The 105,947-nt window shown below is 47.9% G+C and overlaps 3 protein-coding genes, 2 long non-coding RNA genes and 1 pseudogene across 6 annotated transcripts; 5 read left to right on the top strand and 1 right to left on the bottom strand.

Moving 5' to 3' along the window:
• The first annotated feature begins 15,789 nt into the window (after positions 1-15,789).
• Positions 15,790-53,611, top strand: LOC123346591 (zinc finger protein 585A-like). The gene is made up of 5 exons (XM_044984066.1): positions 15,790-15,813; positions 31,634-31,721; positions 32,173-32,352; positions 32,817-32,930; positions 50,036-53,611. Exons 1-5 carry the CDS (start codon positions 15,790-15,792, stop codon positions 52,102-52,104), a joined length of 2,475 nt encoding a protein of 824 aa, XP_044840001.1. The 3' UTR covers positions 52,105-53,611.
• On the top strand, positions 43,558-45,118 carry LOC123346075. The gene is made up of 3 exons (XR_006572918.1): positions 43,558-44,095; positions 44,470-44,557; positions 45,081-45,118. It is a non-coding gene; the product is annotated as an uncharacterized LOC123346075 (long non-coding RNA).
• Positions 45,148-46,420, top strand: LOC123346078. Its single transcript, XR_006572921.1, has 3 exons — positions 45,148-45,207; positions 45,834-45,947; positions 46,381-46,420. It is a non-coding gene; the product is annotated as an uncharacterized LOC123346078 (long non-coding RNA).
• Positions 53,612-58,719: 5,108 nt separating the features above from the next.
• Positions 58,720-68,411, bottom strand: LOC123346058. 2 transcript variants are annotated; one of them, XM_044983268.1, is made up of 3 exons: positions 68,313-68,411; positions 63,989-64,087; positions 58,720-60,506 (listed from the first exon to the last, which is right to left on the bottom strand). In XM_044983268.1, exon 3 carries the CDS (start codon positions 60,480-60,482, stop codon positions 59,421-59,423), a length of 1,062 nt encoding a protein of 353 aa, XP_044839203.1. In that variant the 5' UTR covers positions 60,483-60,506; positions 63,989-64,087; positions 68,313-68,411; the 3' UTR covers positions 58,720-59,420. The 2 variants fall into 2 exon arrangements, with proteins under 2 accessions (XP_044839203.1, XP_044839202.1); XM_044983267.1 differs by lacking the exon at positions 68,313-68,411 and having other exon boundaries at positions 58,720-61,788; positions 63,989-64,014.
• LOC123346052 lies at positions 67,439-91,313 on the top strand (annotated as a pseudogene).
• LOC123345715 (zinc finger protein 154-like) lies at positions 68,753-81,874 on the top strand. The gene is made up of 3 exons (XM_044982745.1): positions 68,753-68,795; positions 76,585-77,274; positions 81,831-81,874. The coding sequence occupies exons 1-3, from the start codon at positions 68,753-68,755 to the stop codon at positions 81,872-81,874; spliced, it is 777 nt and encodes a 258-aa protein (XP_044838680.1).
• Positions 91,314-105,947: the final 14,634 nt, after the last annotated feature.

Here is a 105,947-nt window from a genome sequence, read left to right on the forward strand (position 1 = left end):
CTGGGTCTGTGTTGGAGCAGACTGGTGTGTCTGGCGGTGCTGGAGTTCCAGGCTGGCAGGGAAAGCAGGGGCAGAAGTAGTCTTGGCACATCAGTTTCTGTGATCCAACCTGTCACACCTGCCTCCTGCCAAAGGAGAGTCAAGTGGCTTTTTTTTTTTAGCTTCTCCCACAGACATAGCTGCTCTCACCCGTTGGGGTGGATTCATTAACTCTCCCGCAGGCGCAGTACAGAAAACTGCTCCCTGTAGGAATGCGCCACTTATGGTGAACTGAGCGTGCTCAGTAACATCTGCTGAAGCTACTGCCCTTCACCCTGCCCTAAGTATCCGATTGCGCTGAGTGCTTTTTACAGGGGTTAAAAAGAGGCAAAGGGGGCAAATCGGAGGAGGGATCCGGCCAGGGTCTAGACAGGGGAGGAAAAGTGGCTGGTCGGGGGGGCGGTGTGGTGGGGGCCCGCCCGCAAGGGGAAGGGGAACGCTGGCAGCACAGGGCTGGGCTGGATTGTAAACAGCGCCCTCTGCTGGGCTGCGCAGAGCGGGGCGGCTCCCAGCGCACTGTGCCTCACTGCCCCCAGCCCGCCCTTCCCTCTGGAGACGGACCATCCCGCCCCCTGCACCTTGCCCCATGGGGGCCCATAAATACATTTGGCACCAGGCCCATGAAAAGTTAATCTGGCCCTGCAGAGTGGGGCTAAGAGTTTTCCTTTTTCCTTTCTGACTGTGTCCTGATTTTTTTAATTAATTGCTGCTTATGTAAATTGTATTTGTTCTGAGCTATAGACACTGGCTAGGGCAGAGATCAGGGAGGCATCCAGAGCGGAGGAATTCCATCACTGTGTCCGTGTCCTGAGCGGTCACAACCAGGTTGGGGGACGAGCCCCTCAGAAAGCCTGGGACACTTGTGCTCTGGGAGGGGGGAGTTGGGACACAGACGGGATAAGGGGCTCAAAACTGGACATGGAAGCTGATGAAGTCATCCCTGTCGTACTGGAATTCCCCCCTACCACCACCCAGGGGTGCCCCAGTCCATGGCCTGTGTAGCAATAAATGAAGCCAAGTCCGTCAGTCTGTTCCGGTGGAGCGCCCCAAACGGGGGTTTTCCACGTCTATTTATTATAATTGGTTACATAATTCATCCTATCATGCGCATGTACTAACTCAATCCAACTCCTCGCCCCCTCTCCTGATTGGTGCTTTATGCACTGCGTACTCCAGTGGTAAACACCTGGTCGGCGCTTAATCAGTGTGTCTCCTGACCGGAATGTGTGGGGGAGGAACCACTTCGGCCGCTCCATAGTCGGGGGCGGTCTTCCTACCCCCATGGTGCTTAGGAAGTGTAAAGTTCCTACATCCCCTCCTTTTCTGTTTTGTCGACCCGTGCCTGGTCCGCATGTTTCATGATTTTATATGCATACATGACGGCCTGGGGTGTAGGCAGGGGTTTGCGCCGACAGGGTGTAAAACACATCCTAAGTATATTAGGAATACACTGAGCAAGGCAACAAAAACCAATCAAGCAGGCGATAACAATCAAAGCATATTGCAGAACAGTTCGGACCCATCCCATGGATGGCAGCCACGCCCAAAGGTCATCCCACCATGATGGGTTCCTGTCCTGCTGGATGTATTGTGCCATTTCTTGGAGGTTATCTAGGTGTGCTTGAATCCGTTTAGAATTGTCTGTCAGATTAAAACAACACATGCCATATACCTCCTCACAACCCATTTGGCTGAGCAATAGCAGGTAATCAATTACTGCTCAATAATCTAATATGGCATTACAAAGCTCCTCCTATTCTTAATTCAGCAAGGCTAAGGCGGCAAACGTATAATTGATATTTTTCACTAGGGCACATGCCAATCGACTAAGCTGTTGGTGATTGGCTACTCCCAACGCAGGGAGACCCACCAAGGAAACGGCCAGAGAGATGTACTCAGCCCGACTGAAAAGGCTGACGTTGGCATTACATTCTGACCTCATGGGGGTTGAGCTTCGCCGGCGTCGGGTACGGGTCTCATTAATTTGGGAGCCAGTCAACACTGACCTTGTGGGGAGTATCAATGTGAGCCTGCTTAGGCAACATTGAGCTTCTGAAATATTGGCTGGAATATAATTAAAGGTCCTCTGACCACAAGTAAAAAACCAACCCTCCGGTAACAAGATGTGCCCGTAATTGCTGGACACATTTTGAAAGTGTGTACAGTTCCATCCCGGGGTACCCACCCGCAAACATCCTTTTGGGGGCTTGTGACGTGTGCAATTAACCATCCGTACACAGGTCAAATTGGCGTGATTGGCTACCCGTGGGGTAAAGAGGGACAAGGCACTCGCGGGTTTCACATAAGTGGCCTGACCCCATAGGCTCATAGAAGAATATTGGATCTCGGTGGCATTCATAAAATTTAACATCCCCATTGCATTTGCAGCATTGCCCGGCGCCGTACATACTGGGACCAGGCAGGTGCCCAACAGGCCCATTTCAGGGGCCTGCTGTAAACAAAAGGAAAATTGATTGGCAAGAATCGCAAGTCGAGCCCATATATTATAACGCATACGGCTATGCAATTCGGGTTCGGCCCCAGCCGGTAACACACAAAAACAACACAACAATATGGTAAAAGAATTAGCAGTCAAACAGGCAAAGATAGCAGCAATAAAATATTCGGGGGTAGGCTCGGCCTTGTTATTCTCCAGCGTTTGCTGAGCCTGCTGCGCCAGTCGCTTCACCTGCCCCCATGTAACCTTTGGTGCCGTCTTTGTGGCTCGGCACACTGGAAAGGTCTCGGTTAGGTTCAGATTGAAGTTGGGTATCGGGTTCTTGAGGCTTTGATGCCACGTCATCGTGCCACGGTCGCACATTTTTGGCAGGGACCCACAACGGACCTGTGGGAGTAAGCACAGCGGCATGCCCCCGTCCCCAGGTTATCAATGGAACGGGGCCATACCAAGTAGGGTCCGGGCTCTCGCTAATTAATTTTGCTTGGCACCCAGGGATGGCCCATCATCCCCCACTGTTTTGTTTTGCTTTTTTAGGTACTCTTTAAGTGTACGATTGGTCCGTGCCACAATGGCTTAACCGGTGGAATTATACGGAATGCCAAAGACGTGGTTAATTTGCCACTGCGTGCAAAAATCTGCAAACCTGTGAAAAATGTAGGCGGGGCCATTATCGATTTTGATCTGTCGGGGGCGGCCCATAACGGCCACCGCAGCAAAAACGTGATTGATTACATGTTTGGCCTGTTCGCCCCGTTGTGGGGTGGCCCAAATATAATGAAAGTAGGTATCAATGGTAACATGTAAATATTTCCAAGGAAAAAAAGGGGGATAAGGCGTGACATCCATTTGCCACATTTGGTTGAATTGAAGGCCGCGGGGATTAACACCCAATTCGGGATAATGATGAAAACTGGCACAATGATTACAGGTTTAAACAATACATTGGGCTTAATTTAAAGGGATCATAAAATGCTTCGCTAAAAATTTAGCATTTCGATGAAAAAATACATGACTATCAATGGGATCCAAAAAGAACAGAATGAGTTAACTTGAGTTAACTGAAAAAAACTAAAAATAAAACACTGGCCTCAGTCAAGGACACCGCTGCAGCTAAGACTTGGCGGACAGCCAAGAAAAGGGGGGCTTGGCGAACAGCCAAGAAAAAGGGGGGCTTGGCGGACAGCCAAAAAAAGCAGCTATGAAAGCGGCAGAACTCGGCCAGGCACTAACAAAATGTGTTAGCCAAAAAGGGAAGGGCAGTAAACTCAGTCATGAATGGGAAGATGTGATCCAAATTTGCTTAACAAGTCTCTTCCCCATAGGGATACAGCAATATCCATGATATAGGGTTTAAGGAGAATCTCCTTTCCCCCCTCTCGTGGAGTTATAGCAATCCATCGGGTGCTTTGTTGAGCAGTCTGCAATCCGCCCACTCCCCAAATGGCTGGCACTTCGGATTTGTCCCAGGTGGACGGCCACTGCCGAGCGGAGATGACTGTAACGTCAGCTCCAGTATCCACCAGCCCCTCAAGGGGGATACCGTTGCAGTAATAGGTACGCTTAAATTTTGCTCGTCCTATTGCTTGAGTGATCGCCGCCACCTGAGGATGGGCCTTCGCTAAGGTGGACCCGAAACCCCCAGCGTCCCGGGTCACATTTGTTCCCCCTGCGGGCAAACAGAAGGGAAGGATCACCATCTGGGCCCATGAGTCCCCTCGGTGCAGCTGTTTTGGCATATGAGCCCAGATTTGGACATAAATACTTCCCTTATAATCACTATCTATTACCCCGGGGACTATCTGAATGCCATATTTTCCGGCATGGGAACGAGGGAGGATTAGCCCCATAGTGCCCGGGGGCAGGGGTCCAAAAAGTTGGGTAAGAATCGCCACCACCTCCCCGGGGAAAGTGAGCTCCCTATCTTCCTGCAACAACAAATCAATTCCCGCACTTCCTAGGGTGGCCGCCGGGGTATCATAGGCGGTGCCTCCTCCCACCTTTGGGCCGGGGCTGGGGGATCGCCCGTTGCCCAGTTTCCCGGGGGTTGGGCATGGAGCGGGGGATTACTACGGCATTGATTTGCCCAGTGGTAACCCTTCTTACATCGGGGACAAATAGATCTTGGCTTATTGGACTGCTGTCGCGTCCCGGTATTGCCCCCCCCCCCCCCAGAAGCCCAACACTCCCTCTTAAAATGGCCTGATTTCCCACAATTAAAACACTTTCCCTGGGGTTTGGACCCCGTCTGCATGGCTGCTGCCAGCAAATTCATCTGATGCACTTGGGTGCCAACATCCGTGCACGCTTTTAGCATTTCTGCCAGAGAGTACTCCGGTTTGGTCACAATGGACTGTAACACCTTGCGGCAGTCCGCATTAGCATTCTCATAAGCAAGTTTCCTCATCAATTCCCACTGGGCATCAGGATTATCTACCTGCCTCTGAATAGCCTCCTGTAGTCTGTTAATAAATTCCACATATGACTCTTGAGGGCCCTGGCGGGTGACAGTAAAGGACCGGGAGGGTTTTCCCGTCACCGATACCTTAAACAGGGCTCTTAAAACACAACGCCCCACTACCTGGAGCGTTACGAGAGGGATGTTCGCAGCCTGCTCCCGTATAGTGGCAAACTGTCCTGCTCCATACAACTGCTCGGGAGTATAGCCCCCCCCGATGCCCGCCCCTGTTGTAATGCTTCCTGTTGAAATTCACTATCCCAAATAACATACTGCGCGGGGCTTAAAAGCATCCTACAAAGATCCTTCCAATCTTGGGGGAGCATGCTATACCCATTTGCAATCCCTTCTAACATGCCTCGGGTGAAGGTGGATTTCAATCCCGACTCAGTAACCGCCCGTCTCGCCTCTCGGAGAACGGAATAGGGGAGGGCTGTGATCTCCACTTCAGCCTCTCCCTCTGCGTTGCCAGGACGATGTGTCACTGGGAACGCAGCCAATAACTCCCCCATCTCCTCCCCGCTCAATTCTCCCTTCTCCTTTTCCCTCTGTATCATTGCCTGAAAAGGGGACAGCCGAAAAATCGGCCGTCAAGAGCCATCCGTACCCGGACATGCATCATGGCATTCGGGTACCGCCTCAGGCGGCTTGGGGGGCAAGATCCGAGGGTAAGGGGGAGGGGCCGAAGGCGCGGGAGCGAGAAGGATAGCCCTGGAGGACGCTCCAATCCCGATTGTCTCCAGAGCCTCCTTACATCGCTGCCAAAGCAGAAGCCACTGCACCGCGGCTCGAGGCTCCGCGTGCAGCGTCGCCCCTATCTTTATCCAATCATCTACCGACAGTGACCCATGATCCGGGTACCAAGGACATTGGCGATTGATTTCAGCAAGTAGCTGTTCTAACTGACCCAGGGAGACTGGCCCGCCAGCCTGTCGTATGATAGCCTGCAGCTCTTTCGCATGAACTTTCTGCTGAGCTGACAGTTCCCCCCACATACTCACGGATCGAAGCTTCCCAGCGAGGTTCGGTGCACCGAAGGCTATTCCAGCCGGTGAGCAGGGGGAATCACGTCGGGGTCACCAGATGTAGCAATAAATGAAGCCAAGTCCGTCAGTCTGTTCCGGTGGAGCGCCCCAAACGGGGGTTTTCCACGTCTATTTATTATAATTGGTTACATAATTCATCCTATCATGCGCATGTACTAACTCAATCCAACTCCTCGCCCCCTCTCCTGATTGGTGCTTTATGCACTGCGTACTCCAGTGGTAAACACCTGGTCGGCGCTTAATCAGTGTGTCTCCTGACTGGAATGTGGGGGGGGGGGAACCACTTCGGCCGCTCCATAGTCAGGGGCGGTCTTCCTACCCCCATGGTGCTTAGGAAGTGTAAAGTTCCTACAGCCTGCACCCCGTGGAACCCTGGGGGAGGGGGCAGGGACAGAACTAGGTCAGCAGCCAGAAGTGCTCAAAGATCATGAGTCTGCCTCCCCCATCAGTTACAGACATTACCAAGTATGGGGGCTTTCTATTTGACCTCTGGATTTGCACCTTCCCAGGGACACTGGGAAGAAGGGTCCTGTCACCTAGAGCATGAGGGCGTGTGGCCACCACCAGAGCAGGTGTCTGACCCGCAGCATCCCTGCAGCACAGCCAGGGCCTGGGCAGGAGGCCTGGGATGGGGGAGGGACAGACTGTGAAGTGCCCGAGCATCCCACAGACGCTGTTTGTGCTTCCCCCAGGCCCGCAGAGTGCGGCAAAGTGTTTTCCTTTCGCCTTCCCCATTGTTTCCTGATTTCTTTTATTAGCTGCTGTTTAGTAAATTGCATTTGTTCTGGGGTATAGACAATGGTCAGGGAAGCGCCCAGAGCGGAGGAAGTACCCGGAGTGGGGACGCTCTAGCCCGTGTCCTGAGTGGTCACAACCAGGGTGGCGGACGGGCCCCTCAGGAAGCCTGGGCCCAGCCTTGTCGGGGATACAAGGACTTTGCCACACAGCAGAGTGGAAGTGGAGCCCTCGGGGTCAGGCAGGCTCTGGGTGAAGGGCGCGAGGACTCAGATCCTTCTGCTATTCGATTCCACCCGGGGGGTGTTTAAGTCAGGAAAATTCCCCCCAGTAGCAGGACCATTTCCCCACTTACCTCTGCGCATTTTTACTGATTTCTCCTTAAATTCATTAAGTATTTTATGAAAAATGTGTCACCCATTCCCCCCGCTAGATGGAAGAGGGTCCCTCCCAGTGGTTTCCCCAGGAATTGAAATTAGGGGGGGTGTTCGAATTTACAGGGGGGGTGTCAGGGCCAATGAGATATGTAAAAGAGATATGAATAAAGTAAATGTTTTGTTAGGATTATGCAAATTTAACATAAGAATAATGCAAGTTACACCAAAACACATAACAGGTCTAGATTTCTAAAAAAATATATACATTTTAAAAAAAAGTATTTAATTTAAATTGACTTTTGAAAAGTAAGCCATCATGGGGCAAGAGGGAAGATCCGCTCATGGATCAGTAACTGGTTAAAAGATGGGAAACAAAGGGTAGGAATAAATTATCAGTTTTCAGAATGGAGAGAGATAAATAGTGGTATCCCTGAGGGGTCGGTACTGGGACCAGTGCTGTTCAACATATTCATAAATGATCTGGAAAAATGGGTAAACAGTGAGGTGGCAAAATTTGCAGATGATACAAAACTATTCAAGATAGGTAAGTCCCAGGCAGACTGCAAAGAATTACAAAGGGATCTCATAAAACTGGGTGACTGGGCAACAAAAATGGCAGATGAAATTTAATGTTGATAAATGCAAAGTAATGTATATTGGAAAACAATCTCAACTATACATACAAAATGAAGGAGTCTGAATTAGCTGTTAACGCTCAAGAAAGATCTTGCAGTCATTGTGGATAGTTCTCTGAAAACATCCACTCAGTGTGCAGCGGCAGTCAGTGATTCCCAACATTCTGTTTGCTTTTTTAAAAAGAACAGGAGCTCTTGTGGCACCTTAGAGATTAACAAATTTATTTGAGCATAAGCTTTCGTGGGCTACAGTCCACTTCAACGGATGTAGCCCATGAAAGCTTATGTTCTTTTTGCAATACAGACTAACATGGCTGCTCCTCTGAAACCTTTGCTTTTTTAAGAAAGGGATAGATAATAAGACAGAAAATATCATACTGCCTCTATATAAATCCATGGCACATGTACACCTTGAATACTGTGTGCAGATCTGGTTACTCTATCCCAAAAAAGACATACTGGAAATGCAAAAAGTACAGAGATGGGCAACTAAAATGATTAGGGGTATGAAACAGGAGAAAAAATTAAAATGACTTGGAATTTTCAGCTTAGAAAAGAGACAACTAAGGGGGGATATGCTAAAGGTCTATAAAATCTTGACTGATGTGAAGAAAGTGAATAAAGTAAATGTTTTGTTAGGATAATCCAAATTTAACATAAGGAAAATGCAAGTTACACCAAAACACATAACAGATCTAGATTTCTAAAAAAAAAAAAAATTAAAAAAAAATGTATTTAATTTAAATTGACTTTTGAAAAGTAAGCCATCATGGGGTAAGAGGGAAGATCCTCTCATGGATCAGTAACTGGTTAAAAGATGGGAAACAAAGGGTAGGAATAAATTATCAGTTTTCAGACTGGAGAGAGATAAATAGTGGTATCCTTGAGGGATCAGTACTGGGACCAGTCCTATTCAACATATTCCTCTGGAAAAATGGGTAAACAGTGAGGTGGCAAAATTTGCAGATGATACAAAACTATTCAAGATAGTTAAGTCCCAGGCAGACTGCGAAGATCTACAAAGGGATCTCACAAAACTGGGTGACTGGGCAACAAAATGGCAAATTAAATTCAATGCTGATAAATGCAAAGTAATGCAAATTGGAAAGCAATCTAAACTATACATACAAAATGATGGCATCTGAATTAGCTTTTAACACTCAAGGAAGAGATCTTGGAGTCATTGTGGATAGATCTCTGAAAACATCCACTCCATGTGCAGCAACAGTCACAAAAGCAAACAATGTTGGGAATCATTAAGAAAGGGATAGATAATAAGACAGAAAATATCATATTGCCTCTATATAAATCCATGGTACATGCACACCTTGAATAGTGTGTGTAGATCTGGTCACCCATCCTAAAAAATATATATTGGAATTGGAAAAGGTACAGAGATGGGCAACTAAAATGATGAGGGGTATGAAACAGGAGGAGAGATTAAAGTGACTGGGAATTTTCAGCTTAGAAAAGAGATGACTAATGGGGATATGATAGAGATCTACAAAATCTTGACTGGTGCGAAGAAAGTGAATAAGGAAATTTTATTTAATCCTTCACATAACACAAGAACTAGCAGTCACCGAATGAAATTAATAGGCAGCAGATTTTAAAAAAACAAAAGGAAGTATTTCTTCACACAATATAAAGTCAACCCAGGGAACTCTTTGCCAGGGGATGCTGTGAAGACCAAAACTATAACAGGATTTTAAAAAGAACTAGATAAATTCCTGGAGAACAGGTCCATCTGTGGCTATTAGCCAGGATGAGAGGGATGCAACGCCATGCTCTGAGTGTCCCTAGCCTGTTTGCCAGAAGCTGGGAATGGGCAACAGGGGATGGATCACTTGATGATTCCCTGTTCTATTCATTCCCTTTGAAGCACCTGGCCTTGACCACTGTTGTAAGACAGGGTACTGGGCTATATGGACCATGGGTCTGACCCAGTATGACCATTCATATGTAAAAATTAATTATAATAAAAATGTTTAGTACAGAAACTCCCCAACATAATGACCTCTCAAGATAGCAACAATGTGAGATAACAACCTTGGCAAATAATGCATTTTAAAAATCTTGGCCTACTGGGAAACATATTTATATAAGTTTCCATTCCCAGTCACAAATCTAGCATTCTGGAGCAAAGTGACTAAAATATAGTCCAACAAACAAATGTTTATTTAACGTGCCCCTCACTTTTCCCTCCACCGCACTCCACTCACCGGTGTTGTCCTTGGTCAGTGGAGACTCAGAGTTCAGAGGTGCTTTCATGTGAGTACACCTTCCAGGTGGGGGACAAAAAGGCACAGTTTGCTCTGGCCATGGCTGTTCGTTGTCCCATGGTTCACTCCACCACTCTGTTGCCAATGGCCCTGCACAGTCACCTTCTGCTGTCACCTACCACTGTGACCTCTGCAAGTTGGTCTCTTGAGGTTCCACCAGCTCTCAGTGATTTCAGCTGAGCTCTCAGTGCGGGAACCTCGCTGCTAGTGCAGTCTGGGCTGTCTCTTACACAAAAACACTGTACCCACAGGAACATTGTCCCCACAACAGGACTAAGCACTTAGACCTGATTGTCAGTGATTTCAACTGCAGTGGTCACTTAACAGAACAAAAGACTCTCTATGGAGCCTAATCAGCTCTGTCTTTAAACAGTGGAGAGGGACAGGTCCCCACCCTCTCCCTTGATGCCTTCAAATCATCACAGGCTAAGCACAGTTCTATTGCCTTTTACTCATAGAATAAGAACAACATTTCATCCCCCCTTCCCCCACATTCAAGTGGTTTGTAACCCAACCCCAGCAAAATCTATCACTTGGACAACACAGCTTTGTTTGCTGGATACCTAGGTAGATTAGGTGTGAATGTAAATATAATCTTAGCCCCCAGCTCATCACTAGCTGTCAGGGAGAAGCAGCAAAGAATCCGGTGGCACCTTGTAGACTAACAGACGTTTTGCAGCATGAGCTTTCGTGGGTGAATACCCACTTCTTCGGATGCAAGTAGTGGAAATTTCCAGGGGCAGGTATATATAAGCAAGCAAGAAGCAAGCTAGAGATAACGAGGTTAGTTCAATCAGGGAGGATGAGGCCCTGTTCTAGCAGTAGAGGTGTGAAAACCAAGGGAGGAAAAACTGGTTCTGTAGTTGGCAAGCCATTCACAGCCTCATCCTCCCTGATTGAACTAACCTCGTTATCTCTAGCGTGCTTCTTGGTTGCATATATATACCTGCCCCTGGAAATTTCCACTACTTGCATCCGAAGAAGTGGGTATTCACCCACAAAAGCTCATGCTGCAAAACGTCTGTTAGTCTATAAGGTGCCACAGGATTCTTTGCTGCTTTTACAGATCCAGACTAACACGGCTACCCCTCTGATACTTGACACCATGCAAGGCACTGCATTTAGCCGTATGGAGTGGAAATCCATCAACCTCATGAAGAAACTTGCACAAATACAGACAGATATCATCTTCCTTTCCAAATGCAAACGGATGGACATCATACCAAATGGACTAAAGGTAAAAAATCCACTGCTGTCTACATACTACACAGACCACAGTGAGAGATTATGCCATACTCTATCAAAGAAACTGAGGAACCACCTGATCAGCATCCTATACAGCAAACAGGAAAACATCAAAAAAGAGCTCTCCAACCTGGAGACTCTCATTAATAACCAAACTTCCATACAAACGGACTTCACTAAAATAAGACAGGAGATCTACATTACTCACTTCACCTCTCTACAAAGGAAAAAAGACTGTAAGCTGTCTAAACTCATACCTGCTATGTGGGGCCACAACCGTTGTACCCTAACCCACCCAGCAATATCGTCAATCTATCCAACCACACACTCAGCCCAGAAGAAACGTCTGTCCTATCTCGGGGACTCTCTTTCTGCCCTGGCACCCCCACCAACATGATACAGTTCTGCGGTGATCTGGAAGCCTACTTTCGCCGTCTCCGACTCAAAGAATACTTCCAGGACAACACTGAACAGCGCACTGATACACAGTTACCCTCCCACCAACAGCACAAGAAGAAGAACTCCACATGGACTCCTACTGAGGGTCGAAATGACAGTCTGGACCTATACATTGAATGCTTCCACCGACGTGCACAGGCAGAAATTGTGGAAAAACAACATCGCTTGCCTCATAACCTAAGTCGTGCAGAACGCAATGCCATCCACAGCCTCAGAAACCATCCTGACATTATAATCAAAGAGGCTGATAAAGGAGGTGCTGTAGTCATCATGAACAGGTCTGACTACCAAAAGGAGGCCGCCAGACAACTCTCCAATACCAAATTCTACAGGCCACTTCCCTCAGATCCCACTGAGGAATACACTAAGAAACTGCATCATCTACTCAGGACACTCCCTACACTAACACTGGAACAAATCAACATACCCTTAGAGCCCCGACCAGGGTTATTCTATCTACTACCCAAAATCCACAAACCCGGAAATCCTGGACGCCCCATCATCTCGGGCATTGGCACTCTCACTGAAGGACTGTCTGGATATGTGGACTCTCTACTCAGACCCTATGCCACCAGCACTCCCAGCTATCTCCGTGACACCACTGATTTCCTGAGGAAACTACAATGCATTGGTGACCTTCCAGAAAACACCATCCTAGCCGCCATGGATGTAGAGGCTCTCTACACAAACATCCCACACACAGATGGAATACAGGCTGTCAGGAACAGTATCCCTGATGATGCCACAGCACAACTGGTTGCTGAGCTCTGTGCCTTTATCCTCACACACAACTATTTCAAATTTGATGACAATATATATCTCCAGATCAGTGGCACCGCTATGGGCACCTGCATGGCCCCACAATATGCCAATATTTTTATGGCCGACCTGGAACAACGCTTCCTCAGCTCCCATCCACTCATGCCCCTTCTCTACCTACGCTACATTGATGACATCTTCATCATCTGGACCCATGGGAAGGAGACTCTGGAAAAATTCCACCAAGATTTCAATAGCTTCCACCCCACCATCAGCCTCAGCCTGGACCAATCTAATGGGAGGTCCACTTTCTAGACACCACAGTGCAAATAAGTGATGGTCACATTAACACCACCCTATACCAAAAACCTACCGACCGCTATGCCTACCTTCATGCCTCCAGCTTCCATCCCAGGCACACCACAAGATCCGGGTACAACCACATCTGCTCTAACCCCTCAGACAGAGACCAACACCTACAAAATCTCCACCAAGCATTCTCAAAACTACAGTACCCGCACGAGGAAATAAGGAAACAGATCAACAGAGCCTGACTTGTACCCAGAAGCCTCCTACTGCAAGACAAACCCAAGAAAGAAACCAACAGGACTCCACTGGCCATCACATACAGTCCCCAGCTAAAACCCATCCAACACATCATCAGGGATCTACAACCCATCCTGGACAATGATCCCACACTTTCACAGGCCTTGGGTGGCAGGCCAGTCCTCGCCCACAGACAACCTGCCAACCTGAAGCATATTCTCACCAGTAACTGCACACCGCACCATAGTAACTCTAGCTCAGGAACCAATCCATGCAACAAACCTCGATGCCAACTCTGCCCACATATCTACACCAGCGACACCATCACAGGACCTAACCAGATCAGCCACACCATCACCGGTTCATTCACCTGCACATCCACCAATGTAATATACGCCATTATATGCCAGCAATGCCCCTCTGCTATGTACATTGGCCAAACTGGACAGTCTCTAAGGAAAAGGATAAATGGACACAAATCAGATATTAGGAATGGCAATATACAAAAACCTGTAGGAGACACTTCAACCTCCCTGGCCACACAATAGCAGATCTTAAGGTGGCCATCCTGCAGCAAAAAAACTTCAGGACCAGACTTCAAAGAGAAACTGCTGAGCTCCAGTTCATCTGCAAATTTGACACCATCAGCTCAGGATTAAACAAAGACTGTGAATGGCTTGCCAACGACAAAACCAGTTTCTCCTCCATTGGTTTTCACACCTCTACTGCTAGAACAGGGCCTCATCCTCCCTGATTGAACTAACCTCGTTATCTCTAGCTTGCTTCTTGCTTGCATATATATACCTGCCCCTGGAAATTTCCACTACTTGCATCCAAAGAAGTGGGTATTCACCCACAAAAGCTCATGCTGCAAAACGTCTGTTAGTCTATAAGGTGCCACAGGATTCTTTGCTGCTTTTACAGATCCAGACTAACACGGCTACCCCTCTGATACTTGACATATTTTATCATACACTGTATAAGCTTTTAAAGTGTGTATTAATGTTTCAGTTTAAATTCAGATTTCCAAACAGTCACTAAATTGGTATGTAACTAGCTCACAAAACTTGGGGGGGTGTTGGGAAAATTCAGGGGGGGTGTAGGGAAATCACTGGTCCCTCCCTTCTGTGCTGAGAGCCTGGGAGCGGAACAGGAGCCGGACCCAGAGGGAGAAGCGCAGATCGGTGGGTTTCCCGCTAGGACCCAGGAGCGGCCTGGAGGCGGCTCTGGGGGGAGCGATCGCTGGGGTCCGTCCCAGCAGCGGGAAGTGACTCGCAGCCGCTTGGAGGAAGGTAGGAGAGACCCCGCCTCGATTCGCTGCCCGGGGCCCGGGAAAGCTGCCGCTAGACCCGGTGGGGGCGGGGCGGGATCACGTTACCCTCCATCCCTCCCCGCCCAATCCCCCTCCCCCATCCGCTGCTTTGTTTCCCTGCCCCTGGCCGCGCTGGTGCGGACGGAGGCTGCAGGGAGATCTGGAGCGGCGGGGGGGGTGGGGTGGCGAAGGTGGGCAGCCAAACTGAATGCGGGGGCCGGGGAAGGAGCGGGGCCCAGGGGCACAATCAGGGCATGGGGGGGGCAGCACAGGTGCTGGCTCTGGGCTGGTGGGGCCCTGCCACACCCCCCCCCCCCCCGGCTTGAAGGGGTTTCCAGCCTATCCAGGTTTACAGTCTGGTTCAGTGGCTCTCAGCGCCCCCCACTGTACAGATTGTTTCACCCCCCTGCCTGGGACTAGGAGCCCGGGATAAGAACGGGGAACAGCTGGTGGGGGGTGAACCTAGGGCTGGGGGAGGCAAGCCCCTCCCCCGCACTGTAGGGGCAGGACCCCAGCCCCTGAGTACCCCCAATATCCCCTCCCCCACCTGCTCAGCATGTAGCCCCAGCCTCCCCGGCTCCGGAGCCCAGGAGGGGCACACGGCCCCAGGCAGAACCTCGGGGGGCAGCCTAAGGAGAAGCCTGACCCGCTCCCCACAGGGGCCCTGCACCCCACCTCCGCACTCAGCTGTGACTCTCAGCCAGCCTGGAAAACAGAAGGTTTATTGGTCGCTGGGAACACAGCGTAGAACAGAGCTTGTTAGCACAGAAATCAGGAGCTCTCAGCAAAGTCCGTCTGGGGAAAATCCCCTCTAACCACACCTGCCCCTGAGCCTGCAGGTGATGGAGAGACCTGGGGAAAGGGCTGGAGCCGGGCAGGGAAATGACTCTGCACAAAGGGCCCCTTGGAGGGACCTATTGGTGTCGCAGGGGGTTCACTGCTGGCAGGAGCGGCATTAGAAATTTCGCCGCCCCAAGCACGGCGGCACTCCGCGGGGGGCGCTCTGGCGGTCGCTGGTCCTGCAGCTCCGGTGGACCTCCTGCAGACGTGCCTGCGGAGGGTCCGCTGGTCCCGCGGCTCCATTGGAGCATCAGCAGGCACGCCTGCGGGAGGTCCACCGGAGCAGCCTGCCGCCCTCCCGGCGACAGGCAGAGCGCCCCCCGTGGCATGCCACTCCAAGCACGCGCTTGGCACGCTGGGGTCTGGAGCCAGCCCTGAGTGCTGGGGGGAGGGGCCGGGTCTGTGCTGTAATAAACTGACTGAGGGTTTTCCCAGCGTGGCAGATCCCAGAGCGTCTGTCTGTAGGAAGAGGGGCTGTGACATGGACTGAAACCCCTTCTGTAACCTCCCCCATCACCCCTCTCAACCCGACAGGCTGAGGAATCGCGTCCACGTTTCGCTCCAGATCGACCCGTCTTCCAGGGGACAGAGAAGGGAAATGGCTGTGATGGAGACAACTCAGGTAGGGGATTTGCAGGGAGCTGTAGGGGGATGGGGAGGATTTGTTTTAGAGGGGGAGGGGCGAGAAACACACAAGGTGAGGCAAGGAGGGGACGGGGTCTGATAAACCTGCTGGAACATGATCAACCTGGGCCTGATTTTATGAACAGGCTCATTGAAGGTGAGGGGAGGGGGCACTTTCTGACGCAGGAAACGCCCCACTGGGCAGAGGCTTCTGTGAAATACGATGGGGGGGGGGGAGTTGTCGGGATTCCTGTCCCCGGCTCAGAGCTCTGCTTCCCGTATCAGCCTGTGGCTGGCAGGCGTGTGGGAAATGAGAAGACCCTGCCCTGCTCCGTGTGCTGGGGGGACAAGGAGCTCTCACCATTTCCTACCCCCTGAAGCCTCCTGGCTGCTCTGAGCAGGGTGGGGGTGGGATTCTGCTTTTCAGGCCCTCGTCCCCCATGACTAGTGAGATTGCGGCTGGGGCAGCAGGTGCAGAGCTGGGGACTCTTGTTGTTCCAGATGCCGGTGACCTTCGAGGAGGTGGCTGTGTATTTCACCGAGGGGCAGGGGGCTCTGCTGGACCCCGCTCAGAGAGCCCTCTACAGGGACGTCATGCAGGAGAACTACGAGACGGTGACCTCGCTGGATAAGGGATTCCCGTCCCCTCGGTTATTAGAAGCCGTGGGGTCTGCGTGTCTGTCACTAGTCAGGTTCTTCCCTGCTCAGTTAGATTGGAGGGGACTGGGCTCCGTAATGCACAGCTGCCGTGTGAGAGAGACTTGCATCTCCGTACACACTCGAAATGAGACCAGGGTGTCAAAACCAAAGGGATATACAAAACCATCCCCACCTCACCCCCCTAGCTTTCCAATCAGGGAAGTGGTGTATTGTCCTGTCTGTGTTGGTTCTCATTCACACACAGAATCCCTGTTCACCTCCCTCCTTGGGAACAGCTCCAGCCATGCGGTGGGCTCTGGGCTCCGCTGGTTTAGAAATAGGCAGGAGTTTAACTCCAGAGTTAGGGTGTCACAATTCCCCTCACCTCCCCCAGACATCTGCCTCCCCCAAAGGGGCTCAGTGACCATATTCCCGTCCTCTTGGATTCCATGTTCCCCCAGCACAGCACAGGGACAGGTTCCACCCACGGAATGTCCTTTGTGACAGACGCTCTCTCAATCCTCCACACACCCTGATCTGCTCTGATTTCACCATCTGCACAGGATTCCCCTTTCCCAAACCTGACCTAATCACCCAGCTGGAACGAGGGGAAGAGCCGTGGGTGCCCGATCTCCAGGCCTGCGAGGAAAGAGAGATCTCAAGAGGTGCCCACACAGGTGAGGACTGACTCTCAAACCATCTGGGGAATGGAGGAAAAAGTTGAGAATCCCAAAAATATGGTATCAGTAAGTGCCCTCCGTTCTTCCTCATCTCACCCAGGGCAGGGTTGCAGTCAGCAGATATTACTGACGTCGTTTACCACGTGTCCTGTTACCTGCTGCTGTTTCCTTCCCAACGTTCCTTCTCTGTGAATTTTTGGGTGGGATGTGGAGGTAGAATCCAGTTGCTCCATCTGTGCAGCTTTAGAAGGTTGGGTTTTCCCTCGGTGCTCTTCCTCTTCCTTTCTCCTGGGCACAATGACTCCTGTCTGGATTGTCTCTCTCCCAGCAGGTAACGAGCCAGTGAGTCAGAAAAAGGAGAGGAATCAACAACAGAAAGTTCCTGGGCACGGAGAACCACAGGACACCTTTGTGGGAAGAGCTGCAGGGAATTTTTCCCAGTGGTTGGAACAGGGAGAAGCCTGGGGAAATTGGCAGAGGTCAGAGAGGCTGCTGAGAAACTACTCAAGGGAGCAAATGGATGAATTTATTATCTGTGGGGAAGGATACAGGGATCCCACAGCCCGGCAGACAACCCCTAGGGAAGACAAACACCATGAATGCCTTGGTTATGGAAAAGGATTCGTTCTGGGACCACAGTTTGTTTCACCTCAGACAATTCATACTGGAGAGAAATCATTTCAATGCTTGGACCATGAAAGAAGCCACACGGGACAGAAACCTTATCAATGCCTTAAGGGCAGGAACTCTTTGAATTGGAAGTCAGCACTGACTACACATCAGAAGATCCACACAGGTGAGAGATCCCATAAGTGCTTAGACTGTGGAAAAATTTTTATATGGAAGTCAGCCCTTGTTAAACATCAAGAAGTTCACACAGGAGAGAGATCCCATAAGTGCTTAGACTGTGGGAAAAGTTTCATACAGAGGATAGACTTTGTAAGACATCAGGCAATCCACACAGGAGAGAGATCCCATAAGTGCTTAGACTGTGGAAAAAGATTCATACAGAGGTCAGACCTTGTAAGACATCAGGCAATCCACACAGGAGAGAGATCCCATAAGTGCTTGGACTGTGGAAAAAAATTTGGATGGAACTCAGCGCTTGTTAAACACCAAGCAGTCCACACAGGAGAGAGATCCCATAAGTGCTTAGACTGTGGGAAAAGTTTTATACACAGGTCAAATCTTATAACACATCAGAAGATCCACACAGGTGAGAGCTCCCATAAGTGCTTAGACTGTGGAAAACATTTTGTATGCAAGTCAGCCCTTGTTAAACATCAAGCAGTCCACACAGGAGAGAGATCCCATAAGTGCTTAGACTGCGGAAAAAGTTTCATACAGAGGTCAGACCTTGTAAGACATCAGGCAATCCACACAGGAGAGAGATCCCATAAGTGCTTAGACTGCGGAAAAAGATTCATACAGAGGTCAGACCTTGTAAGACATCAGGCAATCCACACAGGAGAGAGATCCCATAAGTGCTTGGACTGTGGGAAAAGTTTCAAACACAGGTCAAATCTTATAACACATCAGAAGATCCACACAGGTAAGAGATCCCATAAGTGCTTAGACTGTGGAAAAAATTTTATATGGAAGTCTGCCCTTGTTAAACATCAAGAAGGTCACACAGGAGAGCGATCCCATAAGTGCTTAGGCTGTGGAAAAAAATTTATATGGAAGTCAGCCCTTGTTAAACATCAAGAAGTTCACACAGGAGAGAGATCCCATAAGTGCTTAGACTATGGGAAAAGTTTCATACACAGGTCAAATCTTTTAACACATCAGAAGATCCACACAGGAGAGAGATCCCATAAGTGCTTCGACTGTGGAAAAATTTTTATATGGAAGTCAGCCCTTGTTAAACATCAAGAAGTCCACACAGGAGAGAGATCCCATAAGTGCTTAGACTGTGGGAAAAGTTTCATACAGAGGTCAGACCTTGTAAGACATCAGGCAATCCACACAGGAGAGAGATCCCATAAGTGCTTAGACTGCAGAAAAAGTTTCATACAGAGGTCAAACCTTTTAAAACATCAGGCAATACACACAGGAGAGAGACCCCATAAGTGCTTAGACTGTGGAAAAAATTTTGGATGGAAGTCAGCGCTTGTTAAACACCAAGCAGTCCACACAGGAGAGAGATCCCATAAGTGCTTAGACTGCGGAAAAAGTTTCATACAGAGGTCAGACCTTGTAAAACATCAGGCAATCCACACAGGAGAGAGATCCCATAAGTGCTTAGACTGCGGAAAAAGTTTCATACAGAGGTCAAACCTTTTAAAACATCAGGCAATCCACACAGGAGAGAGATCCCATAAGTGCTTAGACTGCGGAAAAAGTTTCATACAGAGGTCAAACCTTTTAACACATCAGAAGATCCACACAGGAGAGAGACCCCATAAGTGCTTAGACTGTGGAAAAAGTTTCATACAGAGGATAGACTTTGTAAGACATCAGGCAATCCACACAGGAGAGAGATCCCATAAGTGCTTAGACTGTGGAAAAAGTTTCATACAGAGGTCAAACCTTTTAGCACATCAGAAGATCCACACAGGAGAGAGACCCCATAAGTTTTTAGACTGTGGAAAAAAATTTGTATGGAAGTCAGCCCTTGTTAGACATAAAATAGTCCACACAGGAGAGAGACCCCATCAGTGCTCAGACTGTGGGAAATGATTCATGCAGAGTTCAACCCTTGTTAAACATCAGGCAATCCATACAAGGGGAAGACCATAAGTGCTTGGACTCTGGGAAAGTTTCAGAATCAGATCGGCCGTTCTAAACATCAGACAAAACCCACATAGTGTTTAGACTATGGAAAAACATTTCAAATAGATGTCAGACCTTGTTTTACATCAGAGAATCCACCCAGGGAGACACCCTGTAACTGCTTAGCCTTTGGAAAGAGTTTTATACACAATCAAACATTGTTAAACATCCAGCAATCCACATTGGAGAGAGACCCGATAAGTGCTTAGACTGTGGGAAACATTTCAGAAACTGATCAGTCCTTGTTTTACATCAAAGAATCCACACAAGAGCAAGACTCCATAAGTACTGGACTGTGACAAAAGTTTCAGACAGTGATCAGACGTCATTAAACGTTGGAGAATTCACACACAATCTAAACTTCTGTGACACCTGGCCAGAAAGAGTTAAGAACCTTGCAGGCTATTTGGCCTAGATTCAACATTTAAAGACATGTTAGAAAAGTTTGTAAATGATGTTCGGGGCCATTCCAAGTTATATAGACTAGAACTTTGAATGTGAACTTGTATTGTTAAAAACTTGGAAGAAGATAATAGTGTGGTTGATTAATTGCAATTAAGTCAAAAAATAATGGTGTGTATTAAAATCCAGAAATAAAGCAATTAAAAACTTTAGAGCCTAGAAGTCCACTCAGTGCTACTTCTTTTTCTGCTAATCGCTAAGACAAGTAAGTTTGTTTACATTTACGGGAGATAATGCTGCCTGTTTCGAATTTATGATGTCACCTGAAAGTCTGAGAAGGTGTTCTCATGGCACGTTTAGCTGGCAGTGCAGATATTTATGTGCAAGATATGCAAAACATGCCTATGTCTCTTCATGCTTTTGCCACCATTCCAGTGAACAGGCTTCCATGCTGACAGTGCTCTTTTAAAAAAAAAAAATTCATTAGATAAATTTGTGATTGAACTTCTTGGAGGACAATTGTATGTCCCCTGTTCTGTTTTACACACATTCTGCCAAATATTTCCTATTATAAAAGTCAGGGATAATGACCTAGCACATGTTAATTTTAAGGACACTTTCACTGCTGATCTGAGAAAACGCAAAGGAAGTAACAATCTGAGATTTCTAAAGATAGCTACAGCTTTTGGCCAAAGGTTTAAGAATCTGAAGTACCTTCCAAAATCTGAGAGGGACGAGGTGTGGAGCATGTTTTCGAAGTCTTAAAAGAGCAACACTGCGATGCGGATGCTACAGAACTCGAAGCACAAAGAAAGAAAATCAACCTTCTGCTGGTGGCATCTGACTCAGTCGGTCCACTCTGCTTTGGATCGTTATCTCTTAGAACCCATCATTAGCATGGAGGAATGTCCTCTGGAATGGTAGTTCCAGCAGGAAGGGAAACATGACTCTTTAGCGCATCTGGCACATAAATATCTTGTGACGCCAGTTGCAATAGTGCCACGAGAATGCCTGCTCTCACTTTCCGGTTGACACTATAAACAAGAAGCGGGCAGCATTATCTCCTGCAAATTGTAACCAAACTTGTTTTTCTGAGTGATTGGCTGTACAAGAAGTAGGACTGAGTGGAGTAGGATCTAAAGTTTTACGTTGTTTTATTTTTGAATGCAGGCATTTTTGTACATAATTCTACATTTGTAAGTTGAACTTTCATGATAAAAAGATTGCAGTACAGTACTTACAATAGGTGAATTGAAAAATACTATTTCTTTCATTTTTTACGGTGCAAGTATTTGTAATAAAAAAATAGAAAGTGCTCACTGTATCCTTTGTATTCTGTGTTGCAGCTGAAATCAGTATATTTGAAAATGTATAAAACATCCAAAATATTGAAATAAATGGTATTCTATTATTCTTTAACAGCACAGTTAATCACTAAGGGCTTGGCTACACTTACAAATTTGCAGCGCTGCAGCAGGGTGTGAAAACACACCCTTTGCAGCGCTGCAAATTGCGGCGCTACAAAGCGCCAGTGTAGTCAAAGCCCCAGCGCTGGGAGCCGCGCTCCCAGCGCTGTCCGTTATTCCCCACAGGGAAGTGGAGTACGGACAGCGCTGGGAGAGTTTTCTCCCAGCGCTGGCGCTTTGATTACACTTAGCGCTTCAAAGCGCTGCCGCGGCAGCGCTGCCGCGGCAGCGCTTTGAAATGCAAGTGTAGCCAAAGCCAAATACTTTTTCTGATCATTCGACAGCCCTAGAAGGTAGTAATTGTAGTAGTCTTGAATGGGAATTTACAAGTATAAATATGGGGTGTTTTTCATGGAATTCTGGGTTCAGTCCTGCAAGGACTCAGTGCATCGGATCGCAACTGACAGAGCCCAGCTCCTCACTCGTGCTCAATCTAACTGCTAATTAGATTGACTCGAGCTACGACAGAGTGGGGACTATAAGACCATCTGTGGGACCCGTGTGTGTATGTGTGAATGAATGTGCCAGTTTTCATGCTGTATTTTCAATAAATGTGGCCTGTTGTCTTTTCCCCTGAAAAAGAGCCCGTGTGCGTTTTATAAGCATAACATTGTCACCTGGTCCTGTTATCCACCTTGAAGCTGGGACTTTTCCAGAGTGGGGTGGGATTGCAAACAAAGGTTTCCTGCCGATCCAGATCGATGCTCCCATGTTGACAAGACGAGACCCAGGATCCTCTGCAAGACACCTCACATTTATAGCAGCTTCCCTCTCATGCTAATCTGTACCAGATTCAAAATCTGTATCTCTGTCCGTTGGTCCTTTGTGCTGCTTCCTTCTGGGTGTTGTCCCAATGCTGTTCAAAGAGGGTGTTCCCAAAAGAAGGAGGTGGCTTCTAACCCTCAAGGCCGTCATTATGTCTGACCTTCTTTAGTGAGCCCACTTGACAAGTTTTATTGTTCTTGGGTCTGGCTTCCATCCCCTCTCCAAGGGTTGCAGCTGTCTGGAGGTGCTACCTTCCACCCTTTACTCATTCACACCTCATTCATTCAACGGGGCAATAGATTACAAAGTGTGTGTGTGGGGGGGAGGAGATCTTATTCTACTCCTAGCAAAAAGACTTTTTTTTGCCATTATGCCAAGGCTCAATACAAAGTTTTCTAGATAAGGATCAGATACAAGGCTGTATGAAAATAGAGGCATAATACAAAGCCATATGAAAGTTATGCGAAGATGCTTAATGCAGAGATTTATCTACAAACGTTTATAAATTGCTGTGCTTCTTATTAATGAATGTGGTGAACATGAATGTGGTACAGCTTGAGATGTCTGAATTTGCTACAGGATTCTGGGAGCAGGACCTTCCTGGCATCAAAGGGGTGTCCTAAATATAGGGGGAAAGGTAGCAACCTTTATGTATGCCAGCCCAGTCAGTTAACTATAAAGACCTTCTTAGCTGTTGTTCTGAATTGTTTTACCTGTAAAGGGTTACCTGTTTCCCTGAAGATGCTTAGGAAAAAACCAAAACCAAGAAAAGATTTGGCAGAGAACCCAGACCCAGTGAAAATGAAAGATACATTCAAATGGGGGGGAAACAATTTCCTTTTCTCAGCAGTCTTTGTTTTGGTCTGGAAAAATACAAAAAGTGTCACAGCTACTGTTACCGAAAAACTGCTGCCTTTCTCTTTCTTACCATATAATTTCAGCAGAGAAATCAATTGGAACTAGGGATTTCAAGTGATTAAAAAAAATTCATCCTGATTAATCATGTGATTATTTGCACTGTTAAACAATGATATAATAGCATTTCTCTGAATATTTTTGGATGTTTGCATTTTCAAATATATTGATTTCAATTACAACGCAGAATACAAAGTGTACATTGCTCACTTTTTAATTACAAATATTTGCACTGTAAAAACCCCGCAAAAGAAATAGTATATTTCAATTCACCTATTACAAGTACTGTAGTTCAAGCCCCTTATCACAAAAGTTGAACTTTCAAATGTAGAATTATGTAAAAAATACCTGCATTCAAAAATAAAACAATGTAATATTTCAGACCCCGCAAGTCCACTCAGTCCTACTTCTTGTTCAGCCAATCGCTTAGACAAACGAGTGTGTTTATGTTTGTGTGAGATAATGCTGAAAGTGAGAAGAGGCATTCTTACAGCACTGTTCTAGCCCAAGTTGCAAGATATTTACGTGCCAGATGTGCTATAGATTCCTATGTCCCTTCAGGATTCAACCACCATTGCTTAACCTGCCTTCCTCTGGCCTGCTATACCTGCTACCCATGCTCAGACCAGAGCTGATCATTCTTCAGCTTTTCAGCCACTTCTAGGGTCTGTGAGGGAATTTTTTTCATCTGCTCGAAGGGTTGCCAACCGTCCTGGACTGGACGTCATTTGCAGCAATGGTGTCTGGTCTGGGAGAGTTGGAAATCTTATCTGCCAGGGAAATCCCCTATGGCTGGCATGTTCCATTTCCCTGCTGTGACATTGCACTCTATATGATTTTATGAAAGTATGGTGATGAGTGCGAATATGATGTAACTAAAATATGCTTCACGCAAAAGGTCTCTTGTATCATTACAAAGCTTATAATCTACTGAGTGTGGTCGTCCTATTTGTATAAATGTATCACTCTTGTATCTGAAATGAGAAATACGAAATATAACTCTGAGGGCCTATTGTAATTATCCAAAGTGTGGGCCATTAATGGTGCTTTGGAATCTTGATGGCTCCTATCAACCAGGACAATCGACTGTGGATGGCTCTGTTTGCAGGCAGGCCTTCCTGTGAGTCAGGCTGGGAGGAATGAAAGCTTGGGGTCTTACAGTGACATGTGATCATGTCACCTGAACTGGACTCCATCTTTAACCTGGTGTTTTTCCATTGGGAACAGGGCCGGCTCTACAGTTTTCGCTGCCCCAAGCAGCGCGCCGAATTGCCACCCTGGGGGGGCAGTCCGTGTGCCCTTAGGGCGGCAGAGGCGTTTCCGCGGCGGCGGCAATTCGGCGGCAGCTTCTATGTCTAGCTGTCCGGGGGGCTTCAGCTAAACATAGAAGCTGCCGCCGAATTGCCGCCGCCGCGGAAACGCGCCTGCCCGCCCTAAGGGCACACAGACTGCCCCCCCCCCGCCGGCAATTCGGTGCGCTGCTTGGGGGCAAAACAAGGGGGACTGCTGCCCCTTGCAGAATGCCGCCCCAAGCACCAGCTTGGAATGCTGGTGCCTGGAGCCGGCCCTGATTGGGAAGGAGGGGTGGGAACCCAGAGGGACGAAGGATTCCCACCTTATGCAAAAGATCTATACCGGTGAGTGGGTGGAACAGAACAAAGGGGGCTGTAGTCATAAGAAATCCCTAGTTACCACCTGATCTGGAACAAGGGCTGTACCAGGGGAAAGGATTGTGCCCAGACTAGGAAGGCTCCAGTCTGTGACTGAAGCTTATTGAAACATCTGAGGATGAGATTTTATCTGTAATCACTTTCTTACTGTATTAGGTTAGACGTGTGTGTTTTGTTTTGTTTTGCTTGGTAAGTCACTTTGTTCTGTCTGTTACTACTTGGAACCACTTAAATCCTACTTTCTGTATTGAATAAAATCACTTTTTACTTATTAATTAGCCCAGAGTATGTATTGATATCTGGGGTGTGGGGCGGGGGAGAACAGCTGGGCATATCTCTCTATCAGTGTTATAGAGGGCGAACAATTACGCTTCATAAGCTTTATATAGGTTAAAATGGATTGATTTGGGGTTTGGACTCCATTGGGAATTGGGCATCTGAGTGTTGAAGACAGCAACACTTCTTAAGTTGCTTTCAGTTAAGTCTGCAGCTTTGGGGCACGTGGTTCAGACCCTGGGTCTGTGTTGGAGCAGACTGGTGTGTCTGGCGGTGCTGGAGTTCCAGGCGGGCAGGGAAAGCAGGGGCAGAAGTAGTCTTGGCACATCAGTTTCTGTGATCCAACCTGTCACCCCTGCGTCCTGCCAAAGGAGAGTCAATTGGAATTTTTTTTTTTAGCTTCTCCCACAGACAGAGCTGCTCTCGCCTGTTGGGGTGGATTCATTAACTCTCCCGCAGGTGCAGTACAGAAAACTGCTCCCTGTAGGAATGTGCGACTTATGGTGAACTGAGCGTGCTCAGTAACATCTGCTGAAGCTACTGCCCTTCACCCTGCCCTAAGTATATGATTGCGCTGAGTGCTTTTTCCAGGGGTTAAAAAGAGGCAAAGGGGGCAAATCGGAGGAGGGAGCCAGCCAGGGTCTGGGCAGGGGAGGAAAACTGACTGGTCAGGGGCAGGGCCGGCTCTACAGTTTTTGCCGCCCCAAGCAGACTGCTGAATTGCCACCCTGGGCTGGGGGGGGGGGTACAGTCCGTGTGCCCTTAGGGCGGCAGGTGCGTTTAAAGGGCTCTGGGCTCCCCGCTGCGGCGGGAATCAGAAGCCTCTGAGCTGCCCATCGCGGCAGGCAGCACTGAGCCTTTTAAATCCCAGCCGCCGCTGGGAATCAGAGGGCTCCGGGCTGCCTGCCGCGGCGGGCAGCGCAGAGCCTTTTAAATCCCTGCCGCGGCCGGGAATAAGAGGGCGGGCAGCCCGGAGCCCTCTGATTCCCGGCCGCGGCTGGCGGCAGGGCGGCTCTAGGATTTGCTGGGGGGGGGGGCGGCGCTTTGGCGGTTGCGGGTCGGCGGCTCTGGTGGACCACCCGCAGGCATGCCTGCGGGAGGTCCACTGGGGCCATCTGCCGCCCTCCCCCAGGATGCCGCCCCAAGCGCACGCTTGGCACGCTGGTGCCTGGAGCCGGCCCTGGTCAGGGGGGCAGAGTGGTGGGGGTCTGCCCGCAAGGGGAAGGGGAACGCTGGCAGAACAGGGCTGGGCTGGATTGTAAACAGCGCCCTCTGCTGGGCTGCGCGGAGCGGGGCTGTGCCCAGCGCACTGTGCCTCACTGCCCCCAGGCCGCCCTTCCCACTGGAGACGGACCATCCCGCCCCCTGCACCTTGCCCCATGGGGGCCCATAAATACGTTTGGCACCAGGCCCATGAAAAATTAATCCGGCCCTGCAGAGTGGGGCTAAGAGTTTTCCTTTTTCCTTTCTGACTGTGTCCTGATTTTTTTAATTAATTGCTGTTTATGTAAATTGTATTTGTTCTGAGCTATAGACACTGGCTAGAGCAGAGACCAGGGAGGCATCCAGAGCGGAGAAATTCCATCACTGTGTCCATGTCCTGAGCGATCACAACCAGGGTGGGGGACGAGCCCCTCAGAAAGCCTGGGTCACTTGTGCTCTAGGAGGGGGGAGTCGGGACACAGACGGGGATAAGAGGCCCAAAGCTGGACATGGAAGCTGATGAAGTCATCCCTGTCGTACTGGAATTCCCCCCTACCACCACCTAGGGGTGCCCCAGTCCATGGCCTGCACCCTGTGCAACCCTGGCAGAGGGCAGGGACAGAACTAGGTCAGCAGCCAGAAGTGCTCAAAGATCATGAGTCTGCCCCCCACCATCAGTTACAGAGATTACCAAGTATAGGGGCTTTTTATTTGACCTCTGGATTTGCACCTTTCCAGAGACACTGGGAAGAAGGGTCCTGTCACCTAGAGCCTGAGGGCGTGTGGCCACCGCCAGAGCAGGTGTCTGACCCACAGCATCCCTGCAGCACAGCCAGGGCCTGGGCAGGAGGCCTGGGCCGGGGGAGGGACAGACTGTGAACTGCCCGGGCATCCCACAGACGCTGTTTGTGCTTCCCCCAGGCCCGCAGAGTGGGGCGAAGTGTTTTCCTTTCGCCTTCCCCATTGTTTCCTGATTTCTTTTATTAGCTGCTGTTTAGTAAATTGCATTTGTTCTGGGGTATGGACAATGGTCAGGGAAGCGACCAGAGCGGAGGAAGTGCCGGGAGTGGGGACGCTCTAGCCCGTGTCCTGAGTGGTCACAACCAGGGTGGGGGACGAGCCCCTCAGGAAGCCTGGGCCCAGCCGTGTCGGGGATACAAGGACTTTGTCACACAGCAGAGTGGAAGGGGAGCCCTCGGGGCCAGGCAGGCTCTGGGTGAAGGGAGCGAGGACTCAGATCCTTCTGCTATTCGATTCCACCTGGGGGTGTTTAAGTCAGGAAAGTTCCCCCCAATAGCGGGGCCATTTCCTCGCTTGCCTCTGCGCATCTTTACTGGTTTCCCCTAAAGTTCATTAAGTATTTTAGAAAAATGTGTCACCCATTTTCCCCCCGCTGGATGGAAGAGGGTCCCTCCCTTCTGTGCTGAGAGCCTGGGAGCAGAACAGGAGCCGGACCCAGAGGGAGAAGCGCAGATCGGTGGGTTTCCCGCTAGGACCCAGGAGCGGCCGGGAGGCGGCTCTGGGGGGAGCGATCGCTGGGGTCCGTCCGGGCAGCAGGAAGTGACTCGCAGCCGCTTGGAGGAAGGTAGGAGAGACCCCTCCCCCCCCCCCATTCGCTGCCCTGGGCCCTGGAAAGCTGCCGCCAGCCCCGGTGGGTGCGGGGCGGGGGCGGGATCACGTTACCCCCCCCCCCCCGCTGCTTTGTTTCCCTGCCCCTGGCCGCGCTGGTGCGGACGGAGGCTGCAGCTCAGGGAGACGCGGGAGGGGGCGGGGCGGAAGGTGGGCAGGGGCCAAACTCAATGCAGGGTGGGAGGGGGCCCAGCTGGGGGCCGGGGAAGGAGCGGGGCCCACGGTTACAACCAGGGCGGGGGTGGGGGCAGCACAGGCCCTGGCCCTGGCCCTAAGCCGGTGGGGCCCTGCAACCCCCACCCCGCCCCGCTTGAAGCGGTTTTCAGCCTATCCAGGTTTACAGTCTGGTTCAGTGGCTCTATCGCCCCCCACTGTACAGATTGTTTCACCCCCCTGCCTGGGACTAGGACCTAGGGATAAGAACGGGGAACAGCTGGTGGGGGGTGAACCTAGGGCTGAAGGAGGCAAGCCCCCCCCACTGTAGGGGCAGGACCCCAGCCCCTGAGTACCCCCAATAACCCCCCCCACGCACACATCTGCTGAGCATGTGGCCGCAGCCTCCCCATCCCCGGAGCCCAGGAGGGGTGCACGGCCCCAACCAGAACCACGGGGGCAGCCTAAGGAGAAGCATTTGGCATTTAATTTCAAAACGGGGAACTATACAAAAATGAGGGGGTTAGTTAGACAAAAGTTAAAAGGTACAGTGACTAAAGTGAAATCTCTGCAAGTTGCATGGGCCCTTTTAAAAGACACCATAATAGAGGCCCAACTTCAATGTATACCCCAAATTAAGAAAAACGGTAAAAGAACTAAAAAAGAGCCACCGTGGCTTAACAACCATGTAAAAGAAGCAGTGAGAGATAAAAAGACTTCCTTTAAAAAGTGGAAGTCAAATCCTAGTGAGGCAAATAGAAAGGAGCACAAACACTGCCAACTTAAGTGCAAGAGTGTAATAAGAAAAGCCAAAGAGGAATTTGAAGAATGGCTAGCCAAAAACTCCAAAGGTAATAACAAAATGTTTTTTAAGTACATCAGAAGCAGGAAGGCTGCTAAACAACCAGTGGGGCCCCTTGATGATCAAAATACAAAAGGAGCGCTTAAAGATGATAAAGTCATTGCGGAGAAACTAAATTGATTCTTTGCTTCAGTCTTCACGGCTGAGGATGTTAGGGAGATTCCCAAACCTGAGCTGGCTTTTGTAGGTGACAAATCTGAGGAACTGTCACAGATTGAAGTGTCACTAGAGGAGATTTTGGAATTAATTGATAAACTCAACATTAACAAGTCACCAGGACCAGATGGCATTCACCCAAGAGTTCTGAAAGAACTCAAATGTGAAGTTGCGGAATTATTAACTAAGGTTTGTAACCTGTCCTTTAAATCGGCTTCGGTACCCAATGACTGGAAGTTAGCTAATGTAACGCCAATATTTAAAAAGGGCTCTAGGGGTGATCCCGGCAATTACATACCGGTAAGTCTAACGTTGGTACCGGGCAAATTAGTTGAAACAATAGTAAAGAATAAAATTGTCAGACACATAGAAAAACATAAACACTTGAGCAATAGTCAACATGGTTTCTGTAAAGGGAAATCGTGTCTTACTAATCTATTAGAGTTCTTTGAAGGGGTCAACAAACATGTGGACAAGGGGGATCCGGTGGACATAGTGTACTTAGATTTCCAGAAAGCCTTTGACAAGGTCCCTCTCCAAAGGCTCTTACGTAAATTAAGCTGTCATGGGATAAAAGGGAAGGTCCTTTCATGGATTGAGAACTGGTTAAAGGACAGGGAACAAAGGGTAGGAATTAATGGTAAATTCTCAGAATGGAGAGGGGTAACTAGTGGTGTTCCCCAAGGGTCAGTCCTAGGACCAATCCTATTCAATTTATTCATAAATGATCTGGAGAAAGGGGTAAACAGTGAGGTGGCAAAGTTTGCAGATGATACTAAACTACTCAAGATAGTTAAGACCAAAGCAGATTGTGAAGAACTTCAAAAAGATCTCACAAAACTAAGTGATTGGGCAACAAAATGGCAAATGAAATTTAATGTGGATAAATGTAAAGTAATGCACATTGGAAAAAATAACCCCAACTATACATACAACATGATGGGGGCTAATTTAGCTACAACGAGTCAGGAAAAAGATCTTGGCGTCATTGTGGATAGTTCTCTGACGATGTCCACGCAGTGTGCAGAGGCGGTCAAAAAAGCAAACAGGATTTTAGGAATCATTAAAAAGGGGATAGAGAATAAGACTGAGAATATATTATTGCCCTTATATAAATCCATGGTATGCCCACATCTCGAATACTGTGTACAGATATGGTCTCCTCACCTCAAAAAAGATATTCTAGCACTAGAAAAGGTTCAGAAAAGGGCAACTAAAATGATTAGGGGTTTAGAGAGGGTGCCATACGAGGAAAGATTAAAGAGGCTAGGACTCTTCAGCTTGGAAAGGAGAAGACTAAGGGGGGACATGATAGAGGTATATAAAATCATGAGTGATGTTGAGAAAGTGGATAAGGAAAAGTTATTTACTTATTCCCATAATACAAGAACTAGGGGTCACCAAATGAAATTAATAGGCAGCAGGTTTAAAACAAATAAAAGGAAGTTCTTCACGCAGCGCACAGTCAACTTGTGGAACTCCTTACCTGAGGAGGTTGTGAAGGCTAGGACTATAACAATGTTTAAAAGAGGACTGGATAAATTCATGGAGGCTAAGTCCATAAATGGCTATTAGCCAGGATGGGTAAGAATGGTGTCCCTAGCCTCTGTTCGTCAGAGGATGGAGATGGATGGCAGGAGAGAGATTACTTGATCATTGCCTGTTAGGTTCACTCCCTCTGGGGCACCTGGCATTGGCCATTGTCGGTAGACAGATACTGGGCTAGATGGACCTTTGGTCTGACCCGGTACGGCCTTTCTTATGTTCTTATGTAAGCCTGACCCGCTCCCCACAGGGGCCCTGCACCCACCTCCGCACTCAGCTGTGACTCTCAGCCGGCCTGGAAAACAGAAGGTTTATTTGTCGCTGGGAACACAGCCTAGAACAGAGCTTGTTAGCACAGAAATCAGGAGCTCTCAGCAAAGTCCGTCTGGGGAAAATCCCCTCTAACCACACCTGCCCCTGAGCCTGCAGGTGATGGGGAGACCTGGGGAAAGGGCTGGAGCTGGGCAGGGAAATGACTCTGCACAAAGGGCCCTTTGGAGGGACCTACTGGTGTCGCAGGGGGTTCAGTGCTGGGGGAGGGGCCGGGTCTGTGTTGTGATAAAGTGATTGAGGGTTTTCCCAGCGCGGCAGAGCCCAGAGTGTCTGTCTGTACGGAGAGGGGGTGTGACATGGACTGAAGCCCCTTCTGTAACCTCCCCCATTGCCCCTCTCGCCCCCACAGGCTGAGGAATCACGTCCATGTTTCGCTCCAGATCGTCCCGTCTTCCAGAGGACAGAGAAGGGAAATGGCTGTGATGGAGACAGTTCAGGTAGGGGATTTGCAGGGAGCTGTGGGGAGATGGGGAAGATTTGTTGTAGAGGGGGAGGGGCGAGAAACACACAAGGTGAGGCAAGGAGGGGACGGGGTCTGATAAACCTGCTGGATCATGATCTACCTGGGCCTTATTTTATGAACAGGCTCATTGAAGGTGGGGGGGCACTTTCTGACCCAGGAAACACCCCCACTGGCCAGAGGCTTCTGTGAAATACGACGGGGGGGGGGGAAGGGAGTTGTCGGGATTCCTGTCCCCGGCTCAGAGCTCTGCTTCCCGTATCAGCCTGTGGCTGGCAGGCGTCTGGGAAATGAGAAGACCCTGCCCTGCTCTGTGTGCTGGGGGGACAAGGAGCTCTCACCTTCTCCCACCCCCTGAAGCCTCTTGGCTGCTCTGAGCAGGGTGGGGGTGGGATTCTGCTTTTCTGTCCCTCCTCCCCCATGACTAGTGGGATTGCGGCTGGGGCAGCAGATGCTGAGTGGGGGAATCTTGTTGTTTCAGATGCCGGTGACCTTCGAGGAGGTGGCTGTGTATTTCACCCAGGGGCAGGGGGCTCTGCTGGACCCCGCTCAGAGAGCCCTCTACAGGGACGTCATGCAGGAGAACTACGAGACGGTGACCTCACTGGGTAAGGGATTCCCGGCCCCTTGGTTATTAGAAACCGTGGAGTCTGCGTGTCTGTCACTAGTCAGGTTCTTCCCTGGTCAGTTAGATTGGAGGGGACTGGGTTCTGTAATGCACAGCTGCCGTGTGAGAGAGACTTGCAACTCCGTATACTCTCGAAATGAGACCAGGGTGTCAAAACCTAAGGGATATACAAAATTACCCCACTCCAGAGCTGTGGGTGCGTCAGCAGGGCCCCCAGAGAGCACAGATGCCAGGAACTTCTAGTGAGGGTGTCACAATTCCCCCACCTCCCCCGGACATCTGCCTCCCCCAAAGGGGCTCAGTGACCATGTTCCCGTCCTCTTGGATTCCATGTTCCCCCAGCACAGCACAGGGACAGGTTCCGCCCACGGAATGTCCTTTGTGACAGACGCTCTCTCAATCCTCCACACACCCTGATCTGCTCTGATTTCACCACCTGCACAGGATTCCCCTTTCCCAAACCTGACCTAATCACCCAGCTGGAACGAGGGGAAGAGCCGTGGGTGCCCGATCTCCAGGCCTGCGAGGAAAGAGAGATCTCAAGAGGTGCCCACACAGGTGAGGACTGACACTCAAACCATCTGGGGAATGGAGGAAAAAGTTGAGAATCCCAAAAATATGGTATCAGTAAGTGCCCTCCGTTCTTCCTCATCTCACCCAGGGCAGGGTTGCAGTCAGCAGATATCACTGACGTCGTTTACCACGTGTCCTGTTACCTGCTGCTGTTTCCTTCCCAACGTTCCTTCTCTGTGAATTTTTGGGTGGGAAATGGAGGTAGAATCCAGTTGCTCCATCTGTGCAGCTTTAGAATGTTGGGTTTTCCCTCGGTGCTCTTCCTCTTCCTTTCTCCTGGGCACAATGACTCCTGTCGGGATTGTCTCTCTCCCAGCAGGTAACGAGCCAGTGAGTGAGAAAAAGGAGAGGAATCAACAACAGGAAGTTCCTGGGCACGGAGAACCACAGGAGACCTTTGTGGGAAGAGCTGCAGGGAATTTTTCCCAGTGGTTGGAACAGGGAGAAGCCTGGGGAAATTGGCAGAGGTCAGAGAGGCTGCTGAGAAACTACTCAAGGGAGCAAATGGATGAATTTATTATCTGTGGGGAAGGATACAGAGATCCCACAGCCCGGCAGACAACCCCTAGGGAAGACAAACACCATGAATGCCTTGGTTATGGAAACGAATTCGTTCTGGGACCACAGTTTGTTTCACCTCAGACAATTCATACTGGAGAGAAATCACTTCAGTGCTTGGACCATGGAAGAAGCCACACGGGACAGAAACCTTATCAATGCCTTAAGGGCAGGAACTCTTTGAATTGGAAGTCAGCACTGACTACACATCAGATAAGCCACACAGGAGAGAAACCCCATAAGTGCTTGGACTGTAGGAAAAGTTTCAAACACAGGTCAAATCTTATAACACATCAGAAGATCCACACAGGAGAGAGATCCCATAAGTGCTTAGACTGTGGAAAAAAATTTATATGGAAGTCAGCCCTTGTTAAACATCAAGAAGTCCACACAGAAGAGAGATCCCATAAGTGCTTAGACTGCGGAAAAAGTTTCATACAGAGGTCAAACCTTTTAAAACATCAGGCAATCCACACAGGAGAGAGACCCCATAAGTGCTTAGACTGTGGAAAAAATTTTGGATGGAAGTCAGAGCTTGTTAAACACCAAGCAGTCCACACAGGAGAGAGATCCCATAAGTGCTTAGACTGTGGGAAAAGTTTTATACACAGGTCAAATCTTATAACACATCAGAAGATCCACACAGGAGAGAGATCCCATAAGTGCTTAGACTGCGGAAAAAGTTTCATACAGAGGTCAGACCTTGTAAGACATCAGGCAATCCACACAGGAGAGAGATCCCATAAGTGCTTAGACTGCGGAAAAAGTTTCATACAGAGGTCAGACCTTGTAAGACATCAGTCAATCCACACAGGAGAGAGACCCCATAAGTGCTTAGACTGTGGAAAAAATTTTGGATGGAAGTCAGAGCTTGTTAAACACCAAGCAGTCCACACAGGAGAGAGATCCCATAAGTGCTTAGGCTGTGGGAAAAGTTTCATACAGAGGTCAAACCTTTTAGCACATCAGAAGATCCACACAGGAGAGAGATCCCATAAGTGCTTAGGCTGTGGGAAAAGTTTCATACAGAGGTCAAACCTTTTAGCACATCAGAAGATCCACACAGGAGAGAGACCCCATAAGTGCTTAGACTGTGGAAAAAAATTTATATGGAAGTCAGCCCTTGTTAAACATCAAGAAGTTCACACAGGAGAGAGATCCCATAAGTGCTTAGACTGTGGGAAAAGTTTCATACAGAGGTCAGACCTTGTAAGACATCAGGCAATCCACACAGGAGAGAGATCCCATAAGTGCTTAGACTGTGAGAAAAGTTTCATACAGAGGTCAGACCTTGTAAGACATCAGGCAATCCACACAGGAGAGAGATCCCATAAGTGCTTAGACTGTGGAAAAAGTTTCATACAGAGGTCAAACCTTTTAAAACATCAGGCAATCCACACAGGAGAGAGATCCCATAAGTGCTTAGACTGTGGGAAAAGTTTCATACACAGGTCAAATCTTTTAACACATCAGAAGATCCACACAGGAGAGAGATCCCATAAGTGCTTAGACTGTGGAAAAAAATTTATGTGGAAGTCAGCCCTTGTTAAACATCAAGAAGTTCACACAGGAGAGAGATCCCATAAGTGCTTAGACTGTGGGAAAAGTTTCATACACAGGTCAAATCTTATAACACATCAGAAGATCCACACAGGAGAGAGATCCCATAAGTGCTTAGACTGTGGAAAAAATTTTATATGGAGGTCAGCCCTTGTTAAACATCAAGAAGTCCACACAGGAGAGAGATCCCATAAGTGCTTAGACTGTGGGAAAAGTTTCATACAGAGGTCAGACCTTGTAAGACATCAGGCAATCCACACAGGAGAGAGATCCCATAAGTGCTCAGACTGTGGGAAAAGTTTCATACAGAGGTCAAACCTTTTAACACATCAGAAGATCCACACAGGAGAGAGACCCCATAAGTGCTTAGACTGTGGAAAAAATTTTGTATGGAAGTCAGCCCTTGTTAGACATAAAATAGTCCACACAGGAGAGAGACCCCACAAGTGCTTGGACTGTGGAAAAAGTTTCATACAGAGGTCAGACCTTGTTAAACATCAGGTAATCCACACAGGAGAGATACCCCACAAGTGTTTAGACTGTGGGAAGAGTTTCATAAGGAGATCAACCCTTCTTAATCATCAGGCAATCCACACAGGAGAGAGACCCCATAAGTGCTTAGACTGTGGGAAAAGTTTCATACGGCAGTCAGCCCTTGTTAGACATAAAGTAGTCCACACAGGAGAGAGACCCCATCAGTGCTCAGACTGTGGGAAAAGATTCATGCAGAGTTCAACCCTTGTTAAACATCAGGCAATCCATACAAGGGGAAGACCATAAGTGCTTGGACTCTGGGAAAGTTTCAGAATCAGATCGGCCATTCTAAACATCAGACAAAACCCACATAGTGTTTAGACTATGGAAAAACATTTCAAATAGATGTCAGCCCTTGTTTTACATCAGAGAATCCACCCAGGGAAACACCCTGTAACTGCTTAGCCTTTGGAAAGAGTTTTATACACAATGAAACATTGTTAAACATCCAGCAATCCACATTGGAGAGAGACCCGATAAGTGCTTAGAGTGTGGGAAACATTTCAGAAACTGATCAGTCCTTGTTTTACATCAAAGAATCCACACAAGAGCAAGACTCCATAAGTACTGGACTGTGACAAAAGTTTCAGACAGTGATCAGACGTCATTAAACGTTGGAGAATTCACACACAATCTAAACTTCTGTGACACCTGGCCGGAAAGAGTTAAGAACATTTAAAGACATGTTAGAAAAGTTTGTAAATGATGTTCGGGGCCATTCCAAGTTATATAGACTAGAACTTTGAATGTGAACTTGTATTGTTAAAAACTTGGAAGAAGATAATAGTGTGGTTGATTAATTGCAATTAACTCAAAAAATAATGGTGTGTATTAAAATCCAGAAATAAAGCAATTAAAAACTTTAGAGCCTAGAAGTCCACTCAGTGCTACTTCTTTTTCTGCTAATCGCTAAGACAAGTAAGTTTGTTTACATTTACGGGAGATAATGCTGCCTGTTTCTAATTTATGATGTCACCTGAAAGTCTGAGAAGGTGTTCTCATGGCACGTTTAGCTGGCAGTGCAGATATTTATGTGCAAGATATGCAAAACATGCCTATGTCTCTTCATGCTTTTGCCACCATTCCAGTGAACAGGCTTCCATGCTGACAGTGCTCTTTTAAAAAAAAAAATTCATTAGATAAATTTGTGATTGAACTTCTTGGAGGACAATTGTATGTCCCCTGTTCTGTTTTACACACATTCTGCCAAATATTTCCTATTATAAAAGTCAGGGATAATGACCTAGCACATGTTAATTTTAAGGACACTTTCACTGCTGATCTGAGAAAACGCAAAGAAAGTAACAATCTGAGATTTCTAAAGATAGCTACAGCTTTTGGCCAAAGGTTTAAGAATCTGAAGTACCTTCCAAAATCTGAGAGGGACGAGGTGTGGAGCATGTTTTCGAAGTCTTAAAAGAGCAACACTGCGATGCGGATGCTGGTGGCATCTGACTCAGTCGGTCCACTCTGCTTTGGATCGTTATCTTTTAGAACCCATCATTAGCATGGAGGAATGTCCTCTGGAATGGTGGTTCCAGCAGGAAGGGACACATGACTCTTTAGCGCATCTGGCACATAAATATCTTGCGACGCCAGCTGCAGTAGTGCCACGAGAATGCCTGCTCTCACTTTCCGGTTGACACTATAAACAAGAAGCGGGCAGCATTATCTCCTGCAAATTGTAACCAAACTTGTTTTTCTGAGTGATTGGCTGTACAAGAAGTAGGACTGAGTGGAGTAGGATCTAAAGTTTTATGTTGTTTTATTTTTGAATGCAGGCATTTTTGTACATAATTCTACATTTGTAAGTTGAACTTTCATGATAAAAAGATTGCAGTACAGTACTTACAATAGGTGAATTGAAAAATACTATTTCTTTCATTTTTTACGGTGCAAGTATTTGTAATAAAAAAATAGAAAGTGCTCACTGTATCCTTTGTATTCTGTGTTGCAGCTGAAATCAGTATATTTGAAAATGTATAAAACATCCAAAATATTGAAATAAATGGTATTCTATTATTCTTTAACAGCACAGTTAATCACAAATACTTTTTCTGATCATTCGACAGCCCTAGAAGGTAGTAATTGTAGTAGTCTCGAATGGGAATATACAAGTATAAATATGGGGTGTTTTTCATGGAATTCTGGGTTCAGTCCTGCAAGGACTCAGTGCATCGGATCGCAACTGACAGAGCCCAGCTCCTCACTCGTGCTCAATCTAACTGCTAATTAGATTGACTCGAGCTACGACAGAGTGGGGACTATAAGACCATCTGTGGGACCCGTGTGTGTGTATGTGTGAATGAATGTGCCAGTTTTCATGCTGTATTTTCAATAAATGTGGCCTGTTGTCTTTTCCCCTGAAAAAGAGCCCGTGTGCGTTTTATAAGCATAACATTGTCACCTGGTCCTGTTATCCACCTTGAAGCTGGGACTTTTCCAGAGTGGGGTGGGATTGCAAACAAAGGTTTCCTGCCGATCCAGATTGATGCTCCCATGTTGACAAGACGAGACCCAGGGTCCTCTGCAAGACACCTCACATTTATAGCAGCTTCCCTCTCATGCTAATCTGTACCAGATTCAAAATCTGTATCTCTGTCCGTTGGTCCTTTGTGCTGCTTCCTTCTGGGTGTTGTCCCAATGCTGTTCAAAGAGGGTGTTCCCAAAAGAAGGAGGTGGCTTCTAACCCTCAAGGCCGTCAATACGTCTGATCTTCTTTAGTGAGCCCACTTGACAAGTTTTATTGTTCTTGGGTCTGGCTTCCATCCCCTTTCCAAGGGTTGCAGCTGTCTGGAGGTGCTGCCTTCCACCCTTTACTCATTGACACCTCGTTCATTCAACAGGGCAATTGATTAAAAGGGGTGTGGGGGGGGGAGATCTTATTGCAAAAAGACATTTTTTTAATATTATACCAAGGCTCAGTACAAAGTTTTCTAGATAAGGATCTGATACAAGGCTGTATGAAAATAGAGGCATAATACAAAGTCATATGAAAGTTATGCGAAGATGCTTAATGCAGAGATTTATCTATAAACGTTTATAAATTGCTGTGCTTCTTATTAATGAATGTGGTGAACGTGAATATGGTACAGCTTGAGATGTCTGAATTTGCTACAGGATTCTGGGAGCAGGGCCTTTCTGGCATCAAAGGGGTGTCCTGAATATAGGGCGAAAGGTAGCAACCTTTATGTATGCCAGCCCAGTCAGTTAACTATAAAGACCTTCTTAGCTGTTGTTCTGAATTGTTTTACCTGTAAAGGGTTACCTGTTTCCCTGAAGATGCTTAGAAAAAAAACAAAATCAAGAAAGGAGTTAGCAGAGACCCCAGACCCAATGAAAATGAAAGATACATTCAAATAGGGAGAAACAGTTTCCTTTTCTCAGCAGTCTTTTTTCGGTCTGGAAAAATACAAGTGTCACAGCTACTATTACTGAAAAATAGTTGCCTTTCTCTTTCTTACCATATAATTTTAACAAAGAAATCAATTGGAACTAGGGATTTCAAGTGATTAAAAAAATTAATCCTGATTAATCATGTGATTATTTGCACTGTTAAACAATGATATAACAGCATTTCTCTGAATGTTTTGGGATGTTGTCTGCATTTTCAAATATATTGATTTCAATTACAACGCAGAATACAAAGTGTACAGTGCTCACTTTATAATTACAAATATTAATTTGTAGTTCAAGCCCCTTATCATGAAAGTTGAACTTTCAAATGTAGAATTATGTAAAAAATACCTGCATTCAAAAATAAAACAATGTAATATTTCAGAGCCCGCAAGTCCACTCAGTCCTACTTCTTGTTCAGCCAATCGCTTAGACAAACAAGTTTGTTTACATTTGTGTGAGATAATGCTGAAAATGAGAAGGGGCATTCTCACAGCACTGTTCTAGCCCAAGTTGCAAGATATGTACATGCCAGACGCTCTAAAGATTCCTATGTCCCTTCACGATTCAACCACCATTGCTTAACCTGCCTTCCTCTGGCCTGCTATACCTGCTGCCCATGCTCAGACCAGAGCTGATAATTCTTCAGTTTTTCAGCCACTTCTAGGGTCTGAAGGGGGATTTTTTCATCTGCTCGAAGGGTTGCCAACCATCCTGGACTGGACGTCATTTGCAGCAATGGTGTCTGGTCTGGGGGAGTTAGGAATCTTATCTGCCAGGGAAATCCCCTATGGCTGGCATTTTCCATTTGCCTGCTGTGACGTTGCACTCTGTATGATTTTATGAAAGTATGGTGATGAGTGTGAATATGATGTAACTAAAATATGCTTCACGCAAAAGGTCTCTTGTATCATTACAAAGCTTATAATCTACTGAGTGTGGTCGTCCTATTTGTATAAATGTATCACTCGTGTATCTGAAATGAGAAATACGAAATATAACTCTGAGGGCCTATTGTAATTATCCAAAGTGTGGGCCATTAATGGTGCTTTGGAATCTTGATGGCTCCTATCAACCAGGACAATTGACTGTGAATGGCTCTGTTTGCAGGCAGGCCTTCCTGTGAGTCAGGCTGGGAGGAATGAAGGCTTGGGGTCTTACAGTGACATATGATCATGTCACCTGAACTGGACTCCATCTTTAACCTGGTGTTTTTTCATTGGGAAGAAGGGGTGGGAACCCAGAGGGACAAAGGTTTCCCACCTTATGCAAACGATATCTACTGGTGAGTGGGTGGAACAGAACAAAGGGGGCTGCAGTCATAAGAAATCCCTAGTTACCACCTGATCTGGAACAAGAGCTGTACCAGGGGAAAGGATTGTGCCCAGACTAGGAAGGCTCCAGGCTGTGACAGAAGCTTATTAAAACATCTGAGGGTGAGATTTTATCTGTAATCACTTTCTTACTGTATTAGGTTAGACGTGTGTGTTTTGTTTTGTTTTGCTTGGTAAGTCACTTTGTTCTGTCTGTTACTACTTGGAACCACTTAAATCCTACTTTCTGTATTGAATAAAATCACTTTTTACTTATTAATTAACCAGAGTATGTATTGGTATCTGGGGGTGGGGGAAACAGCTGGGCATATCTCTCTATCAGTGTTATAGAGGGTGAACAATTTATGAGTTTACCCTTCATAAGCTTTATATAGGTTAAAATGGATTGATTTGGGGTTTGGACCCCACTGGGAGTTGGGCATCTGAGTGTTGAAGACAGGAACACTTCTTAAGTTGCTTTCAGTTAAGTCTGCAGCTTTGGGGCACGTGGTTCAGACCCTGGGTCTGTGTTGGAGCAGACTGGTGTGTCTGGCGGTGCTGGAGTTCCAGGCTGGCAGGGAAAGCAGGGGCAGAAGTAGTCTTGGCACATCAGTTTCTGTGATCCAACCTGTCACACCTGCCTCCTGCCAAAGGAGAGTCAAGTGGCTTTTTTTTTTTTAGCTTCTCCCACAGACAGAGCTGCTCTCACCCGTTGGGGTGGATTCATTAACTCTCCCACAGGCGCAGTACAGAAAACTGCTCCCTGTAGGAATGTGCGACCTATGGTGAACTGAGCGTGCTCAGGAACATCTGCTGAAGCTACTGCCCTTCCCCCTGCCCTAAGTATCCGATTGCGCTGAGTGCTTTTTCCAGGGGTTAAAAAGAGGCAAAGGGGGCAAATCGGAGGAGGGGGCCGGCCAGGGTCTGGGCAGGGAAGGAAAACTGACCGGTCGGGGGGGCGGTGTGGTGGGGGCCCGCCCGCAAGGGGAAGGGGAACGCTGGCAGCACAGGGCTGGGCTGGATTGTAAACAGCGCCCTCTGCTGGGCTGCGCAGAGCGGGGCTGATCCCAGCGCACTGTGCCTCACTGCCCCCAGCCCACCCTTCCCTCTGCAGACAGACCATCCCGCCCCCTGCACCTTGCCCCATGGGGGCCCATAAATACGTTTGGCACCAGGCCCAGGAAAAGTTAATCCGGCCCTGCAGAGTGGGGCTAAGAGTTTTCCTTTTTCCTTTCCGACTGTGTCCTGATTTTTTTAATTAATTGCTGTTTTGTAAATTGTATTTGTTCTGAGCTATAGACACTGGCTAGGGAAGAGATCAGGGAGGCATCCAGAGCGGAGAAATTCCATCACTGTGTGCGTGTCCTGAGCGGTCACAACCAGGTTGGGGGACGAGCCCCTCAGAAAGCCTGCGTCACTTGTGCTCTGGGAGGGGGGGAGTCGGGACACAGACGGGGTAAGGGGCCCAAAGCTGGACATGGAAGCTGATGAAGTCATCCCTGTCGTACTGGAATTCCCCCCTACCACCACCCAGGGGTGCCCCAGTCCATGGCCTGCACCCTGTGGAACTCTGTGTTAGGCCTAAATAAAATGTATCCCAAAGCCACTTGTGTCAACCTGAACAAAGTCAGGCTAACAGCCTAACAGAGGTTTATGGGTAATTCATAAGTGGAAAGTCCCAGGGAGTTGCAGGTCTGTCTCTCACAAAGTTAAGCAACCATGAGATAAGAAAGGGACTGTATTCCTAGCATGGTACCAAACGTACTGATGTAGAAACAATTCGTTTAAAGAACTCATAAGAAGCCAAGATTCCAAACTTCCAGACTCCCTGTGCAGTGCTCCCTGTTTCTGTTCTATGTCTATTCCTAACAATTACATTTTAGATTGATTAGTGATTGTTAAGGTATCATAAATCATGTAAAACATTTAATCTTGTAGAACATAAAAAAGAATGTATGGTAACAGTTTCTAGTTTCAAAAGAAGGGGAGTGACTACTTAACTAGGTAATTGCAATTATGATGATGCGACGGAGTTGTCTATATAAACCTAGGTAAATTTGTAAAGAGGTTAGCTGGTTCTCTTTGGAGACGAGCTCGCTCTCTATTGTCGTGTGCACTCCTCAATAAAGAGCATTATGTTTGAACTTTGCTGGTGTTGCCTGTCTCTCGTGGTCAGACAACGAACTTTGCCGTTTGGGGTACCAGAGTCCCCAACACCTGGGGGGGGGCAGGGACAGAACTAGGTCAGCAGCCAGAAGTGCTCAAAGATCACGAGTCTGCCCCCCTCCCCCCCATCAGTTACAGAGATTACCAATTTCGGGGGCTTTTTATTTGCCCTCTGGATTTGCACCATCCCAGGGACACTGGGAAGAAGGGTCCTGTAACCTAGAGCCTGAGGGCGTGTGGCCACCGCCAGAGCAGGTGTCTGACCCGCAGCATCCCTGCAGCACAGCCAGGGCCTGGGCAGGAGGCCTGGGACGGGGGAGGGACAGACTGTGAACTGCCCGGGCATCCCACAGACGCTGTTTGTGCTTCCCCCAGGCCCGCAGAGTGGGGCAAAGTGTTTTCCTTTCGCCTTCCCCATTGTTTCCTGATTTCTTTTATTAGCTGCTGTTTAGTAAATTGCATTTGTTCTGGGGCATAGAAAATGGTCAGGGAAGCATCCAGAGCGGAGGAAGTGCCCCAGAGTGGGGACGCTCTAGCCCATTTCCTGAGTGGTCAGAAACAGGGTGGGGGACGGGCCCCTCAGGAAGCCTGGGCCCAGCCGTGTTGGGGATAAAAGGACTTTGTCACACAGCAGAGTGGAAGGGGAGCCCTCGGGGTCAGGCAGGCTCTGGGTGAAGGAAGAGGGAGCGAGGACTCAGATCCTTCTGCTATTCGATTCCACCCGGGGGGTGTTTAAGTCAGGAAAGTTCCCCCCAATAGCGGGGCCATTTCCTCGCTTGCCTCTGCGCATCTTTACTGGTTTCCCCTAAAGTTCATTAAGTATTTTAGAAAAAACGTGTCACCCATTTTCCCCCCGCTGGATGGAAGACGGTCCCTCCCTTCCGTCCTGAGAGCCTGGGAGCGGAACAGGAGCCGGACAAAGGGAGAAGCGCAGATCGGTGGGTTTCCCGCTAGGACCCAGGAGCAGCCGGGAGGAGGCTCTGGCGGGAGCGATCGCTGGGGTCCCTCCCGGCAGCAGGAAGTGACTCGCAGCCGCTTGGAGGAAGGTAGGAGAGACCCCGCCTCGATTCGCTGCCCTGGGCTTGGGAAAGCTGCCGCCAGCCCCGGTGGGTGCGGGGCGGGGGCGGGATCACGTTACCCTCCCTCCTCCCCCATCCGCTGCTTTGTTTCCCTGCCCCTGGCCGCGCTGGTGCGGACCGGAGGCTGCAGCTCAGGGAGATCCGGCCCGCCTCCCCCGCCCCAGCGTGAAGAGGTTTCCAGCCTATCCAGATTTACAGTCTGGTTCAGTGGCTCTCAGCGCCCCCCACTGTACAGATTGTTTCACCCCCCTGCCTGGGACTAGGACCTAGGCATAAGAACGGGGAACAGCTGGTGGGGGGTGAACATAGGGCTGGGGAGGCAAGCCCCTCCCCCCACTGTAGGGGCAGGACCCCAGCCCCTGAGTACCCCCAATAACCCCCCCCCACACACACACACCTGCTGAGCACGGAGCCCAGGAGGGGCACACGGCCCCAGCCCGAGCCCCGGGGGCAGCCTCAGGAGAAGCCTGACCCGCTCCCCACAGGGGCCCTGCACCCACCTCCGCACTCAGCTGTGACTCTCAGCCGGCCTGGAAACCAGAAGGTTTGTTGGTCGCTGGGAACACAGCGTAGAACAGAGCTTGTTAGCACAGAAATCAGGAGCTCTCAGCAAAGTCCGTCTGGGGAAAATCCCCTCTAACCACACCTGCCCCTGAGCCTGCAGGTGATGGAGAGACCTGGGGAAAGGGCTGGAGCCGGGCAGAGAAATGACTCTGCACAAAGGGCCCCTTGGTGGGACCTGCTGGTGTCGCAGGGGGTTCACTGCTGCGGGGAGGGGCCGGGTCTGTTTTGTGATAAAGTGACTGAGGGTTTTCCCAGCGCGGCAGAGCCCAGAGTGTCTGTCTGTAGGGAGAGGGGATGTGACATGGACTGAAGCCCCTTCTGTAACCTCCCCCATCACCCCTCTCGCCCCCACAGGCTGAGGAATCACGTCCACATTTTGCTCCAGATCGTCCCGTCTTCCAGAGGACAGAGAAGGGAAATGGCTGTGATGGAGACAGCTCAGGTCTGGGATTTGTAGGGAGCTGTGGGGGGATGGGGAGGATTTGTTGTACAGGGGGAGGGGTGGGAAACACACAGTGTGAGGCAGGGAGGGGACAGGGTGTGATAAACCTGCTGGAACATGATCAGCCTGGGCCTGATTTTATGAACAGGCTCATTGGAGGGTGTGGGGGGACTTTCTGACCCAGGAAACACCCCAGTGGCCAGAGGCTGCTGTGAAATAGGCAGGGAAGCTCTTGGGATTCCTGTCCCTGTCCCCGGCTCAGAGCTCGGCTTCCCGTATCAGCCTGTGGCTGGCAGGCGTGTGGGAAATGAGAAGACCCTGCCCTGCTCCGTGTGCTGGGGGGACAAGGAGCTCTCACCTTCTCCCACCCCCTGAAGCCTCCTGGCTGCACTGAGCAGGGTGCGGGGGGAATTTTGCTTCTCTGGCCCTCCCAGAGCTTCAATGTTTTGTTTATTTTTCCCTGTGACTGGTGGGTTTGTGGCTGGGGCAGCAGGTGCTGAGTGGGGGACTCTTGTTGTTTCAGATGCCGGTGACCTTCGAGGAGGTGGCTGTGTATTTCACTCAGGGGCAGGGGGCTCTGCTGGACCCCGCTCAGAGAGCCCTCTACAGGGACGTCATGCAGGAGAACTACGAGACGGTGACCTCGCTGGGTAAGGGATTCCTGGCCCCTTGGTTATTAGAAACCGTGGGGTCTGCGTGTCTGACACTGGTCAGGTTCTTCCCTGCTCAGTTGGATTGGAGGGGACTGGGCTCTGTAATGCACAGCTGCCGTGTGAGAGAGACTTGCAACTCCGTATACTCTCGAAATGAGACCAGGGTGTCAAAACCTAAGGGATATACAAAACCATCCCGACCCGATGCCCTAGCTTTCTAATCGGGGAAGCCGTGTATTGTCCTGTCTGTGTTATTTCTCATTCACACACAGAATCCCTGTTCACCTCCCTCCTTGGGAACAGCTCCAGCTATGCGGCGGGCTCTGGGCTCCGCTGGTTTAGAAATAGGCAGGGGTTTAACTCCAGAGCTGTGGGTGCGTCAGCACGGCCCCCAGAGAGCACAGATCCTAGGAAGTCCTAGTGAGGGTGTCACAATTCCCCCCACCTCCCCCAGACATCTGCCTCCCCCAAAGGGGCTCAGTGACCATGTTCCCGTCCTCTTGGATTCCCTGTTCCCCCAGCACAGCACAGGGACAGTTTCCACCCACGGAATGTCGTTTCTGACAGATGCTCTCTCAATCCTCCACACACCCTGATCTGCTCTGATTTCACCACCTGCACAGGATTCCCTCTTCCCAAACCTGATCTAATCAGCCGGCTGGAACGAGGGGAAGAGCCGTGGGTGCCCGATCTCCAGGCCTGCGAGGAAAGAGAGATCCCAAGAGTCGCCCACACAGGTGAGGACTGACACAGAAATCATCTGGTGAATGAAGGAAAATGTTGAGAATCCCAAAAATATGGTATCAGTAAGTGCCGTCGGTTCTTCCTCATCTCACTCAGGGTTTGGCTACACTTGCAGGTGTGCAGCGCTGGGAGTTAAAGCTGTCTTCGTACAGCTGTGTAGGGAAAGCGCTGGAGTGTGGCCACACTGACAGCTACCAGCGCTGCAGTGTGGCCACATTTGCAGCGCTGTTGGGAGTTGTGCATTATGGGCAGCTATCCCACAGAGCACCTCGTCCCATTTTGGCGTTGTGGGAAGGGGACGGAAGGGTGCGGGTCATTCTGCTTCCTGTCCCAATGCCCCGTGATGCATCGCTTCACATCCCAGCAGTCACTGTTTTTCCATCTATGTTTGGCGCCATTGTGACTCTCCCAACGGTTTCTGTGCAGCGTGATTTCTGTGGGAAATGGAGCCTGACCTGCTGAGGACTTTGCTGATGTGTGTCGCCAGCACATCACGTTTGGCAGTTGAGCTATTCCTTCAACTCCAAAGTGACAGTGAGGAATCCGACGATGATGATATCGAGTCGCCTGCCGTGTGTGACACGAAATTGCTTGTGGCATTCACGGAAATGCTCAGCACCGTGGAACGCCGCTTTTGGGCTCGGGAAACAAGCACTGAGTGGTGGGATCACATCGTCATGGAAGTCTGGGATGATGAGCAGTGGCTGCAGAACTTTCGGATGAGAAAAGCCACTTTCATGGGACTGTGTGCTGAGCTCGCCCCCACCCTGCGGCGCAAGGACACGAGATTGAGAGCTGCCCTGCCGGTGGAGAAGCGGGTGGCTATTGCGATCTGGAAGCTGGCAACTCCAGAGAGCTACCGATCGGTCGCGAAGCAGTTTGGAGTGGGAAAGTCGACCGTTGGAATCGTGTTGATGCAAGTTTGCAGGGCCATTAATCGCATCCTGCTAAGAAGAACCGTGACTCTGGGGAACATGCAGGACATTGTGGATGGCTTTGCACAAATGGGTTTCCCTAACTGTGGAGGGGCGATAGATGGGACGCATATTCCTATTGTCGCCCTACCCCACCTAGCATCCGAGTACGTTAATCGGAAGGGGTATTTCTCTATGGTTCTCCAGGCGCTTGTGGATCACCGTGGGCGTTTCATTGACATTAACACAGGCTGGCCTGGAAAGGTGCATGATGCACGCATCTTTCAGAACACTGGCCTGTTCAGGAAGATGCAGGCCGGGACTTTTTTCCCAGACCGGAAGATCACAGTAGGGGACGTCGAAATGCCCGTTGTGATCCTTGGAGACCCCGCTTACCCATTAATGCCTTGGCTCATGAAACCGTATACAGGGAAGCTTGACAGGAGCAAGGACCGGTTCAACTACAGGCTGAGCCGGTGCCGAATGACTGTGGAGTGTGCTTTCGGCCGTTTAAAAGGGTGCTGGCGATCTCTGTATGGGAAGCTAGACTTGGGGGAAAGCAGCATCCCTGCGGTTATATCTGCCTGCTGTACCCTCCATAATATTTGTGAAGGGAAGGGTGAAACATTCAGTGAGGCATGGACCTCCGAGGTTCAACGCCTGGAGGCTGAATTTGCACAGCCAGAGAGCAGGGCTACTAGAGAGGCCCAGCACAGGGCTACAAGGATTAGGGATGCCTTGAGGGAGGAATTTGAGGCTGAAAGCCAACAGTAATGTTTGTTGCACGGGAGTGAAGTGCAGTGGTTACAATGTTAGTAGGAATCTGTTTTTCCTAACATGATTTGCTGTGCCTGTTTCTTTCCTGGTCTTTCACTTTCTGCAATAATAAAGACTGTTTTCAAAGCCAAGAATTCATTTATTGAAAAGAAAATAACTTTCTTGACAGATACACAACATTTTGGGAACCTAAAAGGGCAGGGGGGTGTGGTGGTGAACTGTACAGTCACAGGTTTGAATACGTCCTGTCTGGAGTGTTTTGCAATGACTACTGCACTTCAGGGTGCCTATACTGCATGGTGATGGGGGTTGAGTGCAGAGGGTAAGGGTCGTAGTTCTCAGGGCCGGTTGGTGAACGTACAGGTGTTGGAGGCAGCTGGTGGAGGTAAGAACCTGGATGCTGGGGAAGGGGGTTTTGAGCTGACATTGGGGCACAAGGGAAAGAGCTTTGGGACGGGGTGGGGGGAGGAGGGGGGGTGGCACGGTAGTGCTCTGCCTGCATGGCTACGAGTGACTGGATAGAGTCCGCTTGGCGCGCCAGGATGCTTATCAGCTGCTTTGTGCTTTTCTTCTTAGCTGCTGCGTTTCTCTGGTGGATCCTGCTTTCCCTTTCCCTCCAGTGCTGCAGGTTTTTCCTCCGGTCCTGCTCTTTCTTACTCTCTCTGGCAGACTGACCCATAACTGCTTTCAGCATGTCTTCCTTGCTTTTTCGCGGCTTCTTCCTGAGGTTTTGTAGCCTCTGAGCAGTCGATGATACGGGCAGTCCAGCAGTCAAGGACACTTTTCGAAAGGCAAAAATGGCAACAGTTAACAGAGGCAGCATTGTTCATAATCTCATCCAGACAGTTATTCCCACACAGTGAGGGAGTTTACAGTCTTCACTTTAGCATAATTTTCCCATGCCAAACAGAGCACACACAACCCACAGGAGCCACGAAATGGTGAGTAAGGGGGACTGATTGCATCAGGGCTGTGCAGGGGTTTCTGTGCATTGGGAACAGCAAACAGCTACAGGGGGCATCTCCACTGAACACTCTCTCAACATTTTCACCAGGAGTTGATCCTGGAAGATATCTCACTGCTGTGGGTCACCTGGGAAGAGCGGGAGGGTCTTCTACAGCGATGCGGATTCCGCCCTGGTCCCTATGCAGCTTGCCTGTGTGCAGCAATGGTGCCCCCACCCCTCGCGGCACAGTGGCACAGACGCGTTAGCCTGACTGGGACAAGGACCACAGTGGCTCTCCCTATAAACTTGCGACAGCGCATTGCTCACGCTCTGGCTGAAACTTTTGAAGAGATTATTGAGGCTGATTACTGTGACGTGATAGACCACATCAGTGGGCTATTCCACATCTAGGCATGCATGCAGCCCTAACCCCACTCCTCTCCCGAAACATTTCCAGCCTGATAATAGAAGCCGATTGCCGGTAACCCGCTCCTCTGCTTGTCCTTCACCAAGTACCGGCTGCTGCGACTGGCTACCTTCCTCCTGGCTTGAGAAGAGCTCCTGGCTGCATGCCTCCAGGGACTCCGGGGTGTCTTCCCCCACCCCAGTACCCTCACTCTCAGTTTCCTCCCCCTCCTCCTCCTCCTCCTCTCCCCACCCATTCCCCCCCCCGCTCAGAAGTTACCATCATGGTCGTCGGATTGGCAGTGGGGTCACCCCCAAGTACTGCGTCCAGCTCCTTGTAAAAACGGCAGGTTGTGGGGGCAGCGCCGGAGCGGCAGTTTCCCTCACGGGCTTTGCAGTAGGTACTCCGCAGCTCCTTCACTTTAACCCTGCACTGCAGTGCGTCCCAGTCATGGCCCCTTTCCAGCATGGCCCTTGATACCTGCCCATAGGTATCGTAATTCCTACGGCTGGAGCGCAGCTGGGACTGCACAGCTTCCTCCCCCCAAACATTGATGAGGTCCAGCAACTCACCATTGCTCCATGCTGGGGCTCATTTGGCACGTGGAGGCATGGTCACCTGGAAAGATTCACTGATTGCACTCCACACCTGGCTGAGCAAACAGGAAGGAGATTTTTAAAATTCCTGGAGCATTTAAAGGGCAGGTCACCTGAGGCCAGGGCAGTAGAGTTCGAACTGATGAGCAGAGTGGCTGAGCAGGCATTCTGGGATACCTCCGAATACCTCTGGAGGCCAATAACAGCACTTTTGGTGGCCACTGGCGGAGCAGCGCTGCATCATCAGCGCTGCAGTCATTATTCCCCAGGCCGAGGTGGAGTACAGCCAGCGCTGTAGCCAGGGTGATACAGCGCTGTATGTGCCTTGCAAGTGTGGACGGTGAGTGAGTTGCAGCGCTGTAAAGCCACCACCAGCGGTGCTCTTCCTCTTCCTTTCTCCTGGGCACAATGACTCCTGTCGGGATTGTCTCTCTCCCAGCAGGTAACGAGACAGTGAGTGAGAAAAAGGAGGGGAATCAACAACAGGAAGTTCCTGGGCACGGAGAACCACAGGAGACCTTTGTGGGAAGAGCTGCAGGGAATTTTTCCCAGTGGTTGGAACAGGGAGAAGCCTGGGGAAATTGGCAGAGGTCAGAGAGGCTGCTGAGAAACTACTCAAGGGAGCAAATGGATGAATTTATTATCTGTGGGGAAGGATACAGGGATCCCACAGCCCAGCAGACAATCCCTAGGGAAGACAAACACCATGAATGCCTTGGTTATGGAAAAGGATTCGTTCTGGGACCACAGTTTGTTTCACCTCAGACAATTCATACTGGAGAGAAATCACTTCAGTGCTTGGACCATGGAAGAAGCCACACGGGACAGAAACCCTATCAATGCCTTAAGGGCAGGAACTCTTTGAATTGGAAGTCAGCACTGACTACACATCAGATAAGCCACATAGGAGAGAAACCCCATAAGTGCTTGGCCTGTGGGAAAAGTTTCATACATAGGTCAGCCCTTGTTAATCATCAGGCAATCCACACTGGAGAGAGACCTCATATGTGCTTAGACTGCGGAAAAAGTTTCATATGGAAGTCAGGCCTAGTTAAACATCAGGCAATCCACACTGGAGAGAGACCCCATAAGTGCTTGAACTGTGGGAAAAGTTTCATACGTAGGTCAGTCCTTGTTAATCATCAAGCAGTCCACACAGGAGAGGGATCCCATAAGTGCTTAGACTGCGGAAAAATTTTTATATGGAAGTCAGCCCTAGTTAAACATCAGGCAATCCACACTGGAGAGAGACCCCATAAGTGCTTGAACTGTGGGAAAAGTTTCATACGTAGGTCAGCCCTTGTTAATCATCAGGCAGTCCACATGGGAGAGAGACCCCATAAGTGTTTAGACTGTGGAAAAAGTTTCATATGGAAGTCAGGCCTTGCTAATCATCAGGCAGTCCACACTGGAGAGAGACCCCACAAGTGCTTGGACTGTGGGACAAGTTTCATACAGAAGTCAGACCTTTTAAAACATCAGGCAATCCACACAGGAGAGAGTCCCCATATGTGCTTAGACTGTGGGGAAAGTTTCATACAGAAGTCAGACCTTTTAAAACATCAGGCAATCCACACAGGAGAGAGACCCCATATGTGCTTAGACTGCGGAAAAAGTTTCATAAAGAGGTCATACCTTTTAAAACATCAGGTAATCCACACAGGAGAGAGACCCCATAAGTGCTTAGACTGTGGAAAAAATTTTGTATGGGAGTCAGCCCTTGTTAATCATCAGGCAATCCACACAGGAGAGAGACCCCATATGTGCTTAGACTGTGGGAAAAGTTTCATACAGAGGTCAGCCCTTGTAAGACATCAGGCAGTCCACACAGGAGAGAGATCCCATAAGTGCTTAGACTGTGGGAAAAGTTTCATACACAAGTCAAATCTTAAAACACATCAGAAGATCCACACAGGTGAGAGATCCCATAAGTGCTTAGACTGTGGAAAAAAATTTATATGGAAGTCAGCCCTTGTTAAACATCAAGCAGTCCACACAGGAGAGAGATCCCATAAGTGCTTAGACTGTGGGAAAAGTTTCATACACAGGTCAAATCTTATAACACATCAGAAGATCCACAGAGGTGAGAGCTCCCATAAATGCTTAGAGTGTGGAAAAAATTTTGTATGGAAGTCAGCCCTTGTTAAACATCAAGCAGTCCACACAGGAGAGAGATCCCATAAGTGCTTAGACTGTGGGAAAAGTTTCAAACGCAGGTCAAATCTTATAGCACATCAGAAGATCCACACAGGAGAGAGACCCCACAAGTGCTTGGACTGTGGGACAAGTTTCATACAGAGGTCAGACCTTGTTAAACATCAGGTAATCCACACAGGAGAGAGACCCCACAAGTGTTTAGACTGTGGGAAGAGTTTCATAAGGAGATCAACCCTTCTTAATCATCAGGCAATCCACACAGGAGAGAGACCCCATAAGTGCTTAGACTGTGGGAAGAGTTTCATAAGGAGATCAACCCTTGTTAGACATAAAGTAGTCCACACAGGAGAGTGACCTCATCAGTGCTCAGACTGTGGGAAAAGATTCATGCAGAGTTCAACCCTTGTTAAACATCAGGCAATCCATACAAGGGGAAGACCATAAGTGCTTGGACCTTGGGAAAGTTTCAGAATCAGATCGGCCGTTTTAAACATCAGGCAAAACACACGTAGTGTTTAGACTATGGAAAAACATTTCAAATAGATGTCAGCCCTTCTTTTACATCAGAGAATCCACCCAGGGAGACACCCTGTAACTGCTTAGCCTTTGGAAAGAGTTTTATACACAATCAAACATTGTTAAACATCCAGCAATCCACATTGGGGAGAGACCCCATAAGTGCTTTGACTGTGAGAAACATTTCAGAAACTGATCAGTCCTTGTTTTACATCAAAGAATCCACACAAGAGCAAGACTCCATAAGTACTGGACTGTGACAAAAGTTTCAGACAGTGATCAGACGTCATTAAACGTTGGAGAATTCACACACAAACTAAACTTCTGAGATACCTGCCAGAAAGAGTTAAGAACCTTGCAGGCTATTTGGCCTAGATTCAACATTTAAAGACATGTCAGAAAAGTTTGTAAATGATGATTGGGGCCATTCCAAGTTATATAGACTAGAACTTTGAATGTGAACTTGTATTGTTAAAATCTTGGAAGAAGATAGTAGTGTGGTTGATTAATTACAATTAACTCAAAAAATAATGGTGTGTATTTAAACTCAGAAATAAAGCAATTAAAAACTTTAGAGCCTAGAAGTCCACTCAGTGCTACTTCTTTTTCTGCTAATCGCTAAGACAAGTAAGTTTGTTTACATTTACGGGAGATAATGCTGCCTGTTTCTAATTTATGATGTCACCTGAAAGTCTGGCACGTTTAGCTGGCAGTGCAGATATTTATGTGGAAGATATACTAAACATGCCTATGTACCTTCATGCTTCGGCATTCCAGTGGACATGCTTCCATGCTGACAATGCTCTTTAAAAAAAAAAAAATTCATTAGATACATTTGTGATTGAACTTCTTGGAGGACAATTGTATGTCCCCTGTTCTGTTTTACACACATTCTGCCAAATATTTCCTATTATAAAAGTCACGGATAATGACCTAGCACCTATTAATTTTAAGGACACTTTCACTGCTGATTTGAGAAAATGCAAAGAAAGTAATAATCTGAGATTTCTAAAGATAGCTACAGCTTTCGGCCAAAGGGTTAAGAATCTGAAGTAACTTCCAAAATCTGAGAGGGACGAGGTGTGGAGCATGCTTTCAGAAGTCTTAAAAGAGCAACACTGCGATGCGGATGCTACAGAACTCGAACCACAAAAAAAGAAAATCAACCTTCTGCTGGTGGCATCTGACTCAGTTGATGGAAATGAACATGCGTCAGTCCACTCTGCTTTGGATCATTATCTGTTAGAACCCGTCATTAGCATGGAGGCATGTCCTCTGGAATGGTGGTTCCAGCAGGAAGGGACACATGACTCTTATGGCATCTGGCACATAAATATCTTGCGACACCGGCTGCAATAGTGCCCCGAGCACGCCTGTTCTCACTTTCAGGTGATATTGTAAACAAGAAGCGGGCAGCATTATCGCCTGCAAATTGTAACCAAACTTGTTTTTCTGAGTGATTGGCTGTACAAGAAGTAGGACTGAGTGGAGTTGTAGGATCTAAAGTTTTACATTGTTTTATTTTTGAATGCAGGCAGCAAGATTAATCACAATTAATTTTTCTGATCACTCGACAGCCCTAGAAGATAGTAATTGTAGTAGTTTCGGATGGGAATTTACAGGTATAAATATGGGGTGTTTTTCATGGAACTCTGGGTTGAGGCCTGCAAGGACTCAGCGCATCGGATCGCGACCGACAGAGCCCAGCTCCTCACTCGTGCTCAATCTAACTGCCAATTAGATTGACTCGAGCTACGACAAAGTGGTAACCATAAGACCATCTGTGGGACCCGTGTGTGTGTATGTGTGAATGAATGTGCCAATTTTTATGCTGTATTTTCAATAAATGTGGCCTGTTGCCTTTTCCCCTGAAAAAGAGCCTGTGTGCGTTTTATAAGCATAACATTGTCACCTGGTCCTGTAATCCACCTTGAAGCTGGGACTTTTCCAGAGTCGGGTGGGATTGCAAACAAAGGTTTCCTGCCGAGTCGGATCGACGCTCCCATGTTGACAAGATGAGGCCCAGGATCCTCTGCAAGACACCTCACATTTATAGCAGCTTCCATCTCATGCAAATCTGTACCAGATTCAAAATCTCTATCTCTGTCCATTGGTCCTTTGTGCTGCTTCCTTCTGGGTGTTGTCTCAATGCTGTTCAAAGAGGGTGTTCCCAAAAGAAGGAGCTTGCTTCCAATCCTCAAGGCCGTCAATATGTCTGACCTTTAGTGAGCCCACTTGACAAGTTTTATTGTTCTTGGGTCTGGCTTCCATCCCCTCTCCAAGGGTAGCAGCTGTCTGGAGGTGCTGCCTTCCACCCTTTACTCATTCACACCTCGTTCATTCAACAGGGCAATTGATTAAAAGGGGTGTGTGTGTATGTGTGCGGGGGGGGGGAGATTTTATTCTACTCCTAGCAAAAAGACTTTTTTTTAACATTATGCCAAGGCTCAATACAAAGTTTTCTAGATAAGGATCTGATACAAGGCTGTATGAAAATAGAGGCATAATACAAAGTCATATGAAAGTTATGCGAAGATGCTTAATGCAGAGCTTTATCCACAAACGTTTATAAATTGCTGTGCTTCTTATTAATGAATGTGGTGAACGTGAATGTGGTACAGCTTGAGATGTCTGAATTTGCTACAGGATTCTGGGAGCAGGACCTTCCTGGCATCAAAGGGGTGTCATGAATATAGGGGGAAAGGTAGCAACCTTTATGTATGCCAGCCCAGTCAGTTAACTACAAAGACCTTCTTAGCTGTTGTTCTGAATTGTTTTACCTGTAAAGGGTTACCTGTTTCCCTGAAGATGCTTAGGAAAAAAACACAATCAAGAAAAGAGTTAGCAGAGAACCCAGATCCAATGAAAATAAAAGATACATTCAAATGGGGGGAAACAGTTGGGGGGAAAACAGTTTCCTTTTCTGAGCAGTCTTTGTTTTGGTCTGGAAAAATACAAAAGTGTCACAGCTACTGTTACTGAAAAATCGCTGCCTTTCTCTTTCTTACCATATAATTTTAACAAAGAAATCAGTTGGAACTAGGGATTTCAAGTGATTAAAAGAAATTCATCCTGATTAATCATGTGATTATTTGCACTGTTAAACAATGATATAACAGCATTTCTCTGAATGTTTTGGGATGTTGTCTACAGTTTCAAATATATTGATTTCAATTACAACGCAGAATACAAAGTGTACAGTGCTTACTTTTTAATTACAAATATTTGCACTGTAAAAAACCCCAAAAGAAATAGTATTTTTCAATTCACCTATTATAAGTACTGCAGTGCAAGCCCCTTATCAGGAAAGTTGAACTTTCAAATGTAGAATTATGTAAAAAATACCTGCATTCAAAAATAAAACAATGTCAAACAAGTTTGTTTACATTTGTGTGAGATAATGCTGAAAGTGAGAAGAGGCATTCTTACAGCACTGTTCTAGCCCAAGGCACAAGATATGTACGTGCCAGATGTGCTAAAGATTCCTATGTCCCTTCATGATTCAACCACCACCTCTGGCCTGCTATACCTGCTGCCCATGCTCAGACCAGAGCTGATCATTCTTCAGCTTTTCAGCCACTTCTAGGGTCTGGGGGGGGATTTTTTCATCTGCTCGAAGGGTTGCCAACCATCCTGGACTGGACGTCATTTGTAGCAATGCTGTCTCGTCTGGGAGAGTTGGAAATCTTATCTGCCAGGGAAATCCCCTATGGCTGGCATTTTCCATTTGCCTGCTGTGATGTTGCACTCTATATGATTTTATGAAAGTATGGTGATGAGTGCCAATATGATGTAACTAAAATATGCTTCATGCAAAAGGTCTCTTGTATCATTACAAAGCTTATAATCTACTGAGTGTGGTCGTCCTATTTGTATAAATGTATCACTCTTGTATCATAGGGCTTGGCTACACTTACAAATTTGCAGCGCTGCAGCAGGGTGTGAAAACACACCCTCTCCAGCGCTGCAAATTGCGGCGCTGCAAAGCGCCAGTGTGGTCAAAGCCCCAGCGCTGTCTGTTATTCCCCACAGGGAGGTGGAGTACGGACAGCGCTGGGAGAGCTCTCTCCCAGCGCTGGCGCTTTGACTACACTTAGCGCTTCAAAGCGCTGCCGTAGCAGCGCTACCGCGGCAGCGCTTTGAAGTGCTAAGTGTAGCCACAGCCTGAAACGAGAAATACGAAATATAACTCTGAGGGCCTATTGTAATCATGCAAAGTGTGGGCCATTAATGGTGGTTTGGAATCTTGATGGCTTCCATCCAGGGGCGGCTCCAGGCCCCAGCACGCCGAGCGTGTGCTTGGGGCAGCATGCCGCGGGGGGTGCTCTGCCGGTCGCCGGGAGGGCGGCAGGCAGGCTGCCTTCAGCAACATGCCTGCGGAGGGTCCGCTGGTCCCGCAGCTCTGGTGGACCTCCCACAGGCGTGCCTGCGGAGGGTCCGCTGGTCCTGCGACTTCGGTGGAGCCGCGGGACCAGCGGACCCTCCGCAGGCACGCCTGTGGGAGGTCCACCGGAGCTGCGGGACCGGCAGAGCGCCCCCCGCGGCATGCTGCCGTGCTTGGGGCAGCGAAATGTCTAGAGCCACCCCTGCTCCCATCAACCAGGACAATTGACTGTGAATGGCTCTGTTTGCAGGCAGGCCTTCCTGTGAGTCAGGCTGGGAGGAATGAAGGCTTGGGGTCTTACAGTGACGTGATCATGTCACCTGAGCTGGACTCCATCTTTAACCTGGTGTTTTTCCATTGGGAAGGAGGGGTGGGAACCCAGAGGGACAAAGGATTCCCACCTTATGCAAAAGATCTATACCGGTGAGTGGGTGGAACAGAACAAAGGGGGCTGCAGTCATAAGAAATCCCTAGTTACCACCTGATCTGGAACAAGGGCTGTACCAGGGGAAAGGATTGTGCCCAGACTAGGAAGGCTCCAGGCTGTGATAGAAGCTTATTGAAACATCTGAGGGTGAGATTTTATCTGTAATCACTTTCTTACTGTATTAGGTTAGACGTGTGTGTTTTGTTTTGTTTTGCTTGGTAAGTCACTTTGTTCTGTCTGTTACTACTTGGAACCACTTAAATCCTACTTTCTGTATTGAATAAAATCACTTTTTACTTATTAATTAGCCCAGAGTATGTATTGATATGTGGGGCAGGGGGGAACAACTGGGCATATCTCTCTATCAGTGTTATAGAGGGCGAACAATTTATGAGTTTACCCTTCATAAGCTTTATATAAGTTAAAATGGATTTATTTGGGGTTTGGACTCCATTAGGAGTTGGGCATCTGAGTGTTGAAGACAGGAACACTTCTTAAGTTGCTTTCAGTTAAGTCTGCAGCTTTGGGGCACGTGGTTCAGACCCTGGGTCTGTGTTGGAGCAGACTGGTGTGTCTGGCGGTGCTGGAGTTCCAGGCTGGCAGGGAAAGCAGGGGCAGAAGTAGTCTTGGCACATCAGTTTCTGTGATCCAACCTGTCACACCTGCCTCCTGCCAAAGGAGAGTCAAGTGGCTTTTTTTTTTTTAGCTTCTCCCACAGACATAGCTGCTCTCACCCGTTGGGGTGGATTCATTAACTCTCCCACAGGCGCAGTACAGAAAATTGCTCCCTGTAGGAATGTGCGACTTATGGTGAACTGAGCGTGCTCAGTAACATCTGCTGAAGCTACTGCCCTTCACCCTGCCCTAAGTATCCGATTGCGCTGAGTGCTTTTTACAGGGGTTAAAAAGAGGCAAAGGGGGCAAATCGGAGGAGGAAGCCGGCCAGGGTCTGGGCAGGGGAGGAAAACTGACCGGTCGTGGGGGCGGTGTGGTGGGGGCCCGCCCGCAAGGGGAAGGGGAACGCTGGCAGCACAGGGCTGGGCTGGATTGTAAACAGCGCCCTCTGCTGGGCTGCGCAGAGCGGGGCTGCTCCCAGCGCACTGTGCCTCATTGCCCCCAGCCCGCCCTTCCCTCTGGAGACGGACCATCCCGCCCCCTGCACCTTGCCCCATGGGGGCCCATAAATACATTTGGCACCAGGCCCATGAAAAGTTAATCTGGCCCTGCAGAGTGGGGCTAAGAGTTTTCCTTTTTCCTTTCTGACTGTGTCCTGATTTTTTTAATTAATTGCTGTTTATGTAAATTGTATTTGTTCTGAGCTATAGACACTGGCTAGGGCAGAGATCAGGGAGGCATCCAGAGCGGAGAAATTCCATCACTGTGTCCGTGTCCTGAGCGGTCACAACCAGGTTGGGGGACGAGCCCCTCAGAAAGCCTGGGTCACTTGTGCTCTGGGAGGGGGGAGTTGGGACACAGACGGGATAAGGGGCTCAAAACTGGACATGGAAGCTGATGAAGTCATCCCTGTCGTACTGGAATTCCCCCCTACCACCACCCAGGGGTGCCCCAGTCCATGGCCTGTGTAGCAATAATTGAAGCCAAGTCCGTCAGTCTGTTCCGGTGGAGCGCCCCAAACGGGGGTTTTGCACGTCTATTTATTATAATTGGTTACATAATTCATCCTATCATGCGCATGTACTAACTCAATCCAACTCCTCGCCCCCTCTCCTGATTGGTGCTTTATGCACTGCGTACTCCAGTGGTAAACACCTGGTCGGCGCTTAATCAGTGTGTCTCCTGACCGGAATGTGTGGGGGAGGAACCACTTCGGCCGCTCCATAGTCGGGGGCGGTCTTCCTACCCCCATGGTGCTTAGGAAGTGTAAAGTTCCTACATCCCCTCCTTTTCTGTTTTGTCGACCCGTGCCTGGTCCGCATGTTTCATGATTTTATATGCATACATGACGGCCTGGGGTGTAGGCAGGGGTTTGCACCGACAGGGTGTAAAACACATCCTAAGTATATTAGGAATACACTGAGCAAGGCAACAAAAACCAATCAAGCAGGCGATAACAATCAAAGCATATTGCAGAACAGTTCGGACCCATCCCATGGATGGCAGCCACGCCCAAAGGTCATCCCACCATGATGGGTTCCTGTCCTGCTGGATGTATTGTGCCATTTCTTGGAGGTTATCTATGTGTGCTTGAATCCGTTTAGAATTGTCTGTCAGATTAAAACAACACATGCCATATACCTCCTCACAACCCATTTGGCTGAGCAATAGCAGGTAATCAATTACTGCTCAATAATCTAATATGGCATTACAAAGCTCCTCCTATTCTTAATTCAGCAAGGCTAAGGCGGCAAACGTATAATTGATATTTTTCACTAGGGCACATGCCAATCGACTAAGCTGTTGGTGATTGGCTACTCCCAACGCAGGGAGACCCACCAAGGAAACGGCCAGAGAGATGTACTCAGCCCGACTGAAAAGGCTGACGTTGGCATTACATTCTGACCTCATGGGGGTTGAGCTTCGCCGGCGTCGGGTACGGGTCTCATTAATTTGGGAGCCAGTCAACACTGACCTTGTGGGGAGTATCAATGTGAGCCTGCTTAGGCAACATTGAGCTTCTGAAATATTGGCCGGAATATAATTAAAGGTCCTCTGACCACAAGTAAAAAACCAACCCTCCGGTAACAAGATGTGCCCGTAATTGCTGGACACATTTTGAAAGTGTGTACAGTTCCATCCCGGGGTACCCACCCGCAAACATCCTTTTGGGGACTTGTGACGTGTGCAATTAACCATCCGTACACAGGTCAAATTGGCGTGATTGGCTACCCGTGGGGTAAAGAGGGACAAGGCACTCGCGGGTTTCACATAAGTGGCCTGACCCCATAGGCTCATAGAAGAATATTGGATCTCGGTGGCATTCATAAAATTTAACATCCCCATTGCATTTGCAGCATTGCCCGGCGCCGTACATACTGGGACCAGGCAGGTGCCCAACAGGCCCATTTCAGGGGCCTGCTGTAAACAAAAGGAAAATTGATTGGCAAGAATCGCAAGTCGAGCCCATATATTATAACGCATACGGCTATGCAATTCGGGTTCGGCCCCAGCCGGTAACACACAAAAACAACACAACAATATGGTAAAAGAATTAGCGGTCAAACAGGCAAAGATAGCAGCAATAAAATATTCGGGGGTAGGCTCGGCCTTGTTATTCTCCAGCGTTTGCTGAGCCTGCTGCGCCAGTCGCTTCACCTGCCCCCATGTAACCTTTGGTGCCGTCTTTGTGGCTCGGCACACTGGAAAGGTCTCGGTTAGGTTCAGATTGAAGTTGGGTATCGGGTTCTTGAGGCTTTGATGCCACGTCATCGTGCCACGGTCGCACATTTTTGGCAGGGACCCACAACGGACCTGTGGGAGTAAGCACAGCGGCATGCCCCCGTCCCCAGGTTATCAATGGAACGGGGCCATACCAAGTAGGGTCCGGGCTCTCGCTAATTAATTTTGCTTGGCACCCAGGGATGGCCCATCATCCCCCACTGTTTTGTTTTGCTTTTTTAGGTACTCTTTAAGTGTACGATTGGTCCATTCCACAATGGCTTGACCGGTGGAATTATACGGAATACCAAAGACGTGGTTAATTTGCCACTGCGTGCAAAAATCTGCAAACCTGTGAAAAATGTAGGCGGGGCCATTATCGATTTTGGTCTGTCGGGGGCGGCCCATAACGGCCACCGCAGCAAAAACGTGATTGATTACATGTTTGGCCTGTTCGCCCCGTTGTGGGGTGGCCCAAATATAATGAAAGTAGATATCAATGGTAACATGTAAATATTTCCAAGGAAAAAAAGGGGGATAAGGCGTGACATCCATTTGCCACATTTGGTTGAATTGAAGGCCGCGGGGATTAACACCCAATTCGGGATAATGATGAAAACTGGCACAATGATTACAGGTTTAAACAATACATTGGGCTTAATTTAAAGGGATCATAAAATGCTTCGCTAAAAATTTAGCATTTCGATGAAAAAATACATGACTATCAATGGGATCCAAAAAGAACAGAATGAGTTAACTTGAGTTAACTGAAAAAAACTAAAAATAAAACACTGGCCTCAGTCAAGGACACCGCTGCAGCTAAGACTTGGCGGACAGCCAAGAAAAGGGGGGCTTGGCGAACAGCCAAGAAAAAGGGGGGCTTGGCGGACAGCCAAAAAAAGCAGCTATGAAAGCGGCAGAACTCGGCCAGGCACTAACAAAATGTGTTAGCCAAAAAGGGAAGGGCAGTAAACTCAGTCATGAATGGGAAGATGTGATCCAAATTTGCTTAACAAGTCTCTTCCCCATAGGGATACAGCAATATCCATGATATAGGGTTTAAGGAGAATCTCCTTTCCCCCCTCTCGTGGAGTTATAGCAATCCATCGGGTGCTTTGTTGAGCAGTCTGCAATCCGCCCACTCCCCAAATGGCTGGCACTTCGGATTTGTCCCAGGTGGACGGCCACTGCCGAGCGGAGATGACTGTAACGTCAGCTCCAGTATCCACCAGCCCCTCAAGGGGGATACCGTTGCAGTAATAGGTACGCTTAAATTTTGCTCGTCCTATTGCTTGAGTGATCGCCGCCACCTGAGGATGGGCCTTCGCTAAGGTGGACCCGAAACCCCCAGCGTCCCGGGTCACATTTGTTCCCCCTGCGGGCAAACAGAAGGGAAGGATCACCATCTGGGCCCATGAGTCCCCTCGGTGCAGCTGTTTTGGCATATGAGCCCAGATTTGGACATAAATACTTCCCTTATAATCACTATCTATTACCCCGGTGTGGAAGCCAGTAAATAATTAACAAGGTTTTAAAGAGATCTTAATGAATGTTAGTTAGCATGAGTTAGGTTAACTGTGACCCTGGTGACGTGAGGAAGCAAGATAATGTAAGACAGAGGGAATTGTGTGAAAGTTATTACGACCTTGCAATATGCAGTCTTGCAGTCTTGTTTTTCTAGTGAGATAGCAGAGAAGCTTATGTATAAACAAAATGTATTTGTTGCTTTTTACTGTCTGTATTATTGTTAGAAATTGTCTGTAAAAGGTATAAAGGCTTGCTGTGATTGTTTACCAGTTGAGAGACCTGTCCAGGACCCTGTGTCCTATGGCACTCTCTCCCTCCATGGTAATTACTGGAGAAATAATAAAGTATTTGGTTTTGCTGTACCCAAACAAAAAGCGAGAACTGAGTTTTTCTTCGACAATTTGGGGGCTCGTCCGGGATGGCAACGCCCACGGACCCACAGACGGCTACTACGGATCATTCCCCTTCGAACCCCATGGCGCCACATGAGAGGTATGAGACCTTTTGAAATCTCTATTGGGGTATCGGAGGAGGACTTTCCGTGAGGACGTCTGTCTCTGTTGGGCTCACGCCATCTGAACTTATTGACTGTGCAGCAGGATCAGATGCAAGTGGTATTGGGGAGAGGCCCCAATAAGGTTAGTTTATAGCAGTACTGGGAACTGCTGAGTTGGCCAAGGAAATGCATAAGGTAATGCATAAGGTAAATGCATAGGTAAATGCATTAGAATGCACCGGTGCTGAGGGGTTTTTACCGCCTCAAGAGGGGTTGTCATACCGCCTCATGGTATTGGTCCGGACCAGGTAAAGATGCATCGTGGTTCAACAGATAAAAAGGAAAAAAAAAATTTAAAAAGAGATAAAAAGGAAGAAAAAGAGGCCTTGGTGTGTGTGTGTGTACACCAGTGTGAGTGGCTGTTACCGGGCTAGCCCGGTAACTAGTGGATCTTTAGGAGATCCGACCCACAGTGGGCTGACTCGGCCAGGCATTGTCCGGCGAGGAAGCTGCCTGGGTCTAGGAGTGTGTGAACCCATCTTCCCTCCCCTTTCCTTGTGAGTCTCTCCTGTGTGAGTGGAAAATGGGTAAGGGACTGTCTAAATATTCCACCTCACCCCCTAAGGGTACCCCAGCATGTACGTACATTATGGTTCTAAAATCTGCAGGTATTTAAATGATTGGAATCTGTACATGCGTGAAAAATTCATTTAAACAATGCCCATTAGAAGGTACCTTCAATCTAGATAAGATCATATATCTCAGTGGAGCTTTAATCACAGAGAAAAGCCTCTGACACAGTGTGAGCATTCCCAAATAACATACTGCGCGGGGCTTAAAAGCATCCTACAAAGATCCTTCCAATCTTGGGGGAGCATGCTATACCCATTTGCAATCCCTTCTAACATGCCTCGGGTGAAGGTGGATTTCAATCCCGACTCAGTAACCGCCCGTCTCGCCTCTCGGAGAACGGAATAGGGGAGGGCTGTGATCTCCACTTCAGCCTCTCCCTCTGCGTTGCCAGGACGATGTGTCACTGGGAACGCAGCCAATAACTCCCCCATCTCCTCCCCGCTCAATTCTCCCTTCTCCTTTTCCCTCTGTATCATTGCCTGAAAAGGGGACAGCCGAAAAATCGGCCGTCAAGAGCCATCCGTACCCGGACATGCATCATGGCATTCGGGTACCGCCTCAGGCAGCTTGGGGGGCAAGATCCGAGGGTAAGGGGGAGGGGCCGAAGGCGCGGGAGTGAGAAGGATAGCCCTGGAGGACGCTCCAATCCCGATTGTCTCCAGAGCCTCCTTACATCGCTGCCAAAGCAGAAGCCACTGCACCGCGGCTCGAGGCTCCGCGTGCAGCGTCGCCCCTATCTTTATCCAATCATCTACCGACAGTGACCCATGATCCGGGTACCAAGGACATTGGCGATTGATTTCAGCAAGTAGCTGTTCTAACTGACCCAGGAGACTGGCCCGCCAGCCTGTCGTATGATAGCCTGCAGCTCTTTCGCATGAACTTTCTGCTGAGCTGACAGTTCCCCCCCCATACTCACGGATCGAAGCTTCCCAGCGAGGTTCGGTGCACCGAAGGCTATTCCAGCCGGTGAGCAGGGGGAATCACGTCGGGGTCACCAGATGTAGCAATGAATGGCCTGTGTAGCAATAAATGAAGCCAAGTCCGTCAGTCTGTTCCGGTGGAGCGCCCCAAACGGGGGTTTTCCACGTCTATTTATTATAATTGGTTACATAATTCATCCTATCATGCGCATGTACTAACTCAATCCAACTCCTCGCCCCCTCTCCTGATTGGTGCTTTATGCACTGCGTACTCCAGTGGTAAACACCTGGTCGGCGCTTAATCAGTGTGTCTCCTGACTGGAATGTGGGGGGGGGGGAACCACTTCGGCCGCTCCATAGTCAGGGGCGGTCTTCCTACCCCCATGGTGCTTAGGAAGTGTAAAGTTCCTACAGCCTGCACCCCGTGGAACCCTGGGGGGGGGGGGGCAGGGACAGAACTAGGTCAGCAGCCAGAAGTGCTCAAAGATCATGAGTCTGCCTCCCCCATCAGTTACAGACATTACCAAGTATGGGGGCTTTCTATTTGACCTCTGGATTTGCACCTTCCCAGGGACACTGGGAAGAAGGGTCCTGTCACCTAGAGCCTGAGGGCGTGTGGCCACCGCCAGAGCAGGTGTCTGACCCGCAGCATCCCTGCAGCACAGCCAGGGCCTGGGCAGGAGGCCTGGGATGGAGGAGGGACAGACTGTGAACTGCCCTGGCATCCCACAGACGCTGTTTGTGCTTCCCCCAGGCCCGCAGAGTGGGGTGAAGTGTTTTCCTTTCGCCTTCCCCATTGTTTCCTGATTTATTTTATTAGCTGCTGTTTAGTAAATTGCATTTGTTCTGGGGTAGAGACAATGGTCAGGGAAGCGTCCAGAGCGGAGGAAGTACCCGGAGTGGGGACGCTCTAGCCCGTGTCCTGAGTGGTCACAACCAGGGTGGGGGACGAGCCCCTCAGGAAGCCTGGGCCCAGCTCTGTCGGGGATACAAGGACTTTGCCACACAGCAGAGTGGAAGTGGAGCCCTCGGGGTCAGGCAGGCTCTGGGTGAAGGGCGCGAGGACTCAGATCCTTCTGCTATTCGATTCCACCCGGGGGGTGTTTAAGTCAGGAAAATTCCCCCCAGTAGCAGGACCATTTCCCCACTTACCTCTGCGCATCTTTACTGATTTCTCCTTAAATTCATTAAGTATTTTAGAAAAAATGTGTCTCCCATTCCCCCCGCTAGATGGAAGAGGGTCCCTCCCTTCTGTGCTGAGAGCCTGGGAGCGGAACAGGAGCCGGACCCAGAGGGAGAAGCGCAAATCGGAGGGTTTCCCGCTAGGACCCAGGAGCAGCCGGGAGGCGGCTCTGGCGGGAGCGATCGCTGGGCTCCGGCCCGGCAGCAGGAAGTGACTCGCAGCCGCTTGGAGGAAGGTAGGAGAGACCCCCCCCCCATTCGCTGCCCTGGGCCCGGGAAAGCTGCCGCCAGCCCCGGTGGGTGCGGGGCGGGATCACGTTACCCTCCATCCCCCCACACCCGCCCGCTGCTTTGTTTCCCTGCCCCTGGCCGCGCTGGTGGGCAGCCAAACTGAATGCAGGGTGGGGGGGCCCAGCTGGGGGCCGGGGAAGGAGCGGGGCACAGGGCAGGGGCACAATCAGGGCGGGGGGGGGCAGCACAGGCGCTGGCTCTGGGCTGGTGGGGCCCTGCCACCCCCCCCCCCCCCGCCGGCTTGAAGGTGTTTCCAGCCTATCCAGGTTTACAGTCTGGTTCAGTGGCTCTCAGCGCCCCCCACTGTACAGATTGTTTCACCCCCCTGCCTGGGACTAGGAGCCCGGGATAAGAACGGGGAACAGCTGGTGGGGGGTGAACCTAGGGCTGTGGGAGGCAGGCCCCTCCCCCCCACTGTAGGGGCAGGACCCCAGCCCCTGAGTACCCCCAATATCCCCTCCCCCACCTGCTCAGCATGTAGCCCCAGCCTGCCCGGCTCCGGAGCCCAGGAGGGGCACACGGCCCCAGGCAGAACCTCGGGGGGCAGCCTAAGGAGAAGCCTGACCCGCTCCCCACAGGGGCCCTGCACCCCACCTCCGCACTCAGCTGTGACTCTCAGCCGGCCTGGAAAACAGAAGGTTTGTTGGTCGCTGGGAACACAGCGTAGAACAGAGCTTGTTAGCACAGAAATCAGGAGCTCTCAGCAAAGTCCGTCTGGGGAAAATCCCCTCTAACCACACCTGCCCCTGAGCCTGCAGGTGATGGAGAGACCTGGGGAAAGGGCTGGAGCCGGGCAGGGAAATGACTCTGCACAAAGGGCCCCTTGGAGGGACCTATTGGTGTCGCAGGGGGTTCACTGCTGGCAGGAGCGGCACTAGAAATTTCGCCGCCCCAAGCACGGCGGCACTCCGCGGGGGGCGCTCTGGCGGTCGCTGGTCCTGCAGCTCCGGTGGACCTCCTGCAGACGTGCCTGCGGAGGGTCCGCTGGTCCCGCGGCTCCATTGGAGCATCAGCAGGCACGCCTGCGGGAGGTCCACCGGAGCAGCCTGCCGCCCTCCCGGCGACAGGCAGAGCGCCCCCCGCGGCATGCCACTCCAAGCACGTGCTTGGCACGCTGGGGTCTGGAGCCAGCCCTGAGTGCTGGGGGGAGGGGCCAGGTCTGTGTTGTAATAAACTGACTGAGGGTTTTCCCAGCGTGGCAGATCCCAGAGCGTCTGTCTGTAGGAAGAGGGGCTGTGACATGGACTGAAACCCCTTCTGTAACCTCCCCCATCACCCCTCTCAACCCGAAAGGCTGAGGAATCGCGTCCACGTCGACCCGTCTTCCAGGGGACAGAGAAGGGAAATGGCTGTGATGGAGACAGCTCAGGTAGGGGATTTGCAGGGAGCTGTAGGGGGATGGGGAGGATTTGTTTTAGAGGGGGAGGGGCGAGAAACACACAAGGTGAGGCAAGGAGGGGACGGGGTCTGATAAACCTGCTGGAACATGATCAACCTGGGCCTGATTTTATGAACAGGCTCATTGAAGGTGAGGGGGGGGGGGCACTTTCTGACGCAGGAAACGCCCCACTGGGCAGAGGCTTCTGTGAAATACGATGGGGGGGGGGGAGTTGTCGGGATTCCTGTCCCCGGCTCAGAGCTCTGCTTCCCGTATCAGCCTGTGGCTGGCAGGCGTGTGGGAAATGAGAAGACCCTGCCCTGCTCCGTGTGCTGGGGGGACAAGGAGCTCTCACCATTTCCTACCCCCTGAAGCCTCCTGCCTGCTCTGAGCAGGGTGGGGGTGGGATTCTGCTTTTCTGTCCCTCCTCCCCCATGACTAGTGGGATTGCGGCTGGGGCAGCAGGTGCTGAGCTGGGGACTCTTGTTGTTCCAGATGCCGGTGACCTTCGAGGAGGTGGCTGTGTATTTCACCCAGGGGCAGGGGGCTCTGCTGGACCCCGCTCAGAGAGCCCTCTACAGGGACGTCATGCAGGAGAACTACGAGACGGTGACCTCGCTGGGTAAGGGATTCCCGTCCCCTCGGTTATTAGAAGCCGTGGGGTCTGCGTGTCTGTCACTAGTCAGGTTCTTCCCTGCTCAGTTAGATTGGAGGGGACTGGGCTCCGTAATGCACAGCTGCCGTGTGAGAGAGACTTGCATCTCCGTACACTCTCGAAATGAGACCAGGGTGTCAAAACCAAAGGGATATACAAATACCATCCCCACCTCACCCCCCTAGCTTTCCAATCAGGGAAGTGGTGTATTGTCCTGTCTGTGTTGGTTCTCATTCACACACAGAATCCCTGTTCACCTCCCTCCTTGGGAACAGCTCCAGCCATGCGGTGGGCTCTGGGCTCTGCTGGTTTAGAAATAGGCAGGAGTTTAACTCCAGAGTTAGGGTGTCACAATTCCCCTCACCTCCCCCAGACATCTGCCTCCCCCAAAGGGGCTCAGTGACCATATTCCCGTCCTCTTGGATTCCATGTTCCCCCAGCACAGCACAGGGACAGGTTCCACCCACGGAATGTCCTTTGTGACAGACGCTCTCTCAATCCTCCACACACCCTGATCTGCTCTGATTTCACCATCTGCACAGGATTCCCCTTTCCCAAACCTGACCTAATCACCCAGCTGGAACGAGGGGAAGAGCCGTGGGTGCCCGATCTCCAGGCCTGCGAGGAAAGAGAGATCTCAAGAGGTGCCCACACAGGTGAGGACTGACACTCAAACCATCTGGGGAATGGAGGAAAAAGTTGAGAATCCTAAAAATATGGTATCAGTAAGTGCCCTCCGTTCTTCCTCATCTCACCCAGGGCAGGGTTGCAGTCAGCAGATATCACTGACGTTGTTTACCACGTGTCCTGTTACCTGCTGCTGTTTCCTTCCCAACGTTCCTTCTCTGTGAATTTTTGGGTGGGAAATGGAGGTAGAATCCAGTTGCTCCATCTGTGCAGCTTTAGAATGTTGGGTTTTCCCTCGGTGCTCTTCCTCTTCCTTTCTCCTGGGCACAATGACTCCTGTCAGGATTGTCTCTCTCCCAGCAGGTAACGAGACAGTGAGTGAGAAAAAGGAGAGGAATCAACAACAGGAAGTTCCTGGGCACGGAGAACCACAGGAGACCTTTGTGGGAAGAGCTGCAGGGAATTTTTCCCAGTGGTTGGAACAGGGAGAAGCCTGGGGAAATTGGCAGAGGTCAGAGAGGCTGCTGAGAAACTACTCAAGGGAGCAAATGGATGAATTTATTATCTGTGGGGAAGGATACAGGGATCCCACAGCCCGGCAGACAACCCCTAGGGAAGACAAACACCATGAATGCCTTGGTTATGGAAAAGGATTCGTTCTGGGACCACAGTTTGTTTCACCTCAGACAATTCATACTGGAGAGAAATCATTTCAATGGTTGGACCATGAAAGAAGCCACACGGGACAGAAACCTTATCAATGCCTTAAGGGCAGGAACTCTTTGAATTGGAAGTCAGCACTGACTACACATCAGAAGATCCACACAGGTGAGAGATCCCATAAGTGCTTAGACTGTGGAAAAATTTTTATATGGAAGTCAGCCCTTGTTAAACATCAAGAAGTTCACACAGGAGAGAGATCCCATAAGTGCTTAGACTGTGGGAAAAGTTTCATACACAGGTCAAATCTTATAACACATCAGAAGATCCACACAGGAGAGAGATCCCATAAGTGCTTAGACTGTGGGAAAAGTTTCATACAGAGGATAGACTTTGTAAGACATCAGGCAATCCACACAGGAGAGAGATCCCATAAGTGCTTAGACTGTGGAAAAAGTTTCATACAGAGGTCAAACCTTTTAAAACATCAGGCAATCCACACAGGAGAGAGACCCCATAAGTGCTTAGACTGTGGGAAAAGTTTCATAAGGCGGTCAGACCTTGTAAGACATCAGGCAATCCACACAGGAGAGAGATCCCATAAGTGCTTAGACTGCGGAAAAAGTTTCATACACAGGTCAAATCTTTTAACACATCAGAAGATCCACACAGGAGAGAGATCCCATAAGTGCTTAGACTGTGGGAAAAGTTTCATACAGAGGATAGACTTTGTAAGACATCAGGCAATCCACACAGGAGAGAGATCCCATAAGTGCTTAGACTGTGGAAAAAGTTTCATACAGAGGTCAAACCTTTTAAAACATCAGGCAAACCACACAGGAGAGAGACCCCATAAGTGCTTAGACTGTGGGAAAAGTTTCATAAGGCGGTCAGACCTTGTAAGACATCAGGCAATCCACACAGGAGAGAGATCCCATAAGTGCTTAGACTGCGGAAAAAGTTTCATACACAGGTCAAATCTTTTAACACATCAGAAGATCCACACAGGAGAGAGATCCCATAAGTGCTTAGACTGTGGAAAAAAATTTATATGGAAGTCAGCCCTTGTTAAACATCAAGAAGTTCACACAGGAGAGAGATCCCATAAGTGCTTAGACTGTGGGAAAAGTTTCATACACAGGTCAAATCTTATAACACATCAGAAGATCCACACAGGAGAGAGATCCCATAAGTGCTTAGACTGTGGAAAAAAATTTATATGGAAGTCAGCCCTTGTTAAACATCAAGAAGTCCACACAGGAGAGAGAATCCATAAGTGCTTAGACTGTGGGAAAAGTTTCATACAGAGGTCAAACCTTTTAAAACATCAGGCAATCCACACAGGAGAGAGACCCCATAAGTGCTTAGACTGTGGAAAAAAATTTGGATGGAAGTCAGCCCTTGTTAAACATCAAGAAGTTCACACAGGAGAGAGATGCCATAAGTGCTTAGACTGTGGGAAAAGTTTCATACACAGGTCAAATCTTTTAACACATCAGAAGATCCACACAGGAGAGAGATCCCATAAGTGCTTAGACTGTGGAAAAAGTTTTATACACAGGTCAAATCTTATAACACATCAGAAGATCCACACAGGTGAGAGCTCCCATAAGTGCTTAGACTGTGGAAAACATTTTGTATGCAAGTCAGCCCTTGTTAAACATCAAGCAGTCCACACAGGAGAGAGATCCCATAAGTGCTTAGACTGCGGAAAAAGTTTCATACAGAGGTCAGACCTTGTAAGACATCAGGCAATCCACACAGGAGAGAGATCCCATAAGTGCTTAGACTGCGGAAAAAGATTCATACAGAGGTCAGACCTTGTAAGACATCAGGCAATCCACACAGGAGAGAGATCCCATAAGTGCTTAGACTGTGGAAAATTTTTTATATGGAAGTCTGCCCTTGTTAAACATCAAGAAGGTCACACAGGAGAGCGATCCCATAAGTGCTTAGACTGTGGAAAAAAATTTATATGGAAGTCAGCCCTTGTTAAACATCAAGAAGTTCACACAGGAGAGAGATGCCATAAGTGCTTAGACTGTGGGAAAAGTTTCATACACAGGTCAAATCTTTTAACACATCAGAAGATCCACACAGGAGAGAGATCCCATAAGTGCTTAGACTGTGGAAAAAAATTTATATGGAAGTCAGCCCTTGTTAAACATCAAGAAGTTCACACAGGAGAGAGATCCCATAAGTGCTTAGGCTGTGGGAAAAGTTTCATACACAGGTCAAATCTTATAACACATCAGAAGATCCACACAGGAGAGAGATCCCATAAGTGCTTAGACTGTGGAAAAAATTTTATATGGAAGTCAGCCCTTGTTAAACATCAAGAAGTCCACACAGGAGAGAGATCCCATAAGTGCTTAGACTGTGGGAAAAGTTTCATACAGAGGTCAGACCTTGTAAGACATCAGGCAATACACACAGGAGAGAGACCCCATAAGTGCTTAGACTGTGGAAAAAATTTTGGATGGAAGTCAGCGCTTGTTAAACACCAAGCAGTCCACACAGGAGAGAGATCCCATAAGTGCTTAGACTGTGGGAAAAGTTTCATACACAGGTCAAATCTTTTAACACATCAGAAGATCCACACAGGAGAGAGATCCCATAAGTGCTTAGACTGTGGGAAAAGTTTCATACGGAGGTCAGACCTTGTAAGACATCAGGCAATCCACACAGGAGAGAGATCCCATAAGTGCTTAGACTGCGGAAAAAGTTTCATACAGAGGTCAGACCTTGTAAAACATCAGGCAATCCACAGAGGAGAGAGATCCCATAAGTGCTTAGACTGCGGAAAAAGTTTCATACAGAGGTCAAACCTTTTAAAACATCAGGCAATCCACACAGGAGAGAGATCCCATAAGTGCTTAGACTGCGGAAAAAGTTTCATACAGAGGTCAAACCTTTTAGCACATCAGAAGATCCACACAGGAGAGAGACCCCATAAGTGCTTAGACTGTGGAAAAAATTTTGTATCGAAGTCAGCCCTTGTTAGACATAAAATAGTCCACACAGGAGAGAGACCCCATCAGTGCTCAGACTGTGGGAAAAGTTTCATACAGAGGTCAAACCTTTTAGCACATCAGAAGATCCACACAGGAGAGAGACCCCATAAGTGTTTAGACTGTGGAAAAAAATTTGTATGGAAGTCAGCCCTTGTTAGACATAAAATAGTCCACACAGGAGAGAGACCCCATCAGTGCTCAGACTGTGGGAAAAGATTCATGCAGAGTTCAACCCTTGTTAAACATCAGGCAATCCATACAAGGGGAAGACCATAAGTGCTTGGACTCTGGGAAAGTTTCAGAATCAGATCGGCCGTTCTAAACATCAGACAAAACCCACATAGTGTTTAGACTATGGAAAAACATTTCAAATAGATGTCAGCCCTTGTTTTACATCAGAGAATCCACCCAGGGAGACACCCTGTAACTGCTTAGCCTTTGGAAAGAGTTTTATACACAATCAAACATTGTTAAACATCCAGCAATCCACATTGGAGAGAGACCCGATAAGTGCTTAGACTGTGGGAAACATTTCAGAAACTGATCAGTCCTTGTTTTACATCAAAGAATCCACACAAGAGCAAGACTCCATAAGTACTGGACTGTGACAAAAGTTTCAGACAGTGATCAGATGTCATTAAACGTTGGAGAATTCACACACAATCTAAACTTCTGTGACACCTGGCCAGAAAGAGTTAAGAACCTTGCAGGCTATTTGGCCTAGATTCAACATTTAAAGACATGTTAGAAAAGTTTGTAAATGATGTTCGGGGCCATTCCAAGTTATATAGACTAGAACTTTGAATGTGAACTTGTATTGTTAAAAACTTGGAAGAAGATAATAGTGTGGTTGATTAATTGCAATTAAGTCAAAAAATAATGGTGTGTATTAAAATCCAGAAATAAAGCAATTAAAAACTTTAGAGCCTAGAAGTCCACTCAGTGCTACTTCTTTTTCTGCTAATCGCTAAGACAAGTAAGTTTGTTTACATTTACGGGAGATAATGCTGCCTGTTTCGAATTTATGATGTCACCTGAAAGTCTGAGAAGGTGTTCTCATGGCACGTTTAGCTGGCAGTGCAGATATTTATGTGCAAGATATGCAAAACATGCCTATGTCTCTTCATGCTTTTGCCACCATTCCAGTGAACAGGCTTCCATGCTGACAGTGCTCTTTTAAAAAAAAAAATTCATTAGATAAATTTGTGATTGAACTTCTTGGAGGACAATTGTATGTCCCCTGTTCTGTTTTACACACATTCTGCCAAATATTTCCTATTATAAAAGTCAGGGATAATGACCTAGCACATGTTAATTTTAAGGACACTTTCACTGCTGATCTGAGAAAACGCAAAGGAAGTAACAATCTGAGATTTCTAAAGATAGCTACAGCTTTTGGCCAAAGGTTTAAGAATCTGAAGTACCTTCCAAAATCTGAGAGGGACTAGGTGTGGAGCATGTTTTCGAAGTCTTAAAAGAGCAACACTGCAATGCGGATGCTACAGAACTCGAACCACAAAGAAAGAAAATCAACCTTCCGCTGGTGGCATCTGACTCAGTCGGTCCACTCTGCTTTGGATCGTTATCTCTTAGAACCCATCATTAGCATGGAGGAATGTCCTCTGGAATGGTAGTTCCAGCAGGAAGGGACACATGACTCTTTAACGCATCTGGCACATAAATATCTTGTGACGCCAGTTGCAGTAGTGCCACGAGAATGCCTGCTCTCACTTTCCGGTTGACACTATAAACAAGAAGCGGGCAGCATTATCTCCTGCAAATTGTAACCAAACTTGTTTTTCTGAGTGATTGGCTGTACAAGAAGTAGGACTGAGTGGAGTAGGATCTAAAGTTTTACGTTGTTTTATTTTTGAATGCAGGCATTTTTGTACATAATTCTACATTTGTAAGTTGAACTTTCATGATAAAAAGATTGCAGTACAGTACTTACAATAGGTGAATTGAAAAATACTATTTCTTTCATTTTTTACGGTGCAAGTATTTGTAATAAAAAAATAGAAAGTGCTCACTGTATCCTTTGTATTCTGTGTTGCAGCTGAAATCAGTATATTTGAAAATGTATAAAACATCCAAAATATTGAAATAAATGGTATTCTATTATTCTTTAACAGCACAGTTAATCACAAATACTTTTTCTGATCATTCGACAGCCCTAGAAGGTAGTAATTGTAGTAGTCTTGAATGGGAATTTACAAGTATAAATATGGGGTGTTTTTCATGGAATTCTGGGTTCAGTCCTGCAAGGACTCAGTGCATCGGATCGCAACTGACAGAGCCCAGCTCCTCACTCGTGCTCAATCTAACTGCTAATTAGATTGACTCGAGCTACGGGAGTGGGGACTATAAGACCATCTGTGGGACCCGTGTGTGTATGTGTGAATGAATGTGCCAGTTTTCATGCTGTATTTTCAATAAATGTGGCCTGTTGTCTTTTCCCCTGAAAAAGAGCCCGTGTGCGTTTTATAAGCATAACATGGTCACCTGGTCCTGTTATCCACCTTGAAGCTGGGACTTTTCCAGAGTGGGGTGGGATTGCAAACAAAGGTTTCCTGCCGATCCAGATCGATGCTCCCATGTTGACAAGACGAGACCCAGGATCCTCTGCAAGACACCTCACATTTATAGCAGCTTCCCTCTCATGCTAATCTGTACCAGATTCAAAATCTGTATCTCTGTCCGTTGGTCCTTTGTGCTGCTTCCTTCTGGGTGTTGTCCCAATGCTGTTCAAAGAGGGTGTTCCCAAAAGAAGGAGCTTGCTTCTAACCCTCAAGGCCGTCAATATGTCTGACCTTCTTTAGTGAGCCCACTTGACAAGTTTTATTGTTCTTGGGTCTGGCTTCCATCCCCTCTCCAAGGGTTGCAGCTGTCTGGAGGTGCTGCCTTCCACCCTTTACACATTCACACCTCGTTCATTCAACAGGGCAATTGATTACAAAGTGTGTGTGGGGGGGGGAGAGAGGAGATCTTATTCTACTCCTAGCAAAAAGACATTTTTTGACATTATGCCAAGGCTCAGTACAAAGTTTTCTAGATAAGGATCTGATACAAGGCTGTATGAAAATAGAGGCATAATACAAAGCCATATGAAAGTTATGCAAAGATGCTTAATGCAGAGATTTATCTACAAACGTTTATAAATTGCTGTGCTTCTTATTAATGAATGTGCTGAACGTGAATGTGGTACAGCTTGAGATGTCTGAATTTGCTACAGGATTCTGGGAGCAGAGCCTTCCTGGCATGAAAGGGGTGTCCTGAATATAGGGGGAAAGGTAGCAACCTTTATATATGCCAGCCCAGTCAGTTAACTATAAAGACCTTCTTAGCTGTTCTGAATTGTTTTACCTGTAAAGGGTTACCTGTTTCCCTGAAGATGCTTAGGAAAAAACCAAAACCAAGAAAAGATTTGGCAGAGAACACAGATCCAGTGAAAATGAAAGATACATTCAAATGGGGGGGAAATAATTTCCTTTTCTCAGCAGTCTTTGTTTGGTCTGGAAAAATACAAAAAGTGTCACAGCTACTGTTACCGAAAAATTGCTGCCTTTCTCTTTCTTACCATATAATTTCAGCAGAGAAATCAATTGGAACTAGGGATTTCATCCTGATTAATCATGTGATTATTTGCACTGTTAAACAATGATACAATAGCATTTCTCTGAATATTTTTGGATGTTTGCATTTTCAAATATATTGATTTCAATTACAACGCAGAATACAAAGTGTACATTGCTCACTTTTTAATTACAAATATCTGCACTGTAAAAACCCCCCAAAAGAAATAGTATATTTCAATTCACCTATTACAAGTACTGTAGTTCAAGCCCCTTATCACAAAAGTTGAACTTTCAAATGTAGAATTATGTAAAAAATACCTGCATTCAAAAATAAAACAATGTAATATTTCAGACCCCGCAAGTCCACTCAGTCCTACTTCTTGTTCAGCCAATCGCTTAGACAAACGAGTGTGTTTATATTTGTGTGAGATAATGCTGAAAGTGAGAAGAGGCATTCTTACAGCACTGTTCTAGCCCAAGTCGCAAGATATTTACGTTCCAGATGTGCTATAGATTCCTATGTCCCTTCAGGATTCAGCCACCATTGCTTAACCTGCCTTCCTCTGGCCTGCTATACCTGCTACCCATGCTCAGACCAGAGCTGATCATTATTCAGCTTTTCAGCCACTTCTAGGGTCTGTGAGGGAATTTTTTTCATTTGCTCGAAGGGTTGCCATCCGTCCTGGACTGGACGTCATTTGCAGCAATGGTGTCTGGTCTGGGAGAGTTGGAAATCTTATCTGCCAGGGAAATCCCCTATGGCTGGCATTTTCCATTTCCCTGCTGTGACGTTGCACTCTATATGATTTTATGAAAGTATGGTGATGAGTGTGAATATGATGTAACTAAAAGTCAGCCCTTGTTAAACATCAAGAAGTTCACACAGGAGAGAGATCCCATAAGTGCTTAGGCTGTGGGAAAAGTTTCATACACAGGTCAAATCTTATAACACATCAGAAGATCCACACAGGAGAGAGATCCCATAAGTGCTTAGACTGTGGAAAAAAATTTATATGGAAGTCAGCCCTTGTTAAACATCAAGAAGTTCACACTGGAGAGAGATCCCATAAGTGCTTAGACTGTGGAAAAAGTTTTATATGGAAGTCAGCCCTTGTTAAACATCAAGAAGTCCACACAGAAGAGAGATCCCATAAGTGCTTAGACTGTGGGAAAAGTTTCATACAGAGGTCAGACCTTGTAAGACATCAGGCAATCCACACAGGAGAGAGATCCCATAAGTGCTTAGACTGCGGAAAAAGTTTCATACAGAGGTCAAACCTTTTAAAACATCAGGCAATCCACACAGGAGAGAGACCCCATAAGTGCTTAGGCTGTGGAAAAAATTTTGGATGGAAGTCAGAGCTTGTTAAACACCAAGCAGTCCACACAGGAGAGAGATCCCATAAGTGCTTAGACTGTGGGAAAAGTTTTATACACAGGTCAAATCTTAAAACGCATCAGAAGATCCACACAGGTGAGAGCTCCCATAAGTGCTTAGACTGTGGAAAACATTTTGTATGCAAGTCAGCCCTTGTTAAACATCAAGCAGTCCACACAGGAGAGAGATCCCATAAGTGCTTAGACTGCGGAAAAAGTTTCATACAGAGGTCAGAGCTTGTAAGACATCAGGCAATCCACACAGGAGAGAGATCCCATAAGTGCTTAGACTGCGGAAAAAGTTTCATACAGAGGTCAGACCTTGTAAGACATCAGTCAATCCACACAGGAGAGAGACCCCATAAGTGCTTAGACTGTGGAAAAAATTTTGGATGGAAGTCAGAGCTTGTTAAACACCAAGCAGTCCACACAGGAGAGAGATCCCATAAGTGCTTAGGCTGTGGGAAAAGTTTCATACACAGGTCAAATCTTTTAACACATCAGAAGATCCACACAGGAGAGAGACCCCATAAGTGCTTAGACTGGGGAAAAAAATTTATATGGAAGTCAGCCCTTGTTAAACATCAAGAAGTTCACACAGGAGAGAGATCCCATAAGTGCTTAGACTGTGGGAAAAGTTTCATACAGAGGTCAGACCTTGTAAGACATCAGGCAATCCACACAGGAGAGAGATCCCATAAGTGCTTAGACTGTGGGAAACGTTTCATACAGAGGTCAGACCTTGTAAGACATCTGGCCATCCACACAGGAGAGAGATCCCATAAGTGCTTAGACTGTGGAAAAAGTTTCATACAGAGGTCAAACCTTTTAAAACATCAGGCAATCCACAAAGGAGAGAGATACCATAAGTGCTTAGACTGTGGAAAAAAATTTATATGGAAGTCAGCCCTTGTTAAACATCAAGAAGTTCACACAGGAGAGAGATCCCATAAGTGCTTAGACTGTGGGAAAAGTTTCATACACAGGTCAAATCTTTTAACACATCAGAAGATCCACACAGGAGAGAGATCCCATAAGTGCTTAGACTGTGGAAAAAAATTTATATGGAAGTCAGCCCTTGTTAAACATCAAGAAGTTCACACAGGAGAGAGATCCCATAAGTGCTTAGACTGTGGGAAAAGTTTCATACACAGGTCAAATCTTATAACACATCAGAAGATCCACACAGGAGAGAGATCCCATAAGTGCTTAGACTGTGGAAAATTTTTTATATGGAAGTCAGCCCTTGTTAAACATCAAGAAGTTCACACAGGAGAGAGATCCCATAAGTGCTTAGACTGTGGGAAAAGTTTCATACAGAGGTCAGACCTTGTAAGACATCAGGCAATCCACACAGGAGAGAGATCCCATAAGTGCTTAGACTGTGGAAAAAGTTTCATACAGAGGTCAAACCTTTTAAAACATCAGGCAATACACACAGGAGAGAGACCCCATAAGTGCTTAGACTGTGGAAAAAATTTTGGATGGAAGTCTGCGCTTGTTAAACACCAAGCAGTCCACACAGGAGAGAGATCCCATAAGTGCTTAGACTGTGGGAAAAGTTTCATACACAGGTCAAATCTTTTAACACATCAGAAGATCCACACAGGAGAGAGATCCCATAAGTGCTTAGACTGTGGGAAAAGTTTCATACGGAGGTCAGACCTTGTAAGACATCAGGCAATCCATACAGGAGAAAGATCCCATAAGTGCTTAGACTGCGGAAAAAGTTTCATACAGAGGTCAGACCTTGTAAAACATCAGGCAATCCACACAGGAGAGAGATCCCATAAGTGCTTAGACTGCGGAAAAAGTTTCATACAGAGGTCAAACCTTTTAAAACATCAGGCAATCCACACAGGAGAGAGATCCCATAAGTGCTTAGACTGCGGAAAAAGTTTCATACAGAGGTCAAACCTTTTAACACATCAGAAGATCCACACAGGAGAGAGACCCCATAAGTGCTTAGACTGTGGAAAAAATTTTGTATCGAAGTCAGCCCTTGTTAGACATAAAATAGTCCACACAGGAGAGAGACCCCATCAGTGCTCAGACTGGGGGAAAAGATTCATGCAGAGTTCAACCTTTGTTAAACATCAGGCAATCCATACAAGGGGAAGACCATAAGTGCTTGGACTCTGGGAAAGTTTCAGAATCAGATCGGCCGTTCTAAACATCAGACAAAACCCACATAGTGTTTAGACTATGGAAAAACATTTCAGATAGATGTCAGCCCTTGTTTTACATCAGAGAATCCACCCAGGGAGACACCCTGTAACTGCTTAGCCTTTGGAAAGAGTTTTATACACAATCAAACATTGTTAAACATCCAGCAATCCACATTGGAGAGAGACCCGATAAGTGCTTAGACTGTGGGAAACATTTCAGAAACTGATCAGTCCTTGTTTTACATCAAAGAATCCACACAAGAGCAAGACTCCATAAGTATTGGACTGTGACAAAAGTTTCAGACAGTGATCAGATGTCATTAAACGTTGGAGAATTCACACACAATCTAAACTTCTGTGACACCTGGCCGGAAAGAGTTAAGAACCTTGCAGGCTATTTGGCCTAGATTCAACATTTAAAGACATGTTAGAAAAGTTTGTAAATGATGTTCGGGGCCATTCCAAGTTATATAGACTAGAACTTTGAATGTGAACTTGTATTGTTAAAAACTTGGAAGAAGATAATAGTGTGGTTGATTAATTGCAATTAACTCAAAAAATAATGGTGTGTATTAAAATCCAGAAATAAAGCAATTAAAAACTTTAGAGCCTAGAAGTCCACTCACTGCTACTTCTTTTTCTGCTAATCGCTAAGACAAGTAAGTTTGTTTACATTTACGGGAGATAATGCTGCCTGTTTCTAATTTATGATGTCACCTGAAAGTCTGAGGAGGTGTTCTCATGGCACGTTTAGCTGGCAGTGCAGATATTTATGTGCAAGATATGCAAAACATGCCTATGTCTCTTCATGCTTTTGCCACCATTCCAGTGAACAGGCTTCCATGCTCAGAGTGCTCTTTTAAAAAAAAAAATTCATTAGATAAATTTGTGATTGAACTTCTTGGAGGACAATTGTATGTCCCCTGTTCTGTTTTACACACATTCTGCCAAATATTTCCTATTATAAAAGTCAGGGATAATGACCTAGCACATGTTAATTTTAAGGACACTTTCACTGCTGATCTGAGAAAACGCAAAGGAAGTAACAATCTGAGATTTCTAAAGATAGCTACAGCTTTTGGCCAAAGGTTTAAGAATCTGAAGTACCTTCCAAAATCTGAGAGGGACTAGGTGTGGAGCATGTTTTCGAAGTCTTAAAAGAGCAACACTGCGATGCGGATGCTACAGAACTCGAACCACAAAGAAAAGAAAATCAACCTTCTGCTGGTGGCATCTGACTCAGTCGGTCCACTCTGCTTTGGATCGTTATCTCATCATTAGCATGGAGGAATGTCCTCTGGAATGGTGGTTCCAGCAGGAAGGGACACATGACTCTTTAGCGCATCTGGCACATAAATATCTTGTGACGCCAGTTGCAATAGTGCCACGAGAATGCCTGCTCTCACTTTCCGGTTGACACTATAAACAAGAAGCGGGCAGCATTATCTCCTGCAAATTGTAACCAAACTTGTTTTTCTGAGTGATTGGCTGTACAAGAAGTAGGACTGAGTGGAGTAGGATCTAAAGTTTTACGTTGTTTTATTTTTGAATGCAGGCATTTTTGTACATAATTCTACATTTGTAAGTTGAACTTTCATGATAAAAAGATTGCAGTACAGTACTTACAATAGGAGAATTGAAAAATACTATTTCTTTCATTTTTTACGGTGCAAGTATTTGTAATAAAAAAATAGAAAGTGCTCACTGTATCCTTTGTATTCTGTGTTGCAGCTGAAATCAGTATATTTGAAAATGTATAAAACATCCAAAATATTGAAATAAATGGTATTCTATTATTCTTTAACAGCACAGTTAATCACAAATACTTTTTCTGATCATTCGACAGCCCTAGAAGGTAGTAATTGTAGTAGTCTTGAATGGGAATTTACAAGTATAAATATGGGGTGTTTTTCATGGAATTCTGGGTTCAGTCCTGCAAGGACTCAGTGCATCGGATCGCAACTGACAGAGCCCAGCTCCTCACTCGTGCTCAATCTAACTGCTAATTAGATTGACTCGAGCTACGACAGAGTGGGGACTATAAGACCATCTGTGGGACCCGTGTGTGTATGTGTGAATGAATGTGCCAGTTTTCATGCTGTATTTTCAATAAATGTGGCCTGTTGTCTTTTCCCCTGAAAAAGATCCCATGTGCGTTTTATAAGCATAACATGGTCACCTGGTCCCGTAATCCACCTTGAAGCTGGGACTTTTCCAGAGTGGGGTGGGATTGCAAACAAAGGTTTCCTGCCGATCCAGATCGATGCTCCCATGTTGACAAGACGAAACCCAGGGTCCTCTGCAAGACACCTCACATTTATAGCAGCTTCCCTCTCATGCAAATCTGTACCAGATTCAAAATCTGTATCTCTGTCCGTTGGTCCTTTGTGCTGCTTCCTTCTGGGTGTTGTCCCAATGCTGTTCAAAGAGGGTGTTCCCAAAAGAAGGAGCTTGCTTCTAACCCTCAAGGCCGTCAATATGTCTGACCTTCTTTAGTGAGCCCACTTGACAAGTTTTATTGTTCTTGGGTCTGGCTTCCATCCCCTTTCCAAGGGTTGCAGCTGTCTGGAGGTGCTGCCTTCCACCCTTTACTCATTCACACCTCGTTCATTCAACAGGGCAATTGATTACTAAGTGTGTGTGGGGGGAGGGGGGAGAGGAGATCTTATTCTACTCCTAGCAAAAAGACTTTTTTTGACATTATGCCAAGGCTCAGTACAAAGTTTTCTAGATAAGGATCTGATACAAGGCTGTATGAAAATAGAGGCATAATACAAAGCCATATGAAAGTTATGCGAAGATGCTTAATGCAGAGATTTATCTACAAACGTTTATAAATTGCTGTGCTTCTTATTAATGAATGTGCTGAACGTGAATGTGGTACAGCTTGAGATGTCTGAATTTGCTACAGGATTCTGGGAGCAGGACCTTCCTGGCATCAAAGGGGTGTCCTGAATATAGGGGGAAAGGTAGCCACCTTTATGTATGCCAGCCCAGTCAGTTAACTATAAAGACCTTCTTAGCTGTTGTTCTGAATTGTTTTACCTGTAAAGGGTTACCTGTTTCCCTGAAGATGCTTAGGAAAAAACCAAAACCAAGAAAAGATTTGGCAGAGAACCCAGACCCAGTGAAAATGAAAGATACATTCAAATGGGGAGGGGGGGGGGAATTTCCTTTTCTCAGTAGTCTTTGTTTTGGTCTGGAAAAATACAAAAAGTGTCACAGCTACTGTTACCGAAAAATTGCTGCCTTTCTCTTTCTTACCATATAATTTCAGCAGAGAAATCAATTGGAACTAGGGATTTCAAGTGAATAAAAAAAATTCATCCTGATTAATCATGTGATTATTTGCACTGTTAAACAATGATATAATAGCATTTCTCTGAATGTTTTGGGATGTTTGCATTTTCAAATATATTGATTTCAATTACAACGCAGAATACAAAGTGTACATTGCTCACTTTTTAATTACAAATATTTGCACTGTAAAAACCCCCCAAAAGAAATAGTATATTTCAATTCACCTATTACAAGTACTGTAGTTCAAGCCCCTTATCACAAAAGTTGAACTTTCAAATGTAGAATTATGTAAAAAATACCTGCATTCAAAAATAAAACAATGTAATATTTCAGACCCCGCAAGTCCACTCAGTCCTACTTCTTGTTCAGCCAATCGCTTAGACAAACGAGTGTGTTTATGTTTGTGTGAGATAATGCTGAAAGTGAGAAGAGGCATTCTTACAGCACTGTTCTAGCCCAAGTTGCAAGATATTTACGTGCCAGATGTGCTATAGATTTCTATGTCCCTTCAGGATTCAACCACCATTGCTTAACCTCCCTTCCTCTGGCCTGCTATACCTGCTACCCATGCTCAGACCAGAGCTGATCATTCTTCAGCTTTTCAGTCACTTCTAGGGTCTGTGAGGGAATTTTTTTCATCTGCTCGAAGGGTTGCCAACCGTCCTGGACTGGACGTCATTTGCAGCAATGGTGTCTGGTCTGGGAGAGTTGGAAATCTTATCTGCCAGGGAAATCCCCTATGGCTGGCATTTTCCATTTCCCTGCTGTGACGTTGCACTCTGTATGATTTTATGAAATTATGGTGATTAGTGCGAATATGATGTAACTAAAATATGCTTCACGCAAAAGGTCTCTTGTATCATTACAAAGCTTATAATCTACTGAGTATGGTCGTCCTATTTGTATAAATGTATCACTCTTGTATCTGAAATGAGAAACATGAAATATAACTCTGAGGGCCTATTGTAATTATCCAAAGTGTGGGCCATTAATGGTGCTTTGGAATCTTGATGGCTCCTATCAACCAGGACAATTGACTGTGGATGGCTCTGTTTGCAGGCAGGCCTTCCTGTGAGTCAGGCTGGGAGGAATGAAGGCTTGGGGTCTGACAGTGACATGATCATGTCACCTGAACTGGACTCCATCTTTAACCTGGTGTTTTTTCATTGGGAAGGAGGGGTGGGAACCCAGAGGGACAAAGGTTTCCCACCTTATGCAAACGATCTATACCGGTGAGTGGGTGGAACAGAACAAAGGGGGCTGCAGTCATAAGAAATTCCTAGTTACCACCTGATCTGGAACAAGGGCTGTACCAGGGGAAAGGATTGTGCCCAGACTAGGAAGGCTCCAGTCTGTGATAGAAGCTTATTAAAACATCTGAGGGTGAGATTTTATCTGTAATCACTTTCTTACTGTATTAGGTTAGACGTGTGTGTTTTGTTTTGTTTTGCTTGGTAAGTCACTTTGTTCGGTCTGTTACTACTTGGAACCACTTAAATCCTACTTTCTGTATTGAATAAAATCACTTTTTACTTATTAATTAGCCCAGAGTATGTATTGATACCTGGGGTGTGGGGCAGGGGAGAACAGCTGGGCATATCTCTCTATCAGTGTTATAGAGGGCGAACAATTACGCTTCATAAGCTTTATATAGGTTAAAATGGATTTATTTGCGGTTTAGACTCCACTGGGAATTGGGCGTCTGAGTGTTGAAGACAGGAACACTTCTTAAGTTGCTTTCAGTTAAGTCTGCAGCTTTGGGGCACGTGGTTCAGACCCTGGGTCTGTGTTGGAGCAGACTGGTGTGTCTGGCGGTGCTGGAGTTCCAGGCTGGCAAGGAAAGCAGGGGCAGAAGTGGTCTTGGCACATCAGTTTCTGTGATCCAACCTGTCACACCTGCCTCCTGCCAAAGGAGAGTCAATTGGCATTTTTTTTTTTTTTTAGCTTCTCCCACAGACAGAGCTGCTCTCGCCTGTTGGGGTGGATTAATTAACTCTCCCGCAGGTGCAGTACAGAAAACTGCTCCCTGTAGGAATGTGCGACTTATGGTGAACTGAGCGTGCTCAGTAACATCTGCTGAAGCTACTGCCCTTCCCCCTGCCCTAAGTATCCGATTGCGCTGAGTGCTTTTTCCAGGGGTTAAAAAGAGGCAAAGGGGGCAAATCGGAGGAGGGAGCCGGCCAGGGTCTGGGCAGGGGAGGAAAACTGACTGGTCAGGGGCAGGGCCGGCTCTACAGTTTTTGCCAACCCAAGCAGACTGCTGAATGGCCGCCCTGGGCTGGGGGGGGGGCAGTCCGTGTGCCCTTAGGGCGGCAGGCGTGTTTAAAGGGCTCTGGGCTCCCCACTGCGGCGGGTAGCCCAGAGCCCTTTAAATCCCAGCCGCTGCCGGGAATCAGAAGCCTCTGAGCTGCCCATCGCGGCGGGCAGCACAGAGCCTTTTAAATCCCAGCCGCATCCGGGAATCAGAAGGCTCTGCGCTGCCCATCGCGGCGGGCAGCGCAGAGCCTTTTAAATCCCAGCCGCAGCCGGGATTCAGAGGGCTCCGGGCTGCCCGCCGCGGTGGGCAGCGCAGAGCCTTTTAAATCCCAGGCGGCCGGGAATCAGAGGGCTCTGTTTACCCGCGGCGGCTGGGATTTAAAAGGCTCTGCGCTGCCCGCCGTGGCGGGCAGCCCGGAGCCCTCTGATTCCCGGCCGCGGCTGGCGGCAGGGCGGCTCTAGGATTTGCTGGGGGGGGCGGCGCTTTGGCGGTTGCGGGTCGGCGGCTCCGGTGGACCTCCCGCAGGCCTGCCTGCGGGAGGTCCACCGGGGCCATCTGCCGCCCTCCCCCAAGATGCCGCCCCAAGCGCGCGCTTGGCGCGCTGGTGCCTGGAGCTGGCCCTGGTCAGGGGGGCAGAGTGGTGGGGGCCCGCCCGCAAGGGGAAGGGGAACGCTGGCAGAACAGGGCTGGGCTGGATTGTAAACCGCGCCCTCTGCTGGGCTGCGCAGAGCAGGGCTGCTCCCAGCGCACTGTGCATCATTGCCCCCAGCCCGCCCTTCCCTCTGGAGACGGACCATCCCGCCCCCTGCACCTTGCCCCATGGGGGCCCATAAATACGTTTGGCACCAGGCCCATGAAAAGTTAATCCGGCCCTGCAGAGTGGGGCTAAAAGTTTTCCTTTTTCCTTTCTGACTGTGTCCTGATTTTTTTAATTAATTGCTGTTTATGTAAATTGTATTTGTTCTGAGCTATAGACACTGGCTAGGGCAGAGATCAGGGAGGCATCCAGAGCGGAGAAATTCCATCACTGTGTCCGTGTCCTGAGCGGTCACAACCAGGTTGGGGGACGAGCCCCTCAGAAAGCCTGGGCCACTTGTGCTCTGGGAGGGGGGCAGTCGGGACACAGATGGGGTAAGGGGCCCAAAGCTGGACATGGAAGCTGATGAAGTCATCCCTGTCGTACTGGAATTCCCCCCTACCACCACCCAGGGGTGCCGCAGTCCATGGCCTGCACCCCGTGGAACCCTGGGGGGGGGCAGGGACAGAACTAGGTCAGCAGCCAGAAGTGCTCGAAGATCATGAGTCTGCCCCCCCCCATCAGTTACAGAGATTACCAAGTTTGGGGGCTTTTTATTTGTCCTTTGGATTTGCACCTTCCCAGGGATACTGGGAAGAAGGGTCCTGTCACCTAGAGCCTGAGGGCGTGTGGCCACCGCCAGAGCATGTGTCTGACCCGCAGCATCCCTGCAGCACAGCCAGGGCCTGGGCAGGAGGCCTGGGATGGGGGAGGGACAGACTGTGAACTGCCCGGGCATCCCACAGACGCTGTTTGTGCTTCCCCCAGGCCCGCAGAGTGGGGTGAAGTGTTTTCCTTTCGCCTTCCCCATTGTTTCCTGATTTCTTTTATTAGCTGCTGTTTAGTAAATTGCATTTGTTCTGGGGTAGAGACAATGGTCAGGGAAGCGTCCAGAGCGGAGGAAGTACCCGGAGTGGGGACGCTCTAGCCCGTGTCCTGAGTGGTCACAACCAGGGTGGGGGACGAGCCCCTCAGGAAGCCTGGGCCCAGCCTTGTCGGGGATACAAGGACTTTGTCACGCAGCAGAGTGGAAGTGGAGCCCTCGGGGTCAGGCAGGTTCTGGGTGAAGGGAGCGAGGACTCAGATCCTTCTGCTATTGGATTCCTCCCGGGGGGTGTTTAAGTCAGGAAAGTTCCCCCCAATAGCGGGGCCATTTCCCCGCTTACCTCTGCGCATCTTTACTGGTTTCACCTAAAGTTCATTAAGTATTTTAGGAAAATGTGTCACCCATTTTCCCCCCGCTAGATGGAAGAGGGTCCCTCCCTTCTGTCCTGAGAGCCTGGGAGCGGAACAGGAGCCGGACAAAGGGAGAAGCGCATATTGGTGGATTTCCCGCTAGGACCCAGGAGCGGCCGGGAGGCGGCTCTGGGGGGAGCGATCGCTGGGGTCCCTCCCGGCAGCAGGAAGTGACACGCAGCCACTTGGAGGAAGGTAGGAGAGACCCCGCCCCCCATTCGCTGCCCGGGGCCCGGGAAAGCTGCCGCCAGCCCCGGTGGGTGCGGGGCGGGGGCGGGATCACGTTACCCTCCATCCCTCCCCGCCCAATCCCCCTCCCCCATCCGCTGCTTTGTTTCCCTGCCCCTGGCCGCGCTGGTGCGGACGGAGGCTGCAGCTCAGGGAGATCTGGGCGGGGGGCGGATGGTGGGCAGGGGCCAAACTGAATACAGGGTGGGGGTCCCCAGCTGGGGGCCGGGGAAGGAGCGGGGCCCAGGGGCACAACCAGGGCGGGGGGGGGGGCAGCACAGGCGCTGGCTCTAGGCTGGTGGGGTGTAACGACAGAATGCGAAACCCTCGCGGCGGTTTCCAGCCTATCCAGGTTTACAGTCTGGTTCAGTGGCTCTCAGCGCCCCCCACTGTACAGATTGTTTCACCCCCCTGCCTGGGACTAGGAGCCCGGGATAAGAACGGGGAACAGCTGGTGGGGGGTGAACCTAGGGCGGGGGAGGCAAGCCCCTCCCCCCACTGTAGGGGCAGGGCCCCAGCCCCTGAGTACCCCCAATAACCCCCCCCCACACACCTGCTGAGCATGTGGCCGCAGCCTTCCCGTCCCCAAAGCCCAGGGAGGTTGCACGGCCCCAGCCAGAACCTCTGGGGCAGCCTAAGGAGAAGCCTGACCCGCTCCCCACAGGGGCCCTGCACCCCACCTCCGCACTCAGCTGTGACTCTCAGCCGGCCTGGAAAACAGAAGGTTTGTTGGTCGCTGGGAACACAGCGTAGAACAGAGCTTGTTAGCACAGAAATCAGGAGCTCTCAGCAAAGTCCGTCTGGGGAAAATCCCCTCTAACCACACCTGCCCCTGAGCCTGCAGGTGATGGAGAGACCTGCGGAAAGGGCTGGAGCCGGGCAGGGAAATGACTCTGCACAAAGGGCCCCTTGGTGGGACCTGCTGGTGTGGCAGGGGGTTCAGTGCTGCGGGGAGGGCCGGGTCTGTGTTGTGATAAAGTGACTGAGGGTTTTCCCAGCGCGGCAGAGCCCAGAGCATCTGAGGAATCGCGTCCACGTTTCGCTCCACATCGTCCTGTCTTCCAGAGGACAGAGAAGGGAAATGGCTGCGATGGAGACAGCTCAGGTAGGGGATTTGCAGGGAGCTGTGGGGGGATGGGGAGGATTTGTTGTAGAGGGGGAGGGGCGAGAAACACACAAGGTGAGGCAAGGAGGGGATGGGGTCTGATAAACCTGCTGGAACATGATCTACCTGGGCCTTATTTTATGAACAGGCTCATTGAAGGTGGGGGGGCACTTTCTGACCCAGGAAACACCCCCACTGGCCAGAGGCTTCTGTGAAATACGAGGGGCGGGGGGAGGGGAGTTGTCGGGATTCCTGTCCCCGGCTCAGAGCTCTGCTTCCCGTATCAGCCTGTGGCTGGCAGGCGTGTGGGAATGAGGAGACCCTGCCCTGCTCCGTGTGCTGGGGGGACAAGGAGCTCTCACCTTCTCCCACCCCCTGAAGCCTCCTGGCTGCTCTGAGCAGGGTGGGGGTGGGATTCTGCTACTCAGGCCCTCCTCCCCCATGACTAGTGGGATTGCGGCTGGGGCAGCAGATGCTGAGTGGGGGAATCTTGTTGTTTCAGATGCCGGTGACCTTCGAGGAGGTGGCTGTGTATTTCACCCAGCGGCAGGGGGCTCTGCTGGACCCCGCTCAGAGAGCCCTCTACAGGGACGTCATGCAGGAGAACTACGAGACGGTGACCTCACTGGGTAAGGGATTCCTGGCCCCTTGGTTATTAGAAACTGTGGAGTCTGCGTGTCTGTCACTAGTCAGGTTCTTCCCTGCTCAGTTAGATTGGAGGGGACTGGGTTCTGTAATGCACAGCTGCCGTGTGAGAGAGACTTGCAACTCCATATACTCTCGAAATGAGACCAGGGTGTCAAAACCTAAGGGATATACAAAATTATCCCACTCCAGAGCTGAGGGTGCGTCAGCAGGGCCCCCAGAGAGCACAGATGCCAGGAACTTCTAGTGAGGGTGTCACAATTCCCCCACCTCCCCCGGACATCTGCCTCCCCCAAAGGGGCTCAGTGACCATGTTCCCGTCCTCTTGGATTCCATGTTCCCCCAGCACAGCACAGGGACAGGTTCCGCCCACGGAATGTCCTTTGTGACAGACGCTCTCTCAATCCTCCACACACCCTGATCTGCTCTGATTTCACCACCTGCACAGAATTCTCCCTTCCCAAACCTGACCTAATCAGCCGGCTGGAACGAGGGGAAGAGCCGTGGGTGCCCGATCTCCAGGCCTGCGAGGAAAGAGAGATCTCAAGAGGTGCCCACACAGGTGAGGACTGACACTCAAACCATCTGGGGAATGGAGGAAAAAGTTGAGAATCCCAAAAATATGGTATCAGTAAGTGCCCCTCCGTTCTTCCTCATCTCACCCAGGGCAGGGCTGCAGTCAGCAGATATCACTGACATTGTTTTCCACGTGTCCTGTTACCTGCTGCTGTTTCCTTCCCAACGTTCCTTCTCTGTGAATTTTTGGGTGGGAAATGGAGGTAGAATCCAGTTGCTCCATCTGTGCAGCTTTAGAATGTTGGGTTTTCCCTCGGTGCTATTCCTCTTCCTTTCTCCTGGGCACAATGACTCCTGTCTGGATTGTCTCTCTCCCAGCAGGTAACGAGACAGTGAGTGAGAAAAAGGAGGGGAATCAACAACAGGAAGTTCCTGGGCACGGAGAACCACAGGAGACCTTTGTGGGAAGAGCTGCAGGGAATTTTTCCCAGTGGTTGGAACAGGGAGAAGCCTGGGGAAATTGGCAGAGGTCAGAGAGGCTGCTGAGAAACTACTCAAGGGAGCAAATGGATGAATTTATTATCTGTGGGGAAGGATACAGGGATCCCACAGCCCAGCAGACAACCCCTAGAGAAGACAAACACCATGAATGCCTTGGTTATGGAAAAGGATTCGTTCTGGGACCACAGTTTTTTTCACCTCAGGCAATTCATACTGGAGAGAAATCACTTCAGTGCTTGGACCATGGAAGAAGCCACACGGGACAGAAAACCTATCAATGCCTTAAGGGCAGCAACTCTTTGAATTGCAAGTCAGCACTGACTACACATCAGATAAGCCACACAGGAGAGAAACCCCATAAGTGCTTGGACTGTGGGAAAAGTTTCATACATAGGTCAGCCCTTGTTAATCATCAGGCCATTCACACTGGAGAGAGACCCCATAAGTGCTTAGACTGTGGGAAAAGTTTCACACACAGATCAAATCTTAAACATCATCAGTGGATCCACACAGGACAGAGACCCCATAAGTGCTTACACTGTGGAAAAAGTTTTGTACATAGGTCAGACCTTGTTAAACATCAGGCTATTCACACTGGAGAGAGACCTTATAAGTGCTTGGACTGTGGGAAAAATTTTATACGGAGGGCAGCCCTTGTCAAACATCAGGCAGTCCACACGGGAGAGAGACCCCATAAGTGTTTAGACTGTGGAAAAAGTTTCATATGGAAGTCGGGCCTTGCTAATCATCAGGCAATCCACACAGGAAAGAGACCCCATAAGTGCTTAGACTGTGGAAAATGTTTCATACAGAGGTCAGACCTTGTTAAACATCAGGCAATCCACACTGGACAGAGACCCCATAAGTGCTTAGACTGTGGGAAAAGTTTTATACGGAGGTCAAACCTTGTGAAACATCAAGCAATCCACACTGGAGAGAGACCCTATAAGTGCTTAGACTGTGGGAAAAGTTTCATACAGAGGTCAAACCTTGTGAAACATCAGGCAATCCACACCGGAGAGAGATCCCATAAGTGCTTAGACTGTGGAAAAAGTTTTGTATGGAAGTCAGGCCTTGCTAATCATCAGGCAATTCACACAGGAGAGAGATCCCATAAGTGCTTAGACTGTGGAAAAAGTTTCATACAGAGGTCATACCTTTTAAAACATCAGGCAATCCACACAGGAGAGAGACCCCATATGTGCTTAGACTGTGGAAAAAGTTTTATACAGAGGTCAAATCTTATAACACATCAGAAGATCCACACAGGTGACAGATCTCATAAGTGCTTTGACTGTGGAAAAAATTTTATATGGAAGTCAGCCCTTGTTAAACATCAAGCAGTCCACACAGGAGAGAGATCCCATAAGTGCTTAGACTGTGGGAAAAGTTTCATACACAGGTCAGACCTTGTAAAACATCAGGCAATCCACACAGGAGAGAGACCTCATACATGCTTAGACTGTAGAAAAAGTTTCATACAGGGGTCAGACCTTGTAAAACATCAGGCCATCCACACAGGAGAGAGACCCCATAGGTGCTTCGACTGTGGGAAAAGTTTCACACAGAGATCACATCTTAAAACACACCAGAGAATCCACACAGGAGAGAGACCTCATAAGTGCTTGGACTGTGGGAAAAGTTTCATACAGAGGTCAGACCTTGTTAAACATCAGATAATCCACACAGGAGAGAGACCCCACAAGTGTTTAGACTGTGGGAAGAGTTTCATAAGGAGATCAACCCTTCTTAATCATCAGGCAATCCACACAGGAGAGAGACCCCATAAGTGCTTAGACTGTGGGAAAAGTTTCATACGGCAGTCAGCCCTTGTTAGACATAAAATAGTCCACACAGGAGAGAGACCCCATCAGTGCTCAGACTGGGGGAAAAGATTCATGCAGAGTTCAACCCTTGTTAAACATCAGGCAATCCATACAAGGGGAAGACCATAAGTGCTTGGACTCTGGGAAAGTTTCAGAATCAGATCAGCCCTTCTAAACATCAGGCAAAACACACATAGTGTTTAGACTATGGAAAAACATTTCAAATAGATGTCAGCCCTTCTTTTACATCAGAGAATCCACCCAGGGAGACACCCTGTAACTGCTTAGCCTGTGGAAAAACTTTTATACGCAATCAAACATTGTTAAACATCCAGCAATCCACATTGGAGAGCGACCCCATAAGTGCTTAGACTGTGGGAAACGTTTCATAAACTGATCAGTTCTTGTTTTACATCAAAGAATCCACACAAGAGCAAGACTCCATAAGTACTGGACTGTGACGAAAGTTTCAGACAGTGATCAGACGTCATTAAACGTTGGAGAATTCACAGAGGATCTAAACTTCTGTGACACCTGGCCAGAAAGAGTTAAGAACCTTGCAGGCTATTTGACCCAGATTCAACATTTAAAGACATGTTAGAAATGTTTGTAAATGATGTTTGGGACCATTCCAAGTTATATAGACTAGAACTTTGATTGTGAACTTGTATTGTTAAAAACTTGGAAGAAGATAATAGTGTAGTTGATTAATTGCAATTATCTCAAAAAAATAATGGTGTGTATTAAAATGAATCTCAATGGATCACATTATTAAACAATAGAATACCAAGTGATATTTGTTAAATGTTTTGGGATATTTTTCTATGTTTTCATATATATTAATTTCTATCACAACAGGAATAGAAAATTTACAGTGGTCAGAAAACAAAACTAGTATTTTTCAATTCACCTCATACAAGTACTGTAGTGCAGTCTCTTTATCAGGAAAGTATAACTTAGAAACGTAGATTTATTTTGGTATGTAAGTGCACTCAGAAATAAAGCAGTTAAAAACTTTGGAGCCTAGAAGTCCACTCAGGGCTACTTCTTTTTCTGCTAATCGCTAAGACAAATAAGTTTGTTTACATTTACGGGAAAGAATGTGGCCTGTTCCTAATTTATGATGTCACCTGAAAGTCTGAGAAGGTGTTCGCATGGCACGTTTATCTGGCAGTGCAGATATTTATGTGGAAGATATACTAAACATGCCTATGTACCTTCATGCTTCGGCCACCATTCCAGTGGATATGCTTCTATGCTGACAATGCTCTTTTAAAAAAAATAATTCATGAGATAAATTTGTGATTGAACTCCTTGGAGGACAATTGTATGTCCCCTGTTCTGTTTTACACACATTCTGCCAAATATTTCCTATTATAAAAGTCACGGATAATGACCTAGCACATGTTAATTTTAAGGACACTTTCACTGCTGATTTGAGAAAACGCAAAGAATGCAACAATCTGAGATTTCTAAAGATAGCTACAGCTTTCAGCCAAAGCTTTAAGAATCTGATGTACCTTCCAAAATCTGAGAGGGACGAGGTATGGAGCATGCTTTCAGAAGTCTTAAAAGAGCAACACTGAGATGCGGACGCTACAGGACTCGAACCACAAAAAAAGAAAATCAGCCTTCTGCCGGTGGCATCTGACTGAGTTGATACGCGTCGGTCCAATCTGCTTCGGATCATTATCAGTTAGAACACATCATTAGCATGGATGCATGTCCTCTGGAATGGTGGTTCCAGCAGGAAGGGACACATGACTCTTTAGCGCATCTGGCACATAAATATCTTGCGACGCCGGCTGCAATAGAGCCAAGAGAACGCCTGTTCTCACTTTCAGGTGACATTGTAAACAAGAAGCGGGCAGCATTATCTCCTGCAAATTATAACCACATTTGTTTTTCTGAGTGATTGGTTGTATAAGAAGTAGGACTGAGTGGAGTTGTAGGATCTAAAGTTTTACATTGTTTTATTTTTGAATGCGGATATTTTTGTACATAATTCTACATTTGTAAGTTCAACTTTCATGATAAAAAGATTGCAGTAAAGTACTTGCAGTTGGTGAATTGAAAAATACTATTTCATTTTTTACGGTGCAAGTATTTGTAATAAAAAAATAGAAAGTGCTCACTGTATCCTTTGTATTCTGTGTTGCAGTTGAAATCAGTATATTTGTAAATGTATACAACAACCAAAATATTGAAATAAATGGTATTCTATTATTGTTTAACAGCACAATTAATCACAAATACTTTTTCTGATCACTCGACAGCCCTAGAAGATAGTATTTGAAGTAGTCTCGAATGGGAATTTACAGGTATAAATATGGGGTGTTTTTCATGGAACTCTGGGTTGAGTCCTGCAAGGACTCGGCGCATCGGATCACGACCGACAGAGCCCAGCTCCTCACTCATTCTTAATCTAACTGCCAATTAGATTGACTCGAGCTACGAGAGAGTGGGGACTATAAGACCATCTGTGGGACCCGTGTGTGTGTATGTGTGAATGAATGTGCCAGTTTTTATGCTGTATTTTCAATAAATGTGGCCTGTTGCCTTTTCCCTTGAAAAACAGCCCGTGTGCGTTTTATAAGCATAACATTGTCACCTGGTCCTATAATCCACCTTGAAGCTGGGACTTTTCCAGAGTGGGGTGGGGTTGCAAACAAAGGTTTCCTGCCGATCCAGATCGATGTTCCCATGTTTACAAGATGAGGCCCAGGATCCTCTGCAAGACACCTCACTTTTATAGCAGCTTCCCTCTCATGCTAATCTGTACCAGATTCAAAATCTGTATCTCTGTCCGTTGGTCCTTTGTGCTGCTTCCTTCTGGGTGTTGTCCCAATCAGGCCCGGCTCTAACATGTTTGCCGCCCCAAGCATAAAAAAAGAACACCACCCAACCCCCGCGAGCGCCGCCCGACCCCTCCCCGAGCGTTGCATCGCACCACCCAAGTCCCTGCGCCCCCCGTGCCGGGTCGCATCCCCCAAGTCCCCGCCCCCCTGCATCGCGTCGCACCGCCCAAGACCCCGCCCCCCCAGCATCGCATTTTACCGCCCAAGTCCCCGCCCCCCAGCGCCGCATTGCGCCGCCCAAGTCCCCGCCCCCCCAGCGCCGCCTGGCCAAACCAAAACCAACAAAAACAAACCCTGATTCCTGCCCCCTCCCAAGGTGCCGCCCAAGCACGTGCTTGCTAGGCTGGTGCCTAGAGCCGGCCCTGGTCCCAATGCTGTTCAAAGAGGGTGTTCCCAAAAGAAGGAGCTTCCTTCTAACCCCCAAGGCCGTCAAAATTTCTGATCTTCTTTAGTGAGCCCACTTGACAAGTTTTATTGTTCTTGGGTCTGGCTTCCATCCCCTCTCCAAGGGTAGCAGCTGTCTGGAGGTTCTGCCTTCCACCCTTTACTCATTCACACCTCGTTCATTCAACAGGGCAATTGATTAAAAGGGGTGTGTGTGTGGGGGGGGATCTTATTCTACTCCTAGGAAAAAGACATTTTTTTAACATTTTAACATTCCTGAAGATGCTTAGGAAAAACAAAATCAAGAAAGGAGTTAGCAGAGAACCCAGATGCAATGAAAATGAAAGATACATTCAAATGGGGAGAAACAGTTTCCTTTTCTCAGCAGCCTTTGTTTTGGTCTGGTAAAATACAAAAGTGTCACAGCTACTATTACCGAAAAATTGCTGCCTTTCTCTTTCTTACCATATAATTTTAACAAAGAAATCAGTTGGAACTAGGGATTTCAGGTGATTTAAGAAATTCATCCTGATTAATCCTGTGATTATTTGCACTGTTAAACAATGACATAATAGCATTTCTATGAATATTTTTGGATGTCTGAATTTTCAAATATATTGATTTCAATTACAACGCAGAATACAAAGTGTACAGTGCTCACTTTTAATTACAAATATTTGCACTGTAAAACAACCCCAAAAGAAATAGTATTTTTAACTCACCTATTACAAGTACTGTAGTGCACCCCCTTGTCATAAAAGTTGAACTTTCAAATGTAGAATTACGTAAAATATACCTTCATTCAAAAATAAAACAATGTAATATTTCAGAGCCCGCAAGTCCACTCAGTCCTACTTTTTGTTCAGCCAATCACTTAGACAAACAAGTTTGTTTACATTTGTGTGAGATAATGCTGAAAGTGAGAAGAGGCATTCTTACAGTACTTTTCTAGCCCAAGTCACAAGATATTTACATGCCAGATGTGCTAAAGATTTCTATGTCCCTTCATGATTCAACCACCATTGCTTAACCTGCCTTTCTCTGGCCTACTATACCTGCTGCCCATGCTCAGACCAGAGCTGATCATTCTTCAGCTTTTCAGCCACTTCTAGGGTTTGTGCGGGAATTTTTTCATCTGCTCGAAGGGTTGCCAACCATCCTGCACTGGACGTCATTTGCAGCAATGGAGTCTGGTCTGGGAGAGTTGGAATTCTTATCTGCCAGGGAAATCCCCTATGGCTGGCATTTTCCATTTGCCTGCTGTGACGTTGCACTCTGTATGATTTTATGAAAGGATGGTGATGAGTGTGAATATGATGTAACTAAAATATGCTTCATGCAAAAAGTCTCTTGTATCATTACAAAGCATATAATCTACTGAGTGTGGTTGTTCTATTTGTATAAATGTATCACTCTTGTATCTGAAATGAGAAATACGAAATATAACTCTGAGGGCCTATTCTAATTATCCAAAGTGTGGGCCATTAATGGTGGTTTGGAATCTTGATGGCTCCCATCAACCAGGACAATTGACTGTGGATGGCTCTGTTTGCAGGCAGGCCTTCCTGTGAGTCAGGCTGGGAGGAATGAAGGCTTGGGGTCTTACAGTGACATGTGATCATGTCACCTGAACTGGAATCCATCTTTAACCTGGTGTTTTTCCATTGGGAAGGAGGGGTGGGAACCCAGAGGGACGAAGGATTCTCACCTTATGCAAACGATATCTACCGGTGAGTGGGTGGAACAGAACAAAGGGGGCTGCAGTCATAAGAAATCCCTAGTTACCACCTGATCTGGAACAAGGGCTGTACCAGGGGAAAGGATTGTGCCCAGACTAGGAAGTCATCCAGTCTGTGATAGAAGCTTACTGAAACATCTGAGGGTGAGATTTTATCTGTAATCACATTCTTACTGTATTAGGTTAGACGTGTGTGTTTTGTTTTGGTTTGCTTGGTAAGTCACTTTGTTCTGTCTGTTACTACTTGGAACCACTTAAATCCTACTTTCTGTATTGAATAAAAACATAAGAACATAAGAACGGCCGTACCGGGTCAGACCAAAGGTCCATCTAGCCCAGTATCTGTCTACCGACAGTGGACAATGCCTGGTGCCCCAGAGGGGGTGAACCTAACAGGCAATGATCAAGTGATCTCTCTCCTGCCATCCATCTCCATCCTCTGACGAACAAAGGCTAGGGACACCATTCTTACCCATCCTAGCTAATAGCCATTTATGGACTTAGCCACCATGAATTTATCCAGTCCCCTTTTAAACATTGTTATAGTCCTAGCCTTCACAACCTCCTCAGGTAAGGAGTTCCACAAGTTGACTGTGCGCTGCGTGAAGAAGAACTTCCTTTTATTTGTTTTAAACCTGCTGCCTATTAATTTCATTTGGTGACCCCTAGTTCTTGTATTATGGGAATAAGTAAATAACTTTTCCTTATCCACTTTCTCGACATCACTCATGATTTTATATACCTCTATCATATCCCCCCTTAGTCTTCTCTTTTCCAAGCTGAAGACTCCTAGCCTCTTTAATCTTTCCTCGTATGGGACCCTCTCCAAACCCCTAATCATTTTAGTTGCCCTTTTCTGAACCTTTTCTAGTGCTAGAATAACTTTTTTGAGGTGAGGAGACCACATCTGTACACAGTATTCGAGATGTGGGCGTACCATGGATTTATATAAGGGCAATAATATATTCTCAGTCTCATTTTCTATCCCCTTTTTAATGATTCCTAACATCCTGTTTGCTTTTTTGACCGCCTCTGCACACTGCGTGGACATCGTCAGAGAACTATCCATGATGACTCCAAGATCTTTTTCCTGACTCGTTGTAGCTAAATTAGCCCCCATCATGTTGTATGTATAGTTGGGGTTATTTTTTCCAATGTGCATTACTTTACATTTATCCACATTAAATTTCATTTGCCATTTTGTTGCCCAATCACTTAGTTTTGTGAGATCTTTTTGAAGTTCTTCACAATCTGCTTTGGTCTTAACTATCTTGAGCAGTTTAGTATCGTCTGCAAACTTTGCCACCTTACTGTTTACCCCTTTCTCCAGATCATTTATGAATAAATTGAATAGGATTGGTCCTAGGACTGACCCTGGGGAACACCACTAGTTACCCCTCTCCATTCTGAGAATTTACCATTAATTCCTACCCTTTGTTCCCTGTCCTTTAACCAGTTCTCAATCCATGAAAGGACCTTCCCTTTTATCCCATGACAGCTTAATTTATGTAAGAGCCTTTGGTGAGGGACCTTGTCAAAGGCTTTCTGGAAATCTAAGTACACTATGTCCACCGGATCCCCCTTGTCCACATGTTTGTTGACCCCTTCAAAGAACTCTAATAGATTAGTAAGACACGATTTCCCTTTACAGAAACCATGTTGACTATTGCTCAACAGTTTGTTTTTCTACGTGTCTGACAATTTTATTCTTAACTATTGTTTCAACTAATTTGCCCGGTACCAATGTTAGACTTACCGGTCTGTAATTGCCGGGATCACCCCTAGAGCCCTTTTTAAATATTGGCGTTACATTAGCTAACTTCCAGTCATTGGGTACCGAAGCCGATTTAAAGGACAGGTTACAAACCTTAGTTAATAGTTTCGCAACTTCACATTTGAGTTCTTTCAGAACTCTTGGGTGAATGCCATCTGGTCCTGGTGACTTGTTAATGTTGAGTTTATCAATTAATTCCAAAACCTCCTCTAGTGACACTTCAATCTGTGACAGTTCCTCAGATTTGTCACCTACAAAAGCCAGCTCAGGTTTGGGAATCTCCCTAACATCCTCAGCCGTGAAGACTGAAGCAAAGAATCCATTTAGTTTCTCTGCAATGACTTTATCGTCTTTAAGCGCTCCTTTTGTATTTCGATCGTCAAGGGGCCCCATTGGTTGTTTAGCAGGCTTCCTGCTTCTGATGTACTTAAAAAACATTTTGTTATTACCTTTAGAGTTTTTGGCTAGTCGTTCTTCAAACTCCTCTTTGGCTTTTCTTATTACACTCTTGCACTTAAGTTGGCAGTGTTTGTGCTCCTTCCTATTTGCCTCATTAGGATTTGACTTCCATCTTTTAAAGGAAGTCTTTTTATCTCTCACTGCTTCTTTTACATGGTTGTTAAGCCACGGTGGCTCTTTTTTAGTTCTTTTACTGTTTTTCTTAATTTGGGGTATACATTGAAGTTGGGCCTCTATTATGGTGTCTTTAAAAAGGGCCCATGCAACTTGCAGGGATTTCACTTTAGTCTCTGTACCTTTTAACTTTTGCTAACTAACCCCCTCATTTTTGTATAGTTCCCCCTTTTGAAATTAAATGCCACAGTGTTGGGCAGTTGAGGTGTTCTTCCCATCACAGGGATGTTGAATGTTATTGTATTATGGTCACTATTTCCAAGCGGTCCTGCTATAGTTACCTCTTGGACCAGCTCCTGCGCTCCACTCAGGATTAAATCTAGAGTTGTCTCTCCCCTTGTGGGTTCCCGTACCAGCTGCTCCATGAAGCAGTCATTTAAAGTATCGAGAAATTTTATCTCTGCATTTCGTCCTGAAGTGAAATGTTCCCAGTCAATATGGGGATAACTGAAATCCCCCACTATTATTGGGTTCTTAATTTTGATAGCCTCTCTAATTTCCCTTAGCATTTCATCATCACTATTACTGTCCTGGTCAGGTGGTCGATAATAGATCCCTAATGTTATATTTTTACTAGAGCATGAAATTTCTATCTATAGAGATTCTATGGAACATGTGGATTTGCTTAAGATTTTTACTTCATTTGAATCTACACTTTCTTTCACATATAGTGCCACTCCTCCCCCTGTACGACCTGTTCTGTCCTTCCGATATATTTTGTACCCCGGAATGATTGTGTCCCATTGATTGCTCTCAGTCCACCAGGTTTCTGTGATGCCTATTATATCTATATCCTCCCTTATCACAAGGCACTCTAGTTCACCCATCTTATTATTTAGACTTCTGGCATTTGTATACAAGCACTTTAAAAACTTGTCCCTGTTTATTAGCCTGCCTTTTTCTGATGTGCCAGATTCTTTTTTATGTGACTGTTTATCATCTGATCCGGCCCTTACATTATCCTCTTCCATTCTCTGCTCCTGACTATAATCTGGAGATTCTCTATCATCAGACTCTCCCCTAAGAAAAGTCTGTGTCCGATCCACACGCTCCTCTGCAGCAGTCGGCTTTCCCCCATCTCCTAGTTTAAAAACTGCTCTACAACCTTCTTAATGTTTAGTGCCAGCAGTCTGGTTCCACTTTGGTTTAGGTGGAGCCCATCTCTCCTGTATAGGCTCCTCCCATCCCAGAAGTTTCCCCGTTCCTAATGAACGTGAACCCCTCCTCCCTACACCATCGTCTCATCCACGCATTGAGACTCTGAAGCTCTGCCTGCCTACCTGGCCCTGCGCGTGGAACTGGGAGCATTTCTGAGAATGCCACCATAGAGGTCCTGGATTTCAGTCTCTTCCCTAGAAGCCTAAATTTGGCTTCCAGGACATCTCTCCTACCCTTCCCTATGTCATTGGTACCTACATGTACCACGACCACCGGCTCCTCCCCAGCACTACACATAAGTCTGTCTAGATGCCTCGAGAGATCTGCAACCTTCGCACCAGGCAGGCAAGTCACCATATGGTTCTCCCGGTCATCACAAACCCAGCTATCTACGTTTCTAATAATCGAATCTCCCATTACAAACACCTGCCTTTTCCTAGAAACTGGAGTTCCCTCCCCCGGAGAGGCAACCCCAGCACCATCTGGAAGGAAGGTCCCAACTACGGGATGGTTTCCCTCTGCTCCCATTGACTGCTCTGCCCTGGGCCTTTCATCCTCCTCAACAGCGCAGGGGCTGTCTGACTGGAGGTGGGACAATTCTACAGTGTCCTGGAAAGCCTCATCAACATACCTCTCTGCCTTTCTTAGCTCCTCCAGTTCTGCCACCCTGGCCTCCAAAGTCCGTACATGGTCTCTGAGGGCCAGGAGCTCCTTGCACCGACTGCACACATACGCCACTGCCGACAGGGCAGGTAATCATACATGCAACACTCAGCGCAATAAACTGGATAGCCCCCACCCTGCTGCTGGGCTTCTGCCTGCATTGTCTCCTAGTTAATGGAAGGGTGGTTTACAGAAAGGGGTTTTGAAATGTGGTTCGGTTTATAGGTTTTAGGGGGACCACAGGGAAGGGGTTTAGGGCTGGCGAGGGACTCCCACTCCCTTCCCACTCCCCTTCCAAACTCCCTTGCGAAACTCCCTGTTAGCAAAGCTCTCTGGTCGCTTGTGCGCGGCTTTATAAAGCCCTGGCCTGAGTGAATGCCCCGCCCACTGATTAAGGCTCAGCCAATTACCAGAGGCTTCTAACTTTCAAACCTGCCTCCAACTGCCAGCCAGAGCACACGGTCCCTGAAACAACCAAACAGACTGACAAACACAAGCTCAGAACACCGCAAGTAACCCCCAAACACAAACAAACACACACTACAGACAGTCACTTACCCCACAGATGCTGTATTAGCTCCTCCTTCACCTGGAGAACTCCCTTGCGAAACTCCCTGTTAGCAGCCCCTGTTCGCAAAAAAAACCAACGCTTTTTACTTATTAATCAACCCAGAGTATGTATTGATATCTGGGGGGTGGGGGGGGGGTACAGCTGGGCATATCTCTCTATCAGTGTTATAGAGGGTGAACAATTTATGCGTTTACCCTTCATAAGCTTTATATAGGTTAAAATGGATTTATTTGGGGTTTGGACCCCACTGGGAATTGGGCATCTGAGTATTGAAGACAGGAACACTTCTTAAGTTGCTTTCAGTTAAGTCTGCAGCTTTGGGGCACGTGGTTCAGACCCTGGGTCTGTGGTGGAGGAGACTGGTGTGTCTGGCGGTCCATTGGGGTGGATTAATTAACTCTCCCGCTGGTGCAGTACAGAAAACTGCTCCCTGTAGGAATGTGCGACTTATGGTGAACTGAGCGTGCTCAGGAACATCTGCTGAAGCTACTGCCCTACATCCTGCCCTAAGTATACGATTGCGCTGAGTGCTTTTTACAGGGGTTAAAAAGAGGCAAAGGGGGCAAATCGGAGGAGGGGGCTGGCCAGGGTCTGAGCAGGGGAGGAAAACTGACTGGTCAGGGGGGTAGAGTGGTGGGGGCTGTTATATCCTTGGGGCAGCCGGTGTAGGAAGCAATCACTTGAGGCCAGAGAGCAGGCAGCTAACCAAAACCTCCATTTTATTTACATATCTACAGAGAGCTTCTCAGCCGGTTGAAACCGGTTGAGCTAACCCATAATAATCTAACTCAGTTGCCATAGCAACAAAACCATGACAACCAAATACACAACATATTCCCCCCCCCCCTAATAAGAACATCCCCTAAATAAAACACACACACTAGACTAGAGAAGGAGGGTAGACTGCCTCCATTCCCGGCTAAACCCTGGGGATTATTTTGCCCCATAACCGTGGGTTCGCCCTAGCTAAAGATCCAGCCGATGAGGAGGCCTTCTGTCTCTAGGTGGATTACGGCGAACTACTGGTGTTATTGCACCCAAAAGCACTAGGGGCTCAGGGTCCGCAGCACGAACAGGTGAGGAGGTGGTATCAGCTCGTGCTGGGCAAAGGGGTATCTCAGCCGCCGGCAGTAATGGAGAAGAACAGTCAGAAACAGGTGACTCGTGATTCGATCCCTCACCAGAAGAGGTGAAGTCAGACCCCTCAACTGCAGATGGGTCCTGAGGACTGGCATGACCTGGCAACAGCTGATCTACATGTCGCCGCCAGATAAGATTCTCTGCAGTCCGGACTGTGTAGGAAACAGGTCCTGTTTGAGTGATGACTGTGGCCGGAACCCATTTAGCTCTGGAAGTATAATTCCGAGCCAAAACTGGCTGTCCCGGGCTAAAGGTTCGGTCTTTTGCTCTGGGTGCCCGTCTGATGACTTGATATTGCTACTGATGTTGCACAATTTGTCGGGGTTCAGAAGGTTTCAGCAGATCAAAGCAAGTGCGCAGCTGTCGTCCCATCATTAGAAAGGCCGGAGATGCGTGGGTCGTAGCATGAGGTGTGTTTCTGTAGGAAAGTAAAAAGGTATCCAGACGCTTTTGAATGGAGTGTTGTCCCCTTGCTGATTTCAAAGCGTTTTTCATTGTCTGCACAAATCTTTCAGCTAATCCGTTGGTGGACGGATGATATGGTGCTGACGTGATGTGGTGTATCCCATTTGCTTTCATAAAATTTTGAAACTCCTGAGAAACGAACTGCGGACCGTTGTCGCTCACAAGTTGTTCTGGCAGACCAAAACGACTAAAGAGTCCTCGTAGTTTTTGGATAGTACTCTCTGCAGAAGTGGACTGCATTACAGAGACTTCTGGCCATTTAGAATGGGCATCTATTGCCACCAAGAACATGCTTCCTTCAAGGGGGCCAGCAAAGTCAACGTGAATACGTTGCCACGGGTTTTCAGGCCAGTCCCATGGGTGTAGGGGTGCCCACTGGGGTGCATTCCTCACACCCTGACATGACATACAAGCTTTTGCCTTCTCTTCAATAGCGCTGTCCAGTCCAGGCCACCAAAAATAGCTTCGTGCAATTTCCTTCATGCGCACTATTCCACAGTGACCGGAATGTAGCTGTTCTAACATCTGTGATCTCAGCGGTGGTGGAATAATGACACGTCTCCCCCACAACAAACAACCAGATTGGACCGATAACTCCGTCCGCTTGGACATGTAGGGAACAAGGTCGGATGAGACCGGAGAGGTTTGTCGAGATGTTCCATGCATCACCAGGTCCATAACGTGGGACAATACTGGGTCAACGCGAGTTGCCTTCTTTATCTGAGTAGCAGTGATGGGTGTATTCTCTACCTGTTCAAAGTAGAAGATTTCCTTGTGGGCACTATCTTGGTGTTTGACCGGCAAAGGCAACCTTGAGAGGCCATCTGCATTGCCGTGTAGAGTGGATTTCCGATATTTGATTTCATATGTGTGTGCTGAAAGTAACAATCCCCAACGTTGCATACGACTAGCAGCTAATGGGGGAATGCCTGTGTAAGGTCCAAAAATTGATGTCAGAGGTCGATGGTCTGTGAGAAGAGTAAATTTTCGCCCAAACAGGTACTGATGAAACTTCCGAATTCCAAAAACAATTCCTAATGCCTCACGTTCGATTTGGGCGTAGTTAGTTTCTGCTTTGCTTAGAGTGCGTGAAGCAAAAGCAATAGGTCTCTCTTCTCCTGAAGGCATAATATGTGACACGACTGCTCCCACTCCATAAGGGGAGGCATCGCAGGCCAATTGCAGTGGTAAGGATGGATCAAAGTGCGTTAGAACTTCAGAATTTAGCAATGCATCCTTAGCTTTGTTAAACGCAACATCACAGGCTTCAGTCCACTTCCAGGCCTTGTTCTGCCCAAGGAGCTCATGAAGTGGTTTTAGCAGTGTGGCTAACTGTGAGATGAACTTTCCATAATAGTTCAGGAGTCCTAGAAACGAGCGCAGCTGGCTTACATTTCGAGGTGGGGGAGCCTCCACAATAGCTTTAACTTTTGCAGGGGCCTTATGAAGACCTGCAGAATCAATGATGTGACCCAAATATTCAACAGAGGGCTTGAAGAATTCACACTTGTCTTTGCGAACTCGTAGGCCATACTCTTCCAGTCTTTGTAGGGTAGCCTCTAAATTCTTTAAGTGATCCTCTTCATTTCTTCCAGTGACCAGGATATCATCCAGATAGCACTGAACTCCTGACAAGCCACACAAGATCTGGTCCATAGCCCTCTGGAACAGGGCGGGAGCAGATGTTATTCCGAAGGGTAGACGACAGTATCGATAAAGCCCCTTATGAGTCACAATAGTCAACAGCTCTTGGGACTTTTCATCGACGTGCATCTGTAAATATGCTTGACTCAGATCAATCTTACTGAACTTTTGTCCCCCAGCCAGGCCCGCGAAGAGGTCATCGATGCGGGGAAGCGGGTATTGCTCTGCACACAACACTGGGTTGACAGTGACTTTAAAATCACCGCAAATCCGGAGAGAGCCATCTTTCTTCACGATTGGAACGATAGGAGTGGCCCATGAGCTATGGGTAACTGGTATTAGGACTCCATTGGTGACCAGGCGCTCCAGGTCTGCTTCAACTTTTGGCCTGATGGCATATGGCACAGTTCGGGCTTTCAGATATTTTGGTGGACTGCCAGGTTTAATGTTCAATGTCACAGTGATTCCCTTCATACTTCCCAAATCATCTCCAAAAACAGCAGCATGTTTCCTTAGTATAGGGGTTAGACTGGTTTCTTCCTTAGTCAACCGGTGCACTTCTGCCCAGTTCAGTTGAATCTTCCCAAACCAAGACCTACCCATTAGGGCTGGGTAGTTACCTCTCACCACAAACAGTGGCAATTTAGCCACCTGTCCATTGAGCTCCACCTTAACATCAATAGTGCCCAGCATAGGCACAGCTTCTCCCGTATACGTCTTCAGAACAGTTTTTGTTGCCTTAAGCGGAAGATGCTGTAGCTTTTCTTTATACACAGTCTCGGAGATCAGTGAGACGGCTGCACCGGTGTCCAGTTCCATGCGTATACGTTTGCCATCCAATAACGGGGTTACCCAGTATTCATGTGAGCCCATTGCCAAAGACAAAACATGCAGTGGCACTTCCTCTTGCGATGAGGTGTCACCTTGATCATCCTGGGTCTGCTCTAGGGTATGCAGGGTTCCTCTTTTTGTCGGCCAGACCACAGGCCTCTTTTTCATTTGTTTACAGGCACACTCAATGTGTCCCTTTTTGCCACAGTGTCGACACACCAGGTCCTTACACCAGCATTCTGATGCCTGGTGACCCGGCTTACCACAGCGGTAACATTCTTGAATCTGCACAGTTTTGTGGGTCGGTTCTTGTGACACTTTTTGCACCCTAGGGGGTGCACCGATGTATTGTGCCTCCCTTGTAGCCAGTTCCATGGAGACAGCAATATCAACAGCCTTCTGTAAGGTAAGCTGAGCCTCTGTCAGTAGGCGCTTCCGTATAGCTTCACTGTACAGGCCACACACTAACCTGTCACGCAGGGCATCATTTAACATTTATTTAAATTCACAGTGTTCTGCTAGCTTTTTTAGAATGGCTACAAATTGTACAACTGTTTCATCTTCCTTTTGGCCTCTTTTGTGGAACCTATATCTTTCAGCAATTACCAGTGGTTTTGGGGAAAAATGGGACCCCAGGATTTCCACAATGTCACTGTAAGATTTAGTTGCTGGCTTAACAGGGTGTAGTAAGCTGTGTAGCAGGGAGTAGGTTTTAGCCCCTACAACACTTAAGAATATTGGCACCTTCTTCGCTTCTGT

The sequence above is a fragment of the Mauremys mutica genome, chromosome 12 (genome assembly GCF_020497125.1).
Source record: "Mauremys mutica isolate MM-2020 ecotype Southern chromosome 12, ASM2049712v1, whole genome shotgun sequence".
Taxonomy (NCBI): Eukaryota; Metazoa; Chordata; order Testudines; family Geoemydidae; genus Mauremys; species Mauremys mutica.

Excerpts from the sequence above, each read along its gene's own strand:
- LOC123346591 (XM_044984066.1), top strand. The coding sequence starts at position 15,790 with ATGGCTGTGATGGAGACAACTCAG. Across the intron at positions 15,814-31,633 it reads CTGTGATGGAGACAACTCAG|GCTGAGGAATCACGTCCATG; the intron begins GTAGGGGATTTG and ends TCGCCCCCACAG. Across the intron at positions 32,931-50,035 it reads CTCAAGAGGTGCCCACACAG|GTAACGAGACAGTGAGTGAG; the intron begins GTGAGGACTGAC and ends CTCTCCCAGCAG.
- LOC123346058 (XM_044983267.1), bottom strand. The coding sequence starts at position 60,530 with ATGCCGCTGTGCTTACTCCCACAGGTCCGTTGTGGGTCCCTGCCAAAA.
- LOC123345715 (XM_044982745.1), top strand. The coding sequence starts at position 68,753 with ATGAATGCCTTGGTTATGGAAAAGGATTCGTTCTGGGACCACA. Across the intron at positions 68,796-76,584 it reads GGATTCGTTCTGGGACCACA|CAATCCACACAGGAGAGAGA; the intron begins GTTTGTTTCACC and ends TAAGACATCAGG. Across the intron at positions 77,275-81,830 it reads GAAGATCCACACAGGAGAGA|GATTCTGGGAGCAGGACCTT; the intron begins GACCCCATAAGT and ends AATTTGCTACAG.